At 38.8% G+C, this 144,179-nt stretch overlaps 1 protein-coding gene across 1 annotated transcript; it reads left to right on the top strand.

Annotated features, from left to right (window-relative positions):
* The first annotated feature begins 27,701 nt into the window (after positions 1–27,701).
* Positions 27,702–28,184, top strand: LOC110675252 (tubulin beta-2 chain-like). Its single transcript, XM_021839699.1, has one exon. It carries the CDS (start codon positions 27,702–27,704, stop codon positions 28,182–28,184), a length of 483 nt encoding a protein of 160 aa, XP_021695391.1.
* Positions 28,185–144,179: the final 115,995 nt, after the last annotated feature.

Below are 144,179 nucleotides of genomic sequence, written 5' to 3'. Positions count from 1 at the left end.
TCCAAAACTCTATAATTCTGATATTGAGTGGTTAGTAGAGTAAGTTGTAAAGAAATCCCCAAAAAATATTGAGGTATTCCGGGAGGAGTTTTTTAACCAAATATGGAAAATTGATAGATTTCTATATATTACATATGGAAGAATTGTTTAAATAATATTCGAAAAAATATGGAGTAATTTCTCGAATATGAAAGAATGCTTGATGGAATTTCTGTTTAAAGTAAAAAATCTCCGGAATGTACTTGGATGGATTTCCGCTAGAAATTTTATAGGAATGTTTGAATATATAAGCATTTTCAAAGGTAGGCATTATTAAATAAACTATTAAATATATTTAAATAGAATTTTGAAGGAATGTGAGGAGCAACAATAAATTGATTTAAGATAAATCTAGGGAAACACTCAGACAATTTTTTGCAAACAAAATGCAAAAAGATCTATGGAGAACTTCTCTAAAGGGCTGGGAATGGTAATAATAGTACGCTTGAATTTCGCGGAACTCACATGGCTTTCCTGATTACAGTAGTTTAAAAGTGTGAATCTCATCAAGTAGCCTATTTTGAGTGCAGGAATTTTCTGATTCAAAAGTGTCATTACAGATTGTAAATGTGAGAAATGCAGCGGGAAATAAAACAGTTTTCTATAGTAATTTTGGGTTGCCCTTAGCAAAACATTTTACAGCAACAATAGGCGTGAAATTCATTGGCTTCGCTGACTGTGGTTGACTTTGATTGGCTACTGTAGTGTGAAACTCAGAATTTTTCACAGCTTTGCTTCTCTGAGAAATCGCTAAGAACATTTTCTCAATTGAATTCAATTTTAGTTTAATCGTTTATAAAAATCTTGTAAAATATTAAAAGGAATCCATAGAGTAACCTAAAATAATTATTAGATGTTTTTTTTTTTTTTTTTTTTGAGTTCTGATTTTATTTTTGTGCTGTGGATTGGAAACTAAGAATAAGCAATCTTTGAAGAATTTCTGAGAGATTTCCTAAAAGATATGTTAAAGGAATCTGAAGAGAAACTTTGAGAAGAATTTTAAAGGGAAATCCACTCAAACAACAAAATTTGTGAAAATCGTGACTATTGCAACCAAAATAACTTCGGTAAACCATAAAGTGCTAGTCCTCCTCCAGAAAAAAAATCCTAGCTACACCAATGACATTACCGTCAAAGAAACTCACTGTTTCTGCGATATGAAAAGAAGTACAGTAATTTCTCGATTATATCACGGATACCCAAATTGTTGGTGTGATATACTCAACCGATCAAATCAATCAAAATCAATAGATCAAATATAAAAGTATGGGTTGTTTTAGAATTATCATTGAATTATATTATATATGAATATCATGGCGTGTTATAATCGAAAAAAAACCGTGCTTAAATCAAGCGTGACAAAATGAAGCGCGATAAAACTGACCAGTGACATAATCGAGAAACTACTGTAGCCAAAACTTGTGGTTGCTAGAACTATGAAATAAGTTACTAGGTACGATTCGAGGGATAGAAGCAAATTGATCCAGAAGAACGAATAAGTCGTAAACTTTTTAGTTACTATTAAAAGCTGACTACAAACACAATGCGAAAACCTCTATTGGCAGGTGAAAAATTACTTACATTAAGGATGTCATTTTTTTTGCACTGACTGTTTCTTGAACTTACACTAAAGAGCTAATTATTTTTAAATCAAGAAATTAAGAATAAGCTGAATCAGTTCTTTGAAATTTAGCTTTGCAATTCATTACAAATGCATGCTGACTGTAGTTCACTATTGTTCTCAATTTCGACTGAACAGCATTCGGCCAAATGCCATTCGGCCAAATGACTCAGATCCTTCTAAACAAAACAAATGTTTCCAAAAATGCTGAGGATGGTAAAACTTGCAAGAACCGCCAATCAAACAAAGTAGGTTTTTCAGTACGTTCACCATCCTGAAATGTATGTATCCTGAAATGATATGACAATTATAACTTTTCGTGGAAGTGGGCTATTCGGAGACACGGGATACTCGGAGAATTGGCATTCGGGGAAGTGACGTTCGGGGAAACGACATTTGGGGAACCGGCATTCGAGAAAAAGTAGCACAACCGATCAGGCAGGTCCAATGGGCCCAGAGGTGATCAAATTAATGTAAAAATTATGATCTTTGCAAGTTTCAAGTGAATGAACATTCAACCAGAATTTGGTTGAAATCGGTGATGATCGATTACACGTGCCGTGAACATTTGGTGTATGTGTAATGACCTATAAATTTATGACAGATTGCACACTAAATAAAATAATTAAGCAAATATGCACACTTCTAAAAACTTTGCCAATATTGCACATTCAGTGCGTTATTTTCATTTTTGGTGTGGATTTGCAATCTTGCAGCTTATCCAATATTTCAAAATCTGATTCAGCAGTGTTTTGGCATCATCAATGAGAAACCCTTAAGTTATATGAAGGCTAATGAAATAAATGCTCATAAAATAATCGCTATCTTTCATCAGACGATAAATACATAGAAATTTTTACCAATCACCATTTTTTCTATTAAACTTTAGAAAGGCCTCTCGTAATTTCCTGTAAATGAGAATTGTCCTTTCACCAGCATATTTGTATGCGTATTTGAGAATTGTACCTTGCACCAGCATATTTTAGTTATCGAATGAGGTTTTTTTACATTAAAGGACTTGTTGACGCGAAGAGAAAACTGGTTACCCTAGATGAGCGAAATGTTGTTTTGAAAGGAGCGAATGAGAAGATTGAGTTGAAGGAAGATAGAGTCGAGTCAATGTTGCTAAATTTATATTTCGAAAAATATATCCAAAGTGGAAAGGTTTGAACCAGATTAGAAGACGTAAAGGAGCACTGATAATTGTAAGTGTGAAATACTATTATATTATGAAAATCATTAATAAGGATATGCTCAGTTCAAGCTGATCATCAAATTATACGCGTTTAGATCTGCTTTGAAGAACGGTGCATTCATTGTGGTTGAACCATCTCAACAGGACTTAAATTAGTAACTGGTATCCACTTCACAATCATTGGACATTCAAGTTCAAAACCTTGTTGTGGTTCAATTGAATCTGATGTTGACCATATAACGACTGAAATATGTATTATTTGATTGAGCTTTAGAAGATCATAATTTTTTCCCACTACTTTCCGGAATCTTCTTATTTGATGGAGATATTGATTTTTTATTGAAACTGTCGTTAATCTGAATTTCGGTTGTAATAAAGGAGTCGTAAAAGAAAACGTCGTTATAAAAGAAGTCGTGAAAAGAGGTTGAAGTTTATTCAAATTACTTAAATGACCTTAACAACAAAACAAAAAATTTTGTCATCCTAAATTTATTCTCTTGCCCACTGTTCAATCATTCTTTTTTCATGTTGCCAGAAGTTAGCTAGGCGTGTGTGCAAATACAAGGAGATACAAGTTGGGATGTTACGGAATTCCATCATGCAGCAGATACATTGATCGATTGTCTTGCGCGTAACATCTTCATTTTTGTTCGAACGCAAGAAATTGCAGAGCAATTGATCATGATAGCTCTTGACGCTAGACTTATTTTTGTTTTTTGTTTTTTTTTGCTAGACATCCCTACAAGCTCAACTGAAATAACGATTCACAATTTCATAACCATGTGTGATTTGAGAGACGGTCATCGGCGAAACTTCTTCCATTTCATCGTTCTTTATTTTTCTCAATCTGTCGGATCCAGTGGTCGATATGATTTTCTCTCGATGTTAACACGCAAATTCTATGTTTTCGGATTTTAAAGCTACAAGTTACAATATGTCCATAGAGAAGTAATAAATAAAGAGCATTTGCCATTCTCGCATGAAATGGTATGGTTCGGTTTTGGGATAAATCATTTTCCAACACGAATCACGAGCCACGGCACATGCTCTTCTCTCTGCGAGACGACGACGCAACTTTTAATCGTTATCGGTTCAAAATGCAAAAAAAAACTCCACGACGAGACTATGCATTCTTCGTAGGGTAAAAGCATCACATTATGAACCACAAATCCGATAAATAAAAGAGAATCCTACTCAAATCTACAAACATAACATAATTGATATTAAGAATAAACTATCACATAGAATAGCTTAAATACCATCAAATTCCGCTATCTGCCAAAAAAATTATACTCAAATCTACTTTCCTTTTCTCTTTATCGAATACGTAAAAGAGTACACATCTTATATATAAATCTATATAAATAAAAATGGAGTGGTGTTTGTATGTCACGAAATGGCTCGAGAACGGGTCAACGGATTGACGCAAGTTTTTCACTGTTGCCCTCCACAAGGGATGCGACGTGTTCGTGTGAGTAAAAAGTTCAGGAAAGTCTCCGGAATAATGGGAAAAACGGGAGAAGACTAAAGTGTCATTTTGTATGGGGAATTTCTTGACGTTTTCCAACAGCCTACTTGATGGCAAGACGAAGTTTGCCGGGACCAACTAGTATATAAATAAATAGGGGGGGGGGGGATGTCACGAAATGGCTTGAGAACGGGACAACTGATTTATACAATTCTTTCACTATTGTTTTCTTGAAGGGTTCCGACGTGTTCGTGTGACGAAAAAGTTTAAAGAAGTTTTCGGGAAATTTGGTAAAACGGGAGAGTACTAATATGCCATTTTGTATGGGAGGTATCATTGACATCTTCCAACAGCCTACTTGATGGCAAGACGAAGTTTGCCGGGACCACTAGTGTTTCAATAAATCCATTCACACTTTTAATTTCGATTGTTCTACCAATGGGTCGAAAACTAGCATAGAGTCAAAAAATATATCCTCTACCTTATTGTTTTGACCGGTTAAGCCCCAATCGATATTCTAAATCCGACAATTTAATTCCCGCCAATTTCGCTATACGCACGAATGCACGAAGGTTTGAACCAGGCAACCGAACCGAACCGAACCGCCAGCATTCAAAATAGAAACGGACATCGGTTCAAATCCGGCTCGGAATGATGAATGGCGCGTTTCTCGCAATCAATCTAGCTCTCGGTTGTAAAAGTGTCAGGGGCTATTTGTTTCGAAGCGATTTTGAATTACCGCCGTTTAATTTGGAATATCCCTTTGCCGGTTCGTTCTCTATTTCGGTGTGGTGTTGCCCCGATCGGACCTCCGTTTTTTCTCCGCCGAGCCCGGCTGTCAGGATTTGCCTCTTGTCTAGTCTGTGTCCTATTTAGCTCCCACACGTTCCCTTGGATGGTCGTCATGGGCGTTAAATGGTTCCGAGACGGAAGTGAATGGGATTTCCTGAACGTGGTCCGTGGTGTGTGACTGTGTTTGTCCACATATGCACGGGGAGAATAGTGCCGGGAGAGTCCTATTCGTTCTCTGTTCTGCGTTGGGTTCAATGTTTACCGAACCACATTCATTGGCATCGGTTGGTGAGGCTAAGCGCGTACGCACAATTAATTTAAAGACAATAAAATTCAATTCGGCGAACCGTTGGGTGCAAACGATGTTTTGGTAGATGACAGGGTGTTACTGTAAGGTACCGATGGGGAATGGGATTGAATTTTGTTGAATCATGGCTATAAGATATGTTTAACACCAAATATGGAGGATGTGGGGTTGATCTAATGCGGGTTGAAAACTAGAACACTTGAAAATTTATTCATTTAGCTAACATTTGAACAGATAAACTCTGAATCAACCATTTCACGCCACAATAGTACCCGATTCGTGGCCGTATCTCTCTATCCTCGGATTTGCCTTATGATCGCCAAATCGTTATGCACTTGGTCCTCCCTCATAACCAGATCCGAAGCGAGCACCATGTTACCAGGATTATTTCCCGGTATTCTTGCAACATGACCAACCCAACGGATCTGTATAGCTTTCGCTATCTTTGTAATACTAGGTTTGCTGTAGAACTAGGCAAGCTCCATCGTCGCCAAACACCGTTCTCCTGCACGCCGCCGAAGATCATCCTCAGAACTCGGCATTCGAAGACCCCAAGAGCTTGCAAGTCCTTCTCGAGCATAAACCTCGTTTCATACCTGTTGGGGACTACCGGGCTCATGAGCGTTTTGTACATCGTGCATGTGGTGCGTTCATCGATCGCAGTTTCTTCTGCAGCTCATAGTAGGCACGACTTCCACAGAAGATGCGCCTTCATCACCATCATTCTCCATCGAAGCTGTTGCCAACCCTGGCAGCACTGCTGGAAAAGTATTTTATGAACAGTGATGGAAAGTGGTGAGCCGATATGCCGATCCGAAATAAAAACAAAATGCTCGCGATCATCATAGTGCTGATTTACTCGCATCTGGTGTACTCGCGAGAAACTTAAGCTAAAGTGATCGCAAACGTGTTCGTCACTCGGGTGACGCGAAAAACGAAACCGCTTGCTTGGGCCTTTCGAATAGTACTCATTTTTGGTTATCAAGATTTTGACTACAAACTGTACAAACTGGTAGTTTAGTTTCGATTTGATGGACAAATAACCGATTTGTATGTCAAAACCATAATAAATCACACCTTGGATGGTTACTCGCGAGTGATGGTTCGCGAAATGTTTGCTTTTTCTTTTGGTTTGATCTTATGTTCTCGAACATACTCACACCAAGCCTGTTCGCGAGTCTGTCGTGTTCGATTTGCATTGGTGTAAGTGTAAGTGAGGTGTTTGTTCAACCATTTCCACTGTTCATAAACCCCCTCGTTTGGAGCCAGCATATGAATCTAAACAGAACTGCCATGAGGTATCTGAAAGAGAATTCGAAATAATTGGGTTTTCTAGCTAGATTTAGTTATTGTGCAGCAACTGCAGCTTGATCAAGTTTGTTATATGAACTATATGTAGTTAAGGTTTCAGGATTTCCACATCTCGGTAGTGTAATTTCTAACTTCATCTATGACTGAGCTGGCAGTTTGGAAGTCCCGTAAGTTGTTCGGTTTACAGTTAATAGTGAACTTATTGCTAACAATTGTTAGGTCAGGTTTCACCAATATTGCATGAGCCCTGACCGGATCTGATCATATTTGTTGAATTTATGCTGTATAAGAAAAAAGGGTGACCAAACTGTAAGTAAACTGAATTCAAAATATGAACATATACTTAATAAATCATTTTCTAGCTTTAAGATTTACGGCACCACTGCACTCAATGCGTTTTCTGCTAAGAGGTCCGCATTCGAAATCCAACAAGCTAAAACAATTTGCCTAATACACCGGAGTACAGGATGCCAGAAACGGATCTATACGATTGCAAACTCTGCCGAAGGTCGAACAACGTGAACAATATGGTATTTTGTGCAGTGTGTAAGGAATGTTATCATTATCAGTGCGTGGGAATAACCTTAGCCGTGGCGAACGAGAGCTGGATGTGCGCAAGATGTGCGGCACAACCATCGTCCACGCGGATCAGCGAGCTGTTTGGAGGCGACCCTGCGCTCCCTGCCACCGTCGTTACCGTATCGTCCGTGAAGGCCAGCGAATCATCGTCCACTGTAGCGTCAACTTCGTCTATGATATCGCTTGCAGGAAGTGCTGGACTGCTAATACCAGCAACGGTGACGACCTCAACCGTACCGTCAACCACATCTCCTGGACTTGCTGAACCATCTGACTTGGTGCTGCAACGCAACACCCAGACAACCAAAATGTACGTATAAAGAAATCATCTGGAGGCTTGGTATGTGCAAAATTTTACTCATAAGATGTCGCGAAAAGGCCTTCTACCTACAAAAGTGGAAGTGATATACGTGCATATATTATGGAATGAATAATAACATACAATGCGAGTGTATAAATATTTTACCGAATTAACCTGTGATTTTATGCGACTTAACTTATGATAACAAATGTTGACTTGACAGCCGCTACAAGCGTGAGATTTGCGAAGCAGATCTCTAATGAGTTTGCTCTCACGGGAAAGCGTATTGATTGAGATTTTGAGTGTGAGTCTATCAATACTGGTCTACTGTCAAAATATATCAAATTCGGGTGTTGTTACAGCATCATGTAAATTTAAATGATTATACATTCAATTTTCAACTAAAAATGGTTGAATATTACATGATCGTGTAAATTTAAAGTGAATTCGATTGAAAAATAATGGATTGGTCGTTGAAATTTAGGTTTATTTTGATGCTCCAAATATGTGCATTAAAATAAACTTAAATTTGCAACATATTTTTAGCTGTGTACAGTACAACTCTACTAACTACTGCTGACTGAACAGGCACGAGCTTGCCTACAATGAGTGCAGGAACATCGAGCATTCCTGAAGTGACAAATGGAGGAGAGCCATAAGAGGGAATAAACTAGTGTTCAGTGAAAAATGAGAATGATTTTAATACCTTTCTGTAATTAAAGTAAAGAGCGTTTTTTTCTCTCTCTCTCCAAGAGAATTGCTCTCTGGACTCCCTAATGTTGGCATGTTTCTTTTCGCACGGGTGTTGTCAGCTTAATCGAATATGGCGTCGAAACAGCAAACACTCCGCGAGCGTGTTGTACGGTTTCACGATTTAGCCTTACGTGCCGAAAGGAAGGAACCCGAGTAACTTGCCCCAGTGCCGTCTCATAGAGGATTTTTTCAGTTGCCCAAGTGCCCTAGTGTACAAAAATATTTGGCGGGCCCGTATCCTTGGCCACAGCAGTTAACCACGAGGATCCGGAAGATGGACGTCAGGGTTAGTTATACAGTGGGATTCCGTTTTTGGCAACAAAGTTGAAATTTTCAGTTGCCAAAAACGGAACCGTGCCAAAATCGGAACCCATATTTCAAATTTTATTTTTCAGCTATTGGTTTTGAAAGCATCATTACAATGTTAATACATCATTTTTATGGAATCATAAGGCGTTAAGACTTCGAAAAAGTTCACTTCGAAGCATTTCCCCGAAGGGTTATACTATGCTAGCTCCGTTATATTAAATCTGGCAAACGATTTTCTGGTTTCTACCACTAGCACACCTCAAATTCCTCTGGGAACCTTTTCAAAACCCTCAAGCGTTCGCCGAAAATATTAAAAATACTACTAGAAATTCATATATCCCGCTTAAAATTTACAAGACGCCCTAGAGTTTATTAGGAATCACCAGATTTTGGACATAATCCTCCATAAGCAGTTATACACTCTAACGATCCCTCAAGAAGCTCTCAGTGTCCACTTGAAATCTGCAGATATCCTCATGAATTTGTTAAAATTTCTGAATAGTCCCACAAGAACGAAGAATCCCTTAAGGATTCTCCAAGGTACAGTATCCTTGATTAATAATCTCGTATAGAATTCTGGATCGTCTCTTAACAAATCTAACGCCTTATAGAGTCTATAGAAAAGAGAGAACGTAGCTTAAAATAGTTGACGAAGAAAGATCAATATACACACCAATACCACAGACAAAAAGTAAAAACACTCTCAGTCGTATTTATCGCACGCTTCAATGGTATTATTGAAAATAAATTGTATTTTGGACTGTATTCGCATTTGTCATGTTATTTAATAAAGTTTAAAAAAAGTTATGATACACGACATTTTGCTGTACATATTGTATCTATTATTGTGGTATATTTTTACATACACAATGTATATAAATCCATAATAATAAAGACAGTTAGAATAAATTTATGATTGTAACTCTGTGTGAGTCAAAGATTGTTCGTTGCTCTTATGTCGGTGCTGGTGCTTTGTTCGAACAAGCTGTTCCAAATCTGAAGAACAGTGTTTATTTATTGTATCACCTACTGGCAGACTCAAGTGGGCTGGTCACTCAATATGAATTCCTATGAAAAAATGAATGGTCGTAAGTTGAGATACTGATGGAAATTATTGGTCTCATGAAACGTTGCCTATGTATGACCAATGACCATTCTAAAGTAAATAAGCGCGTATGCGAGTCCTTAGTAGTTGGTGAGATTTGGGGAAACATCGACGAAAATCAAGATCTAGAATGTAATCGGTGTGGAGTTGACATGCTATTCAAGTGTCTAAAGTGCAACAGACACGATAATATTTACAAAAATTTACAAATGTTAATGGTATTGAAAAATGTTGCCAAAAACGGATCCATTTTGTTGCCAAAATCGGGGGGTGCCAAAATCGGAGCATGCCAAAAACGGAGCATGCCAAAAACGGAATCCCACTGTACTCTTAGTTGGACTGTTTATATTGAATTTCAAGTTTGAAACATAATATGGCACATGAATTCTGCTGGGTTATTGATTAGATTAGATTTTTAATTAAAAATGCAAAATGTTCAAGTATATTTTAAAAATTACCTGGGATACACACGAACATTCTGAAAACGCCATTATTTTCGATCATTTTTATACTTTCAAGCCCGGGGTGTCCAGTCTCTGTGCATTCAGATCGACTTTTTTTGTCGAACTGTGTAATTTGTATCGTTTGACAGATACGATTATTTCGCCCTCAACTACAAGGCCGTCCTCAGTGTCGTGTACTAGATTCGAATAACTAAGATTTTTTAAATATTCCTGTGGAATCTTATATTTAATTTCTCAACCCATTTTTTCAATGCTCACATTCTACAGATGGGATAATTTGTGATTTATGGCAGTACAAAGAAGCTAAACAAAGAGCTATACCCTGGTTAAAATCCATATAACTCAATAAAACTATTAGTTCTGGTAAAAAAATGCTAGACCCCCATTCAAAATTCCCGGGAACCGAGATAGTCTGCCAATACCACAGTGACGTAAAGGAAATAGCGATTGGAAACTCGGCACGTGGAAATGTAAATCTCTCAACTTCATTGGGACCACACGCATACTCGTCAATGTGCTGAACAACCGCGGATTCGGTGTCGTAGCGTTACAAGTAATGGTGTTGGAAGGGATCAATGGTTAGAACGTTTAGAGGTAACCATGCCATCTACCAGAGCTGCGGCAACAAACACGAGAAGAATGCGCAAGTTGAGGATCAAAAGCCAGTTCTTCAACTTCAGCATAATAAACGTGCACAGCCAGCACTCCGGAAGTTATGATGACGATAAAGACGCTTTCACGTGCAGCTCGAGTGCGAGTACAACATCTGCCAAAGCAACGACATCAAATTATAAAGAGGAGTTTAGGCCTACTATTGGAATGTCATCGCTCTCCGACTGACGAACGAACCCGGCCTACGATTCATTGATTTTACCGCGGCCAAGAATATAGTCATGCATAGCATCTACTATGATTAAACTGCGCCAAAAAATCTCCGTCGTTAAGAACGTGCGGTACCGACGGCCGCTCCGTTATGACCTAGAGTGACTTAAGCAACCATATGTCGCAACTGTACACGCGCAGCCCCTCGAGGCTGCATTACCGGAAAAGGGTGAGCTGGATGAAGCCCCTCTTGAGGACCGCTGGATTACAAAGAGAGCAGCCATCAACGATGCCGCTGAGAGCAACGTCGGGTACGTGGGACAGAGCCAACGGAATTATTGGTTCAACGAGGTATATAGGCAGATTCTGGAGGAGAAGAATGTAGCACGGGCGGTCGTGCTGCAGCAAAGGCCCTGGCAGAACGTGAAAGTATATTGACGGGAACGGCAACAGCTGACCCGCCTCTTTCGGGATAAAAAAACGCCGTCTGGAGGAGACGAAGTGCGAGGATATGGAATAGCTGTTCCGGTCTCAAGAAACACGTAAGTTCTATCAGAAGCTTAAAGCATCCCGCAACGGCTTTGTGCCGAGAGCCGAGATGTGCAGGGATAAGGATGGGAGCATTTTAACGGACGAGTATTATCCCAGATCATCCTGTTGAAGCAATCGAAGCAATCATTGATATATTCAACATCATTGCGTTGCTATGTAACTTCCATAGCAACCACCCTTGTAGCATACGAGTCTGAAATAAAAAATTTTATTAGTAGTTCGACCATTAACTAGAACACGTGTCAAGTTATTTTCTCCCGGAAAAGTCTTTTCCCTGCGGTTTGAATCTCCAATAGGTTATTGGCCCAGCCGGAAGCTCGTGATCGGAAAATTGAAGCGAGAAAGAGTTTGCTGTTTTTTCTCGAAGCGATGGAGTGGGCGAAAATTGTGAAATTGAACAATTCGAACTACCAATTCGAACTGTACCAAGCATGGTCGTTCTCCGTGAAAGCGTTACTGCGGAGGGAGCAGCTGTGGAAGCACGTGGAACCAGGTACTCCTCCGGAACCGATAACGGACGCGTGGAACGATAGCGATGAGAGGACGTTGGCCACGATTCACTTGATGGTGGATGAGAGCCAATACGCGTTGATTCGTGACAAGACGACGGCAAGGGACACGTGGGCGGCTCTGAAAGCTGATCACGAGAGGACCACGTTGGGGCAACGGGTGACCCTACTCCGTCAAATCACGAACCAGAATTTCAAGGTAGGTGACAATATGGAGGCCTACCTGGCGGTAATTGAGAAGCAGTATGCGCGTCTCGAAAATTCCGGTTTTGAGATGCAAGAGTGCCTCAAGGTGGCGCTGATACTACGGGGACTTCCGGAGTCGTTCAATCCCCTGACGACGGCACTGGAAGCGCGAAACGAAGATGAGCTCACCTTGGACCTCGTGAAGGTAAAGCTGCTGGATGAAGCGGAGAAGCTTCGGAAACGATCCGGTTCCGACGAGCAAGTGCTGCGAACCGGCGGAGCGAGTGCGTCGCAGAAAAGTGTCGTCTGCTATCACTGCGGCAAGCCAGGGCACCGGAAGCGAAATTGTAAGGCGTATCTGGCAGAGTGTGGCGGAAATGCGGATCCGAAGAGAGAAAAGGCTAAGGCCAAAACAGTGCACGAAAACGACGCAAAGTCGTTCACGTTTATGGTGCGGTCCGGTAAGCATGATGCGAGTGCGTGGATGATCGATTCGGGCGCGACGTCACATTTGGCGAAAAACCGCAATTCGTTTGTGCGTCTCGATGAGAGTGTGCGTCCGGAGATTTCGACCGCCGATGGTAAAGTACTGCGTACGGCAGGTGTCGGGGACTGTGAAATCGAATGCGTAAACGGTCGCAACGAAAAAGTGTCGATTACGTTGACCGGTGTGATTTTTGCCCCGGGACTCGAAGGCAATTTGATTTCGGTGCCAAAGCTGGCAGAGAATGGTGTGCGCGCGGAATTCGATGCGGATCAATGTCGGTTGGTGTACGATGAGTCAGTGATTGCGACGGCTGATCGCGTAAGCGGCCTGTACCGTCTGAATGTGGTCGAAAAATCGTGGTTGGTGAGTGATAAGCAGCACAACACGGATTGTTTGCACACGTGGCATCGACGACTAGGCCACCGAGATCCAGATGCGATTGGCGAAGTTGAGCGGCGTGGTTTGGCTTCTGGAATGAAAATCAAGCCATGTGGTATCCGGATGACTTGTGAGAGTTGCGTCGAAGGGAAGAAGGCACGTCCGCCGTTTCCACAAACAGCCGAGAAGAAGTCGAAGGCGGTGCTAGATATCGTGCACAGTGATGTATGCGGTCCTATGACGACATCACCGGACGGGTGCCGATATTATATGACGATGATTGGCGACCACAGCCGCTATACAGTCGTCAATTTTTTGAAGGAGAAGTCTGAGGTTATCGAAAAGATACGTGAGTATGTCAGGTTCATCGAAACTCAATTCGGAAGGAAGCCGAAGGTCATCCGTTCAGACCGGGGTGGCGAGTACACCAGCAATGCGTTGCGTAAGTTTTACGCAGAGGAAGGAATCAAGGCAGAATTCATTGCTGGTTACGCTCCACAGCAGAACGGCGTGGCTGAAAGGAGAAACAGAACGTTAAATGAAATGGGTCTGTGTATGCTGTTGGATGCTGGCTTACCTCGTCGTTTCTGGGCGGAAGCAGTGAACACCGCTGCTTATCTTCAGAACCGGTTGCCGTCATCAGCGATCGGATCGACTCCGCACGAGATCTGGTTCGGTACAAAACCGGATTTGCAACATCTGAAGGTGTTCGGTTGCAGTGCCTACGTGTGGACTCCGCCACAAAAGAGGAAGAAGTTTGAAGAGAAGGCGACAAAAATGACCTTCGTCGGATACGCGTCGGACAGCAAGGCTTATCGTTTGCTGAATACCTCTACTGGCCAAATAGTCATCAGCCGTGACGTGCGTTTCTTGGAGCTCGACGATGAGGACAAGAACGTGAAGGATGGAACCGTCCGTAGTCTACCAGGTGAGTGCCCGACCGAAGACGAACAGGTTGCAGTTCGACTGTACGATTGTGGCCAGAATGCAGGAAGATGCGATGATTCTCAAGATGAGAAGAATTTTTCGGATTCGATGAAGACAACGATGACCCCAACGAGGCAGTACCCGTACAGGAGGAGCGCGTTGCCGTTCCAGTTGCTCGTGATCATCTGCGACGCTCGCAGAGGGAAAATTTCGGTGTACCCCCAGGGCGGTATACCGATACAATTGGCCTGGCTGTGAACACGTGTACTGAGCCAAGTACATATCAAGAAGCGATTGAGAGCCAGGACAGCGAAAAGTGGAAAGTAGCCATGGACGAGGAGATGGCATCTCTACGAGACAACGAGACGTGGACCCTTACAAAGGCACCCCAACGACGCAACGTTGTTGGCTGCAAGTGGGTTTTCAAGTGTAAACCGGACGAATCGGGGAAAACTGTACGATACAAGGCTAGGTTGGTCGCACAGGGTTTTTCCCAAAAATATGGAACTGATTACGATCAGGTGTTTGCTCCGGTGGTGAAGCAAATCACATTCCGTACTGTGCTGACAATAGCAAGCAAACGGCAAATGCTCGTCAAGCACATTGATATCAAGACCGCGTATCTGTATGGCGTGCTGCAGGAGGAGATCCACATGAAGCCGCCTCCTGGGTACTCGAATGGTGATCCGAATACCGTGTGTCTCTTGAAGCGAAGCCTCTACGCACTCAAGCAGGCTGCACGGGTATGGAACCAGCGGATCGATGCGGCGTTGAAGAGCATGGGATTCCATCAATCTTCGGCTGATCCGTGCCTCTATTTGCGGATCGTGAATGGCATGTACTCGTACATATTGATCTATGTGGACGATATCGTTGTCGTGTGCAGAACGGAACAAGAATACCAGAAGCTGGTCGCGGTGTTGAGCAAGAGCTTCAAGATTGTCGAGTTAGGTGACTTGACGTTCTTTCTGGGAATCCACGTTCGACGCGATGCTGACCGATTCTTCCTTAATCAGAAGTCGTACGTGAGGAAGCTTCTATCGCGGTTCAACATGGTGAACTGCAAAGCGTCCCGAGTTCCGATGGCCAGCGGATTTGTTCAACAAAAGGAGGAGGATAGCGACTCATTGGCAGATGGACAACAGTACCAAAGTTTGATCGGTGCTTTGTTGTACATCGCTATCAATACGCGCCTGGACATAGCAATCTCGACTTCGATACTCGGGCGTCGGGTTATGAAACCAACCACGGCGGATTGGAACGAGGCAAAGCGGGTGCTACGTTACCTCAAAGGCACCGAGAATTACGAGCTCCATCTGGGTGGTGGTGATAACCTTCAAGTGGAGTGCTTCGTGGATGCAGACTGGGCTGGCGAAGTAGACAACAGGAAGTCCAACACTGGCTATATTTTCAAGTTCGGTGGCGGACTCGTTGGCTGGGGAAGCAGGAAGCAAACGTGCGTGTCCCTGTCCAGCACTGAAGCGGAGTACATCGCTCTAGCGGAATGCTTGCAAGAGCTGCAGTGGGTACGTCGACTGGTAGACGACTTGGGAGAGCAACTGGCGTTGCCCATAGTGGTCAATGAAGACAACCAAAGCTGCATTGCACTCGTAGCGGCGGATAGGATCTCCCGAAAATCCAAACACATCGACACCAAGTACTGCTTTGTGAAGGATTTGGCATCAGCTGGTATCGTATCCATTCGGTACTGTCCTACGGAGCAGATGGAAGCGGATCTTCTTAGCAAGCCTTTGGGAGCGGTGATGCTACAACAACTGCGAGAAGCCATAGGGATTCTACCACATGATGTTGAGGAGGAGTGTTGAAGCAATCGAAGCAATCATTGATATATTCAACATCATTGCGTTGCTATGTAACTTCCATAGCAACTACCCTTGTAGCATACGAGTCTGAAATAAAATTTTTATTAGTAGTTCGACCATTAACTAGAACACGTGTCAAGTTATTTTCTCCCGGAAAAGTCTTTTCCCTGCGGTTTGAATCTCCAATACATCCTTCGTCGTCTGTCACGTGTAGTAAACGAGTTCGTGGGAAGTTATCAAGCCGGCTTCGTTGACGCCGATCAACAACGGACCAGATCTTTACTGTACGGCAAATCCTCCAAAAATGTCGTGAATACCAGGTCCCAACGCATCACCTTTTCATCGGTTTGAAGGCGGCATACGATAGTAGAGCGTAGAGCTATAGAAAGTCATGTACAAGAATAACATTCCCGGGAAGCTGTTGTTCAATATTACGATAGAAAGTGTTATGCGAAGAGCCGGGCTCAACAGCCGGAGTACGATTTTCACGAGTCAAAACGAAGGCAAAATAAAGGCTGAAACAAGAGGCAGCAAAAGTTGGACTGGTGATTGATGCGTCCAAGACAAAGTACATGCTAGTAGGTGGAACCGAGCGTGACAAACTCGTCTAGAGCAGTGTTACGATAAACGGGGATACCTTCGAGGTGCTTGACGAGTTCGTCTTCCTTGGATCTTTGCCGACGGTTGATAATATCGTTCGCCGTGAAATACGGAGGCGCATCGGCAGTGGCCTCCAGAAGAAGCTGCGGTCAAAAAAGATTCACACTCGCACCAAATGTACCATGTACAAAACGCTCATAAGGCCGGTAGTCCTCTACGGGCATGAAACTTGGACGATGCTCGAGGAGGACCTGCATGCACTTGGAGTCTTCGAACGTCGGGTGCTTAGGACGATCTTCGGCGGTGTGCAGGAGAACGGTGTGTGGCGGCGGAGGATGAACCACGAGCTCGCCCAACTCTACGGCGAACCCAATATCCAGAAGGTGGCCAAAGCTGGAAGGATACGATGGGCAGGGCATGTTGCAAGAATGCCGGACAGCAACCCTGCAAAGATGGTGTTCGCTTCGGATCCGGTTGGTACAAGAAGGCGTGGAGCGCAGCGAGCTAGGTGGGCGGATCAAGTGCATGGTGATTTGGCGAGCGTGAAGCAAAATCGACGATGGAGAGATGCGGTCACGAACCGAGTGTTATGGTGTGAAATTGTTGATTCTGCGTTATCTGTTTAGATGATAACTAAATAAATGAAAAATGATTAAAGAAGGTCTCAAAGAAGACTCACTAAAAATTTCTAAAAACGTGATACCTGTTCAAACACCCAGATTTCAAAAAATCAATATACAACATGTAAACAAATTTAAGTAAACATACCTACCAAACCTTACCAAATATTTTAGGTGAATCATCTTTATCTAAAACCGCGTAATGGACTCCAATCCATAACGATGTCCTTCTCAGCCGGTCCGAAGCACAATCAATCTTCTCCACAGAGCCAGGAGATGAACTGACCGAACACTCTCCAGTCCATCTGCTGATCGCAAATTCTCACAGAACCATTTATCCCTCATCACCCATTGTATGGCAAACGGTTGGCTGGCAGGTTGGGGGACAGGGAATTGGCGCTTTTCCGATGTTTATTCGTTTGCCTTTTTGATTTCCCTTTGACTCTTCAGTCGGTATTGAATAGCCAAGAGGTGGAAGGAAAAGCGAATGACTACAAACGCAAACCAGCTAATGGCGTTCGTCCGTCAAACTATTGCATGGAACAGGTGAAGGGGCATTGTCAAGAGAGGGTCATAGACCAAACCCGACAACTTGGCTCAATAGTCGTAGCTTCAAGTTAAACAGAGTAAGGGTGCTTCCATCGATGTAAATCCAGGGTGTGGGTCAAATGGGGAAGGCTAATATCCAAAGCCAAAAGCATTTTCCATCGGTTGGACAATCTGTTCTAGGCTGTGAGCTATGAGCGAGAATAGGAATGGGCCAAAGCCAAAGCCGGCACATTTCATCCTCGATTCCAGTTGCAAACAGTCATCGTCGTCGCACTTGTTGATCGTCTGCTTTACTGGTGCGTAAAATTCAAACAGTTTCAGCTCCGGAAATAAACGAGAGTCGCGTGAAGCCAGATGGATTAAACGCCCCTTCGCAATAGCTTACCAGTTAGTTGGCGGCCGCTTTTGCGAAGGGAAAAACCGAGCAATAACAGAGTGCAATTGAACAGTGAAACGACACTTCCTCAAACAGCAGAGCAGAAAAACCGGAGGTGGAGTGGAGTGGGTGAGGTGATTTTTCGCGTCGTCAGGATAATTCGCTACGCTCTCGTTTTGCAAGCAGAACGAACCGGAGCCCGATTGCGGCTATTCATAGGCGTAGCCGATGGAAAACAAATTAAAATCCCACTAGTTTACTACAAAGATTAAAATATTGTTTTCATCGCTTACATTTAAATTTAAAAATAGTTATTTATGCAACAAGGTGCAAAATGATGATTTTTTCAGCACGAGTTGTACATTTATCCAACGAGGCTCGCCGAGTTGGATAAATACGACGAGTGCTGAACAACATTTTTTTTTTTGCTATTACGAAAAAATACCGTTTCATTCGGATTGAAACTAGGATCACAAACATGCTTCAAGAAAACTCATGTGGACGTACATGCGTAGTATAGACTCAATATTTTCCAATCAGGTAGGCTGCGGTTCATGCATTCTTCATGACTGTCACAAATTTTCACCATCGAAGCTAAAATGACCAAAACTTATTGTTCGAGAGAAGCGCGTGACTTTTTGAGGGTAAAAAAGCTTAATTTATTGCCTCATCTACTTTTTCTATTCCGAATCTGAAACGGTCACCTGAGTCGGATTTGGATCGTTCAACGGATGTAAAATAAAATGTCAATCATTGAAAAAACCAGAGCAATTCGATGAATGGTATTCACGGACACTTCGATATTTTGTTGAGGATTACCAAAACAGTACTGAAAAGGGCTACTTTTCAGCACCGATAACAGTGCTGAAAAGTAGCACTTTTCAGCACTGTTTCTTTGATTAAGAAAAGTAGGCCGTTATGTAGTCTATCTTCTTGATGAAAATTTGGCCAATATATAACGGAATTGCAAAAAAAAATATTTCAGCATTAAAATTTATAAAATAATTACGTACTCATTGATTTCTTCAAGAATTTTTGGGGTTACCCATGTCAAATTATCTGCCAAAGAAATTTTTGACAGAAAGCATACGAAGGTTTAATCAAGAAATTGCCGTCTGTTTTGTAAGTCAAAAGATATGCTGAGTTATCAATGATAACTTATCATATATCAAATTCTTCTAGAAATTCATAGAATTCGATTGAAGATACCTTCACAAATTCCCAATTTATTGCACCTGGTGTTCCTCTAGATGTTTTTCACCGATTCTTCAAGGAATTTCTTCAATAATCCTTTCAGTGTTTATTTCCAGAAATCGTATCTCGGTGTGCCTCGAATTTCTCCAAGAAGGTGTCATCAATTTTTTTGTAGGTATTTTTGAAATTCATCTTTGGAATCATGTTATTTCTGAAAAACGTGCTTCGAAAATTGTTTCAAAAGTTCTTGTTAAGAACTTACTGAACGTTTTATAAGGATTACTCTAAGAATTCGTCAAAAAAATCTCCTGCGGGAATTATTCTGCAAACATTTAAACAGTTGTTTCATGCATTCAGTTTCGAACTCGTTCAGGAGTAACATCCGGAATTCCATTCTACAATTGTTCGGCGTTAAGTCAGAGTGGACTAAGTACAAAATTTGAAAAAATGAATTGTTCTTCCATTAGATGCGAAATTACCTTACCTCCATTACACTTTGATCAGATTTGATAACATTTGTAAACTGTGAAAGATATGTAACAAATTTACTTTGGATGATCAATAAAAATCTATAAAAGTATGCAGTCACAGTGGACCAAGTGCTTATTACCATTACAGCGAAAATGATAAGCGCGCTGAGGAATGCGAAGAAACGAAAAACATTTTGAGTGATTTGTAAGTTTTTTTACATATCGAATGATTCATCTTGTCATCCATCAATAGTAATTCATAAATATTACTTAATCCAATGCATTTGATTTTGATATTTGACCATTTACCAGATTTGGATGGGCGGTCAGAAATTGGAATAATCTCTATGCAGACAGAGCGGACCAAATGTCAAAAAGCAATTAACTGATTGAATATTGCATTTTTTTGAATCGATTTCAGAGTCCGATAGAAGTTTATGGTGGTTCTATGGTGTGTTTTGGAATGACCTAGAACCCGCTTATTTGACCAGTATGTTTTGGTCAATACTCAAGACTTTCACTTGGTCTACTCTAACTGAATGCATATTTGAATACAGTCGACTCCCCACATCTCGATATCTCTCCTTATGTCGATGATTTCTTCGGTCCGTTCATTCTGCATATAAATTTGCTCTCCAGCCTCCTTATTTCGATATCTCCATACCTCGATGTGATTTTGTTGATTTTTCGTTCTCAATTTTCTTTCCGTATGTCGATAATCACTTTATCGAAGGATACTAGACCAGATTTTCGTGATTAAACAAAATTGAGGAGCATGAAATGACGTCTGCTTGTTTATTATTATTCCTATTTTCCTAACAACGGATCGGTTTTAAATCTAGTATTCATTCAAAATATGTTCTATGTCTCGATCTCTCTCTATCTCGATGGTCCCTTCGCTATCGAGATGTGGAAAGGCGACTGTATTTGTGGTCTTCAATGCTCTGGAAATGCTTGCTGAAATGCAACCTAATACTTGCCTCTTTCCGAATTCGAACTCTCTGAGCAGAGTCTCGATAAAGAGAAACAAAAAGTAGATTTTAGTATTGTACCCTTTAATTACGCCCTAATTGCTTTATCTTTTGACAAATACGCTTGTTTCGACTACCTGTAAAATATTCAGTCACTCGCATCCATCGCTACAAAGCTATAAGAGAGTTCCGTGTCATTTTGGCCGAATGCCGTTTGGCCGAATTACGTTTGGCCGAAGGCCAATTGGCCAAAATGGTCATTTGGCAGAATGTCATTTGGCCAAAACTGCAAACAATAGTGAACTACAGTTAGCAAGCATTTGTAATAAATTTCAAAGAACAGTTTATTCTTAAAGAAGGATAAATCTTTATTAATATACAGCTCTCAAGTGTTAGAGGTTTATTGGCATTGGGCCAAATGGCCAGACACCCTATAAGTGGTAGTCGAGATACGCGTATCAGTCAAAATATAACCAACAAGTGCGCAATTGAAAGATACAATAATCAAATCTACTGTTTTGGTTCTCTTGAGAAATACTTTTGAGTTTCTTCAAAGAAGTTTGTACGTTGTACTGGGTTGGTAGTCTAATGACTATTGCTTCTGATTCATAAGCAGAAGTTCATGGGTTCAATCCCAGGCCCGTCCCTTTTATCGTACTTTGTAGTTATTATCTATCTATCTATCTATCTATCTATCTATAAGAATCGTGTCCAATCTTACCTAAAAAATTACTATTCTAAGTTTATCAGATTCAAATAATCGAGAATAGTAAGAATAATAACACATGTAGTTGAATGTAAATGTGCTGTGTGCTCAAGTGCTGTGGAAATGTATGCTAGAAGTTTGGTATCTTCAACAATGTATAGCTTAGCTTAGCTTAGACTGACTACACATATCAATGGTTGCTATTCCGTGATTGACCGAAGTCAGTGAAAATGCACAAAGAATCAACTAGAAGTTCGGCTGGGATTGGCCATAATCTTCTTCAGTGTGCATAATTCAGTGCCTCTATTTATACAGGGTCAATAACGGCGCCGGCCACGTCCTTGCAGTCAGGTGGGATTGGAGGAAGGAATGTTAGTGTGTAACCTTTGCTATATGGAGACCGTGTTTACCTCTGCATCTCCACAAAGGTTACTGGGAGGGATGTTTGTTAATGGGAAGGATCGTTGGGTCACAGGATTCACTTTGATAAGCGATTAGACCATGATAAATTATTTGACGCGAGCTAAGGATCGAACACTACCAACCTGCTTCGCGAACCGCGCCACTAATAAATCATGCCACGCGAGCGACGCGCGACACGATTGATCCTGCTCACATCACCCGCCCCCGCAGGAGCAAGCGACGCGAGCAAAGGATCAAACACAACTAACCTGCTTCACGATCCGCGACACTAATAAATCATGCCACGCGAGCGACGCGCGACACGATTGATCCTGCTCACATCACCCGCCCCCGCGAAAGCAAGCGACGCGAGCAAAGGATCAAACACAACTAACCTGCTTCGCGAACCGCGCCACTAATAAATCATGCCACGCGAGCGACGCGCGACACGATTGATCCTGCTCACATCACCCGCCCCCGCAGGAGCAAGTGACGCGAGCAAAGGATCAAACACAACTAACCTGCTTCGCGAACCGCGCCACTAATAGATCATGCCACGCGAGCGACGCGCGACACGATTGATCCTGCTCACATCACCCGCCCCCGCAGGAGCAAGTGACGCGAGCAAAGGATCAAACACAACTAACCTGCTTCGCGAACCGCGCCACTAATAGATCATGCCACGCGAGCGACGCGCGACACGATTGATCCTGCTCACATCACCCGCCCCCGCAGGAGCAAGCGACGCGAGCAAAGGATCAAACACAACTAACCTGCTTCGCGATCCGCGACACTAATAAATCATGCCACGCGAGCGACGCGCGACACGGTTGATCCTGCTCACATCACCCGCCCCCGCGAAAGCAAGCGACGCGAGCAAAGGATCAAACACAACTAACCTGCTTCGCGAACCGCGCCACTAATAGATCATGCCACGCGAGCGACGCGCGACACGATTGATCCTGCTCACATCACCCGCCCCCGCAGGAGCAAGCGACGCGAGCAAAGGATCAAACACAACTAACCTGCTTCGCGATCCGCGACACTAATAAATCATGCCACGCGAGCGACGCGCGACACGATTGATCCTGCTCACATCACCCGCCCCCGCGAAAGCAAGCGACGCGAGCAAAGGATCAAACACAACTCAGTTTGGTATCTTCAACAATGTATATTAGACTAAGTTACACGATATTTTAATTCCTCTGGTTTTGATCTAGAATACTTGTAACTTATCTAGATCATTTTTATCTTTAGTTATGAATGTCTTATTTCAAAATTTGCAATGTTGTTCACGATAACATTTTTGATATTTTATCGATATAATTTTGCTTGTATAAGTGCAGTGATCATTTTTGAGCAAGAAAACCAATTGATTACACTTAAAATTTGTATTACTAAAATGCACTAAGAAATACCTTTTTTACTTTTTGCCTATTAATCGAAACATAAAACAATGTCATGAAGTATTTTCGACATTTTAAATAACACTCAAAATTTATTTTACCTAAACACTTCAAGAATTACTAGTATTTGAACCTCTTATTGCATATAGATCAAATTTCAAAGTGATAACATGTAATTTTTCACTCAAAGTTTCTTTTACTGAAAAAATCTACTAGAAACCCTAAGCAATGGCAAGAAATCTATTGGATATGTTTGGACAGAAATAGTAATTTCTGGATGCACTCGAAATATCTTTTACTAAAAAACTACGAAGAAACTTATTTGTTTTAATTGTATGCATTTAAAACAAGTAGCAAAGCGACAACATGAATTATTTCGACAAAAAATTCAGTATTTTTTTTTCAAAAATTTTAGTATTAAATTTCTAGTTGAAGTCCTGTGAACATATATAAGATAAAATAGACATTTTTGATTATACTCACAATTTCAACAACTGAAAATAACTAAGAATAACCCTATTTTTATATGGTTATCTAAATTTGAAGCGTTCATACGATAAAAAATCCAGAGAAATCAAAATTCTAAATTTTATAATGCATACATATATTTTAAGTTATTGAGATAAAGGCATTTCCTACTTTTATCTGGTATTCTTTTTGGTACAAATTCAACAATGCAACACTATTCCAAGCCATGAATATAGTGTTGATTGATAGTTTTAAAACTTTGATGAACATGTTTACAGAAAGAAACACATATTTATAAAACTTTCCAAAGGTTGATTCACTTAAAACCCCGCTTTTCAAAACGTGTTTGCCTATGAATCAAACTTTGAACCGATACCATGTAGTTTTTCGACATGGATTCAATTATGGAAGCCCAGTGAACATGTTTATGCAGAAATAGAAATGTTTGACTAATAACCGTATTTCTTTTTATTAAAAAAAAAGCTATGAAACCCCTGTTTTTTAAACCTGTTTGCCTGTATATACACATAACTACATAAATTCGAATATAAATAATATGTTTGAGCAGGAACCAAATGTTTTTATTACACCTAAAATTTATATTACTTAAAAAGCTATGAAACCCCTATTTTAACCTTTCACATATAAATCAAAATTTATTGCGAAGACGTGTAACATAAATTGGCTTGTAGAAATCCATTAAACACATATGTGTAGATACCAAACTTTTTAAACATACTCATTTTGTTTTTCAGTGAAAACTACGAAAACCTTACGTTCGACAACTGTCTATTTTCTGTCAATCTAAATTTAATGCGATGACTTGTAAAAAATATTTCGATAAAAAGAACATGTCATCACTTTGAGTTTCGATTTACAAGCAAACAGGCCTGAAAAAATAATGTTTCTTAGATTTTAAGTACAGGAAATTTTGAGTATAATCTGAAATTACTATATTTTGCGCATTTCTTTCACCACTGGACTATCCCAGAAGTTTCTTCCATTTTTGCAAGTATGAAGAAAATATATCTCAAAAAAGAGGGTGCAATCACAGACAAATTAAAGACTTCCTTGTCCCTTGCAGTTGCCCAAAATTTAATGGCTCATAAGGTAATCTAGAACGCTGTGAAAAATGCGATCTGTCAAACTTGGGTACCTTTTGCACTACCGAGGGACCAAATGCAGTACTAGAAGTGGTACCCAATCTGAGCCCGAGTGTGACGGACCTGGTGCAATGATCGTTTCGCGTGAAAATTCATGGATGCACTTTTGAGGTCGCTGAAAACCTACCCCCCCCCCCCCCCCCTCTCCCTATTTTCTTCTTCTTGGTATTACGTCCTCCTTGGAACAGAGACTGCTTCTCAGCTTAGTGTTCAATAAACAGTTCCATAGTTATTAACTGAGAGTTTTCTTTGTCAAAGTTGCCATTTTCGCATTCGTATATCGCGTGGCAGGTACGATGATACTCTATAGCAAGGGAAGTCAAGGAATTTTCCATTTCGAAAAGATCCTGGACCAACCGGGCATCAAACCCCGTCACTTTCAACATGGCTTTGCTTTGTAACCGTGAACTCTAACCACTCGGCTAAGGGAGGCCCCCCTCCCTGATAGTATTCCTAGCTACGCCCATGCGGCCGTTGATGAGATGCTTTCAATCGGTGGCGGAATCTTCTTTTAACACACGATTGAGATCTACTTTACGGGTAAATCCGACCGAAAATCGCATCAGCTTCTGGTGATTTGGAAGATGGCGAGCGAGATAATGTGCCTGGAGGGATGGAAGGAAATGCTTCCAATGAGATCTCATTGATGCGGGATGGCTTCTCTGGCAGATAAGGGGACGAGGGACGAGTGGATATTGATGCGAGTTGACAGTGTATTTGTTGATAACGAAATTATTTACTTGCAAAATCGGTACGTCATGTTGAATTTATTGTGTAACGGTGAAGGCCATTATCGCCCTGTTTCAGTAAGAATTTATTAGAAGTAAGCACTTTCCTTGTATGTGAGTTTATATTACAGTTTAAGGCGGTAGGATCCGTCATTGATTTCGGAATTTTCAAAAGCAGTTTTTCCGTTCAAAATCAAGAATGTTTACAGGAAAATGTGTTCACTGTATTCTATTCTCCAACCGAAACGCAGTGAACACATTTTCATCGAATAATTTTCAGTTTTGAACAGAAAAACTGCTTTTGAAGTTTCGATGATGACGATGATTACGATGACGGAGCGTTGATCGTTAAGTATCTTGGTTGAAAAAGTTTTTTTTTCTAAATAAGTAAATGAGTATCCATATACGTTAGATAGGTATATATGTTAATTGAACGGTGAATCTATTAGCGTTTAGATAGCTAGATACTTTTTACTTTGTATGTTTTTTAGAAACTACAATACCGATACTACTCTCAAAAAGTGGAGAATTGCTACACCGAGTATTTCAAGACAAACATTTTAAATATTGAAACTCCCCCAGGCTTTACGGGTTTGTAGCGACCAACTTACGCTTATTAGCAATTCCAGTGGACAATTTATGTTATTGTTGAAATACTCATGAAATTAAAGTAATCAATTGACACATTCCAGCGTAACGCGACACCACGAGGAACCGACTTTCATTATCAAATTAGGCATGTTCTCGGAAATATGCCTTGTGACCATGTGATAAAACAGGTTTTATATCATGCATATTAAATGTACTTGATGTTGTGACATTCATTTTGAAACATAACACTGCATATATGGTAATTAAAACCAGTTGCATTTCGTAACGCGACACCATCGCTGAAATGCACTTTTTTAAACGTCACTCTATAATCGCCTATATCTGCTCTGCTATAATTTTTACAATCCGGGTTTGTTCTAGGCAATCCTTCTATGTATTGGTAAGAATCAGAGTGTGACTTCAAACTGGATGGAAATATTGAATAATTGCAGAAATCATTGATTTCATTTTATGAGCGTCGCGTTACGTTTATCTTCCAACAGGGTTCTGCAAATGGTGTCGCGTTACGCAAAAAGCATTTTTTATTTTTATTGATAAAATCGGTAATGTTGCTTTCGGGTTTCAGAAAAATGTATATCTAGTATTGTTATTTGTTTAATACATTCGACATTCTGCCTCACAGTGGGGTAATTTGATCCGACACTGGATAAAATTAATTTAATGTTTCTGTGAAACCTTTTGAGAATGTCGTGCTTTGTAAAAGCGTAGATGGCACTTGTGGTCACCATATAAATTTGACTAAATTCTTTGCAATAATGTTAAGATATTTCTGTGATTTTTTAAGAATGCTTCCGGTACAGTGCTTTCGGATGGCGGCGCGAATAATCTTGAGCTTTGATACATGTTAGAATGATTGAATTTGATTGTAAAATAAAATTATGTAAACCTTTAAACAATGTACAGTCGACAAGCAGACATTTATGATTGTCGGAACTATCCAAAATTCATTAACACAGTGGAGTTAATGGATCTGATAATTGGGTAAAATTATTAAAAAGATTCAATAAATTATTTTGAGAACATTGTTTCAGAAATTTGTAGACGACCATAAAATCTTCCCAATGATGGGACGAAAAATATGTAGAGCTGCTGTACAGTGGGGTAATTGCACTTTTTTTTTGGGTTAAATTTTTTAATCGTTCCTTTGATCTCTTTTGAAGATGATGAGAATATCCGATGTACATTCGATTTTTATAATCTGCTGGTTCAGACATACCGTGTGCAAGTGTTTATGGTTTATTAATGGTGGTATGAAGGATACAGAATTTTGTGGCACAGGGGTGTAATTGAACCAGATATTGGGCCAATAAAATTTCAACGTAGCCATGTAGTATTTTGAGGATCATGTTTTAGCAAAATTGTTAAGGACGTTTATGGTCTCAAAATAGTGATCTGAATATTATAGTAGGCATATGATAATTTCCGTCAGTAGTCAGATATTTGGAAAATTCTTTTTAAAAACCCCAAAAAATAAGTTTCGGCCAGCCTGCAACTCAAAATTTCCAGTTATGCGTGAAATCGTTACTCTTCATCTTGGACAATGTGGCAACAAAATCGCCCAGACATTCTGGGAAACTATCTGCGAGGAGCACTGCCTAAACGAGCACGGCCAGTTTATAGGGAAACACTTTCTGCCACTTCAACGGATCAACGTGTACTTTGAGGAAGCTCCCTGCTGCAATTTAGTACCAAGGGCAATCTTCGCCGATCTGGAGTCGGGTGCGATGGTCGGTTTGAAATGTAGCCGCTTCGGGCAGCTCTTTTCCCCGGAAAGTATGGTCAACGGGATGCTAGGAGCTGGGAACAATTGGGCCCGAGGCTACCATACGGAAGGCGCCGAAATGTTGGACAGGATCATGAATGTGGCCCGAAAAATGGTGGAAGGTTGTGATTGTTCCCAGGGGTTCCAAATGGTGCATTCGATTGGCGGTGGAACCGGATCCGGATTGGGAACATTGATGATGGAGAATCTGAAGGATGAATATGGATGAGTATAATTTTTAATTTCTTTATTTCTATAATTTTACGGTAAGATACTTTAATAACACTATATATGATATATTACTATATATTGGGTATTGGGGAGGGGTAGCCTAAGGGAGTTAATTGAACTGTTGACTGGATGAAAGTGTGTGGGGTCGCCAGCCTTTTATCATGAGAAAACAGCCTTAGTGTTGTCTTCCAAAGGTCTTCAAAGATATTAATTAGCCCTGCTACAACAAACCATCAGGTAGATCATACCATCCCGGTATGATTCTGCAGCCATAGGTAATCCTTGCGCTGATGGTGGCTAAATAATAATCATCATCATCATCATCAAAATAGTGATCTGAATATCATGGAATTCTACCGCACAGAAGAGTTATTAAATCAGATTATTAGGCGAAACTGTGAATACATTTCAACTCATAAAATTCAGTTCCTCAATTATTCAACCGATTGTTTGAGCTTTCATTGGAAGAAAATAGTTGTACCAGATTAAAGCGTTGGCGCAATTCTTCTGAAACTTTCCACGTTTTAGCGAGAGGTATATAGGGTAGGTGTACCAGTTATGGACATAGTGAGTCCCTATTTCGCCATACGTGATTACTTTAATGTCTTCAAATTTTAAAAAATGTTTGTGTGTTGTAGTAGTTAGATTTAACATATATCTTGATGTAAAAACATTCAAAAAGATTTAAAATGTGATAGTTATTAAAATTTTACATATGGACAAATAGGGAACTACTATGGCCATAACTGGTGCACTTTCCCTATGTTTCCTTTTTTCTCTTTTGCACAAAGCTCTGGTTTTAGGTCTGGTTTTAAGAATGGTTGGTTAATATTCATAAAAATTATCAATTTATAAAATCATCCAATCAGGGCTGCCATGGGCCACTACAACTCCCTTTGTAAAATCCATAAAATTGGTCGTAAAAATCATCCTAGACCACTGCGCGTTTTTTTGACACGTAAAAAATCATAATTATAGAACATATAAAATTTGTAATACACGTATAATTGAGGGCATTTCTTAGCCGAGTGATTAGAGTCCGCGGCTACAAAGCAAAGTCATGTCTGGGTTCGATTCCCGGTCGGTCCAGGATCTTGTCGTAAAGCAAATTTACTTGACTTCCCTGTGCATAGAGTATAATCGTACCTGCCACACGATATACGAATGTGAAAATTACAACTTTGGCAAAGGAAGCTCTCAGTTAACAACTGTGGAAGTATTATAAGAACACTAAACTGGAAGCAGGCTCTTTCCCAGTGAGGACGTAACGCCAGGAAGAAGAAGAAGTATAATTTGTATTGAAATTAAACACCACCTTGATCACCGAAGTTTATTGCAAAATTTATCAAATTAATTATTATACAACGTAAAGGATGAATGTCAACATAGATAAATGTCATGACAAGACATCCAGAAGATTTGAAAAAAAAACTACGTGTCTAAGTTGATTTTTACGAGATGACCATTTTTTACGGTTGCTGCAGATCCTCTCAAGAGCTTTATAATGGCCACCTATATCCAAGAGCAATCTCAATCATCCGTTATGTTTAGTAATTGATTTCTGATATGTTTTGAAAAAAACGCAGCGATCCAGGATGATTTTCACGAAATGACCATGTTTACGGATGTTCCGGATCTTCCGGAGGTCATTATTGTGACCACCTAGGTCCATTAACAATTCAAATAATCTATTGCGTTTTATAATAAGGAGTTCTTGGATTATTTTCATGAATTGACCATTTCTACGGATATTCCGGATTATCCGCTGGAGAACCACGTTGTTTACCATCGAAGCCAAGTATTCCACAACATGTAAGAGACTATTCCTGCACTAAACGGCACCTGTCTGATAAGATTTGGGTCACTAGCCATTAAAAACCAGAGCTACTTGATCAGATTTGAGTGAAAAACAAGAGAAAACAGACATACTCACATTTTACAAAAACGGTGAGGGTTTTAGTGGGGTGGCACTAACGCTGAAAGCTAGTATAACTATTTCCATCTACTGAAAATCAAAAATTTCGAAAATCGGTTGTAGAATTGCTGAGAACGAACATTTTGAAATTTGTAGTTTCATCCTGAAAATTTACGGTGAAAATTAACGTAACGCGACACCAAAACTTTGCACCTAGTATAACTTTTCGAAGAATGGTCCGATTTTAAAATTTTTTTTATGGAAACACGTATCTTGACGAGTAGGAAGAGAATCCAAAATATAAGAGTTCTATAAGAAGTATTTATTTTACAATGTCAAAAATAAGGCTATTTTCGTAACGCGACACCATAATAATGTGACTATTTGAAAAAATACGTTTTCAAAGAACCAATAATTTGTTTGAAAAAATTAAACCCGCACATAACAATATCATCTAATACCCTTCTAGATAACGGATAAGACAATCATATTACACTTGATAAACTATGATACAGGGCTATTATGGAAAATTTGTTCAATGTCTCAATTTCTCACCAATGAATTATATAAACTTTATATAACTTTTCAGGTATGTTTTTCACTGTATTTTCAATCAAATTTATGTTTTTTATACAATTCAACATATTGTCTTTCATGTTCTGCATAGCTTTGGAAATATTTCAGAGTTTCAATTTTTGATATCCTGGCGTAGATGTGCGTGGAATGTGTCAATTGTACTTTTCACAAAAAATAAACCCTGATTCCCACCTATTTCCCAAACTGTAGTAACCCAAACTAAGACCAAAGCCTTATGAAGACGGCTTGCCTACTTGGACGACACGCGACGATGGGCGTGGGCGAAATAATGCGAAAGTTATAAGAAAAATAATGATAAAAGTAGCTTATGCATTTGGGTGTTTTTATTTCGGCTCGTTTCCCTTCTTTATATCTACGATTGGGGGAGCACTCGATAAACCTAATATTTTTTTATTATCAACCAAAACGGTACGCAAAAATGTGTCTACCGCCTGCCTGTTTGCCAGAAGCTGTTCTGATTCCCATTGATGCTGGGTTTCCTTCTGTGCAGCGGATTTTTTTTTCGCCTTTCTCCATCAGGATGCTTCAGGCCGAATTATACGGGGGAGTGATTCTATTTTTTTCCCGTTCGCGTTTCGCTTCTTCATCTTTGCAGAGCAAACAATCATAAATGGCACAATTTGATATTCATATTACACGTTCGACTTACTTTTTTCTGATCCGTAAGAGCATTTTCTGGTATTATTTACACATGCACCGCAGGGAGGATATTTTCCTTTTTTTTCTGCTCTGCGAGGGGGTGACTGAAAGGCTGTTCTCCGGTTAAAGGGGTATCTGATGTTTTTTTTTATTCAGTTCTGCGATGGCCAGTGGTGAAAAATTACGGCCACGGAAGCGAAGAACTCAAAGAACATTTCCTTGTAGCCATTGTTTTATGATTGCCTGCTTTGATGCTAAGCCATGTCTACATTTATAGATTTGTAATGGCTTAGAGGCAAATGGATAGTCTCAGCGGGGCGGAATCAATTTCGGGATGAAATATGATAGAATTTGTAGGGATCATAATCGGACTATTAGCCGGAGAGTGGATTTTTTACTTTGTGTAGAAAAATGGGAAATAAATTGTCAGTATTATTGTGTGCAGTTTGTTATTAGGAAAAAAATAAACTTCTATAAGCCTAGTACTAAATTCAATCCTAATGAGATTTTCCAGTTTACGTAACAGTGGCCAGGAGCCAATATCCAGATATTCCGAAATACCATAGACATATCATATAATACTTCAAAAATAACTCCAAGTCGAGTAACATCATAGTGAACAATAATACAATCAACTCTCCATAACTCGATATTGAAGGGACCATCAAGTTAGGGAGGTATCGAGTAATAAAAACAACAAAATCACTTGATTTCGATTTCGTCAAATTTTAACCATTGCGGTTTTAGCATATTAATTTTATCTTTAACTATCCAAATTTCAATCAATTTCAATTAGTTTAGTTTTATTCGATCCAGATTCTCATCAAGTTTAAGTGTTAATGTAAAATCATACAGGATTGTTTTGAGTGTCTATTGATTATATGATAAAACATGCCACAAGATTCAATTAACATGCTAGGACATCTAAGGTTACTTTGGAACGACATTTCTATGTAACGGGTTTGGTAGCTACTTGTTGACCTGTCTAATATGTGACCCATCAAACTTCAAGATTTTTCGCTGCCTATTCATTGGTGATAATTGCAGATGCTTCTTTCAATATGTCACTGATTTGGTGCCCCCAGAGAAGGAGCCACTTTTGACCTGAACCAAACCCTAAAATGTGATCCATCGAGTGTTTGGATTTTGATCCGAATAAGCCAAACGAACCATATTCGGAGAGTGTTTTTTTTTTTTTTTTTTTTTTTTTAATTTCAGTATCATTCACAACATTACATTCATTTCTTATATCTAGGTGTTCTGTGTTATTTGACAACACTATCATCCTAATTTGGTAAAACAAATTTAAGATTTAATTAACATTTTGTTAACAACATATTACATTTCATTTGCCGTAGCAGTTCAGTTTTTTTACAGGTGAGTTGATTTCACCTGCTTATAAGAGAAAAAAAAAACGTTTTTAATATACTTAATCTAACTTAACCTAAACATATAACGCATTAATCGTGGCAATAGAAGATTGTAACGATTTTTGCCTGAAATTATTAATGATTGTATTTGACATTTGTTCCAATGTTTCAACATTGGATATTCTATGTAACTCATTGGTACTATACCAGGGAGGAAGCCTCAGAATCATTTTCAAAATTTTATTTTGAATTCTCTGCAGAGCTTTCTTCCTGGTATTACAACAGCTAGTCCATATTGGTACAGCATACAACATGGCTGGCCTGAAAATTTGTTTGAATATCAACAGCTTGTTCTTAAGACAAAGTTTTGATTTTCTATTAATAAGGGGATAGAGACATTTTACATATTTATTACATTTGGCTTGAATGCCCTCAATGTGATTTTTGAAAGCTAAATTCTTATCTAGCATGAGCCCTAGATACTTAACTTCATCTGACCAATTTATTGGAACCCCTCTCAGCGTGACAACATGTCTACTTGAAGGTTTCAAATAAAGAGCTTTTGGTTTATGTGGGAATATTATTAGTTGAGTTTTGGAAGCATTAGGAGAAATCTTCCATTTTTGCAAGTATGAAGAAAAAATATCCAAACTTTTTTGCAATCGACTACAGATGACACGCAGGCTTCGTCCTTTGGCGGAGAGGCCTGTGTCATCCGCAAACAAAGATTTTTGACATCCCTGAGGTAGCTCAGGTAAGTCAGATGTGAAAATATTGTATAATATTGGTCCCAAAATGCTGCCTTGAGGAACACCAGCTCTTACAGGAAGTCTTTCAGATCTGGAGTTCTGATAATTAACCTGAAGTGTACGATTTGACAGATAACTTTGAATTATTCTAACAATGTATGTTGGAAAATTAAAGTTTTTTAATTTTACAATCAAACCTTCATGCCAAACACTGTCGAATGCTTTTTCTATGTCTAGAAGAGCAAGACCAGTAGAATAGCCTTCAGATTTGTTGGAACGAATCAAATTTGTTACACGTAAAAGTTGATGAGTGGTCGAATGTCCATGGCGGAATCCGAACTGTTCATTGGCAAAAATTGAATTTTCGTTGATGTGGGCCATCATTCTGTTCAAAATAACCTTTTCAAAAAGTTTACTGATGGAGGAAAGCAAACTGATTGGACGATAGCTAGAAGCTTCTGCAGGATTTTTGTCTGGTTTTAAAATTGGAACAACCTTAGCATTTTTCCATTTGTCAGGAAAATATGCTAATTGAAAACATTTGTTAAATATATCAACTAAAAATGATAAGCTACTTTCTGGAAGTTTCTTGATGAGGATGTAAAAAAATTCCATCATCGCCAGGAGCTTTCATGTTTTTGAATTTTTTAATAATAGTTCTCACTTCTTCCAAATCAGTCTCCCAGGAATTTTCGAAAACGTTCTCTTGATTGAGAATATTTTCGAACTCCTGAGTAACTTCATTTTCAATTGGACTAGTAAGTCCTAAATTAAAATTGTGCGCACTTTCAAACTGCATAGCAAGTTTTTGAGCTTTTTCGCAATTAGTTAGTAATAATTTGTTTTCCTCTTTCAATGCCGGTATTGGTTTCTGAGGTTTTTTCAAGATTTTCGATAATTTCCAAAAGGGCTTAGAGCCAGGGTCCAATTGAGAAATTTTATTTTCAAAATTTTTGTTTCTTAATTGAGCAAAACGTTTCTTGATTTCTTTCTGCAAATCCTGCCATATAATTTTCATAGCAGGATCGCGAGTGCGTTGAAATTGCCTTCTCCTCACGTTTTTAAGACGGATCAAGAGTTTAAGATCATCGTCTATAATCACGGATTCAAATTTTACTTCACATTTTGGAATTGCAATGCTCCGGGCTTCAACAATGGAATTTGTTAAAGTTTCAAGAGCATTGTCAATATCAAGTTTAGTTTCTAAAGAAATGTTAACATCAAGATTGGAATCAACATACGTTTTATATATATTCCAGTCGGCTCGTAAATAATTGACAGTGGAGCTGATAGGATTGAGAATCGCTTCTTGGGATATTTGAAATGTAACAGGGACATGATCAGAATCAAAATCAGCATGAGTAATCAGTTGGCTACAAAGATGACTAGAGTCGGTTAAGACCAAATCAATCGTAGATGGATTTCTAGAAGAGGAAAAACATGTGGGGCTATCAGGGTATTGAATTGAAAAATATCCTGAAGAGCACTCATCAAATAAAATTCTGCCGTTGGAATTACTTTGAGAATTATTCCATGACCGATGTTTGGCATTGAAGTCACCAATGACAAAAAATTTTGACTTATTGCGAGTCAATTTACGCAAGTCAGTTTGGAGCAAATTAACTTGCTGTCCAGAGCATTGAAAAGGCAAATAGGCAGCTATGAAAGTATATTTACCAAACTGTGTTTCAACAGAAACACCTAAAGTTTCAAAAACTTTAGTTTCAAATGATGAAAACAGCTGATGTTTTATACGCCCATGAATGATGATTGCAACTCCCCCACATGCCCCATCAAGTCGATCATTACGATAAACAAAAAAGTTAGGATCTCTTTTGAGTTTAGATCCAGGTTTTAAATACGTTTCGGTAATAACTGCTATATGCACGTTATTAACCGTAAGAAAATTAAACAACTCATCCTCTTGACCATTCAGAAAACGAGCATTCCAATTTAAAATATTTAAATTATTATTTGGATCCATTAGAAAAACGTAATCCAATAACAATTTGATTTGTAAATTTTACACCTACTTGGACTGCTTCAGTCATAGTGGTGGCTTTGAACATTGCATCAATCATTAGATTCAATTGTTCAGTTAGAAAATTAAAATCAGAGGCAGACATGTCATGTGATTTCCCATTGGAATTTCCGGTAGACGAAGAAGCGGAGTTACCTGTGGCGGTAGGGTTTTTTCCATTTGATTTAAAACAAGTAGAATGGGTACCCATGGATCGAACAGGGGAGGAGTTCGAATTTTCTGCTACGATATCGGCAAAGGATTTACCGTGGGTAGAAACATTCGAAATAGAAAGATTCGAACGGCTACCCGACGGATTAAAATTAGTTTGTGAATGAGCATGATTATGATCTTCCTGATGGGTATGATTCATGATCAAGCGATCGTTAACTGAAAAATGAGCATTGTTCGATACTCTACCAGGCAAATTCCGGAAACGACCGTTATCGTAACGGATATTATCTTTCATCTGCCTGGCACGAGCCTCAATGACCTTTTTGCGTGAAGGACAATTCCAAAAATTGGACTTATGGTTAGCCCCGCAATTACAACATATGAATTTGGTGGTATCTTCCTTCACTGGACAGACGTCTTTGGCGTGAGAAGAACCTCTGCAAATCATGCATTTAGCATCCATGCGACAATTTTTTGTACCATGACCCCACTTTTGGCACCGACGGCACTGAGTGGGGTTCTGGTAATTTCCTCCAGGTTTCTGGAAATGTTCCCATGTCACACGGACATCAAACAAAAGTTTTGCTTTTTCTAAAGCTTTAATATTATTTAGTTCTTTTTTGTTAAAGTGAACTAAATAAAATTCTTGAGAAAGCCCTTTCCGAACAATGCCAGATTGGGTTCTCTTTTTCATAATGATTACTTGGACTGGGGAAAATCCAAGTAAATCATTTATTCCATTTTTGATCTCTTCAGGTGATTTATAGTCACTTGAGAGACCTTTCAAGACAACTTTGAACAAACGTTCAGTTTTGTCGTCATAAGTAAAAAATTTGTGCTTCTTCTCTTCAAGATGTTTGAGAAGAAGCTCACGATCTTTAAGAGTTTCCGGCAAAACGCGACAGTCTCCTTTCTTTGCGATTTGGAAGGAAACCTTGATTCCCCTAATGGAGTTCAAGATCTCCTGCCTAAATCCCCCAAATTCGGACTCGGCGGCACTCTTTGCTTCCTCACTTGAATCAAAGAGCCTGGGCTAGAGGCTGCTTCGATTTGGTGTTCGGAAAATTTGTCTAGAGCATCGAACTGATTGCTCATTTCGATACAATTATTCATTTCACCCTTGGAAGAAACTTCGCATTCCGGGGAAGCGTCCTTTCTACCATTCTTGCCACGTGTAGTGACAGTTTTAAAACCCACTTTTTTGGAAGGAAGTAGTGAATTCAGAGATTCACCCTTCCTTTTGTTTGTTGTTGATACCATGTTTAATTAATAAACGAAAGAAGACGTGACCTTCGAAAGGTTTTTTCCCAAGACGGTGTCCAAGAAGGATTACCACCGCTAGCTTTCGCCAACGGGTCCAACGAAAAATCGAAGGCACGGGTCCAAACAAGGATCGTAAAGGGATCAATAGTAGAAAAAATAGTACTGAAAAGTACTGTTTTAGTAGCACTGAAAAGTACCGTTTTTAATTTTAGCACTGAAAAGTACTGTTTTTGTAGCACTGAAAAGTACTGTTTTATTGCTTTAGGTAGTTTTTAAGAAAACTTCCAAGAGCAGAGAGAATTCGTGTACGCACAGCACGAAGGTACGATGCGCACTGTTTCGGAGAGTGTAACAGTTCGTGGCACATCGTATTCGGAGAGCCCTATGAATGTTAACATTCACTCTCTCGTTTGGTACGTTTGGCACGAGAGTGTTCAAGAGTAGCAACTCTCACATACTGCAAAAGTATCGAGGCATTCGGGTGATTTATGTTTTGCATGAAGTTGGTAATAACTTTCATATTTTCTATAAATGCAGCCTTTAACAACCTAATTTTAATCTATTGGACCATTCAACACCCCATTGGTAGCAAACATAGAACAGAAAATAAAAATTATTCGCCTCTGTTTATTGATCAGAATGAGAGTGGGTCAGCGAATGTTACAAATGTTGACACACAGTGATCGGAGCCAAACAGTGGGTGGTGTATGTCTATCTTATTCTCGTTCATGGCTCGTCAAACTTCATGAATCTTCAGCGCCAATTCATCGGTAACATTTGCAAATAGCGACGAGTGGCCATCCCGTAAAACCTTAGAGTATGTTTCAAATCCATCGCCTGGTTGTTCCAACTCGGCGGGAGTAGGCTCAGATGACATTACCTGACTTGCGCCGATCCGTCTCTGATCATAGTACCCCATAAAGGACTACATATGTCAACCCTAGCATGGCCTTCCTACTTTCATAGATAACCATAGGATCACACAAAGGCTTATTCCAGCGGAGATGGATAGCGGCTCTTAGGGGGACCCAAAAGAGATGATCCATCAAAACAAAAAAAAAACTAGCGGAATGTGAAGAAGAGGTAACCCAGTAACCGGCTAGGATTCCCGCCAAAAAAGGAGGCGGCCAACATCAAATTAAGTGAGAACAGTTCGGACAAATGCCTAGACACTATTACGACGGCAGGCAGTAGCCTCTCCAGTTCAACATGAGAGGTGATCGATGGCCCAGGACTAATCGAGGCCATGGATCGTTATAGGGAGTAGGTACTTCCCGAAAAATGCAGGTACCTTCTGAGCAACTCGATGGCATCATCGAGTTTGTTAAGAATAAAAGCAATATTAGCAAAGACTTGAAAACAAATCAACTGAAATTGCGACAATCAGTCCTGGCTGCAAAGCAGGACTAAGAGAAAGACAAGGCACAACTTTGCAAGGTAGAAGGCAAAAAGTCGTGCCAGACTGAAGTGTTTTCATTCACAGGCAACGCGAATATATCAGATGATATTATTCTATACATGATGCGAAAGAGGGGAGCTTCCGAGAATGAAGACGTGGCGAAAAGTCGCATGGTTCTAAGGGAAAAGTGACGTACGCGGCTGTCCTCCAGAGTGTAACAGCTGGCATGGGTCAAGCTCCGTGATCAAGAGGACATGGCAACAGGCCAACACCACTTCTAAGGCCAAGAAAGCTAAGAAAAAGGTGCCACGTGATAGGCCGTGCTTCCACAGGAACCACGGGTGCAAAGCAATAGCAACCCGTGGATACGAGTCGGAAAGAAGAAAGAAAGGAGTAGTAGTTTAGTAGGTTAGTAGTAGGTAGGTGATTACACCATTGAGTCCAAGCGATACCTTAAGCATCTTGGGGTAATGATCGATGACAAGCTCAGCTTCGCTAGCCACGTTGAATATGCCTGTAAAAGGGCATCTACGGATATAGCAATGCTCTCGAGGATGATGTCTAACAACTCTGCTGTAATTGCAAGAAAACGCAAGCCACGTCTGCCAGGAGACGTGGCGCTATCCATACTAAGGTATGGAGGACCAATCTGGTCAAAAGTGATTAGAACGAGCAGAAATTTAAAGCGGTTGGAATGCACGTATATGATCATCTGCTTCAGAGTAGCAAGTGCATAACAAACGGTTTCTGAGCAGGCGGTTTGCATCATAGCCGGGATGACGCCCATCGAGCTCATCATCAAGGAAGATGTTCAATGCTTCAACCAAAGAGGCACCAGAGTGTCGAAATTTTTTTCCATTTTCGTCGCGATCAACTCCAAAATCACCGGTTAAACTAAACGGGAATACAACGTGGGACTCCGAAGCCAATTCTTACTAACAAAATAACGCGTCCAGCTGCTATAACGTTCGAACTTATCCTAAAATCAGTCAGAAGCCGCTTCGGGTAGGTTCGCTTGGTTGCTTCTCCCGAGAGACCTCTCATCGAAGGATTTTTCTCCTTTTTACGCGCTATTTTTCTCGAAGCCAAACGTCCCGAAAACCCCCCCCCCCATCTCTTTCGCCTTCAACCTTTTCATTTGCGACCGAACCCCCAGTCCGGCCTCGACCCATCGTTCGTTTTCCCATCACACACTCTCACTCGCATTCAACTGACCGAAGCTTTCATCCAGCGCAGCCTAGTCGTCTGTTCTCGGCCCGAGTAAAACCCTCTCTCACTCGGCCAAACACGCTCTCTATAAATTCGAGAAGGACGCTCAATTTTGCACAACCAGATTTCTCCCGTTTGTAATTTCCTCTTTCCTATAGGGGAAATCAGGGTAAAACCGACACTGTGGGTAAGATCGACATCCTTTGATTTTTCATGTTTTGAGCAGATTTTTATGCAGTTTCCACCACGCTCTATCTTTATTTGTGAAATGTTGTGTTTCGGATGACATTACAACTGACTCTACCAATAAAATGCCAAAATAAACAACAAAATCATATTGGATAACATAGAAGCAACAGCAGTTGCAATATTTCGCTGTTATTCTTTAACTATTTCGCGTGTGAAATTTTTAAAATGTCATTATTTGTTCTGCGTCTACATCATTATTTACTATTATTACGTTCATACAAAATGGAGGAGAATTTAATTTTTGGGTTTTCGACAGCTGAAAACGCTGTTGAAAAATAAATGTCCACTCGGGGTAAGATCGACACTTTCGTTTGGGGTAAAATCGATACCTTTCTTTGCTTAATATTCTAACTTCAGGAAATCTTTCTTGTCGGAAGACTTCCTCTGTAGTTTATGTGAGTCTTTATTTTCTAATTCCAGTGAAGTTCATGGATGGCAAACTTGTTAACATGTAATATATGACACTATATGACTTGCCACAAGCTATCATTAAGAATTAAAAAAAAAAAGTTTCTATGTTTCACGTTTAAACTTATTAGTTTTCTCATTTGAAATTGAAGAATTAATAGAATTTGAAATGTTTTCACATAAATTAATCTAATTGTTTATTTACAAACCATGAGGTTCGACAGTTTTTAATAACTGAAAATAATTACACTTTTCTGTCTTGTTGAAATAAAACAGTATTTATTTATAAAACCAATCACTCGTCACAACTTCATCTTTGTAAACATTCCATGAGAACAAAATAATCATATCCATGTGTATTCACCTCAATTTCATATTCTTAGCATAGGACATTTGCATTTTCACATGTATTTAATGAATCTTCGGCCTCTCTTTAATAATTTACGTAATATGTGTATAATCCTTCAGAGGAGGGGTCATAAAAGTCTAAAGTCATGTTTAAATCATTCTTTTTAATATGCCATGTGATGGTGATGTTCACAACGTATAAATTCTAGTCAAAGTGCATGTGTCGGTTCTACCCCAACAGGGTGTCGATCTTACCCGCACTCTCAATTGTCTCACCTAAAAATGATGAAATATCAATTTGATTTAAATCACTATATAACATTAATAAATCATCCAACGATCGCAAGGATTGATAGATTTATAACCAATATGTGATTCTACAACAATTTTAGGTTCGTTTAACAAGCGAAAGTACACCAATTTTTATCAAAAAGCTTAGGGTGTCGGTTTTACCCCGAATTCCCCTAGCCTTTTTCTTTCTTCCTGGTATAATAAGTGTAATTTACTGTGCATTGCGCGATTATGTATCGTGACGGCGATCCTGAAAACTTCTTGAAATGCATGTAGATCCTCGCAGCTGCTTCAAATCGTTTTGTTGTCTTCTGCACGATTATTCCTGATTGTTCAAGGCTTGATCGCGCAGAAGACACCAAAACGATCTGAAGTAACTGCGACGATCTACAAGTGTTTTTTTTTAAGAACGCCGGCGCGAAATTTTTGCGCGCCACGCATAATAATGATCAGTTGGATGTCAAACACGCTATTTATTATTTTTTTATTTAGTTGGTATAACATCAATTGATTTGATAAAACCTCGCTAACGATGTTACGCCAATTTACTCGGTCCATGGCTGTGTCTCTCCAACTTCGATTTTGGCCCACATTCTCCAGATCTTGTTGCACCTGATCAAGCCACCTCGCTCGCTGTGCTCCTCGCCTTCTTGTGCCAACCGGATTCGACGCGAACACCATCTTTGCAGGATTGTTGTCCGGTAGTCTTGCAACATGTCCTGCCCAGCGCACCCTTCCGGCTTTCGCAACCTTCTGGATACTGGGTTCGCCGAAGAGCTTAGCGAGCTCGTGGTTCATTCTCCGCCGCCACACACCGTTTTCCTGTACTCCGCCAAAGATCGTCCTAAGCACCCTTCGTTCGAACACTCCAAGTGCTTGCAGGTCCTCTTCCAGTATGGTCCATGCTTCATGTCCATAGAGGACCACCGGTCTTATAAGCGTTTTGTACATGGTACATTTGGTGCGAGGGTGAATCTTTCTCGACCGCAGCTTCTTCTGGAGCCCATCAGAAAAACGGCTCCAGCGGCACGTTCCCCTGCAAATGGGGGATTTGTGCCTCGCAATTCACAGCCACATCATCACTTACCCGATGGGACAGGAAATTAGGGGAGGATAAGGATAAGGGAAGGGAATAGTTGAAGAAGGAGTAAAAGGATGGAGAGTGAAGGTTAACTTCATACAAACACCCCTCTCGAGGTACTTGTATGAATACTAGTTAAAATAATGTAAAATTTAACAAAATTCGGGATGGAATTTTTGTATAATTTCACATAAATTCATTTATTGCACCCCCTAAGGGATACTAAAAATGATTAATTGGAAAATTCTTAACATCTGCACTGCCCATAAAGGCATAACTGTCCCATATGGAATAATTAGGCATTGAGAAAATAGCGCTCAAAGTTTGAAGTTTGTCTTCTCATACAAATGTTCATTATTTTCTAGAGCATTTTTACATGCCGTATAAATTTCACACAACCACCCATATTACTTATTTTGCTTCTATTGATTAACAAAAAATATGAACTTGAACACAAATCACGTTTTGCAGTTGCTATTTGGGTTCAAAGTTCATATAGAGACTGTTATGCCTATATTTTTCAATATGGGACTGCACCAACTTCATATTTTTCCACAACATTTTCAAACAAAGTGTGTTAATTTTTATATGCATAGTAAAGTACATATTTAAACATGGATGTTGTAACGAAAAAAGGTGCTGGTTCGAAAATCAATATGGGACAGTTATGCTTTTATGGGCAGTGCACTGCCTATCGCATCGCTCACTTTGATAAAAGTTTAAATGCTGATGAGTGCGGACATAAGAATTGTTTCCACCGAAAAAACATTCCAAAAATCGATTTTTTCAAAATTTTTGAGTGTAGTATTTTGGGAGATTGAAACCAACACCAATGCATAGAAAAAAAAAACTATGTTCTTTTCTAGATGGGTTGGCTTTATTGATCCTCCAAAAAGACCGTATAAACTACAGAATTCTCTAGAAACAATATATCGGAACGCTGTGTTGCTTTTAAAATAATTTATTCATATTCCAGGGGGGAATAATAATAAATGAAGATAAATTAATTCATACGTGAGCATGAATTTTTGAGAGAATAACATTAAACCTAACTTAGAACTGCGTTGGAATGTTTTCTCTAAAATCGCAAAGTCTTACGTAAAAAATACATAAAAACTTAATTTACCACTCTGTTTGTGATTGCCGATATCTATGCACCCAAAATAACCTTACCCACAATGTTGGGATCCTCCCCAGCACGTCCAGAAATGCTGTTTACGAAGACCCCGTATGCTATTCGGAACTTGCATGCTAAGATATAATCAAAAGTTATTTATTGCTCAGCAACAAATATCTGAAATTATTGACATCTGATGCCAAAAATATCAAACATCGTCTAAGAGATTTTTTTTTTTTTCCTCTAAGCGCGATGCTAATAGCTAACCCGTCAACACTGAAAGTATTTACGGGACGTAGAAAAATCAAAGGCAGAAAAGTCATTTGAAATCATGAACATCTCACAATTTATATCGAGTTATTTCTCACATACTCGTTGTCTTGCATCCGAGAGACACCCCATACTATGCAAAACATTCGAATTTCAGCAACTTTTTTGCTCATCAGTTACAGAGGCATGAGAAACAACACAAGCATTCTTCATGACCCCCATACAGCTTACCGTCTCACAGATTGCTTGCAACTTCGACGATATAGCTTGAAGTCCTATTGGTCTATGAGTAGAAGCACAGATCATGAACAAGTATAAGCGGTACCACAAGTGCACGTCTTGACATGCTCTATTAGATACAGTCACATTGCATAAGTATTCACAAAATATCCTTCTACATGAATAAAAAGAGGCATCGCTTGTATTCCTCTTTAAGACTTTGCTATTATGCATACTTCTGCGTTCAGTGAAACAGCGATCAAACGAATCAGCTGGTCGACGAATAACGAAACGTACGCATTTTGCCTCGATCCTAATACATACCCAGTACCTACATGTTTTGAATGTCTGTCTGTCCCCTAGGAAGCTTCTCGGACTTTGCTGAGCAAGCATCTCAGTGTATACTCACCGCAATTAAAATACTATCAAAATGAGTTAAACACTTACACACAGTGGTGCATTACTCACATATGCAAGCGAAAAAAAAGGCAAATGAACCACCATGATTATTGCTCCCACGAATCAAGAATATTATTTGTTACATATTCTTGTACATGGGATTGGAGAACTGAACTGCACATTTGATGTAAAACACTACACTTCAAAACCCCATTTGAACAGTCTCCTTGATGACTGTATTTGACGAAAGCACCAAAATAATATTAAATTAAATGAGCCATCGTAAAGGCGTCCACTACCCAAGAACACCACCACCGTTTTCATGTACTCCGCCAAAGATCGTCCTAAGCACCCTTCGTTCGAACACTCCAAGTGCTTGCAGGTCCTCTTCCAGTATGGTCCATGCTTCATGTCCATAGAGGACCACCGGTCTTATAAGCGTTTTGTACATGGTACATTTGGTACGAGGGAGCCCACAGTTAGCGCGACTTCCACTGATGATGCGTCTCCGTATTTCACGACTAACGTTGTTATCAGCCGTTAACAAGGAACCGAGGTAGACGAACTCAACAACCACCTCAAAAGTATCCCCGTCTATCGTAACACTGCTTCCCAGGCGGGCTCTGTCGCGCTCGGTTCCGCCTATCAGCATGTACTTTGTTTTTGACGCATTCACCATCAGGCCGACCTTTGTCGCTTCACGTTTCAGGCGGGTGTACAGGTCTGCCACCGTTCCAAATGTTCTGCCGACAATATCCATATCATCCGCGAAGCAAACAAATTGGCTGGAACTTGTGAAATCGTACCTCGGTTATTGAACCCGGCTCTCCACATGACACCTTCTAGCGCGATGTTGAACAGCAGGCACGAAAGTCCATCACCCTGTCGAAGTCCCCGGCGGGATTCGAACGAACTGGAATGTTCACCCGAAATCTTCACGCTATTCTGCACACCGTCCATCGTTGCTCTTATTAGTCTTGTGAGCTTCCCGGGAAAGCTGTACTCGTCCATGATTTTTCATAGCTCTTCGCGGTCGATGCTATCATAAGCCGCTTTGAAATCGATGAACAAGTGATGCGTTGGGACTTGGTATTCACGGCATTTCTGGAGGATTTGCCGTACAGTGAAGATTTGGTCCGTTGTCGAGCGGCCGTTGATGAAACCAGCTTGATAACTTCCCACAAACTCATTTGCTATTGGTGATAGAGGCCGGAAGATAATCTGGGATAGCACTTTGTAGGCGGCATTCAGGATAGTGATCGCACGATAGTTTTCACATTCCAGTTTGTCGCCCTTCTTGTAGATGGGGCATATGACCCCTTGCTTCCACTCCTCCGGCAGCTGTTCCGTTTCCCAGATTCTGACAATCAGCCGGTGCAGACAGGCTGCCAACCTCTCCGGGCCCATTTTGATGAGTTCAGCTCCAATACCATCCTTACCAGCGGCCTTGTTATTCTTGAGCTGGTTGATGGCATCGTTAACTTCCCTCAATGTGAGGGCAGGTTGGTTTCCTTCATCCGCCGTGCTGACGTAGCCACTTCCTCCGTTGTCGTGACCCTCAGCGCCTGTGTTCTCCGTGCCATTCAGGTGTTCATCGTAGTGCTGCCTCCACCTTTCAATCACCTCACGTCCGTCCGTCAAGATGCTTCCGTCCTTATCCCTACACATTTCAGCTCGCGGCACGAAGCCTTTTCGGGATGCGTTAAGCTTCTCGTAGAACTTTCGCGTTTCTTGTGAACGATGCAGCTGTTCCATTTCTTCACATAACGCTTCTTCCAGGCGGCCCTTTTTGTCCCGGAATAGGCGGGTTTGCTGCTTTCGTTTTCTTTTATATCGCTCCACGTTTTGTCGCGTTCCTTGCTGCAGCATTGCAGCCCGCGCTACATCCTTCTCCTCCAAAACCTGCCTGCATTCATCGTCGAACCAATCGTCACATGTCCTCCTTTCCACGTACCCGACGATGCTCTCGGCTGCGTTGTTGATGGCTGCTTTTATGTTGCTCCAGCAGTCCTCAAGAGGGGCTTCGTCAAGCTCGCCCTCTTCCGGCAACGCTACCTCGAGATGCTGCGCGTATGCGGCAGCGACGTTCGGTTGGGCCAGTCGCGCTAGGTTATACCGAGGCGGGCGTCGATACCGTACATTGTTAATGACGGATAGTTTTTGGCGCAGTTTCACCATCACCAGGTAGTGGTCGGAGTCAATGTTAGCGCCACGATAGGTTCTGACGTCGGTAATATCGGAGAAGTGCCGTCCATCGATCAAAACGTGGTCGATTTATGATTCCGTCTGCAGTGGTGATCTCCAGGTGTATCAATACGGGAGGCTGTGCTGGAAGTAGGTGCTGCGAATGGCCATGTTCTTGGAGGTGGCAAAATCTATCAGTCGTAGGCCGTTCTCGTTCGTCAGCCGGTGGGCGCTGAACTTTCCAATCGTCGGTCTGAACTCCTCCTCCTGGCCAACCTGAGCGTTTAAGTCTCCTATGATGATCTTGACGTCGTGGCTAGGGCAGCGGTCCTACTCGTGTTCGAGCTCCGCGTAAAATGCGTCCTTGTCATCATCAGTGCTTCGTCGCTGTGGTCTTTGCTGATTGTTCCGGTCCGTATTCTCTCGTTGACGTTCCTGTGCTGGTGTATTTTTACGGCTGTCTTGCAGGGCATGACACCAACCCCCTAGATTTCCGGAGGACCATTCCCCCTATATGTTCGGAGGGACATAGTGCGCAGTTTAGCTTAGAGTCCTTCTCTGGCACTCGGACGATGATCAGCCGCCCCTGACATGGGGAACAGACGCTGGTGTGAGCCGCTCCTAATATGGAGTACAGACGCTCCTAATATGGAGTGGAGACGAGATTTGCAGAAGCAACACGCTAATAACTGCTTATTCAAATTTGCATTATTTTTTATTTTATTTTATATTTTCCATGGGCCTTTTACCTACTACACAGAGGAGTCCGCAATGCGTGTAAAGAGGCAACGCTTAGAGGTAGACATCAGGTATGGGATAACTCCACTAAAGGTAGATGGACCTATCGGCTAATACCAAATGTGTCAGATTGGTCCCGGACAACCAGAAGTCGCATAAAAGTTCACGTAATAACTCGTTTATTTATACAATACATCAAACTCACAAGACACGGTGCATGAAATTGGCAGGCTGGTGAGTTTCCTCGCATAGAATGTTATTTTCTGAGTTCATTTGTACATGTTGATTCATCCCGTACACTCGTACAAAGTAAGTCGAATCAATCCGTAGCAGCTGTCAAATCAACATTTGTTATCATAAGTTACGTCGCATGAGATCACTGGTGAGTTCGGTAGTAAATTTATACACTCGCATTGTATGCTATTGCATGCACGTCCCAGTAAACACAAACTCGTATACGATAGCGCATAAGAGTACAAATGTGGAGGCGATATACGTACATGCACCATAAGGCTGCGTGCAAGATGTACGTATATCGCCTCCACATTTGTACTCTTATATCCCATCATAAACGATGGTGTGTTTACTGGGGTATATCGTCTCCACGTTTGCTTTCAGAAGTACTCGGTGGATCGATTGCTATAGCTGCCCACTTCCGTGCTTAAAAAGCTCGATTGGGATCTCGTCCTTCCCAGCAGCCTTACAGTTCTTCATCTCGCTGATAGCATTTTTCACCTATCCTATGGTCGGTGGATCCACAGCTTGGTTGTCACTATCAATGTTTATCTTGTTTCTCGCTACATTTCAATTTTCAATAATTACTGAAAGTTTTCCTTCCACCTGGCAGCCTCCACCGTTTTATCGATCGACAAATTCTCGATTTCCTTGCACATGTTGGGCACTAGTGCGGTATTGTGCCACGCGCTATTGACCATAGCGTAAAATCTCCGCAAATCATCTGCGGCAAATTCACTTTTCTTCAGCTCTCGCTGCCGTGTATCGCGCTCTGTTCAGTTGAGTGCCGGCCACAAGCATTGGTACCAGCTTCGGGTGACATTCATCACTTCTGTAACTCTCTGGCACTCTTCATCGAACCAGTCGTTTGGTATTCATCGTTGACCAAAGCTAATCACTTCCCATTATTGTCACAACTTCGTGGATAGGATCCCAGAAACGATGATTCTTCCCAACTGCTCGTCTAGTTGCTGGCGGTACTGTGCAGCTATCTCATCAGTTGACAAGCGTTGGATATTGAAGTGCAGCGTTCTGTTACAACGAGAAAATGATCCGAGTGTATATAAGGGCCTCGGAGGGTCCCGACATCCATGACATCTGAGAAATGCCGCCCATCAACCAGCACGTGGTCTAATTAGGAGCAGGCAGCGCCACTCGGGTGTCTCCAGGTGTGTTTCCGGATATTCTTGCGTGCGAAGTAGGTACTGCTGATTGCCATCCCTCTAGCAGTAGCGAATGTTACTAGCACTAAGAAAACTAAGGTATAGTTATAAGGTATAAAATCATGATTTTGTGTGAAATTTCCTCTTTTACTTTTCTTATTGTTTACAAATTTTATGGAGGGGTGGAAGAGAGAGAGAGGAAGATTTTAAGGCAAAGCTTTATACCAATTACGCATAGCTATCTTGGGAAATTAACAAAATTCTACTTTCAACATATTCAGTTTATTTTTTTCCGGTACATTCGAACAAGTTATTGTGCCACTCTCTTGCAAATTCTCGTTTTTGGAATAGTAGTTTTTCCCAGAGTGCACTCGTACCCACTCCCCAAATAGCTCAGGTTGCAACATCCTGCTTTTTTGGGTAGTCAATCTATAATTGCAGTTCATATGTCGTTGACAGCTTCCAATTATTGCAACTTAATAAAGCGTTTAAACCGTTTCCGTTGTCCGATTATTGCTGACACCGGTTCATACGTAGGAAATACAACAATCTCTACGACATTTATGGACAATTTGACCACCATAATGACCGTTGCAACCTGGCAACTAATGACTGCGCCCTATGCAATTGCTGCACTTCATCGGCAGTTATGGAAGGTACGCATTAAATATAACGTGTGAAGCAGTTATTCTAAATGTGCATTTTATTACTTGTTCCAACCATCATCGGTTGCTCGTTGTGGGCTGGGACGAGTTGGGAAATGAACGAGACAAATTTCCGCACCTCCCATGTGTCACATTGCAGCCATTTTGAAGTGCCCTTGCTGGCTACTAAACAAGAGTCACCTAGCGCGACAAAGACGATGCACCCATTAGGCATCATCCATACAAAAGTGCATATAGCTGCATATAACTATGCGCTCGGCAGAAGTCGTACTTATTCATGCCAGGCGCGGTATAAAATATCGTAAAAAGCAATTTGCATGCAGATGGAAATGATGGCCATTTATTCTTGTTTTTCCTCCGATAGTTAAACATTGTGGTGGCAACAACGGGTTGGACTATCGATACGCCCCTCGTCCTCGGCCCCAACCTACTTCAAAGTGATGGCGATGATCATGGGGACACCATTACTCCCCTTTCTGCTTCTGTTCCGATCGACCCAACGATACATTTTTACACCTTTTATTATTATATTGATGTCAAAATGAAATAAATGCATGTGCAATGTGCATATTTCTCTGTGTCATATGGTTAATCGATGACAATATGCTGCAATAAAAGTATCAAACCCATTATGAAGTACGTGTGTACTTTATCGGTTCGCATGGTCCGGAGAGGGAAAATGGGCTTTCAATTCCCCGTCCCTTCAGAGTCCGTCGTTGCACCAAGCCGTCGCCACAGAGGAGTAAGCAGAACAAATTTGTGGCCTTAATAACAAATTTGAAAAATTGAGATTTGTTATCCTAATACAATTGTTTAACATAACATAAAGTATACCGTGTGTTGTGGTTATATTGTGGTGACGTCGGAAAAACATTGAAAATATGTTAAAATTGGGAAAACGTGTTTTTCATATATGTATATATTTGAGTTGTTTCGTATAATGCCTATCTATTCTTCTTCTTCTTTCGTTACGTACCAACTGGGACAAAGCCTGCTTCTCAGATTAGTGTTCTTATGAGCACTTCCACAGTTATTAACTGAGAGCTTTCTTTGCCGTTTGACCATTTTTGCATGTGTATATCGTGTGGCAGGTACGAAGATACTCTATGCCCTGGGAATCGAGAAAATTTCCTTTACGATAAGATCCTCGACCAGCGGGATTCGAACCCACGACCCCCAGCATGGTCATGCTGAATAGCTGCGCGTTTACCGCTACGGCTATCTGGGCCCCTATCTATCTACTATATAAATAAAAATGGAGTGGTGTTTGTATGTCATGAAATGGCTTGTGAACGATTTTATGGATTTACCCGATTATTTCACAGTTAAGTTCTTAGTGTTCCAACGTGTTAGTATGTGAAAAAGTCGAAGAACTTAACTTGAAAAGTAAGAGCAACAGGGATTGGAAACTGACACTATTTTAGTGGAATTTCATTCTACATTATCAAACAGCCTACTTCGGGTCGAAACAAGGTTTGGCGGGTCAACTAGTAAATAAATAAAACCTGAATTTAGTACTGTACTATATATTTAATTCCTCTAGAATTTGTATCCTTTGACAGATACGCTGTTACGTTCCGAGTCCTAGTCTAGCATACGACACTGAAGATGACCTTACAGTTGAGGTTGAATTACGTGTATCCCTCAAAGGATACAATCTCTAGAGGAATTAAGGTGAAGATGGAACGAAGCCAAACTTCAAAATTTCAAGAGCACAAATCTGGAGGACCGATCACCCGTTTGAGCTGAATACTTAATCGATTGATCACCACCAGCTAGTGACCAATCGATTAAATTTTCAGCTTAAACGGATGTTTGGTTCTCCAGATTTGTGCTTTTGAAAATTTGAGGTTTGGATTCGATTTATCTTCACCTTAAATGGTTCTAAATTCAATGTTCATTTAATCATAAAACAAAAAAGTGTTACCTTAGAGCGGTGAATACTGATACACATATCCTATACCCGTTACTAATTTAATAGGCATTATTGTTATTCTAAGGTAAAGGCAGTTCCTTGGTTTAAAAACTTGTATGTTGGGCGTAATTTTATCTGTTCCCTCTCTAGATTGATGTCCAACCATTATATTTGTAATAGTTATTTGTGCCGTATGAATATCATAGATTCAGATATTTGTGAATGTAATGAATCTTATGAAGACATTGATCATATTGTTCTTAAATGTTCTCGCTTTAATGGACCACGAGAACAATTTCTTGATAACATAATCAGGTTAGGTTTTGATATTCCTGTATCTGTTCGTGATATTCTGGGAAATAAATATCTTCCTATATTAAAAATCCTATACAAATATCTATATGAAATTTCTTATCATGTTTGATATTTGCTGTTTTGTTTTCTGTTTTCTTTTCAATTTCAGCTATAACAAGTCCAGAATTAGCACATGGGACTTGTCAATGATTGGCTCTGTGAATCGTGTGGATGGCCCTTAACTATGATGACCTCACTTGACACATATTGGCTCCGCAATGGATCTGCTCCGCAAGAGCCTTTAATTATATTTATTTTATTTTTTTTGTAACGTATTTTTGAAAAGATAAAGAGGTTTTATGCCTTTTTGAGAAAGATTTCGAAAGGAAATCACTCAATGGGGCTTTTCCCTCTTTCAAAATTTGTAAGTTAATAGACAATCATAATCATAATCATAATTTAATAGGGAGAATAATTTCGGCCACAATTGACCCAAATTACCCGTGTGTGACATCGTCCAGAGTGCAGCGCAATGCAATGCAGCCAGTGGTACTTCCGTGGCAAATGTTATTGTTATTACTAGCTGCTGATGCCACTGTGCTGTGGTCTCTGTCCTATTCGTCGTCATCGTCATCGAGTGCACTCCCTAGTTCCTAGCCTAGCAGAAATGGGGTCGACGATGCATCGGAACGGTTTTGCTGCAGTTTGAAATGCATGCATATTAAATGAATTTGAAAATCATGAACATTTTAATTGAGATCAAACCAATTGGGGATTACCCTTCTTCTGGGAAACTGGGGAGAGAGTCTCTCCAGAGGCAAATGTGGTGCGGACATGCACTTGTCTGATGCGATTCTATGGGATGGCTTTTACAAGTAAATTGGTGCTTGTTGTCAGTTGCAGCCGGGTTGAGCAATTGGAAACGATTTAATCAATTGTTGTGATTTTAACGTGTTATGCAGATTGGCGTTGATCGACGCCAAGGGAAATGCATTTTGATTGAAAAGTCATAAAGATTAGCAGTATACATAATTGAGAATTTTGTGATAACATTAATCTTTATATGAGTGTGCATCATACCCTCGTGCTGCGCGTACATAAATTCTATCTGCTCTCGGAAGTTTTTAAAAATGCCTAGAGCAATGTTACTTTTTTCTACCTATTGATCCCTTTTTTATCCTTGTTTGGACCAATGCCTTCGATTTTTTTGTTAGATCCGTTAACGAAAGCTAGCGGTGGTAATCCTTCTTGGACACCGTCTTGAGAAAATTCTCTTAAAAGGTCACATCTGAGGGATTCCACGGAGGCATGCAAGTCGATTCTGATGGACCATTTCAAAAATATCTGAAACTTTGCACAGTTTTTCAGTTCCATCTAAATCGTCATTTTCCGATAGGGGTCATGCACAAATTACGTCACGCTCCAAGGGGGGGAGGGGGTCGAGCCAAGCATGACAAGCCTTACAAAATTTTCGGAGAACTCATACAAAAAGTGTGACAAAGGGGGGGGGGGAGGGGGTCGAAAATGTGGAAATTTAGCGTGACATAATTTGTGTACCATCCCATATCAAATCTTCAAGTTGAGTCACGACTAACTTTTCAAAAGGGTGTATGTGAAAATGGTTCAAAAATATTCAAAAAGCTGCACAGCAAAAACGGTTCGTTCGATTGTTAGACAACTAAAGAAACAAAGTTAGACAACTAAATAAAGATTCCAAAAAAAAATACACACAGTAGGGGAACCTGGTCCAATTCGGACCCTGTTCTAATTCGGACCATCAAGCATTTCTCAATACTGGCGCTACTGTAAAGATCGTGGGTACCGTTTTTCTGCTCACCGTTTGGCTTAGATCTAACACAAGAAATTTGACGCCTTTCAGTTATTACGTTTGCTTTTTATATTAGTTTATTGATTTGAAGTGCTCAGGTATACTGTCGGTTGGCGTTATTTCCAAGCTTCTATAAACGACAATAATTCTCCAATCTCTCTGTGTTATTTTATAATCGAATCACCCTAGCCTAAGCTTTCATCTGACCATATGGTTTTGATATGTCTATGCCCCGTTTGTGCTCAACGAGTTTGAAAATCTCAAAATGTGTGTTGGTCCAATCCGGACCTTTTGATATGGTTCAATACGGACCTCTTGATTTTCAACGTGTACTCAGTCTATTCTAAGAGCTCCACCCGTAAAAATCCTCCCGACTCGATAAAAAATCACAGAAGTTGTAATATTGATTAATAGTGCCTTTGTTTCTGTTGCGGTCAAGAAAATGGCTTCGCAAAAAATCTAGGAAATGAGGTAGATTACCAAAAACTAAAAGAATCAATAAATCAGCTACTTGAAAAGCATCTCCATCAATACCACAGCCAAGCTTTATCCAAAATAGTTTGGCAATACGCTATAAAAAAACGTTTGCGAATACTATATAAGAACAGTGCAGTCAACTATCCCTTATCCGATTTACTGTGTTTTTGTTCACAAGCTCGAAGGAAAGCGCAGTCCCTTCAATATAGTGTACTTTAATCCATAAATTCGAGTAGGTACTTCTCAAACTTGAATTTCCGAGACTTCGAGTCTGTTTGTTGTCTGTTTCAGTTTCCCATACAAGTTCACCTTTTCAACCCGATATTTCATAGCAAAGTTTTAATTTGTGGAAAATATTACAATATTCAACTTCAAAATTACTTTTTTGAATGTATTTTGTCAAAATAAATAAAAAAAGCTCTAAAATTTAAAAAAATATGTGTACTTCATCTCGATAGCTCCCGAGATAGTCTGTTCAAAATAGAGTTAGGAAGAGTTGACTGTACCCAATTTTGAACAAGTTTCTGATATATTTTTTAATGAAATTCATATTTCACTTGAGCTTGTTCTGACTCGAATTAGTTTGAAATTTCTCACACATTGAGTTTATTTTTTATGCTTGCGCTTGCAAAAAAAGTTTAATAAGCTTTAATACCAAAGAAATCTGAGTTATATTTTGTTACTAACATTGCAAATAACGATGAAATATAGGGTGGTCCGAATTAGAACATGGTGGGTCCGAATTGGAACAGGGTAGGTCCAATTCGGACCTTTTGGAGAAGTTGGTTCAAACATGTCTAGCCATGTCCTGGTAGGAGCTATCACAAAACTCTGTGAGAGAAAAATGTGCGCGCTGAATTGCGCTTTCACGAAAACATAAAACTTTTCATGCCGTTCATCGTGCTGAAAAGATATGGCCAAAAAACTGTTACTAGGTCCGAATTGGGCCATGTTCCCCTAAAAAAAAATTTTTTTTGGCATTTAAAAACATCATTTTTGTCACAAAAACAAAATCAAATATCTCAAAACCCTATCGGAATACCAACGTAATTGTTTGAGGGAAAACGGTCCATTATATTAGCTATCTACCATAAAAATTTGGTGATGGTAAGCCAATAAACAAAAAAGTTATGACATTTCAAATATTTCACAAATTTGACACTTAGTGAATTTTTTTTTTTTTTTCATTGTTAATTTTTTTTAGGACCGCAGTTTGTTGCTGAATTTTTTGTTAAGGGTGCCACATGAGGTTAACAAGTTGTTTTCATGATATTGAGAATATGAGAAAAAATACCGTGAAATCAACGAAGCTGTACGAAGAAACCTCTTCAAATTAGGACCTGAGGATGTGGAAAATACAGACTACGATGAGGTAATTATGAATATGAAGGAAAGGTTCTCGAATCTAGCCACGACAAGGAAAGAAAAATTATTGATTTTGTCGATGCTGCCAAGCTCGTGGTCTATTCAAGACTCCATTGATGAGTTCAAAACCAATAGAAATACAGCAAAAGAGGCAAAACAATTCAAAAATAACTGTCTTGCAACCAAAAATGCTAGGTCGAGTACTTCATTAACAGATGAGACAAAAGAAAAAATAATTCAATATTTTGAAGACGATGAAGTAAGTAGAGCTATGCATGGCCAAAAAGATTATGTATCTGTAAAAAAAGATGGAAAGCGTCAAGCAATCCAAAAACGATTAATGATGACTACTTTGAAAGAAGCGTATACACGCTTCAAGGAAATTAACGAAAATATTAAGGTAGGTTTTTCCTCATTTGCAAGCCTTCGTCCAAGGCAATGCAAGCTTCTATCCAATTCAGGAACACATAATGTTTGTGTGTGCACAACACACGAAAATATTAACCTAATCTTCCATAGTTTGAAAAGAATCAATTGATCAAAGGATATTAAAATGTTAACTGGTAGTCTTTTGTGTGAAAATACAACATCAAATTGCTATCTACGATCTTGTTCGGATTGTCCAGATTCTTCATCATTGGAAAATACTTTATTCGCTGAGTTTGAAGAAAATTATATTGATCAGTTATCATTTGAGCAATGGGTGACCACGGATAGGTGTGACCTGGAAACTATTGTAAAACCTATAGATGAGTTTGTGCCATTTTTTTGCTTGAAATTAGAAAGTTTAATTCCTCACGACTTTATTAAAACAGAGCAATCCCGCTTTTTAAAAAATACGAAGAATACATTACAATATGGTGAATTTTTAGTCATTTGTGATTTTTCTGAAAACTATAGCTTTGTATTGCAAGATGAAGTGCAGTCCCATCACTGGAACGTACAACAAGCTACAATTCATCCATTCCTTATTTATTTCAATGGAAGTACGCAAATTGAACATTTTAGTTTTATTGTAATTTCCGAAGATTTAAGACACGACTCAGTATCTGTAAATTTGTTCATTGCCAAAATGATTAACTTTTTACGCGTTGATAAGGATAAAGAAATCAGAAAGATATATTTCATGTCTGATAGAGCAGCATCGCAGTACAAAAACCGTAAGAATTTTTCGAGCCTATGTCAATTTAAATCAAAGTACGGAATTGATGCAGAATGGCATTTCTTTGCTACGTCACATGGCAAAGGTCCTTGTGATGCTATTGGAGGAACCATAAAGCGCATGGCCACAAGAGCAAGTTTAGCCAAAGAACGTGAGCATCCAATTAAAACTGCAAAAGAACTATTTGATTGGGCGAATCGCAGAAAAGAAGAAGATTTAAGAAAATTATCATTTTGTTTTACTACTACTGAAGAGTACGAATTAACGGCATCAGAGCTCAGCGAGCAATATAATAACGCAAAAACGATTCAAGGAACCCACAAATTTCACTGTTTCATTCCATTGTCAGAAAATAAAATTAAAGCAAAACTATACTCGAACTGTACTGATAATGATGCAAAAGTGTTCGATATTGTAAAAAAATTGAATAACAATAAATAAATAAATAAGTATTAATAAAATGTTTTCATGATCTCATAACGCATACCCAAATCCAAAACTTTTAAAGTTTATATATAACATTTAGAAACTCATCGATCATACTCTAAAAAAAAAATATCCTGGTAAAAAAAAATTATTTTCGTGTAATCTGTTAATTCATTTTAATTTATACATATATACATATACATATAATATTTATACATATACATAATATTTATACATATAATATACATAATACTAATGAATACATGAAAACGACTTGTTTAATTCACGCAAGGCCCTTAACAATAAAATCAGCAACAAACTGCGGTTCCCGTAATAATTTACACCGAAAAAAAATTTTTTTTTTTTACTATATGTGAAAATTGTGACATGTTTGAATTGTCATAACTTTTTTGTTTATTGGTTTACCATCACCAAATTTTTATGGCAGATAGCTAATATAATGGACCGTTTTCCCTCAAAAAATTACGTTGGTATTCCGATAGGGTTTTGAGATATTTGAGTTTTTGTGTCAAAAATTATGTTTTTTAATGCAAAAAAATTTTTTTTCACTGTGTGTATTTTTTTTTGGAATCTTTATTTAGTTGTCTAACTTTGTTTCTTTGGTTGTCTAACAATCGAACGAACCGTTTTTGCTGTGCAGCTTTTTGGATATTTTTGAACCATTTTCACATACACCCTTTTGAAAAGTTAGTCGTGACTCAACTTGAAGATTTGATATCGGAAAATGACGATTTAGATGGAACTGGAAAACTGTGCAAAGTTTCAGCTCAATAGAAAAAAATGAATAAAAAATTTACCAAATTTTGGTGCTGTTGCTTGGAATCACTCAGGAGCACAAGAATTTTTGGTTTTGAGAGCTTTTTAAAAATAAGCCGCACCCTAATAAACAGTAGTGTGAGTAGCGAAAAGAAGCATGCATTCAAAGGCAACTCTGAAATTTAAGTAATCCGATAATCGTGTTCCGTGGATTTTTCTTGTAGAGCACAATATTATGAATCAATTAACCATGACGTCACGCTGCAACTTCTAGGTTTGATTCGCACTTGCTGTAAGTTTATAACCATGACATGGCAATTTTACAGCTGAAATGCTGCCATAGTAAGATTGAATACAAAAAATATTTGATGAAATAAACGAACACGAAATTAGGCAGCGTCCATTTATGACATAACGTTGAAATGTACAATTTTCGACCATTCCCCCCTCCGCAACGGTCTTTGCAAATTTTGTGTTTGAGCCGCAACGCATGAGCCTACTCACACTCACGCCGAGGACCTGGGATCGAATCCCATCCCCGAGATAAAAATTTCAGTGACGACTTCCTTCGGAAGGGAAGTAAAGCCGTTGGTCCCGAGATGAACTAGCCCAGGGCTATTGCGAATCTTTACTTTAATCCGCAGACTGTCCAACAAGTTGCGCGCCGATGGCCCATGCGCCGAGTTGTGCGCCAGCCAAAAAGTAAATAAAGAAATGTCAAAATATCTCGTCGAGGAAGTGAATCACTTTTGGGGCTTCAGTCCTAAACTGAACAACGAGCATAATTGTTTAATCGTTAAAAAACATATGGAACAAATATGTTCGTACCATCTTGTTTTTAAGTTGCAAGCGTTGTAAATGGTTTAGATTGATCACAACTCGGCGCATGATCGATCGGCGCGCAACTTTTTCGAGGGTCTGCGGTTTTCAGAAAAGATTCGCAAAATGCCCAACTAGTACCAGACCCTGGCGCGCAACACAAAAAGTAAAGAGAAAGTGATCGAAATGCTAAAAATTCTCGAGAAGCATAATAAAAATCTCGTTAATAAAGAAAGAAAAAAAAAAGAAGCCTACTCCCCCTCCCCCTTGAGCGTTACGTAATTTGTGGACGGCGCCTTATTCTGCATGAATTTAGTGGCGTTGTATATTCAATTTGACTCTCTGCTAATTTATTTATAACTGCAATTGTGTACTCAGTGTAGTCTGTATTCTTCTGTATTGGCCCTTTCAACGAGTCGAACATAATGAGTGACGTTTAATTTCAGGATTTGTCAACAAATACAAAAAGTTACCAATACATAAACTAGTTTTTGTGCAGTTTTGGATTGCCGAAGTGAACATTTTTATTGCCGACAATAGTAATTGCATTGCCGATAAAAGAACAAGTGCCTCGTGACTTTGGTGAGGAAAAATAGAAGAATAAGAGAATAAAATAGTGTTTTGTGTATAATAATCAATAAATGAAGTGTGCTCAAGTGTAGCTCAGGTGTCTCCTGCTAATTTTTGTGCTCTATTGCTGCGTAAAATTGCCCTCTAGAAAGTTCAGCTGTTTAGGCTGCCGACAATACGTAAGTTCCCCTATATAACAAATGTTTTCAATTAGCATATTTTCCTGACAAATGGAAAAATTCTAAGGTTGTTCCAATTTTAAAACCAGACAAAAATCCTGAAGAAGCTTCTAGCTATCGTCCAATGAGTTTGCTTTCCTCCATCAGTAAACTTTTTGAAAAGGTTATTTTGGGTGGGTGTACGGCTGTCAACTACAAACAAAGCTCGCCTAACAATCATCTCTCGGGCGGGCCGGTCCAAACAGCGTCATCTCTCACGCGGGCCGACCCAAACAGCACAGGTCGAAACGCGGGCCATGCCAGGCAGCAGATGCTAATGCATTTCAACACTCAAACAGCGGGATGTCTAGCAGCGTTGTGAGCCAAACGAATACACCTACAAAACATGAACGGTAGGCGCACCTCGTTGCGTATACCCCCCCTGTTTTGAACAGAATGATGGCCCACATCAACGAAAATTCAATTTTTGCCAATGAACAGTTCGGATTCCACCATGGACATTCGACCACTCATCAACTTTTACGTGTAACAAATTTGATCCGTTCCAACAAATCTGAAGGCTATTCTACTGGTCTTGCTCTTCTAGACATAGAAAAAGCATTCGACAGTGATTGGCATGGAGATTCTTGACTGCTACGGCAAATGAACTGCAACGTTAACAAAATGTCAATAAAAGCTCGATTTAGTTTTACCAAATTAAAATGACAATGTTGTCTAACACAATCTTTGCATTTAATTTTAATTGTTCCAAACATAATCATTGTAAAAACAGTATTGATATGAATTAAAATTATAATACGAGAGAAATCCGCTCTCATCGGAAACTCATCGACCAACGCAGGTAACTTTTTCCTTTAGTCTCAATAGATGTATAAAAAAACCGATATCAATGAATTTTTTAATCAAAGTTTCTTTTCTTTTTCTGTTTTGCATTTTTATGAAGCACAATTTCTTCTCAATCACAAAGACTCCTCTCAGTGGTGTTGATATTCGCCCAACGAGATAGACCACATCACAAAAAGTCGGATAAAAAGCAATGGGAAAAAAATCCACTGTCATCCCAACCAAAGCAACGCAAAGGAGACTCCTGATCGCATCACTTTCTTCCTTTTTATTATCTTTTTATAATTAATTAAATAAACAAGGCGCATCGCCAAATCGAAGTTTGTTTAGCTTTTTTCACCCGCTGTCCATTGCTGCTTTCGTCGGTTCACTTCTTATTAATTTTGCTCTGCGCGTACACTTTTTTATGCTTTTTATGATTAATAATATCAAATAATTTTCATTTTCAATACACGCAGCCTTGGCACTGCTGTCTGATCCCTCAGCTCCGGAAATCTTTCGGTTTTGGGGATGAATCTGTTTATCGGTTTCTTTTCCTGTTTGAACAAGGAGATTTTTTTTTTGTTTCAAAAGAAGCAAAAAGTAGCCATTCCCTTGTGCGGTGGATGGGAAAATTATGAGGGTGAAGAATAAAATTGAAACGGGATAGCTCGCACTCTTCAAATGGCTCGAAGATTTGATTAACAGCACTGCATAGACGACCTGAAATAACATCGGGACGGCATACCAGGAAAGGTGAGGCTTTTTTTCTGTGTTTTCTATAGGGAAGAGCGGTCTATCAATTGGTTTTCTCTTCAGATGTCGACTCTGTGACGAATTCTAGACGGCACCCTCCTATAATAATTTCGTCCGAAATGGGGGTTAGGCAAAACGTTCGCCTCAAATGAGTTATAATTGCTCTTTGTAGGGACGGAAGCTTAATGAACAGACAGAAATATTTTTCATCAATCGCCCCCTCGCATCGGCGCTTATCTTCAACCCACAGTGGTTAAATCCTACAAAACGCAAGGAAGGCATCAGTTGTAAGAAAATATTCATTATCGCTAAATGAGTCGCAAAAGTGGGAGAGCAAGAAAGTTGTAATAAAGTTCAGGTTCGGTTCTTTACAGTAATGATCATCGAATTCACGGCGGAGTCGGATTCCAGGTAAGCTCAAAAGACAACCAAAGGGGGTGAGCCCTAGGAAGGGACAAACAAAGAAAAATGCTCCGATTCAATTACAGTTTGATTTAGGCTTTATTTTTAATTTAGGTTCGCATTTTTCGATGCGGCAGAGCGAACCTGTGGCACTCGAGCAATCCGAGATGCGAAATAAAAGGGGTTTGCTAATAATGAAATAATAGAAACCAACTCACTGGGGTTGAGAGCTGCCATTTGGAGAGAATACCCTGAAATGCTAACTTTGTTATAGATGGACAATTACGGCGTAAGATACAAATGAAATGTTGCATCATTTGTCTTCTGGGCGGATTATTTTTACTCGCGTTCAGGTTACATGGTCCAGCATCCGGAACGAATTAATATTTGAATAAAAAGAATCCATTTACAGTCAGAATACTTTAAACATACATGTAAAGTGTCAATTCACATAATTTTTAAGAAAAAGCAGAATGAAAGTGAATCTGTGCCAACTTAAATGAACAATCTATATAAATAAAAATGGAGTGGTGTTTGTATGTCACGAAATGGCTTCCAAACGGGTCAACCGATATGAATGATTATTTTTCCGTTTTGTTCGTCAAGTGTTCCGAAGTGTTTGTGTGTATAAAAATCCCAGGATATTCACCGGGAAAGTCGGAAAAACGAGCGTGAACGGAACTGTCATTTTGTATAGGACGATTCATAGCGTTTTTCTACAGCCTACTTGATGGCAAGACGAAGTTTGCCGTGCCCACTAGTTACACCAATTATAGTTACAGTCGACTCTCCACAACTCGATATTCTATAACTCGATGAATTTTTCGGTCCCTTCAAATTTCCATACATCGTGCTCTCCATAAGTCGATATTAAACCTAAAATTCTTGTTTGGAGGCTAAAAAACTTGCAAGTTGTAATCAAAGTTGGTGTTCTGGCCGAGCAGTTTAGGCCCCTAGAAAGAAGAGAAATTTGAAATAGAAGACAGTAAATCATTAAAAGTCGATTAGCTACTTACCAACCAAATCATTCACACTCAAAATTATTATGTTTGTTTATTTTCTGCCAAGTTGACAGTAGCAACATATGATTACGCAATAGTATTAGTAGGCATTCATGAGTTACCAGTGAGTGCCAACCTACACAGTATCATTTTGACAAACTGACAGCATCGACTTGCATGAAAGTTTAGACAGGGAAAGCAAGTGTCACATAAAAGTGTGTGTTTACATGCACACAGATCGACGGTTATTTTTCTGCAGGAAGACTGAGGATAAATCAAATCTATTGAATTTAGAGGGCAAATGAAGGTTGAAAAACAACTAAATAATAGATTCAATCAGGTTCCATAAGGACCCACGGGTGGGAAATGATATAAATAGAGACCCTGATGCCATGTATAAATCAGTATCAAACTACCATCGAAAGTGAAATATACTTATCAATCAAGCACAAACCAAGTCGTTATTAGTTGACCGTCGAAAAAGTGTCGTGAAGTCGTGAAAGCTGCCCCATACTAGTTAATCGAGCCCAAGTTCCAGGGAACGTGACTCTCAAAGAGGTGATCCGCAAGTTAACCCTTTCCTGCTCAGTGACCTAAAATTCTTCCTTTCGGAAAAAAGGTCGCTGCGAAAACATTTGGCGCTGTAGACAGGATGCCTCCTTCGGTTACCATGGAACAACTGGAAATTCGACGATCTGCCGTAGACGGAAAGCTGAAGCGGGCCAATCTCCGAGTGAGTCAGCTTAAGACGGACACGGTTACCATCGACGATCTCAACGCGGAACTCGAGAACTTGCACCTGCTCTGCCAAGATTTTCGAAGCGTTCATCAAGCCATTTTGGCACTCTGTCCGGATGCGGCGGCCATCGAGCCCCATCTAGACGAAGAAGCGAGCTTGGAGAAGCGATATCTTTCGCTAAAGGCTACTGTCACCCAGTTCATAAGGGTGATAACCAACCGAGACCATCCGGTCTCGTCAGCGGACGGTGGCTCAAGGTCCGGCGCGACGTCGGAACTGAAAGCGGCGTTAGTTCCCCCCGAGCTACACCTTCCGAAAGGCATACGACCGACCTTTTCGGGAGACTACGGGGAATGGAACTCCTTCCACGATCTGCTCGTAAGTTCCGTGCACAACAATCCGCGATTGATGAACGCACAACGACTGTACTACCTGAAAACCTACACAACGGGAAGAGCAGCCGCCCTCTTGAAATACATCAAGGTCGAAGACAACGCGTATGTGGGAGCGCTAGACATACTGAAGAAGCGCTTCGATCGGAAGGACCAAATCGTCAATCACCATATTCAACGGTTCTGTGAGATTCCGTACACGAGTGTTCCATCGGTAGCGGGTCTACGCAAGCTCCACGAAACGGCCGACGATGTCAAGCGGGCACTACAGGCCATTCAACGCGAGGATCGAGACTGTTGGTTAATCTACCTCCTGCTGGCCAAGGTAGATTCCGAATCCAGACAACAGTGGTCCGACAAGATCGCTACAAAGCAAGCTCCACCTACGTTAGAGGAATTCTTGAAGTTCCTCGAACAACGGACATATTCTCTGGAGACCGCCCACGCTCCAGCTCCGAAATCCCCCGCAAAGTATACCGGTAGACCGCAACCGCGGAGTTCTAGCTTCCTGAGCACCAACGAAGACCTGAAAGCTCCGTCAAAGTGTTCCGTCTGCAACGAAGCTCATCACAAGCTGTACTACTGTAAGCGATTCCAAGAAATTCCCGTCGCAGAGCGAATCCGGGTGGTAAACCAGCTCGGCCTGTGCAAGAATTGCCTCTGCAAGTCTCACGGAAGAAACTCCTGTTCCGCGGGCGACTGCCGCAAGTGCAAGCAACGTCACCACACGCTACTCCACGAAGGTCCGTCACTCGATTCTATTCCAGCTACGGGCAGTAAACTCTCGTTCGGGGTCATCAACCAATTGTCCTACAATGACTGTTTCACATCCGTATTCCACGCCACCGCCGTCGTTACTCTCACCGATTCCAATGGGCAGCAACACGCCGCCCGTGCATTATTGGATTCCGCGTCGCAGGCAAACTTCATCACAGCCAATCTCTCGAAAAGACTGGGACTGAAACCGCACCGGATCAATATGCCGCTCAAAGGAATCTCCGGACTGGCGACGAGGATCACCGAAGCGGTCAAAATCGACATGAAGTCACGAGTTTCTGATACCGAGATCCGAATCGACTGTGCAGTACTACCAAAAATCGCCGATCCCATCCCGCACCAGTTAACAGACATCTCCGACTGGGAACTTCACCCCAGCAGGCCGCTGGCGGACGAGCGGTTCAATATTCCTGGAAACGTGGATTTGCTCATCGGGGCCAGCATCTTTTACAACCTGTTGCGTGCCAAACGCATTTCGCTGGGTCCAACCAAGCCAGTTCTCCAAGAAACCGCTTTAGGCTGGGTAGTAGCCGGATTCTACGAGTCAACCAACGCCACGAAGGCGTCTCCATTGTGCTTCGTCTCTCAAGTCGAACCAGAAGCTGAAGCATCCCTGAGTCAACTCGTCGCCAAGTTCTGGGAGATTGAGGATTTCAAGCCGACTAAGTACCTTACGAAGGAGGAGAAGTTTTGCGAGGATCACTATGTTAGAACCACGGTCCGCGATCCCAGCGGGCGATACGTGGTGAAACTTCCGTTCATTCGAGACCCAGCGACGATCGGCGACACCGGCTACTCTGTATTGTCCTAGTTCACCACGATGCAGCGAAAATTACAACGCGATCCACCAAAGTACGTACTCTACCATCAGTACATGGACGCGTTCATCGCTGCAAACCATATCTCGAGCATTGAACCGGACCCGAATCATTCCAAGATCATCTACCTGGCACATCATGGAGTCGTCAAGTCCAAAAGCACTACGACGAAGCTTAGAGTAGTCTTCAACGCAGCCCAGAAGTCATCAAATGGCCTGTCGCTCAACAATCTGCTGGCCACGGGGCCAGTTGTCCAGGATACGCTCTACAACATCCTCATCAATTTCCGTCTCCACGCTATCGTCCTTACTGGAGACATCGAAAAAATGTACCTGCAAATTCGAGTCACAGAAGAAGACAGCAAGCTCATCCGATTGCTGTGGCAAGAACCCGGGCAACCGCTGGCGGAGTACGGTGTCAATACGGTCACGTTCGGAATGTCGTGTGCACCGTTTCTCGCCACGAGGACCTTGAATCAGCAAGCGGAAGACGAAGAAAGCAAGTTTCTACTGGCTAAGGAAGCGATCAAGGACTTCTACGTCGACGATGCACTAACAGGCGCGGCTACGAAGGAAGAGGCGATCGAAAAGAGACAGCAGCTCACCGACTTGCTGAAGCGCGGAGGTTTCATCATCCGAAAATGGGCGTCGAATGATTCAGACGTGCTGGCCGAAGTCCCCCCGGAGGATCGAGCGGTGAACCCCGTACAGGCTGTGGACAGTCAAGACACCATCAAAACTCTCGGCATCCAGTGGCAGTATCGAGAAGATCTTTTCACGTTCAAGGCTACGTGCGACCCCCTAAAGGAGTACTTCACGAAGCGAGAGGTACTATCCACGATCGCCAAAATCTACGACCCGCTAGGACTGGTTGGCCCGGTAGTCGTCATCGCCAAAATGATGATGCAAGAGCTGTGGAAGATGAAGATCGACTGGTCCGAACCACTGGCGAACCAATTCAACCATCGTTGGCGAACCTACCTAACTCATCTTAAGGACATCTGGCTGGTCAAGGTACCTCGACGGTGTATAAGCGTTCAGAACCCAGTGCAATACCACCTACATGGATTCTGCGACGCATCGCTTGAGGTTTATGGCGCGGCCGTCTACCTACGATCAGTTGACGAGAGCGGCACGGTCAGTTCCCATCTCCTCGGGTCCAAGTCACGAGTCGCACCCATCAACCGGCCGCCATTGCAGCGTTTGGAGCTCTGTGCAGCAGCATTGCTGGCCGACCTCATCAAGGCGATTAAATCTACCATCCGCATCCCCATTCATCAAACGCTGGGCTACAGTGACTCAACAACGGCCCTGGCGTGGATTTCCGGCGATCCAGCGCGATGGAAAGTGTTCGTCGCCAACCGCGTAGCACTCATCAACTCCATCATTCCAGCGTCCGACTGGAGACACGTCCCCACGAAGAAAAATCCAGCAGACCTTCTGACGCACGGAGCAGCACCCTGCGTATTAGCTCAATCGGAGCTGTGGTGGTCCGGACCTAGTTGGCATCCCAGCGTGATGGCAGAGTCACACCCAAGGCCAACGATCACCGAGGAAAAAATCATCGACAGTGAAGCCCGGAGAAATCCACCAATCTTATCATACCTCCTAACAACTAGCGACGTCATAGAGGATCTACTACACAAGCACTCAAGGTATTTGAAGCTCGTCAGAGTGGTGGCGTGGATCATTCGTTTCGGTCTCAATTGTGAAATGGAACGTAGCCGCCGAACGGTAGGACCACTAACCGTCGAGGAGCTGATTGGGGCTAGAAACATGCTGATTCGCTATACGCAACATCAAGCCTACGGAGCCGAAATTACTGCACTCGAAAGCGGTCTTCCATTACCCGATCACAGCAAGCTTCTACCGCTGAGTCCCTTCATCGACAGCAGTCTCGTCAGGGTGGGCGGCCGGCTTGCTCGATCAAATTTGCCGTACAATGCGAAGCATCCGCTGATCATCCCAGCGAACTGCAGACTGGCAACAATCGTGTTCGAGCACGAGCATAGGCGGAACCATCATCTGGGACCGACGTCACTACTTTCCGCAGTCAGAGCGACCTACTGGGTACCGCAAGGAAGACAGCTAGCGAGGAACACCGTCTGGCATTGCGTTCCATGCCATAAGCACAACCCAAATCGTGGAATGCTGCACCAAATAATGGGACAACTTCCGGCGCATCGGCTGAACCAGGCCCCACTGTTGCGGTAACTTGCGCCGTACCCTATGAGTGGTGAAAGAGAGCATCAACCATATCCATATCGCTGACAAGTCGCATTGAACTGTTGTAGAGATAGGCGTGTATTGTGTTGCTTCCATTGCTTCATCTATTAGCGTTGTAATTATTTGCCTAAATCTGCCGGTTAACAGGAACTATTTGGTCCACCATAGGTTGTAGGGTAATAAAGATCGTGCTTGGTGCCTGTAAAGTAAGAACTAAAAAATACTGAAAAACAAGTAAAATATGTAATTCATCAAAATATTTACAGTTTGATTCACACATTGAATTTGGTGTCAGTTGGTTGGAGTTTCAAGGAGTAGGATCTGACCAGTGTGAGTAACTTTATTGTTGTTGTGATTGCAAATACTTATTATTAAATGATTAAATATAGCTTTTAGCGTTTCTGGATTCTACATTTGGTGTATTTTCTTGCTGAAAAGAGTCCCGAATACTCCTACCCAACACCCACCGTTCTACATCTGCGGAGTGGATTATGCGGGGCCAATAACGTTGGTGGAGAGGCGCACCCGCGGAACACCATCGACCAAAGGCTACATCGCAATCTTCGTGTGCTTCGTGACAAAAGCGGTGCACATCGAAGCGGTGTCAAAGCTTTCCACACGAGCATTCTTGGCGGCCATGCGAAGATTTGTGGCCAGAAGAGGACACTGTGCCCACATGTACAGCGACAACGGGACCAACTTCGTCGGCGCCGACAACGAAATGCGTCACTGGTACCGGAAGTTCAGTACCACCGATCACAACAATCGGTTGGCAGACTTCCTCGCAATAGGTGGAACCCAATGGCACTTCAATCCACCGGGATCACCGCACATGGGCGGGCTTTGGGAAGCAGCAGTGAAATCCGCGAAACATCACCTCAACATCGTGGCGCATAATGCCAAACTTACGTTTGAGGAGTTCTCTACCCTCTTAACCGAAATCGAGAGCATTCTAAACTCGCGGCCCATCTCACCAGCTTCAAACGATCCGAACGATCTCCAGCCTCTCACTCCCGGACACTTCCTACTCGGAAGACCACCAACCGCTACCAACGAAAACGATTATGACCCAAGGCCAGATGAGCCGTACGACGTCAGGTTTCGGTATATCAACGAGCTTCGACAACATTTCTGGGATCGCTGGCACAGGGAATACATCCCAGAGCTTCAGATGAAGGGCAAGTGGCATCGAACGACCAACGAACTACAAGAAGGAGACCTGGTTTTTAGTCAACAAGAAAGACTAGCAATAAATCATTGGATCATCGCTAGAGTGCAACAGCTGCATTCTGCACCAGACGGAAACCCGCGACTGGCGACAGTGAAGACAGCGAATGGTGAAATCGTCCAGTCCGTCCACAATCTCAGCAAGTTGCCCATCAGGCCAGAAACCCAACCTGGAAATTTAAACATTCGTTTTGGTGGGCGGCATGTTCTGGCCGAGCAGTTTAGGCCCCTAGAAAGAAGAGAAATTTGAATTAGAAGACAGTAAATCATTAAAAGTCGATTAGCTACTTACCAACCAAATCATTCACACTCAAAATTATTATGTTTGTTTATTTTCTGCCAAGTTGACAGTAGCAACATATGATTACGCAATAGTATTAGTAGGCATTCATGAGTTACCAGTGAGTGCCAACCTACACAGTCTCATTTTGACAAACTGACAGCATCGACTTGCATGCAAGTTTAGACAGGGAAAGCAAGTGTCACATAAAAGTGTGTGTTTACATGCACACAAATCGACGGTTATTTTTCTGCAGGAAGACTGAGGATAAATCAAATCTATTGAATTTAGAGGGAAAATGAAGGTTGAAAAACAACTAAATAATAGATTCAATCAGGTTCCATAAGGACCCACGGGTGGGAAATGATATAAATAGAGACCCTGATGCCATGTATAAATCAGTATCAAACTACCATCGAAAGTGAAATATACTTATCAATCTAGCCCAAACCAAGTCGTTATTAGTTGACCGTCGAAAAAGTGTCGTGAAGTCGTGAAAGCTGCCCCATACCAGTGAATCGAGCCCAAGTTCCAGGGAACGTGACTCTCAAAGAGGTGATCCGCAAGTTAACCCTGTCTGCCCAGTGACCTAAAATTTTTCCTTTCGGAAAAAAGGTTGCTGCGAAAACAGTTGGAAACCATGAAAATAATTAAAAATATTGTCAGTAAAAATAACGTAATAATAAATCTCCGAGCTGTTTAGTAGAATACCTATATGTAGATGAAAAAACCGAATTTAGTACTATATCATTTAATTCCACTAGAGTTTGTATCCTTTGACAGATTTCGACCTCAACTGTAAGGCCGTCTTCAGTGTCGTGTACTAGACTCGACTCGAGTCTAATACACGACACTGAAGACGGCCTTACAGCGTGATTTTCAAGCATTTAAAAAAAAAGTTTGTGAAAGACTGTCAACAAAATAATTTTGCTTTCTTACAGAAGTGATCATAGATGTATTGGAAATGCAAGAATAAGTTCCTTCGATTTTGGGATTTTTTCGTTCGGTTTATTCTATAACTCAATAATTCTGTACGTCGATGCTGCCTTGAATATAGAGTTGTGGAGAGTCTACTATAAAGTTAAAAAGATTTAACTCGGAAAAAATGCGATACTTTGTTTTGGGTGTAACTTTTTATCGCGTGGGTAAAAATTAATGAAATTTTGGATTATATTAGTTTAGAGTGTTATATGTATGTGTGCAAAATCGACATTTATCGCGATCTGTCAAGTAGATGCATTCGAAACATTTAGTTTTGTTCATTTTTTTATGCTTTCTCCTCAATAAGTTCACGATCATTAAAAGTTTCCGACAAAACGCGACAGTCTCCTTTCTTTGCGATTTGAAAGGAAATCTCGATTCCTATAATGGAGTTCAAAATTTCATGCCTAAATCCTCCAAATTAGGAACAACTGATCACGATAGGCGGCACTATTTTTTCCTCACTTGAATCAAAGAGCCAGGGCTGAAGGCTGCTGTTCGGAAAATGTATCTAAAGCATCGAACTGATTGCTCATTTCGATACAATTATCAACATTAACTATTTCCCCGCATTCCGAAGAAACGTCCTTCCTTCCATTTTTGCCACGTATAGTAACAGTTTAAATACCTACTTTTTTGGAATGAAATTATGAATTTTGAGATTAACTCTTCCTTTTGTTCGTGGTTGCAACCATGCTCAGTGAATAAACGACGAATAAAAAGGTTTTTTCCAAGACAGCGTCCAAGAAGGATTACCATCGCTTGCTTGCGCTAACGAGTTCAACGAAAAAAGTACGGGTTCAAACAAGGATCGAAAAGTGATCAATAGGGGGACCTTTCTTAGCCATGTGGTTAGAGTCCGCGGCTACAAAGCAAATCCATGCTGAAGGTGTTTGGGTTCGAATCCCAGTCGGTCCATGATCTTTTCGTAATGGAAATTTCCTTGACTTCCCTGGGCATAGAGTATCGTCGTACCTGCCACACGATATACGAATGCGAAAATGGCAACTATGGCAAAGAAAGCTCTCAGTTAATAACTGTGGAAGTGCTCATAAGAACACTAAGCTGAGCAGCAGGCTCTGTCCCAGTGAGGACGTTAATGCCAAGAAGAAGAAGAAGAAGAAGAAGAAGAAGAGGGAAAAAGTAGCACTGAAAAGTACTATTTCATTGCTTTAGGTAGCATCTAAAACGTCCGAGAGCAAAAAGAATTTGTTAACGCACAGCACAAGGGTAGCACTGGATTAAAATCTTTTATTTAAAAAGCTTGCTTGTTCCAGGAAATTTCCTTCCTCTAGGCGAATGATGCGGTTTTTCAAAGTTTACGTTTGCTAAATAGTTAAAATTCCTAGTTCTAAGAATGTAAATTTGTTATCAATTTGGCTCATTAGGCATAGCGTTCTCATTCATACTTCGTACTTGTTGATCAACGTTTTAGCCTTTATAGATGATGTAATTCAGCGATAAGAACTGTGGATTTGTTTTCTATCAGCTTGGCTCAGTAGAGTTCAAACTTGTATAAATAGCACGTGAGATATTCATGAAGACAAGTTTGTTTTGCTGTTTGAGTGGAATGAAGATTGAATTTTTGATGTTCTTGCATGAGGTTTAGCTAAAATACATATTATTTTTGGGATTCGAGTAGGATAATTGAATCTGACTAACATAGGTTACTTCTTTATACAACATTGTAACTCCTTATACGGCTCCCCACAGTGATGAAAATTGTAAAAATTCTGCTAACTAGACAACATGTGCAAAACACGATCAAATTGAATTATCCGCGGCGCAAATTAATTACTACCAGTTAATCTTGCCGAAGTCATGTAGCTGTCAATCGTTCAACCTCCAGCGACACATTGACTCAAACTTAAAATTTATGACTTCGATTTGGAACATGAGCCCTCGCAACGTCCGTCCAATGAATATTAATAATATGACCTACACTCACATCCATCGCTTGCCGTGGTCCAGTGGCAGTTTTTTCGTCGTCCAGTCAACTCCTTCTGCCACTGGCCCTAATTGGACGCCTCTACTAAGTGGATGTCATTCGAATTATTGCGACTAGCCATTTTTAGCGCTCCACCACGTGATCGAATGTAAGAAACCGACTGTCCTTCTATGAAATGGCGCTATTCATCTTTCCTCACTTTGAACATTCGTTTTTAAATATTTCAATTTTCTAATTACCATATCTGATACTAAACGTCAACAATTACTCATTAAAAGTGTTTCTGAATTGTCTTGCGAAATTTGCATACAGATTACGTTGCTCCCCTTTTTGCAGCGCTTCGATGTAAAACGACTGTAATTTCTGCCGGTAAGTCGGCTTCTTCCTCCGGTCCTCCCCCCTGAATGGTTTTCAGCTTTTTGTCGTCGTCATCGTCGTTGTCGATCGTCCTCACCGCTCGCCACCTTCGCAAGTCACGTTGTCGCCATCCATGTACAGTGGGATTTCGTTTTTGGTAACACTATCGAAATTTTCAGATGCCAAAAATGGTTGCTACTCCATTATTGCAAGATCAACTATGCTTGTATTGGGAACTACTTGGGATTAGTTGCACCTTCAACGATCCAATTTGATGAGACCATGATTTCTCAATTGTCCGATGTTAGGCGCTTGTCTGTACTGTCGTGTTCAAAATTGTTTCCAAAAATTGACCTTTTTCGTTGCCCTAATCGGGGAGTGCCAAAAACGACATCCCACCGTAGTTTGATTCCCCTCGAGCTGCGCGACCGACTGCGACTGCGATACTGGTTTCAAGTCAAATAAATATTAAAAATTGAATTTATCATATTTTGCTCTCTTGTGATTATCGTTGATACAATTTCATTGAGCTTGCCTTGAGACATTGCTCATGGGGGAGGAGGAGGGGCTCACTTGGCGGACACTGACTGAGAGGGGCGGTCGTCGTCGTCGCGGCAGTTCAACATGGGTGAACGAGTGAAACACAGCAACTGCAACATACAGAAAGAAATGTAGTATAATGTGCGTTTGTGTAATTATAATAATTATATCGGAATAAAATGGAACACTTTTTTTTGCTTCCAAAGCGTAGGGGCCTCTGTACGAGTTGTTCATGTCCATTGGTTGCTTTGCGGAGCCAAAGGACAGAAAGAGAGAAACGCAGTTGCGAATGGCATTGGAGATTGGGTGGAGAAAAATCGAACCAAAGAGGACATCCCTCCTCCTTGGGACTTCAAGAGGACTGTACAGTGGAGGGAATTTGAGCAACTTAAATGGAAGTCTAGTACAAGACATTGAAGACGGCCTTACGGTTGGGGTCGGAATACGCGTATCTGTCAAAGGAAACAAACTTAAGTGGAATCAAATGGTATTGCACGAAATTCGGTTTTAATTTATTAATAGGTATTCCACCAAACAGATCGAAGATTTATTATTGAATAGAAGATTGAGATGTTCATTGTTTGGTACGGACTGGGATCGAAATTCACGAGTGACTATTTATGACGTAAAAGTTGAAGTGACAAATTCCTTCGGAAGGGAAATAAAGTCGATGCTCCCGAAATAAACTAACCCACGGTTAAAAATCTCGTTCATAGAAATTAAAAAAAATGCATTCTTTATTAAAAATATTTTAAGCCAAAACCTAAAATTTTTTTTTCTTTCTTTTTTAATTCATCACTATAAACTAGATGTCATAAAGGATTGTCTTGGGAATGGGATTCGATCTCAGGTCCTTGGCATGAGAGGCATGTATTTTAATCACTACAGTAGATGCTTTACCATACAATCGTATCACCAAATAAACTTATTCCAATTAAATTGTCAATTTCTAGTTTATGTGTAATATACATTTTTTGACAACATAACTCCAAACTGATTGGATTAAACTGATTCAAAGCTACACTCAATACGTTAAAATTAAAATGTTCAGCCCTGGATCAATGAGAACATACTATGCTCCAGCTAAATTCCTAAATTTAACGTATTTACAGTTTACGGAAAAAGCCGCCGGTTATCATAGTTTATGTCAAAATGAATTTAAGGAAAAAATCCACGAGATTTTGAGTGTTTCATCACTCCAAGTTAGTTCTAGGCTCTAGTTTCTAGCTTCTAACTATTGGCATTTAACATCTAGTTCTAGCTTCTAGTTTCTAGCTTCTAGCTTCTAGCTTATAGCTTCTAGCTTCTTATTCTAGCATCTTGTTTCTAGCTCCTAGCCTGTAGCTTCTAGCTTCTAGCTACTAGCTTCAAGCTCATAGCCTCTAGCTTCTAGCTTATAGCTTCTATTCTAGCTTCTAGGCTCTAGTTTCTAGCGTCTGGGTGTTTTAGCTTCTATCCCCTCTCTTCTAGCTTCTAGCTTCAAGCCTCTTGCTTCCAGCTTCTAACTTTTGGCATCTAGCTTCTAGCTTCTAGCCTCTAGCTTCTAGCATCTTGTTTTTAGCTCCTAGCATGCAGCTTCTAGGTTCTAGCTTCTAGCTATTAGCTTCTAGCTTATAGTCTCTAGCTTCTAGCTTATAGCTTCTATTCTAACTTGTTGCTTCTAGCTTCTTTTTTTTTTTTTCATTTATAGTAGGATACAAAAAAGCTTCAACAGCCTGGCCTGTTGTGTGTTGGCACGGTGTGGTATTCACGTTAGGCGCGCTTAACCACTAAAAAACTTTCCCTACTGTTCCTGTGCCTCATTCCCCCCCGGAACTACATCTGGCAAATTCATCGGGGGAGGGCTGTGCTCCTGCAATTCGTCAATGTCAGCCTCTAGCTGTTCTGTTAGTTCGCTGTTGGAGCTTAATGTCGTCAAAAACGCTGCTAACTACAACATTTCTACGGTGTCACTACGACTACTCGTTTTGGCGGTAGAAGATCTGGACGGGTGCTTTCTGTGCGACGATGCATAATTGTCTTGGGCAGGCCTCTCGCCAGAGCCTTGTTGAACTTCTTCTGGACGCTCATGTGTATTTTGTTGCTCTACGACGAATCGTTCGCTGCTGCTGTTCGAGTTCTCCTGGTTGACCAGTTGGATGCCGAGGTCGGTCCAGCGATTCCGGTTCGAGGATGGCTTCCGGTTCACTGGCGATCCGACGACTCAAGCCGGTGATATGCTACGTACTACTCAGAGTAGTCCCCGGCGGTGGATCTATCCTACTCCGACGAAGTTTTCCCCGGCGGCGGAAGATCTCCCGAACCGATACTATTCGGGCAGACGCCGAGGTCGGTCCTGCGATTCCGGTGGAGGGAAACTTCCGGATCACAGGCGCCCCGACGATCATTTGCCGGAGCTATTTCCCGAATTACTCAGCTAGACCGCGGCGGTGGACTCAGCCTACTCCGACTCGACGTTGGTCGGCCAAGTGCCAGGGTCGGTTCTGCAATTCCGGTTGGAGGATGACTTCCGGTTTGAAGGCGTCCGACGACTTTTAACCGATACTACGCTACGCCCACTTACCCAGTCTTGTCTCTGATGGAGGATCTAGCCTACTCCGATCGCGACCCGGAGCTCTCTGGTCTTCACGCCATCTTCTTTTTGCAGCAATGACATAATCGCCGTTATTCCCCTGTTCACCGCATTCCAAGTGCTTTCATGCTGGTACATCTTCTGTACGATGTTGTCAGGATTTAGGACGCTTGCGGATTCTGGCATCATCTCGCTTGGTATATCCCTGAATCGAGGGCAGTCGAATATAACATTATCCGGGGTCTCCTCGATATTTGGACAGGCCGGACAATGTGGAGATTCTGGGTGTCCAAATCTGTGCAGATATTTCCGCAAGCATCCATGGCCTGACAGAAACTGGGTCAGGAAGAAGTTAACTTCTCCATGTTTTCTGGTTGTCCACACCGACACGTTAGGAATAAGCCTGTGGGTCCACCTTTCCTTCTCCGAGTCATTCCACTCCTGCTGTTCCTTTGCTGGTAGCATGCGATGTCCTCAGCCAGAGTGATACAGATGGGGATCATTCCGGCGATAACGCACACTGCCTCCGATGATATAGTGCGGTAGGCACTCGCCACCCGTATAACCATGAGCCGGACACTTCTGCACAGGGATGGGAAATATACTGTAGCAAACATGTACCGCCTCTACATTTACATGTTTCTACACGACCATCAAAATCCAAAGCAAACCAGGACCGTTCAAAACAAAAAAAATGTCACGACTCTTCAAAACTGTAATCTTTTTCTTCCCAACGGTTTTCAACCCCGAATGCGAAATGACTCGAGCATAGTGATTTTTGCGGTTTTCGTGGTTTTGTATTTTTGCTCGATAAAGGCAGCATGAAATTGAATTGTTTTTTTTATGTATCGCAACGGAATGATTGTGCTCTTGCTGTTAGAGGTAATAGATTTCAATTAGATGAAAACACAAGCGAAATATTAGCGATTGAATGATTTAACATTGTTTTCAATCATTCACCTCGGAATGGCTACCCGAAAACGATCATAGTGGAGAGACAAAAACAATCAAGCAGTGTGTGAACCGCCGGCAGTGCAAGGCCTAATAGTATTGATGCTGCTGCTGCTTTGTGTTTTGGTTGACTGGCAGAATCGATGAACTGTGGCAAATTGTGATCACAGTTTCCAAGCCTGAATATGTATGGGAACGCCTAGAATACTGCCCTTAGCGCTACGTTAGGGATACCATCTGGCCCGGGAGCTTTGTTGAGCTTCAGTCCTTTCGCAACCGTTACCAGCTCGGCGTTAGACACTTGTATACCGGCAACATACCGGTAACAGCTACACCCGAATATTCCGTTAATTTTAACGATCACGAAGTCCTCGTATGACAACTTCTTGGATAGGGAATCGGCCTATTGCTTGGATTGCCGTCGTCTACCCAACTGCCGTTATCGGGAAGAACCCTATACTGTTCTGCAATGATCGCAATGTCGCACTTTGTTTCTGTTGTCGACTGCCACAACAGTTGTTGTGCGGCGTCGCAATGATTGAGGGTCACCTGCGTTATCTTCATCATCATTACTGCCCTGCCTTCGCCTTCTGATAATTGAGGCATTTGAAGCCACCCGTCGTATGGGCGTTACCTTCCTCCACCTTACGCAGCATGCACCTAGGTGTCTTCAGGCAGTCCCTGCCAACTTGACCTTTTTCACCACATTTCCTACAGTGTTCGGACCTGTCCGGGCCTTTGCAGGTTATTGCCCGGTGGCCGAAATCCATGCATCTGAAGCATCTCTCCACTGAATTTGTCTCCCGAGGGATCAGTTTCAGCGGACAAACCGATCATCCCACCTTGACCTTACCAGCCTCGATGAGTTTTTTGGGTGCTTCTAGCTTTTAGGCACTAGCTTCTAGTTTCTAGCTTCTAGGCTCTAGCTTCTTGCTTCTAGTTTCTGGCTTCCAGCTTTTAGCTTCTAGCTTCTACTTTCTTGCTTCTAGCTTCTAACTTTTGTCTCTAGTTCGAGCTTCTAGCTTCTAGCTTTTGGCTTTTAGCTTCTAGCTTTCAACATCTAGTTTTAAGCTTCTAGCATGTAGTACTAACTAGTACTAGCTTCAGCTCTAGCTTCTAGCTTCTAACTTTTGGCTTTTAGCCTAGAATTCTGATTATGTGTATTCAAAGGCAATGACTAGGGATTGTACCCCGTTTGGCATAAAGTCGTTTGGCATAAGGTCATTTGTCAAACACAATATATTTAAAATATAATTAGCGATTTCTTCGTCATCTTTGAAAATTGAAATGAATCAGTTATCGTCAATAACGGCATTTTTCAAAGTTTTTTATTTTCGAGATTGGCGCCATCAAGCTCATGGCAAAAATATCGAACTAGGGTAAGTGTTCCCTTAGTTGTGGGTGTTCCTATAGTTGCGGTAGTGCCGTTTTCACTGATTTTATTACATAAGTCACAGAACCGACACTGCCAATCGACGTATTGGCTTGTTGATACGCGGAATAGTTTTTTTTTTTTTCTAATTGTTTATTTATTGGGCTCAAACGTGTTTAACACTTTACGGAGCCAATGGTCATTTAAATTGTATTGTTGTTGTACAATTTCATTCAAACTATAATAAAAACTAACATGCGGACTAATCCGATATATCGGACTTCGAACCGATAGACGACAGTCGGGATGAGCTTCGCTGCTTTTTCTCCTTAGGTGGCAAAATACTCCTAGACGCCTTGGCCTCCAAGTCACGTTTCTTCTGCGGCTCCGTTTCGTCTTCCACACTAATCTGTTCAACCCCTGCATACTGCGTATATGTCTTTCCGTTGGCCCTCCAAAATCTTATTGGCACTGGTTTGGCCTTGGATTTCGGTATATCCACTTTTTCCTGAGTTTCCTCGCATATTTCTTCCGACGCAATGTTTTCCTCCTCTAGAATCTCTATCTCCAATTCCGTTACTTTTTCAATTTCCATTGATGTATTTTCCTTCACTACACCAGCATAGGTGCATGGTTCTCCCATTTCCTTGTCAGCATTTGGACGTTGAACCTTTTTCTTGGGACAGGCGCTCATCTGGTGTCCCTTTTCAGCACAAATAAAACACTTTTCCTTGTTTCCGAAGTAAAAAATGTTACCTCTCCAGTTAAGGAAATAAAGCACTGGCGGAATATCTGATTTGACGTGCATATACACCCCACGAACGCCGTTGTATATGTCCAATCCAAGACCAGCAGGAAACTTTTCCCGTATTACTCGTTTAACTTCTCCGTACTTGCCTAGGACCAACGATATTTCTTTATCGGGCAGCTCCGGTGGTAGTTCACACACTCGCACGTATTGAAAATTGCCTTCCGCATCTGATGCTTGCACCACCACAGTCGTCCCATTCGCATATTCAAAACGAAGTGGATGTGCATTGTTCTCCATTGCTTGCTTGAACGCTTTTTGGGTCTTGAATTTCAAGTAAACACTGTGGGTTTCCGCTCGTCTGTACAGCGTATCCATTTCGATGGTACTGATATCCAATGCTTTGACAAATTTGGCGATTTCTTCATAAGAGGGCCGTGCAGATTCCGGAGGAAAAGCAAACCTCACCGTGTTCTTAATTTCAACCATCTTCAAGAACGCTTATGGATTTTCAACAGTAACCAAGAGACACGTTCTGCTGCACCCGTTCGCGACAGCAGATGAAAACAAACTGTACGCGGAATAGTTGAAAAGAGCGTTCTAATTGCTTCAAAACTGATGAAATAACACTAAAATTGCTAAAACTGTTTTTACTTGTACCAATAGTTGTGGTAAAGTGTTCCTATAGTGGAGGATCCCATAAGAAATTAACGGATACCGCAACTATAGGAACACAAATTAAAAATATACCGCAACTAAAGGAACAGTGTACCAATAGTGGAGGTATTATTTTTCACTGACATGCCGCGGATTACTGCGATGAAATCATTTTTCTCATTAAGTCAATGGTCTTTACTTCCAGTTAAAACATTAACATGTACATTAATTGCACTTCTTGAATTTAGGCGATTAAATGAAGTTCTATTGTGCTTAGTACCTCCATTATTGGTACATATACCCTAGTCCTTAGAAAGCACGATAATGGTTCAGAGCTATACTGCCCATAACTGCATATTTGTAACATTCGACAAAAGTAGGCATTGAGTAAATGGGATACCAAATTTGCATTTCATTGCAGTATGGGAGGGAACTGATATTCCAAAAATTCACTAAGAATTCAAAAGTGCTTACCGTGGTGCATCAATACCCGGACGCTTAAGTCGACACAAATGTTCAAATTTCTAATATGAATGTGTTAATTTGGAAAATTCTTAATGTCATAGTGATTTGAACATAGTTTCAATCCAGATTTTCACGAGAGTGATGAACATTTTGGTAAAAAACATGTGTTTTACTCGAAAATCATTCAAATACTGTAGCATGTCTTGTCTTTAAATCCGGACACCTGATGCTAGTGTTGTCTTTAATCCGGACACTTTTGGATCGAAATCCGGACAACTGTTTTAAAGCATGCAATTCTCGTTTAATTTTATTGAAAATCAATCCAATACACAATAAAACATCAATCTTTAATAAACTTGATGTCCACGTTTGCCGTACAATATCGAAAATTTTGTAATATAGAAAACGCAGTGGTTTGAAATTAAGGAACGGTAACGTTTATTGTAGTGATCTTGAGGAGAGTCAGATTAGGAATGATTACAAATTTTCATGTTAGGTGTAATAAACAGGTTGCTATGGTCCATCATTAAAACCAATGGTGGCTTTGATAACGATTACACCAATACCCCCTCTTAATCGGTCAATCCAAGGAGTTTACGGAATTCTTGAAAGTGAGTGGTATCGAGCGCCTTTGTGAATAGATCTGCTAACTGATTGTTTGAAGGGATGGGCTCAATCTTCACTGTACCTTTGATAACGTGATCTCGCAGGAAATGATGCTTAACATCAATGTGTTTTGCTCTCTTACACTCTACGTTTTTGGCCATTGAGATACATCCATGGTTGTCCTCAAAGATGGTGAATGATTCATCAAGCGGTAAAACTTTCAGATCTTCAAGAATTCCTCTGAGCCAAATACCTTCAGAAACAGCTAAACTTAATGCACCATATTCTGCTTCGCTGGATGATAGAGCAACTGTTTGCTGTTTTCTACTAGCCCATGAAACGGCATTTCCGAAAACTTGAAAAACGAAACCACTTACTGATTTTCTGTCAACTGCATCTGAGGCCCAGTCAGCATCGGCGAATCCTACCAGAATCGGGGAACCTCTTTTACAGGTATATTCAAGTTTCAGATCCTTTGTTCCTTTCAAGTAGCGAGCTGTCCTCTTCAAAGCTTGCCAATGAGAGTTACCCGGGTTTTGCTGATATCTTCCAAGGTATCCAACGGAGTAACTAATATCGGGACGAACACATAACATTGTGTACATGATGCTGCCTAGAAGCTCTCTGTACGGCTGGTTTGTTGAATCTCGATCTTCGATTGGTAGTTGGCATCCCTTTTCCATCGGTGTTTTAACGTAATTGCAGTCTTGCAAACCGAACTTGGTTAAAATGCGATTGATTCCAGCTTCGTGTGAAAGACACAATCTTCCTTGAGCTCTGTCGTACTGAATCTTCATACCTAAGAAGCAGCTGACATCTCCGCAATCCGTCATTTGGAATTTTCTTGATAATATCGTTTTCGCTTCCAGTATTGCGTTCATTTGCCTTCCAAAAATAAGGACATCGTCAACGTATATAATAATGTAGACATTACCTTGTCTGTTGGTTTTGATATAAAGGCAATAGTCGTGTTTCGAACGTGAAAATCCATTTTCAAGAAGTGTGTCATTGAGCTTGTTGTTCCAACAACGGGGACTTTGTTTCAATCCATATAACGATTTTTGTAATTTGCATACCAGGTTGGAAGCTGCTTCTACGCCATCCGGTACTGCCAGATAAACTGTTTCGTCCAGTTCGCCATATAAAAACGCTGTCTTAACGTCGAGTTGCTGGATATGCATCTTTTGTTGAACTGCTACAGCCAGGACGGTCCGAATGGTTGCCATTCTTGCTACTGGTGCATAGGTTTCACCATAATCCAGTCCGGGCTTCTGTTGAAATCCCTTGGCAACAAGTCGAGCCTTATAGCGGACAGGGTTTCCGTTTTCATCTTCCTTGATACGAAACACCCATTTAGTTTTTATAGGTTTAATTTCCTTGGGACAAGCTTCTAGACGCCAAACCTCATTTTGCTTAAGGGAATCTAATTCATCCTTCACAGCTTGAAGCCAGAATGTTTCATCAGGGCGCCCAAATATATCTTGATATGTTTCAGGAACATCCAAGGAACTCGTAGGAATTGTTGTCACACCATCACGAATATCGATAGCATCTGTAGACGGAAATTGGACAGCAGAGAATATTCTTCCAGTAAGAAAATCTTTAAACTTACCGGGGAGCCTGCGCTCCCGTTCGCTATGCCTCGTGGTTTCCATGTCAAGGTTTGAACCATGTTCTTGTTGCGAAGGGAGCGCCACCGGTGTTGGAGAATATGCTTCAGTGTCATCTTCGGATTCGTCATCAGTCAAGAGAGCTGCACCAGATCCGACAACGTGGCGTACATCCCCCTCTTGCTCGGGTCGTGGTTCATTCAGTGTTTCGTGTTTTATCTTGGACTTCAACTTCTAGATCATACGGCACAACTATCAACGGAGAATCCGGTTGCTTTTTCTCAGCAAACGGAAATGACGATTCATCAAATTTAACGTCTCGAGATGTGAAAATTTGTCTGACTTCCATGTCCCATAGACGGTATCCGTTCGGTGCATAGCCAACCATGACTGCAGCTCTACTCTTCGGATCCATCTTCTTTCTCTGTTGCGACGGTATCCAAGCAAAAGCCTTGCATCCGAACACCCGAAGTTTGGACAAATCTGGTTTGTGCTTCATCCACAGTTCAGCAGGAGTATTTCGGTCAGATATGGCACGTGTTGGACTTCTATTAACCAAATAGACTGCAGCAAGTACCGCTTCGCCCCACATGAACTTCGGAGCGCTCGCCTCGACCAGCATCGTTCGAACCTTCTCGATGACCGTACGATTAAATCTCTCAGCCACCCCGTTCTGTTGAGGAGTGTAGGCAGTTGTAGGTTCTATTTGAATTCCCTTTTCTTCGTAATATCGCCTTTGCTCATTTGAACAGTATTCACGGCCTTGGTCAACTGTTAGCTTGGATATAGCGTGGCCCATCAATGCTGTTGCCATTGCCTCATAGCAGCGAAATTTGTCTAAAACCTCAGATTTCTTCTTGATTAAGTAAATTGCTGCAAAATGCGTGAAATCATCTACAAACGAGACGAAGTACCGTGAACTATCCCAGGCAGCAGGAGTGATCGGACCGCAAACATCAGAGTGTATCCTCTCCAACGGACGAGTGGTGTGTGGTCGGGTGCCGTTGAATGGTTCACGGCACTGCTTCCCGAAAACACAGGCATTGCAAAAATCTAAGCTACCACTCAATTTTGAAATACCTTTAGCCATATCGAACTTGACCAGTGCTTCCAGATTTTTGAAACCGATGTGGCCCAATCGACGATGCCAGAGATTGACGTTTTGATCAGCACACAAGTTGGCCGTACCGCTATTGGAATAGAACACATCCAGCTCGTAGAAATCGCCTCTCAAAGGACAAATCGCAATCACCGAATTATTGAGCTTGATTTCTCCAACTTTTGGTCCAAAGTTTACCGTCACTCCAGTTCTGGTCATACGCTTCACCGATAGCAAGTTTGCTCGCAAGTCCGGGATAAACAGCACCTCATAAATGGTCATACTCACGCCTTGATGATTGACTCCGCAAATCGTACCTTTGTGCCACGCAACCATGGACTGGTCATCTTTTGCCACACCAATTACGACAGGTTGTTCGAGCTTCTCCAGTGTCTTGAATACCTTCTTATCGTTAACGAGATGGTGGCTAGCCCCGGAATCCAGCTTGAACGTCACTTTGTCACACCTGGTATCTACAGCATTCCTGTGACCTACCATGAAAGCAACACCTTCGGTTTCAGCGACTACGTTGGCTTCACCTTTCAACTTGACACGGCAATCCTTTGCCATGTGGCCCTTCCTTTGGCATCTATTGCACTTCCCTGTGAATTTACGTTGCTTCTGCTTGAATCCAGCAAAATACGTCCAGGGTTAGCTCTTTCGCACCAAGGTTCTCCAACGCCGTAACGAGTGGATCGTAGGATTCGGGCAATGTCACAAACAGTTGGGAAACCATATCAGCTTCTTCTAGCTTCGCGCCGGCCGACTTCAATTGTCTCACCAATTCATCGAACACCTTCAAATGATCCTTCACCGATTCTCCTTCTGTCATCTTGAGTCTTGCGAGCTGCTTCCGGACAAACGTTTGTGAAGATACCGACTTCTTCGCGTATACATTCTCCAAAGCGGTCCAGATTTCCTTTGCCGTAGTCTTCTCGCGAATCAGATCCAGAAGGTCATCATGGATGAAGGAAATAATTACGTTCGATGCCTTGTTGTCCATTTTCTGAAACTTTTCCAGGCCTTCCGCAGCAGCTGGTGGGTCCTTGGTAACCGCATCCAAAAGCTCAACGGACTTCAGGAATCTCTCCACTCGGAATTTCCAATTTTCGTACCCGGTTCCGGAGAACGGAATAATTCCGTGAATCGTTTCCTTTCGTGAGTCACCCATAACCTCTTGTAATATAGAAAACGCAGTGGTTTGAAATTAACGATCAACGCTCCGTCATCGTAATCATCGTCATCATTGAAACTTCAAAAGCAGTTTTTCTGTTAAAAACTAAAAGTTATTCGATGAAAATGTGTTCACTGTGTTTCGGTTGGAGAATAGACTACAGTGAACACATTTTTATGTAAATTTTCTTGATTTTGAACGAAAAAACTGCTTTTGAAAATTCTGAAATCAATGACGGATCCTGCCCCCTTAAGGAACGGTAACGTTTATTGTAGTGATCTTGAGGAGAGTCAGATTAGGAATGATTACAAATTTTCATGTTAGGTGTAATAAACAGGTTGCTATGGTCCATCATTAAAACCAATGGTGGCTTTGATAACGATTACACCAATAGAAAAGAATACCATGTTTGTGATATTAGTGGTTTGATTACCTGAGCTGAAGTGCTTCGTGAAGCCCAAGCAAGACAGTTCGGTTTTGCGTCGTCCGATAGATTTGGCTCACAGTTTCACGCATTTTTTCGTCGCCGGAGATTTTTTTTTTTTTTTGTTTTTTCCTGTTTTGGAGCGTCTTGCTGGGTTCACCGAACCATCCGGAAGTGACAGGCAGCACATAAATTTAGAGAATCAATCCGGTGAGTTTGTTCCAGTATGATACTTTTTCTTTTGTGAGCCTTCCGGATCGTTTTTGTCCGCGTCGTGGAACTTCTGATCGTTTCTTGAACGTAAAATGTTATTTTCGGAGTTTGATAATTATGTTCAGATTGCGCATTCTGTCCGGGCGAGTGTTACGCAACTAACAATCGGTTGTGGATGCTTTTTAACCGTTCGATGACCCTGGAGGGATCGATTCTGCTTTTCGTATAATTTTGAGCAGAAAAACCGACTGTGTTATCCTAGGGTGCTTAGTTCGAACGCGCTTCCTTTCGTTTTTCGATTATCTAAAAATACAGTACCACCCAGTACTGTTTTTCAATGAGCACAGTACAGTTTTTCAATAGGCGTTATTTTTTTTTTACGCGTATCGTTATTTTATACAATCCGATGACCCTGGAGGGATCGGTTTTGCTTTTTACTGGTTATTGAGCAAAAACATTACTGCACAATCGACAAGCATTTCGCGAAATACTATTTATACTATAAATAAGCTATTGTTTTCACTTTTGATTGCCGGCATTCAAAAGATTAATTTGAAAACGCTTAAACAACAAATATTTATGGTCTATCGCCAGCTTTCTAGGCGAATCCTGACAATATACCTTCCCCAACCTCCAACTCCGTAGCACTTATGAGGGTGTCGCTGAGTCGGTGGCCTCTCATTAAGTAAGTGCTACATCAACATTTCCTTCCCCTATCCCAAGTTACGGTAAAGATGGGCGTGGCCGGGAATAGCGATATTCATGCTTTTAGTATTCTTGTTTATGATTTGAACAAGGTATACTCCCCTGCCTTGTTCTTGAAAGTAGTCAGGATGAGATTATTAAAAAGAAACATGAATGTTGCTAGTATCCAATCTACGAAGTATACCGTAACTACGCTAACGCTAACGCTAACGCTAGTGGTTTGATTACCTGAGCTGAGTTCATGTGGCTTGAGCTGCAGTCGATGCGGCTGGTACTTTTATTGAGGAAGATATACTCAATTTATCTTATATTATCTTGAATTATTATAACTCACTATTCTTTTCATAGTTATTTTTCATGTTTTCCCTTGATTTTATTCCTCGAAACTCACTTACACTAATCAAACTTGAGTCTTTTAAATGACGTCCGGATCATAAAACATTGGCTCGTTTTCCCGGACAGTCACTTTGCACACCAATTAAAACATATTTCCAACATATTTAAGTAGAGTGGACTAACAAAACTTTCAAAATATATCTCTTTAAACACTTATGGTAAAAATTTTCAATAGAAATGTATTCACAAACTTTTAATTCAATCAAACATTCTTCGCGTGTTCATCGATTGTTGAATTTGAGTTAGGGTTGGACCGCGACGAAATGACGTCCAACATGTACAAATAATTTGTTTTTATTTTTATTAATTATTTGACAATCTAGTAACCGATTGAAAATGAATGTGAAATGACCAGCATTGTCAATAATAAAGGAAGAGTATTAAAACCATACATATAATCACTTAAATTTGACTTTAATTACATAATATAATCAGAGTGTCCGGATATCGGTACCGTCCGGATTTTGATTCTTCACGGTATTTGAGGCTGAAATTTGGTACAACTCATATCACTTATTGGGTGAATAGTCAGAAAAAAATTCTGATAGAAATTTCGTTGCCACTGCATTATGAGGCTCATGTATAATCTCAATGTGACTGTTATGTGTAACCGCAATGCCAATGTGACAAAACAACTTGGTATTTTTTTCGAATTTTCTAGAACGATCTCGCAGATTTTAGTAAGTGGATCGAAAGTATTTGTCATTTGATGACTTTCCCCGGTATCAACTCAATATTGTCAAAAATGTCGAATGTGACTGTTATGCAGTTATGGGCAGTATAGGCAGTTACTACAAGTGCCGAACGCAATTAAGGTTGTGTAAAAATTGTTATGTTTTAGCATAGCCAAACTGAAAGAATGAGTAGATGAAATACACCGAATTTAGTACTAATACCATTTAATTCCACTAGAGTTTGTATCATTCGACAGATACGCGTATTTCGACTGTAAGGCCGTCTTCAGTGTCGTGTACTAGACTCGACTTGAGTACTAGTACACGACACTGAAGACGGCCTTAAAGTTGAAGTCGAAATACGCGTATCTGTCTAAGGATACACACTCTAGTGGAATTAAATGGTATAGTACTAAATTTGTTTTTTTTTTCATCTACTATAGGTATTCTACTGAACAGCTCGAAGATTTATTATGAAAGAATGATTTTTTTTTTCAATTGTGCCAATCAAATTTAAATAAATCCTGACTAGAGTGTTTAAATAAATTACCAAAAGTGGTTTTCAAGAATTGTTGTTACATCACTTTTTGACGGAAACCATTTCATTAAAAGCAGATTTATGTATGCTGGTTACATTGATAAACAGGTATAAAGTGATCTTCACGTTGTGCGGGAAAAAAACATGCGAGTGAAAAAAACGAAAATCGACAGTACCGTTTGATCCGTTTAATCTGTTGCATGCTTGTGGGCGAGCGACGGAATCCGGATCGTGTCCTGTTCGCTTAGCAACCGCATTATCGGTATTGCTTATGCGTGTGTATTTTCACGTATTCATTTCAAATTATACTGCGCACGCTATGTCTGAACCAGACGATTATAAAAATCGAATGTACATCGGATTTTTTCTCGCTAGAGATCAGTATTTGATCCATATTTTCATAATCGGAAGGTTTTAAAATCGGTGAAATTTTGATGTTTTATACTTTTCAGCTATTTTTCATACTAAAACCCATGAAAACATCGTTTTTCGGCGCATTAGGCGAATTCCGGAACGTATTTTCTTCGAAGAAAAGAAAATTTTCTTGTCGGTGTGGTATGGAAGAAAATTTCTTCTCTTCGAAAAAAATGTGCACCGGAATTCACCTACATGTATGGAAAAAAATTCACCGATAGAATATTTAAAAACCTTCCGATTATGAAAATATGGATCAAATACTGATCTCTAGTGAGAAAAAATCCGATGTACATTCGATTTTTATAATCGTCTGGTTCAGACATAGCGTGTGCGGAACATTTTTTGTCTGAATCATCAAAATACCGCTATTTACTTAATAAGGGGCTGCTGAATCCATTGCCGGTTTCAAAAATATCATAGCACGTCTAGTTTTTGAGATATTTACATACAGATTTATGCAGATTTTGACTATTTCAGCCAAATTGCATGCAAGTTTGTCAGCTTGTATGGCATTTTATATGCTTAGTTGATTGTACGACATTCCCCAGAACGCCATTCCCCAGAATTGGACATTCCCCAGAAAACCATTCCCCAGAATGGGACATTCCCCAGAAAAAAATAACAAGAGATTTTTAAGGTGTTCAAATCCAGGAAAATGGTAAATAGTAAATAGTGAATGCATCTAACTGGAAAATTCGAGGAAAACCATAATTTTCATAGGTAAAACATTTTCGTATTGTTTTTATTTTTTTTTTATTTTTAACGGTAGGACTTTCGGTTTGTTGCAGTCTTTCATTTATTGAATGGAGAATCTTTAAATCAAAAATTCTTTAAAATTAACCACCTATGGTCGGAAATGTAATTCGAACCATTTGGACGATTTTTATATTTTTGACGATTTTCTCGTCGAAATAGTTAAAATTTAGCGTGACATAACATGTGTATCATCCCTAATTATTTAGACAATAAACCTAGGAAGAACAGCATATGTTCAAAAGAAGGGAGAATATGCCATGAAAGCCGAAAAACCATTATTGAAACCATTGAAAGCCGAAATTCCATTATTTTACTTTGTGACATATTACACTTCACCAATCTCCCTTTGAAAGTACAATTAGAAAAAACAGCCAATTTTAAAAGAAGGAAGAATAACTATGAAAACAAAAAAACAATAGCTTGGATCAAGTTTGATCATAAAACACAATATGGCATATGTAGGAACAGCTTATGTTAAACGGTTGAGCTACTTTTCCTCGAATTTCGGTTTCCCAAATGTCGTTTCCCCGAACGCCAGTTCCCAGAATGCCAGTGCCCCGAACAACCCGTTTCCCCAAACAACCCGTTTCCCCGAATAGCCTAGTTTCCGAAAAGTTTTTAGCTCTTATAATTATCATAACTTTTGTGTTTCGAGGTGGTAACGAACCGGTCATCTAATATGCACCCTTCTTCACTTGATTAGCGGTTCTTTCGAGTTTCACCATCATTGGCATTTTTGGCAAGATATATTTAGTCGAGGATGACGTTCAAATCTATATTATCTTCTTCTTTTAATTGTTTATCATTCATTCTAGTTCAGCACCCAGTCCTTAAAGATTATTCTTACACCTGTTTGAACTGCATCACTATTCGGGGAAACGGGTCATTCGGTGAGGTGGCATTCAGGGAAACGACAGTAGCACAATTATGAAATTAATTAAGACACAATTAAGAAAATTTTTAAACAGCATTTTCCTCCTAAGATTATGGTTGGGTCTGCCGATGAACCACTTAGCCACAAAACCACCTCTTTCCCCCTTCGTGATTTTTTGACCGTACAAACTTTTTGAAATTTGTATGGAAGTTTTAATTTTTCAGAAAACCGTGAATATGAAACTCTGGTATAAAAAGTACTCTAAACTGTTTTGGGCATATTATAATGTCACACCATTCCCCGGTACAAAGGCACACTCAGTTTTATGTCCGTCTGTTGACAATCGATTCGCACACTGAAGTGCTCTCGTCAACATCGTTGCTCCTCGGGGTAAGACCCATTTGACGGAAGGAACGTCACCGGAGCCAACCAGGCAGTGACTATAATTCCATCATTCTGCGTGTCTGCATTCTGCGCAACCAGCCAGCCAAGTGTCTCAAAAGGGGACAGACATGATACTCTGTGTTCCGTTCGCATAACTCAATGCTAAATTAATGAAATTTATATGCAATACATATATTTCATCTTCCATGCCGGGACACATTGCTCGCGGTAAGGAAATGCGAAACTCCGACTGGTACATATGCAAAAACTCTTTAAGCTTGACGAAAGAAGAGAAATTCATTTGATAAATTGGATTTTTATTGTAATAAAAAAGGAGGCAAAACTACGTTTATATATAAATACAGATAATTATACACTTAACTTGGATGGATGTGGCTGTGTTTTTGTTTCTGCTGTTTCCAGTGCAACCGGAGTTGAGCTCTTCGACGCTGGTTTCAAGCAAGGTCTCTGTCTGTTCAGTACCCATCAGCCATCGCTCATGCCTCCTCGAGCATAAATTGTAAAAACCAATTATCGATCTCTACTTCTCTTTCTGTATAGTTTCAATACTTTTATTAATTATTATTATAATATGATCGATTAAAGAGCCGATCGCTATTTGCATTTAAAATACGCGATTTTCCCGTTTGAGATCGATTGCTTCTGCTACTTTTGCAGTTGATGTGGATGCGATTGCATTTCCATCATTTTCTCAGATTATTGACTGGCTTGGTCGGTGGTGATGTTGGTCCATCTTCATCACATGGAATGAAACAGCAGTAAATGATGCTTACATTTTAATGCCCGATGAACGATCGGCATTTTTGTATTATTATTCATTGGCGGTGGAAGACGGCAAAGGCAACGAGACCCTTGAATCACTGCATTTGTCCGTCATCGATAGTGGGGCGTAACCGGTGTCAATAGCAGTTTGATTGCCAAGGGGTCCATCAATGTTTAAATGGTTTATTAATGTGTTCTTCCCGTTGTACAGTTCCATCTAAGAATCCTGCTGCTGAAACGCTTCTTAGAAGCATAAAAGCCGTACCGAGAAACAAAGGCCACATGAAGATTATTGAACTCTACCCCGCGCATACCGGTTGGTTGAATGGTTTGAAATCGTTCAGTTCGAGACCCACAAAAATATATGTGAACAAAACGAGATCCACCGGCAACAGTACTAGTCATTATACACGTATTGGACTGACGTTAATGATACTCTCGTACGGTCATTCGACGGCGTGCAAATTTGAACATAAATAAATTTTGTATCATTTTGTTGTTTCTTTTATTTCGATTTCGATTTTATTATCCCTGTGCCACTGAATCGATTTGGCGTCCTCCGCAAGTAACCGAAGACCTTTTTTCCAGCTCCATTGGAAGGCTGTAAATTGGTTCTTAACGTTTGTCTCACAGCCCATTGAAAAATAAATAATATACCATACCATACACGGATTACACACGGTTATGGATCACTTTGGCAGAAATAACAAAAAATCGATAAAAATGTAACGTAGAGTTCCAATACTAGACAATGTTTTGGACAGTTGAAGCAGCGAAAAATATATAGTAAAGTGTAATATTTTACTGGTCCTGGAGGAGACAATGTTTAGAACAACTTTGTTTGAACACTTCAATACATCTTGAACTGATATAACTCATTGCGAAAAAATGATATTTTTACAGCTTCACGCACAACAAAAATAAATACCTCTGTAAAACGCCTCCTTAATCCGCAATATAATGCTGTATCTTCTTTCGTAGCACGTCAATTTCACAGGCAAATAAACGTCACCTACAATCACTGAACAATCACTGTTTATACAACACTAATGCTCTCACGGTTTCAGACTTACCTTATATACTACATAGGTACGTCACACCACGAAGTTTTTGTACCGCATTTTCAATGATGATTGCTACAGTGATAAAACTTGACAACAAAGCGCATTTTTTTGTACCCATGAAGTACGTTTAAAAAAAATATTCGTTTTTCTTTTATTCATTTACCATGTCCAAATGTATGGATATGGGAAAAACGTGTTTGTTCATCATACCTACTAACACAGGCAAAAGTGATGAAAACCCTTGTGGAGCCTGTTTAATAGAATGCCTGTAAATATACAAAAAGATGAGTAGTACTGTTCCTTTTAATTCTACTATTGTATCCTTCGACAGATACGCGTATTTCAACCTCAACTGTAAAGCCGTCTTCAGTTTTGTGTACTTGACTTGACTTGGTTTATGTTGTTGAAATCAAAATAAAATTTTCCGGAATGGAGAAACACGAAATATGTTTGAAAAGGGTCTATTTTTCTTTTTTTATTTGAAAATTTTATATAAGTATGAGTATATCTCGAAATTGATGCAACCTAGAAAAAATTTACTTAAGCACTCTTCCAATGCATTTTCTGTACTATCAAAACAACACATAAAAAATATTGTTTTCCTTTATTCCGATTTTTTTTTTTTCAAAATTTGTAATATTTTATAAACTTATAACTTTTTTGTCCATAATTCTTCCATTATGAAACATTGTGCAATAAATCACATAAGTTGTCCCCTAAAACATGTCCAAAAATAATAAAAATCACAGATGCATTTTCATAGAAAATCGATTTTAATTTTTTTTTTATTGAAAAAATCTGTCATTATATTTTACCGTACATATTTTTTTCCAAATAGTTCTAAACAATACCAACAACAACCGCAAAATATATCCAAAAATTAAAAACATCAATGTTGCGGTTTTTAAGAACTATTAGCTTCAAATTTTCATTTGAAAATAGCGTTTATATTTTTTACCGTGCACTCTTTTTTCAATATTTAAGCATAAATGTTTTGATTAAACGATAAACGATTTAGCTACGATTTGCTCAATCAAAATATTTTTTTTCTAGAATGGAGAAACACGAAATATGCTTGAAAAGGGCCTATTTTTTTTTTTTTTTTTAATTTTATATAAATATGAGTATATCTCGAAATTGATGCAACCTAGAAAAAATTTATTTAAGTACTTTTCGATTGCAATTTTTCTGTACTATCAAATAATCACATAAAAAATTATTGTTTTCCTCTATTTCGATTTTTTTTCAAAATCTGTAATTTTTAAAAAATCATAACTTTTTTGTCCATAATTCTTCCATTTTGAAACATTGTGCAATAAATTACATAAGTTGTCCCCTAAAACATCCAAAAATAAAAAAATCAAGACTGCGTTTCTGGAGAAAATTGATTTTAAAATTTTCTGTAACTTTTTTTTACCGTGCATATTTTTCTCCATATAGTCCTAAGCAATACCTACAACTTTGTAGAAGATCTCAAATCGATCGGACAACCGTTTTCGAGTTACAGTTTTTTAAAGATTTGCCATGCATTTTCCGATACGCCCTTCTCAAAAATAAGACGAGGTTCAAAATGGCGCTCTGAAAGTGCATAATGGCATTTTTGGTCATACAGAATCTGTATGCAAATTTTCAGGCGATTCAAAAAATACAAAAATAATCGGGTTTGCGAAACGGCGTGGAACCGCTCATTGTTCTTACTACCAGGTTCATAATATTTGCTGTTTATACGATATGACTATATACATGTAAAATATATCAATGCTGTCAAAAGTATAGAAGACTATTCATAAGAACATATTATAAAACCTGCTGGATATCCTGATGAAGGATTTCTGTTTCAGACAAGCAAAATAAAAACTCGTCCAAATTGTTCCTATCGATAGAAGAATGAGTAATTATTTAACGAATAAAAAATTCGCTAACTGTCAATAATTCGGTTGTATTTTTTTTAAATTGATGCCACTATTTTTTTTGAATGAATGAGTGTATTTTAAAAGAATAAATAGGGAAAGTGTACCAGTTATGACCATTTGTGAAATTTTGACAAATTCCACATTTTAAATCTTTTTGAATGTTTTAACATCAAGATATATCTTAAGGTGAAGACGAATCGAAGCCAAACCTCAAAATTTCAAGAGCACAAATCTGGGGAACCGAACATATATTTGACCCGAAAACTTAATCGATTGGTTGTCACCAGCAAGTGACCAATCGATTAAGTTTTCAGCTCAAACGGATGTTCTGTTGTCCAGATCCGTGCTCTTGAAAATTTTAGGTTTGGCTTCGATTCACCTTCACCTTAAATCTAGCTTCAACAACACAAAAAAATTTCAAAAATTTGAAGACATGAAGGCAAATTACGTATGGCGAAATAGGGATCCACTATGTCCATAATTGGTACACCTACCCTAATTCAGTATTTATCAATAGAAGGCTTAACCAGTAGGAAATCCTATTACTCTTTTACGTTTTACGTTTTTTTTAATACTTTAGATAGAGATATAAAATAAATGTTTATGAAATGTAATGTTTTCGCTCCTATTTAGGCCACCTTCTAATCATCACCGAAAAAGCTAAAAATTTCACAAAACTTTATTTTTATCATAAGGGTGATAAGGAAGGTATGGAAAATTGGATTTTTATAATTCTTGAAATTGAAACCGCCATTGGCCATACACACTTGCTCCACAATAAATAACCACAGTGTATCGCACAGCATTGGAAATTGAAAACCTCTCTAGTTCCATCCAGCAACTGCGAAATCATTTTTCCGCAACAATAGCTACAGCCGGAATCGTAAATTACGGTTAAAAAACCAGAAATCTCCTGTATAAATACAATCCATTCAGTATTAATGACCGTGCCAAAGCGAGAAATTCGTCGAAAATGAGTACTCGCATCCAGATCGTTGTAAGAATTGTTCACGCGGTTCCTCGCGGAAAGATCCGATATCGCTTGGTACAAGTGCTTACAATTTCATTCCATCTCACCACAATCCATTCCACACAAGAGCCTTCTTTACCCCGTCGCAAAACGGTTTGCGGTTTGCGTATTATTTCGTTTATTTTACGCTCCGGTTTACATATGTTGCAATTTTTCTTCCTTTCCTCGGCCGTGCTATGATTTTTAGTTTTCGATTAAAACCGTGTGCCTCTCGAAATGTACACGATGCGCTCCACCAAGGCATAATTGTACACGAACGTTTATGGATTATAAATCAATTAGGTTCGAGCTACTACAATTGCACTTGAAGGCGGTCTTCATAAGGGTAGATGTGCCGGCATTAGTCATAGTACTAGTATTCGTCACACCAATTTACAATACAGAAATAAAGTTTGTGACCAGTTCTTACATTTTTCCGACTAAACATGGATTGAAATAATAACTCTTCGAGCTGTTTAGTGGAATACTTATAAGTAAATGACAACCAAATTAAGTACTACCTAAACCATTTAAGCTGAAGATGCATCGAAGCCAAAGTTCAAATTTTCAAGAGCACGGAACTGGAGAACCAAACATCCGTTTAAGCTGAAAACCTAATCGATTGGTCACCACCAGCTAGTGACCAATCGATTAAGTTTTCAGCTCAAACAGATGTTTGGTTCTACAGATCCGTGCTCTTGAAAATTTGAAGTTTGGCTTCGATTCATCTTCACCTTAATTCCACTTGAGTTTGTATCCTTTCCGACCTCAACTGTACACTGTTGTGCAGAGTTGAGGTCGAATTATACGTATCTGTCAAACGATACAAATTCTAATGGAATTAAATGGCGTAGTACTAAATCCGGTTTTCATTTACTTATGCATCAAAAGCTTTTGTTTGACGCATAGACAATAGTCAAAAGTCAATGGGGATTTATGAAAAATATTTTCCGTTAGGATGGCGAATACTGGCACACCTACCCTAGCTTCCCTCTGCGCGCAAAAATGTTGCTAGCACACAACAATGCAAATCAAACAAATCAGTCAATATTTATTGGCAAAGCTTTCGCAGAGGGTGATCGTAGTTGCATGGCAGGAATGCAGTCAATTAAAATTAGATTATTGATGGGTACCTCTGATAGACAGGGTTGTGAATTGCCTTGTCAGCGGTTTCGTTCCATTTAGCGCTAAACCGACGGACTATTTTTTTTTCTGTGACTTGCATTTATTTTTATCGGATTAGTTTAACAAGTAGTTTCGAATTCGTAGAACAGCACTGCCATAAATTATATTAATCTTTACGAGTATTGAACACTGTGTAGTAGATTCTCAGGCACTAACAAATGAGAGGTTTAAGGAATAATTTCAATGCTGTCTGGAATTATATGCTATTTATTAAGATTTTATTGAAGTACAATTAAGTTTGAAAGATTTTTTAAGGTACTAAACTGGCAAATAGCCTTCACAGTATAAACCTCTTTAAAACAGTTTGTAGATAACTAGAAATGTTTCTTATTTTTCGACCGAGTTTGCTGATAATTAAGTCTATTGTAAGAAGTTTTAAAATATCTTTTAAAACCTGAAATTGCTTGTATTCCAAAGACAATAATAAAACTTATTTTCGTAATGTATTTTTTACCAGGCCATAGATTATCTTCTAGATTGCTACACAATATACACATGCAAAAACTGTCAATACCATAGGAAGCTCTCAGTTGATAACTGTGGAAATGCTTATAAGAACACTATGCTAAGAAGCAAGCCCTGCTGCTGACCACCATGTGCAAGTATGATGCTGTGCAACCATAGAAGAAAGCTCCTTTCCGGAAATCCTCACTTCATATAGAATTTATGACCAGCTTCAGTTGCAGTTCCAAAAACAGATGCATTCTATTTCCCACGATCGAAAATTCACAGCATTCTGGTGAACAATATACTTCTTCTCGCATTCATTTATCATGCAAGTCCAAAAGGTATAACGAAGGTGTAGCAGCTCGAGTTAACTTAGTCTTAAACTCCATTTGTCTTACAGTGGTGCCAACTGGAAAATATTTATCCTCCCACCCGGGGACCCATTCATCATAGAAGGATAACACTATACCGTCTTTCAAAGGCATACCGTAGCTTTCCTCTTGAAGAAATATTGCTCAGCCTTATGCCATCAGGAAAACTCACACCCCCCTAATACGAACCTAAGGACAACCAGCAAAACTACTACAGCTCTATAATTCATATAAATAGTTGATAAAATAGAGTAACTTGAGTCTTTTCCTTTCCCAAAAACACCAAACTGCACATGGGATAACTATGAACTAATCCTTATCCTGCTGCTTCAACCCCCACCTCACTCCAGACGGAAACCGAGATACCACACAGAAGGATTCAGGATTCAGATCAAATATTTCTGGACTGTTTGTGGGAGTCCTTTCATAAGTAGCAATGTAACTATGTGTGGTTGGGCTTGCTTGTTACGTAATCGCTCTTCTTTCCTGTGGTTCCAAATTAGGAAACCGTAACGCAAAGATTTAATGGGCCCGGAAACGAAATATGCCTCCTCCGGTTACGGATGTTTATTTGTGCTTGAAGGGGAGCGGTCCAGCTCGTTTTGTGCTGGTACTACTCAGGGCACCTGTGAAGAAGTTCTGATGCTTGATGGTAATAAAAATTGCAGAAAGGATTTTAAAATATGAATTCCAATAAGTAGAATTATTTACTTATTTACGACTTCGGTACCATTTGACTATTATCGAATTTTGCGTAGAAATAGAACCATGGCCTGCATCTTCATAATACGGCATGCTCTAAAAAAATTTACATGGTGCTGCAAATGAAATGAAAATAAAACTCTATACCAATTCACTTGTAACTAGCTAATTCATGCGGAGCAATCAAATGTGCTCAATAAGGAAACAAAGAATTATTAAAGTTGTAATACTAGCTTACGCAACAAGTTGCAGATTGACGATTTCTGCAGCACGAGTCGTAAATTTATCCTACGAGGCTTGCGGAGTAGGATAATGACGACGAGTGCTGTAAAAATTGAGTTCTGCAACGAGTTACGTACAATATTTTTTGCAATTTCTTAGAAGACCACATGAGGGTATCAGAAATTATGTCGGAATGCATTCACCATTATTTTACAATTTCTGAAAAATTGTTGTGTAATGATTCATTACGCAACTCAAAACATTTCAATAATGTGAAAGCGTTGCGTAATGAATCATTACAGCACTGGTTTCAGTTCTTAATGACTATTCTCGCGCTGCATACTTCAGTGCAGGAAAGTAGGCATCATGAAAAACAGCCTATTACGATGAGAAATTGCAAAAAATGACTAGGCTCAGCATCTTAACCAAATGTTCTACAACCTAAAACATCGAAAATATTCTGCCAAGAAAAATTGTTATTTTTCTCTAAACCTACAATAACTTTCATTCTATATTTCTTCTTCTTCTTTTCTGGCGTTACGTCCCCACTGGGACAGAGCCTGCTCTCAGCTTAGTGTTCTTATGAGCACTTCCACAGTTATTAACTGAGAGCTTACTATGCCAATGACCATTTTTGCATGCGTATATCGTGTGGCAGGTACGAAGATACTCTATGCCCTGGGAAGTCGAGAAAATTTCCAACCCGAAAAGATCCTCGACCGGTGGGATTCGAACCCAAGACCCTCAGCTTGGTCATACTGAATAGCTGCGCGTTTACCGCTACGACTATTTGGGCCCCTTCATTCTATATGTGTGACTAGCTAATTTTGAAACCCAATCAATCCCATACGAAATTTATGCGAAAATGTTCGCCGTCCAATCAAACCAGATCTCTCTCTCTCTCTCTTCGAAACACTTGTAGTTCCGCGATGCTTTTAAAAGACGCTCCGCGACACGTCTTCGAACTGCTACCAATGATTTAAATTTATCAAATCTTTATTTCTATATATCTTAACCTGAGAGAGATGAGACCGCTCACTGACAGTTGGCTTGTTTTCTTGGCTTCTACATACATCAATTCTTCTTATGTTTGGGTTGTGCACAATGGTTCAGAGAGCACAAACTGGGTCAAATCCATTTTCATATCCCATATGGAATCATAAAATTTAAACATCCCAACAGCAATTCGAGTCCAATCAACAATGTTTAATTATTCAACGATTTTATATGCAAGAGCATAGGAAAACGAGCTGATTTTTCAAACACATCCATTTTTAGTTTGGCCAAATTTGTGCACTCTGCCCATTCAATGTGCGGTTTACAGTGACAGGTTGGCAATGACTTTCGGGAGCTCGCAATCAAAGCCAGCTGTCTCCTCTTTCTCAGAACCATACCTAGGACAGGACGTGACAGCTCAACTAAGACTGCCCAGTTGTTTTTCGGCCGATATCCTTGACGATACAAAAGCCAGTGCTACCAGTATTCATTTTAAGCAAATCTTGTGAACAAATTCAAATATCAATGCCCATAATTTGGTTGTTTCTTGCACGCTTCATTCATATAGTGCAATAGAGGATGCTTTATTTTTAAAAATTCAGGTTTATATTAGAAACCGGCAATACTTGTAGAGAAAATTGACACAATTTCCATTATATTGCTCTCAATTAAGTATATGCGGAAAAGTTAACATGGAATATAAATGGATTCGAAACAAATAGACTTCATGTAAAATTTTCAAACTTTTTATGAAACTTTAATTTATGATCTAGCAACAAAGTGCCCTGTTGAAATCCAACTCAACGATGTGAAAGTAGGCCTTTGCCAAAACGACCAATCAGAAGTGGTCTTTTTTGACAGGCAATTGGTTTAATTTTTGTACTGTGACCTGTCACGTCTTGTCTTAGAACCAGACCAAAGAGGAGGACAGCTGTGCTCTGAGTAGGCTATGCACATCGAGCAACTTTGAGTTAATCACATTTGCTCGGAAATTATCGAATCTCCCGCATAAAAAAATACAATTTCACTCATATTCCAAACAGTAAATGTCTCATTACGGTTAAGGTTAGTCTATCTTGAACAGTTACTTTTATGTTGAACAGTATGAATAATCGAGCTTCATACAATAATTAACGGTTTGAACAATTTACCCCAAATGATTACAATGTATCATGTTGTTCCGATGTGGTTAAATGATATTGAGATAAAAATTCGATGGATACGGTTGCAAAATAAAATCACCATACGGCAAACGGGTTGAAATAACACACATGCACTAATCTATTTAACTAAATGAAACTGTTTTCTAACAGTTCGGCAAACGTTGGCACAAAATAGTGTTGGTATTCACAAAGCAAGTACGCTTCTGTCTGTCTGTCAAAACAAAGCGAAGCTCGAAAATTACAAGTGAGGCAAAATATTGTTTAAAAGTTTCGAAAATCTAGTCAATTATTGTGTCTGCAAGATTTTTTATTTAATCTTCAGTTTGCCATTAAAACTTTTCGGTTTTTTGCTAATAAATGATGTGTTGCTTCTGCTTTGGATCTCTTCGCAAAAGGTAGGCACAACGATACATGTTTTTGTTTTCCTTCAAACTTATCGTCTTAATGCCGCTTTCTTTGCAGAATATTTTCAAGAACTCCAGAATACATTGGATTCGATTCAACCAAACACAGTGCCGCTTCCGCAGAATGCTGAAAATGATCACAGCCGAGTGTTCCTAGTCAGCAAAATCCGCGCAGATATTTCGGCTTTACTCGATCCAGCCATCAGTGTGGCAGTCGAATTTGAGTGAAATCCGGGGGGAGCTGATTAGAACTGTATGGATAACAGCGTTCAAAATGACGACAGTTTCAATTTCTCCACCCATCCGGAAAAATAATTCATCATAGTTTGAGAAAAAACTTTACAGTTCGATAATGTAAATATTTTGAGTTATTGTGTAATACAATTGAGTGACGAAAAAATTGTTTATATATTTGTTTATGTTTCGAATAATACACTACGTTTTTATTGGGTTTTGAATAAGACAATGAAACAAGTAACACGTGTAGTACAAAAAGATAGTTAAAATTACATGCAATTTTTCTACTCAATTAAGACTAGCATACACGTATTTACTTGTTACATTGTATCTTATTTTATTTAAATATCAATTATTCTCTTATGGTATAAACATAACAAGACAGAATACTAAATGGTCAAAATACTATAACACACCATAAATCAATTATTACATATACGTTATTTGTTTGCATTGCAACTATATAGTTAAACTGTTTTAGAACTGTTTGCGTTACAATAAATTGGTTAAAAAATGGATGATATATGCACCATTTGATGAACGGTAAACAGAAAAATTTGTTCGGGAAAATTGGCAATTTGGAATGGTTACATAACTTAACCGCCTATTCCCCATACTGTTATTTTTCGAATTACCATTTCCCAATCTGTAAAAACAGTTCGTGGTAGCGTAGACTTATTGTTATTTTAGCTTATATACGAAACTGTACACATATTGTTCCAAATTGGTGTGGATAATATTGGAAACAGTACAAATATGGTTCTTATTGATGCGGGCTATCAATGTATGAAAAACGTTTTTACTATCAGATATGCTTTGACGTTGCATCTGATTGCAACAAATGTCGGATTTTATTTTTTAATCATTTCAAGTTTATTTATAAGGTTGCTTTCTGGGGGGAAACACAGATACTTTACACGAAATATACAAAACGGCAAACTCATCTCCGAATTATCTGACGTTGTATTATCAGAACGCCAGAGGCATCCGTACTAAAACAAACGAGTTGTTCTTGAGGCTCTCGTCATGCGACTATGATATCGTGGTCCTCACAGAAACATGGCTGCACTCAAATATATCCAATTCGGAACTCGCTACAGGCTATTGCATATTTCGTTGTGATCGGAGTTCGGCCAGCAGTGACCTTCAACGTGGTGGCGGAGTTTTAATTGCGATTAAAGCCTCTCTCAACTGCAAGTCTGTGGCATTGCAAAACTGCGAGAACCTCGAACAGGCTGTTGTATGCATAAAACTCCAGAAGTCGTCGATCTATGTATGTTGCATTTATCTATGTCCCAACTCGCATGTCACTCTCTACTCTGCACACTCCTCAGCAATACAGTGCATTGCACCAAATCAATGGCTTGCAAAACACGAACGGCCGAATACTCGATTTGGCATTCGTCAACGAACCAGGTGATGTTGAGTTAATCAAACCGCCGGCACCTCTCCTCAGGATTGACAACAACCATATGCCGTTCGTTCTTCGAATCAGCGCAGAAGATTATCAATCAAAGTACGTTATGGATTCGAATCAAACACATGACTACGATTTTCGTCACTGCAACTTCGCGGATCTCAACACCGCCATCTCCTCCATCGATTGGACTACGCTGTTTCACGGTAAGACAACAGATGAGACGGTACGTATGTTTTATGATACTCTGAATGGGATTCTCAGCGAAAATGTACCGCGAAGACGTCGTAGATGCCAACCATTTAAGCACCCTTGGTGGACTTCCGAGTTACAGAACTTACGGAATGTCCTCCGGAAGTCTCGTAGGCGTTATTTTCGGACAAGAACGGTTGTTAATTATGACAATCTCCGTTCAATAGAAAATCGGTATAACGAATGCCAAACGGAAGCATTTCGAGCCTATATTTCACGACTGGAGACGACTGCTAAACAAGACCCAAACGCTCAAATCGGATACCAGCTGAGATGACACACAATAATTGTTCCGCTAACTCTCCTGAAACATTAGCTGACATGTTTGCAGATTGCTTCGAAAACGTTTACCGCAACAGCTCGCCACCGTTTGTTCCCGATAACCTCAGGCAGTCTCCTGTGTTTGATATAAACTTCCCGCTGTTAGAATTAACTCAACACGATGTTTCATCAGCCTTGAATGAACTTGATATTTCCAAAGGACCAGGAACCGACAATCTTCCTCCAGTGTTCCTAAAAGAATGTCCCGCATCTCTGCAATTGCCTCTATGCATTATTTTCAACAGATCGCTCCGTGACGGCACTTTTCCGCAGCTGTGGAAAATAGCTTCTATAAGTCCGATTTTCAAATCTGGTTCCAATCAGATTGCCGAGAACTACCGCGGCGTTTCCATTCTGTGCTGCGTGGCTAAAGTCTTCGAAAGCTTAGTTCATAACGCTTTGTATGCAGCTGCTCAACCGTTAATTTCAGATTCGCAACACGGTTTTGTTAAAAAGCGATTAACCACTACGAATCTGATGTTGTTCACTGATTTCGTATCGACGGCCCTCGAGAACAGACAACAAGTTGATGCCATCTATTTCGACTTCTCCAAAGCTTTCGACAGAGTTCCACATGATCTCGCTGTTGCGAAGCTGAACCATCTGGGATTTCCACGCTGGATTACTGATTGGCTCCATTCATATCTGACAAACCGTGAGGCGTTCGTCAAAGTAAACGGAGCAAAATCGCGAAACTTCGCTATTACATCTGGCGTGTCTCAAGGTAGCGTCCTCGGGCCACTGATTTTCGTGCTGTTCGTGAATGATCTCTGCTTCCGGCTTAAATCACCCAAAGTGCTGTTTGCCGACGATCTGAAAATTTACAGAACCATTTCGTCCCTTCTCGACTGCTGTGCTATTCAAGCCGATATTAACGAGATTCAGCTGTGGTGCGTTGAAAATGGAATGGAGCTGAACACCAAGAAGTGTAAACAAATTTCTTTCACCCGACGCCAGTCCCGAATCGACTTTGAATATTTGGTGGGCCCAGATATCTTGGAGCGCGTTGAATCCATCCGCGACCTTGGTGTCATAATCGATTATAAACTGCAATTCAACGAACATATCAGCATCGCCACTGCCAAAGGATTCGCTGCCCTCGGATTTATTCGACGTAGTACGAAACATTTTCAGGATATCTACGCTTTGAAGTCGTTGTACTGTGCGCTAGTTCGAAGCGTTCTGGAATATGCCGTCTGTGTGAGGGGCCCAGATAGCCGTAGCGGTAAACGCGCAGCTATTCAGCAAGACCAAGCTGAGGGTCGTGGGTTCGAATCCCACCGGTCGAGGATCTTTTCGGGTTGGAAATTTTCTCGACTTCCCAGGGCATAGAGTATCTTCGTACCTGCCACACGATATACACATGCAAAAATGGTCAATTGGCATAGAAAGCTCTCAGTTAATAACTGTGGAAGTGCTCATAAGAACACTAAGCTGAGAGCAGGCTTTGTCCCAGTTGGGACGTAACGCCAGAAAGAAGAAGAAGAAGTGTGGTCTCCACATCATACTACTCAGATCATCCGAATGGAAAGAGTTCAACGCAGCTTCGTTCGGTACGCTCTTCGCCAGTTGCCTTGGGCAAATCCAACTGATCTGCCGGATTACAGAAGCCGGTGTAACCTCATCGCTTTGGAAACGCTCTCTGCCAGACGTACAAAACTACAGAGACTGCTTGTATTCGATCTGATTGTAGGAAATGTCAATTGTCCGTCGCTGTTGGAAAATGTGTCCCTGTATGCTCCGACTCGTCAACGTTGTGTTCGACTTCAATATTTCAAAGTTTGTTTTTAAAAATAGAATAAGGAACTTAGAGTAAGATACAGTCTGGGGAATTTATATTTCATTCAAGACCATTATAAATAAATAAATAAATAAATAAATAAATAAAAACTTCAAGATTCAACGACAATCAAGGCAGGCTTATTGAAATACACTAGTTTCGTTTGGTTGTGTATTTTTTTTTTTTTTGGGATTTGAACCACTGCGACCATTAATTGATCTAGGTTGTGTATCTTCGATCTTTTTTCAATCTTCGTTCTTTGAAAAAGGACCTTATTTCTCTATGCATTTAATTTATTTTTTTGTCGAAAATAGTAGAAAGATGCGTGTTTCACTACTGTTGCGGGAACAAAGAGGGGGGCTTTCGACCGAATTCTATTGAGCAGCTCGCAAACTCCGTAATGTGGGTGCGAATCAGCTGTAAGCTGGAATAATTCATTTTATTAGTTAATTCAGCCCACTATAGGGAAATTCAACTTACAAATTTCGGTGTTGAGGTTCAATTATCTTAGGAAATAGCCCATTGCCTCGATGATCGTACAGTGTACATATCTGTGATGTAATTTTAGGTTAGAATTAAGAAAACTAAATTTAACGAAACTGTGATAACTTACTGTGATACAATAGTTGATAAAGTTTAGATGTAATGATCCTGTTACATATTTAACCATTCGCAAAGATTTTAGATAATTAGCGAAAATTCAATAATTTAACTAAGCTTCTTATAGCACATTCACGCTCTAGATTCTATGAGTTCCAACTGTCCAAGTGAGAGATCGTTTAGTTCCGTTGGAACAGTCAATCTAATACAAAGACAATACGGCGAGGCGGTGTTGGCAGCAACAACTACTATTTTGTAATTTAAATCAATTATGCTATTATGACTTCGCTTTTGGATGTGTAGAAACTAAATTTTATCTGCTTTTTGTCACGTGTTCCTATCGTGCTAGTACATTGTTATATAAGGTGGCTAACACTGACAGTACTTGGCAGCAAATCTCGGCTCACCTTGACGTACACAATTTTTTAGTTTCCCAGGTTGCTATGTTTACATAGGACTGAGCAAATTAAGTTACTCATAGTTACTCAAAAATTACTCGTGATCTAGCTCAAGATCATTAAGATGTGATCTAGACCAACATAAACAGCGTTCCACTTCACTTCACTCCGTTCCATGAGCTAAACGACGTTTGAACCATTTTTAATCTGAACGATGTGCAACTCAGCGGGGTACAAGTTTAAAAAAAATCAGATTAAATGTGGTCAAACCAACGGGAAATTTACATACTGATTTTAATGTGAATCTCTTTTTAATCATACTTTGTTACTGGAAAACAGGCCAACAAGCACTGCTCAACAAAATAATACGATGTTTGTGAAAAAATGGTGCTAAAGTTTATTCGTCGTTCATATTGATATGGCTTGATGTGCCATCTTTAATTATATGATTTGCAACGAACGATTAAATGTATGTATACGTCTAGAAATTGTTTCGGTGCAGAGAAAATATTGGCCAAAATCTAGCTAATCAGGTTTATTCTGCAAGTTGGTTGACTCAGATGTGAGAGTCTTTTAAGCTGTGAACCGTTTCACTGATTTGTTTAACTTTTAGTAAAAATTTGACAGTTCGATAGTTATTCCCCCTTCGTTTAAAAATAATTCTGCTCTGGAGCGTGGCTAACACACATTAAGTATGCTGATACTTTTTCAGCTGTGTAAGTGCAAAATCAACTGATTTTCTTTGATTCGAAATCGTGAGATGAATTAGCAACAATCATCAACGACGCGTACAAATTTCAATGACGGCCTACTTCGCCTTAAAAATAACTAATAAAATGTCGCCATTGTTCTGCAATACTACACTGAAAAGACTCTACAAGCTCGATCGATGTGTTTCACACGTGACTTTTCACTTATAGTAAAACTCATCAATCGAACGTGTAGAACCAGTCGCTATCGACAATCGAAGTTGAAATGTAAAACACGTTAATTTACAAATTATCGAGAGCTTTGGTGTACTGTTTGTTAGCGATGCCTTAAATTATTGATACCAGGCACTCATTACGAGCGCCCGGTTTATCCAAAAATAACATGTCGTTTATCATGTCATGCGTGAATGGCAAATCTGAGTCCTTGTCATGATAGGCAAACTAGTTCTACTAGTGATGGATATCGCCATTATAAAACACGTTCAAATCATATGGAAAAGTCTTTGCTATCGAACTAAAGACAATCCTTAACGATGGGGACGGACCTGGTGTAGTTGTTAGAACACACGCCTCTCACGCCGAGGACTTGGGATCGAATCCCATCCCCGAGATAGTCACTAAAAATTTTAGTGACGACTTCCTTCAGAAGGGAAGTAAAGCCGTTGGTCCCGAGATGAACTAGCCCAGGGCTAAAAATCTCGTTAATAAAGATAGAAAAAAAAAACAATCCTTAACAGAATCATAGATTTTACACGTTATTTCACATTGCCAATCGACACGACAAATTCAGGTTAAAAAGAATTTGTATCAAACGTGTGGATTATTTTCAATGTACTCGACTGTCAAAACTCAAATGGGTCGACCGCGAAGTTTAATTTAACCATTTGAGGGGAAAACAGCTATCGAACTGTCAAATTTTAACTAAAAGTTGAACGAATCAGTGAAACGGTTCACAGCCTTAGTTGTGGGACGATTCGAATGAGGTGATAAAGCCGACTTACTTCCATTTGATTAACATTACTCGCCTTATGTCATTCGAGGTGTAGGCGACTAGCATAATAGCCCTAGATGTTGAATTTATGTTTACACTGTATTCAAAATGACGTAACCCGGACTCAAACCATAGAAGCAACCTAACAACTCGTCCCCTTGATGCTACAACTAGGGTAGGTGTACCAGTTATGGACATAGTGGTTCCCTATTTTGCCATACATAATAACTTTAAAGTCTTGAAATTTTGAAAATTTTTGTGTGTCGTAGTAGTTAGATTTAAGATATATCTTGATGTTAAAACATTCAAAAAGATATAAAATGTGAAACTTATCAAAATTTCACATATGGCCAAATAGGGAACCATAACTGGTACACCTACCCTAGATAACTCGAAATTTAAAATTTTTGACTTCAATACGTCAAAACATTATTCTCAATTAGGTTTGCAAAATATCCACAGCTCATAAGCGTGTGATTATAAATACATAAGTTGAAGTTTATTTTCCAATCATATTCTCTGCGATAACCGTCACCTTGTAAAACGGTCATATTTTCAAAGTTGCACATTTCAAAATTTTGATTTTCGAGTTATCTAGTTGTAGCATTAAGGGGACGAACTATTCCCTTCACTTGTTTGTTTCTATTTCTGACAATACTCCAGTTTCATATTAACTCTAATATCGTAATTATATCAACACAATGAATTGTACATATAATTTAAACTTTAGAGCAAATATAGTAATTTAGCATCGGCGATCCAATGGTTGCGGTACGGACAAAGGCAATCCACGTATGTCGGTGATGCTCATTTTAAAATTCAGACCACATATTCTTCCGACACTTTGCGACAATTTTTACATTCATTTGGTCTTTTTCGTATTGATTTTTTGACATATCTGAAAACTGCTATGCTGAATAGTAACTGTGAACAGTTTTGTGAAAAACTCAATTTCTCACAACTCACGCTTGAGATTTTTCGTGCGTGAGTTGTCAATCACGCAGCTCAGCAGTCAAAAAATCATGGACAAGTTGGTCCACCTTTTTGACTCATTGGGTGATATCAATAAAAAAAACGTTGAACTTTACTACATGTAGCATCTTATCAAAAACAAAATCCACAAAGTTTACTACACTGTTGGTATGAATAAAAAACTTTTCGAACATGTAGTACTTACTACTTTCGAACATGAGCAGTGACTGAAGCTGCACGTTAAGAAATTTCCATTCAGAGTGCAGAGTGATTCTGCACGTAAAGAACAATCTATTCAGAGTGACGCTTAAAATTAATACTATCATGCATATGAAGGCAATGCATGGAATCTAATCGATTACACAACAATTTGCACAAAATCATGAAGGTGCTGTAATTTGACAAGATTTGTAGTGTAATTTTGCGATTAGTTTGTTATTCTGTTTATGTCTGTGATTTTATGATGATGGTACATCAAGGAACTTTCTGAGTGGTTTTCGGTCTTCGCCAACGCCAGGGATTCATGATTTTTTTTAAATATTAGCTTAACATATATGAAGAGACCTTGAGACGGCTCCATCCCATTACCCCGAACGCCATAACCCCGAACGCCACTACCCCGAATGAGCCATTACCCCGAATAGTATGAGATACAGTGCAGAATTCTGTTTTGCGGGCAACAATGTTGATCATACTGTTATAAAATATACCATTCATGTATGCGTCTCTAATGCAAGCTGGTAATTAATTGTGCGTAAAATTCTTCGGTAAAATGATCATCATATATTTTCCTTTCTTTCATATGTCATAATATGTTGTCGGCAACTATCTACTTCTTCTTCTTTTTCTTTCTGAAACAGTGCCTGCTTCTCAGCCCAATGGGCACTTTCGCAGTTCAATGATTCTTATACAAATTTCACTTCACTAATACTTTGTGTATGGAAATTCTACAAATTGTGTGTGGGCTGTAACATTTTGAGGACAACCACATACAACATTGTTTTGCTATTTTCAGCGTTATGAAATTTGTGAATAGGCCTTTAATAAAATAAGCCTTTTATTAACTGAGAGCTTTCCTTGTAAATTTACCACTCTTGTACATGTGGCCTCTAAGCCCAGGAATGTCAAGGAAATTTTCAATGCAATAAGATCCACCACTGAAGATATTCGAACCCATAACCCTCAATATGGTCTTGCTGAAGAGCTGCGTGCTCAACGGTATTTGGAATTCTTCATGGTGTTCATATTTCAATTTTGTTTTTCAACAAATATATTCCTTTCTTATGAATATAGGTCGTGCCATGCAAGCATTTCACCCAATTTGCCCTTCTTTCTTAAATATGATGTTCTTTCAACTTTTCGTTGGATAAACTTGTCACAAATATTTTCATATAGAACAGCAATAATTTAAAACAGATTATCCTCAAGGCATTCCTTAAAGTTAATACTGCTATAATTCTAATAAAAAATGTTTCCTTATTTTATATTCTTGTACAAAAACAATCAGGTCTTTTATGCAAATGATCCCCATTCTTCTCGTTATTTCTTAATTGGCTTGAATCAAATATAACTTTTCATTGTGAATATCTTATCAAAATTCAGCTGAATGATTCCACAAACCAAAGAATGTTTTTACTATAGCGGCGATCGGAGGCCGCAGTTTTTATAACCTTGTACATGTTTATTAACGTTTTTGGGCGGAACGATTGTCTATCAGGTTGGTCTTTAGCGAGTTCCATAGAACGACACTTGCAGTGATAATATCAGGGCAATCGTTTATGAAACAAAATCTTTTAGAAGATCTTAATACTAGTGGCATCTAAAAACATAAGTGAAGGAAGTTGATACCAGATTCCAATATGAAACTTTATTACATCCTAATTTTGTGTATATTATAGCTATCCTTTTAATCATAAATTCACCCTTCTTTTCAAAATAGGCTGTTCTTTACAGTATTACATTTTGACTGCGTGAATCTCATTAAAATAAGAGGACAAATCCAAACAAAACTTAGTATGAAAAATTATTTTCTGTAAAGCTAGCTCCATTTTTATCTTATAATACTTTGAAAATATATAGTTGAGCCAAACTCGTTCAATACTCTTAAGGAATGGTACAATTATATCCCCATTTTTTAATTAAAATTAGTCTCAAAATGTTATGCATTCGGGGTAATGGCGTTCGGGGTAGTAACCCATTCGGGGTACTGGCGTTTGGGGTAATGACCCATTCGGGGTAATGGCTTTCGGGGTAATGGCGTTCGGGGTAACGGCATTCGGGGTAGTGGTGTTCGGGGTAGTGTCATAGAGTCCTTGAGACTACAGCTATCATCAGCTATCGCCAGTTACTAGACCAAAGTTTTGGGATTCAAAACAAATTAGGAGCGTAAAATGACGTCTGTTTGTGTATTACTTTCTTGGCAACGGAGTGTTTTTCAATCTAGTATTCATTAAAAAAATGTTCTTTGTCTCGATCTCTCCCTATCTCGATGGTCCCTTCGATATCGAGATGTGGAGAGGCGACTGTATTTGCTAGCACCAGTACTGAGATTTTGGTGAAATTGCGGTAGAATTTTGATGCTCCCCGTGTGTTTTCTTAGGCAGCGTCCATTTATTACGTAACGCTAAAATTGGAAATTTTACCCCCCCCCTCCGTTACGCTTTTTGTATGAAAAATTTCAAATTTTTGTATGAGCCGTAACGTTGGAGCCTACTCCCCCCTCCCCCTAGAGCGTTACGTAATTTGTGGATGCCGCCTTAACAGCATGTTGAATTCCGGAAATTCTAAGTGTTTCTATGATACTCTCGTTATTTTGGTGGGGTTTCTGATAGTATCCTTGGAATTTCTAGAACTTAGAATGTAGAGATTTTTATGGGAATTGTAGTGATTCCATTGGTAGTCTTTGGAATTCAATGAGGATCTCTCATAAAACACCAGGGTTTCCTTTGCAATTAATAAAATTCTTATCGATTTCATAAAAAATCCCATTGAAATCTATAAAATATTTACCGACATTCAAAAGGTTTATATTAAAGCTTTGATTTGAAATTCCAACGGAATCTTAAAGGTTTTTACAATAATAACAAAGATTGATTTTCAAAATTACAAATATTCACACAATAATTCGTAGGAATCCCACCGCAATCTCATAGATTCTTACAGAAATACCGTCTCAAAGACACCCACAGTATTCTAAGAGAATAATATCCGGAATCCCATTCCCACCCCAATTCTAGAGTTTTTACCAGATTTCTAATATTTCCGCAATAACTTCCAGAATTATCATAAAAATCCGACATCCCATTCGGAATCCCAAAGTTTCTAAGGAATTTCGGAATTCCAAAGGAAATCTGAGAATCTAAGATGTCAGAATTTACACGTTAAATTCAGAATTACTTTATCAATATCTGAATTCCTACCGACATCCTAAAATTCCTAGAAAATAACATAATTATCGTAATGCCAGAATTCACACGGATATTACAAATTGCTACTGCCGGTAATCTTACCGGAATCTCAGAATTGGCGGGGCGAATTTTTTCGTAACCTTAGAATTCTTAAGCAAAACTCAAATACCTTCCAAAATATCAAAACTTATATCGTTTTCCACGATGTTTACTCAAAAGTAAATTATTCGGTGGTAGGTCATTTGGCATAAAATCGTTTGGCATAAAGCCGTTTGGCATAAAGTCCTTTGGCATAATGGTCATTTGGCATAAAGTTGTTTGGCATAACGGTCGTTTGGCATAATGGTCGTTTGGCATAATATTCATTTCCAAGCAAACCAGAGATCATATAAGGATGTTCATTTCAAATTGTTTAAATGTACAATTTTCGTTGGAATTGGATATGATGCAAAACTAAATTGATTGAAATCGTTAATAAAGTCATAAATTTCATCTGACTTGAATTTGCATCTTATAGAATTCCAATTTAGTCTAATCAAATATGTAACTTTAAACTGTTATTCCATTACGTTGCATAAGTATTTTCGTACGATGTCTTTAATAAATTGCTGCACTTCGTTTCAACTGCAAACGTTAATTCGATAAAACATGAAATTCAGTGTTGCACTGGCTCATTTGCAAAATAACAATTAAGTTCGGTTACATTCAAACATGATGCTCTACAGTGTTTCATTTATATTTGCTGAAAGACCATTTCCTGCAACACAAATTTTACGGTACAGTGGTAGCGTATCTGGCTAGTGATATAAAGGTCAGAGGTTCGAGGCTTGTCTCGTGATATTTTATTTCTTTTTATATTATTTGTTTGTAAAAATTAAGTCATATAAACTGCAATACACAATCATACATGAAATTATAGTGAACGCCAAATCGAATTGTCTGAAGTTGTATTGACCATGATAGATTCTCTAAAGTGTACGTATATGGCCTCCACATTTGTGCGAATAGAGGGAATTCGTGCATTTTATACAATCTGTTTTTACCGAATAAGTGTCCACTTTCTTTACTTGCATTCTCAGTTATGTGAACATATTTGTTGGCTGGGTTGGCATAATGAGTCTGAAACCAAGAATTTCTTAAGATGAGATTCGGGCTTGTTTTGGAGTCAACAGGCATTGCAGAATTCGCTCTCATTTGAGTATGAAGCACGATCAAAGCAAGCAAAGAAAAACATCCCATCTGTTGCGGTCCACGATCGTCATTGTATCGCAAGGTGTAACAAGTCTGATAAATTGAAGCAGCGAGCGAGAGCCCCAAAGAGAGAGCTATGATAAAACCCATTTTACTCGCTTGTTTACCGTTGGGGATAGGTGTTTTTCTTTACTGGCACGATAAACAATCCACGAACTTCCAATAGCAATAGTGTCCCCCAGACTTAGAGCATGTTTAGAGGGGTTTTATCATGCACTACTATCCCCCCAAGTTGATCAAAGTTGTAGCAGTATATGATAAACAGTCTCTCATAATGTGCAGCATATTATGATAGTTACAGAGAGCGACACGTGAGAGATTCTCTCAATTTTCTCAGGATTCAATCCCTGGGAGTCAATAATTGACAATAATTGATACAAAATGTCACTTTATTCCACAAACATATGCTCTTGAATAAACTAAAGCATATGAGGAAAGTTATTGTCAATAATATTTTATAATTTATGCAGAAATTACCCTTCTTTCAAATATTAATTCTTCTTTTGAGTTCCGCTATTGGAAATATTTTTTTGCACTGAAGATTTTGATATATTTAGCACTAATTTACCCTTCTTTCAAACATTGGATTTTTTTAAATATGATGTAACCAATTATTGGCATAAAAACTGTTCATTTGAAATTGAAACAAATTTCACCTTCTTTTATACATAGGCTGTTCTTTTAAGATTTCTTTATTTTTAAGATATTTTGTTGTTCCCAACTGACGAAATGGCGGCAATTGATAACATTGATCTGCTCAAGTTATCAGCAAAAAGAGAAATCGATTACTGCAGTTACTTTGATGGGTTGTGCTACTTTTCCCGTAATGTCGGTTCCCCGAATGTCATTACCCCGAACGCCAGTATTCCGAATACCAGTTCTTAGAATATCCCGCTTTGACAAAAAGTCCACTTCCCCGAAAAGTTTGTGGCACTCATACTTGCACCCTTCTTTATTTAATTGGCGGTTCTTTCGAGTTTTACCGTCCTCAATATTTTTGCCAACATGTGTATAGCCAAGAAGGACAGAATACCAGCTTCTTTTGATTGCTTATCGTTCTTGCTCGTTCACCTTCCAGCCACTAAAGACTATTATAGCACCTATTTAAACTGCATCACTTTTCGGGGAAACGAGTCATTCTAAGAACTGGCACTCGGAGAACCGACATTCAGAGAAACGACATTCGGGGAAAAGTAGGACAAGCTATGATTCTGAACACAATTTTTGATGTCTTTTCGTTTTACTATGCCGCAATAGGAGTCCAATCTTCTATTGATTTAATCATAAATTTTGCCTTCATCTAAAAATAGGCTGTTCTTTATATTTATACAGTTTTAAATTATATTATTTAGTCAAGCTAAATGTTTACCATTTAAATATTTCGCAATTCTTGCAGGATGTGCTGTTAGAATAATAATTACTTAAGAACCTGTAAATATTCAACATATTTTTGCAAACACAAGATCTCCTTTCAACATATGCTGGAAAAATATTATTTCAATCACAAATTTTCCCTCCTTTCAATAGTTCGTTTTTGATGTACACTTTCAAAATTAAAATTTATATTGATTCGTTCAAAAGTTTTGCCACATATATTTTCTTTCAAAAAATGTGTTGTTCATTTGAGTTATGTTGTGAGAAGATATTCAGTGTTAGAGCCTTAAACATTTTAAACGAAAAATAATCTGCTCTCGTATATAGGCTATTTTTGCATTATGCTGCAATAATAGATCTTTGGATAAGAGCTTTTAATATTTCACAAATAAATTTTTCCTTCTTCAACCAAGTAATTTTCATCAAGTGTTACGTACAAACTGGGACAGAGCTTGATCTGCAGCAAAATATGTGCGTTCACTTTATTAATAGTGGTAGGTCATTTGGCATAAAGTCGTTTGGCATAAAGCCGTTTGGCATAAAGTCGTTTGGCATAATGGTCATTTGGCATAAAGTCGTTTGGCATAATGGTTGTTTGGCATAATGGTCGTTTGGCATAATAGTCGTTTGGCATAATGAGTCTGAAACCAAGAATTTCTCAATTTTCGTTTTTACGTTTCTATTTAATCTTTCTGATGAAACAAGGCTTGTTTTGAAGTCAATTAACACAAAATAACACTCTATTCAACAATCATTCACTCTTGAATAAATTTAAGCATATTAGAAAAGTTATTGCCAATAGTATTTTATTTTTTATCCAGAAATTACCCTTCTTTCATATATTAATTCTTCTTTTGAGTTTCGCTCTTGGAACAAATTTTTGCACTGAAGATTTCTATATATTTAGCACATATTTACCCTTCTTTAATTGTTCTATTTTTTTTCCTATATATGATGTAACCATTATTATAGGTATGAAAACTGTTGATTTTAAATTTCAATAAATTTCTCATTATTTTATGCATAGGCTGTTCTTTGGAGCTATATTTTTTAAGTATTTTTGTATACAACTGGCAAAAGGACGGCAATCGATAACATTGATCTGCTCAAATTATCAGCGAAAGAGAAATCGATTACTGCAGTTACTTTGATGGGTTGTGCTACTTTTCCCCGAAAGTCGTTTCCCCGAATGCCATTTCCCGAATATCCCGTTTCCTCGACTAGCCCACTCCCCCGGAAAATTTTTAGCACCCATAATTGTCGTAACTATATACATTTCAGGGGGTGAACGAACTGACCATCTAATATGCACCCTTCTTTATTTAATTGGCGGTTCTTTAGAGTTTTACCGTCTTCAGCATTTTTGCCAACATGTGTTTAGCCGAGAATGACAGAATACTTCCTTCTTTTGACTGTTTATCGTTCTTTCTCGTCACCACTTTTCGGGGGAACCTGTCATTGCCGCAATAATTTTTGGCGTCAATTCTTGTATTGGTTTAATTGTAAATTTTGCCTTCTTTTAAGAATATGCTGTTCTTTATGTTTATACTGTTATAAATTTTATTATTTAGTAAAGCTAATTGTGAACCATTTTTATTATCAATTCTTGCCAGATGTGTTGTAAGAATTATAATTATTTCAGAACCTGCCAATATTCAATACCGTAATTTCGGGTGAAATTGATCATTTTTCACTGTTTTCTTGGTAAACTTTCTAAAATGTTATCAATACCATACAACTTAATGCAAGAAAACAAGTACGACGGTGAACCTCATTGGCTCATGCACCGAAATTTTCTAACAAATGAGCTGTTAGTGCCAAAAATCAGCTCTAAAATTAAAAATCGGGGAATCCCATTTCGGGGTGAAATTGATCACTTGTTAATGTGATTGTTGTTAGTTTTGAAATTAACTTATCATACTCAATTTGGGCCTCCTGAACCCAAATATGCTTGCCAAATTCTTAACGAGACAATATTTATGGAAATAATCAATAATTAAATTTCAAGAATACCGCGAAAAACGCCTAAATGTAGGCAATTTCTAAAGAATTTCCCTACTGTGTAGCAGAAAATCAAATTTTTCAACAAAACGAGCAAATTCTTAAGAGTTTGGATAATAGAATCTGTTTTAGAGATATATTTTTAGCATCCTCACAAACTTTTAGATTTACACTATGTCCAAATCCTTGTTTAGAACTAGAAGTTTATGGATGTCTATCAAATTCACACCAAACTTGATTCTGGAATTTTACATTATTTTCATAGAAATAAACATTCTGTGATACAAAAAACTTCACTATACACAATTAGACATTGTTTAAGACAAACAACGTTCATTTACTATAGGTTGCACTGAAATTGGTGCACTGTTAGTAAGAAATAAAATCGCGTGTCACGGTGATCAATTTCACCCTACTGATCAATTACACCCGAATTTACGGTATATACTTTTTTTGGGGCAAACGCGTGATCTCCTTACGAGATATGCTGGAAAATATATTATTTCAATCACAAATTTTCCCTTTTCTCGATAATAGACGGTGTTTTTGATGTACACTTCCAAAATTAGAATTTATATTGAACCGTTGAAAAATTTTGCCACAAATATTTTCTTTTAAAGATGTGTTGTTCATTTGAGCTGTGCTGTGAAAAGATTTTTTTTTGCGTTAGAGTCTGAAACATTTTAAACGAAAAATAATCTGCTCTCGTATAAAGGCTATTTTTGCATTAGGTCGGATTAATTGAGCTTTTGATATTTTGCAAAAAAAAAAATTCTTTTATCAAGTAATTTTCAGCGAGTGTTACGTCTAAACTGGGACAGAGCTTGATATGCAGCGAAATATTCTATGAGCGTTCCCTTGATGAATAACTGCGAACTTCCCTTGCCAATTTACTGTTTTCAAATATGTATATCGCAACAAGCTCAAGGGTACTCTATGTTCTGAGATGTAGAGACCCGTCACGAGTTTTATTTATTAATGCTCTATAATGTCACAACAATTTTAGAAATTCTTAGCTAGGATAATCTCTGAACGAACACCACGCTTGTTTAGAACCTACCAATTTTTTTTTTGCTGTGGGCTCGGTAGTGTTGATCTCGGTAAAAGCTTAAAAAATGCCGATGCCGACTTGAAATAAAGTCAATCATTATGCCAAACGGCCATTATGCCAAATGACCATTATGCCAAACGGCCATTATGCCAAACGACCATTATGCCAAACGACTTTATGCCAAACGGCTTTATGCCAAACGACCTTATGCCAAACGACTTTATGCCAAACGGGGTACAATCTTTATTAATTACTGCGAACTTTCTTTGACAATTTACTATTTTCAAATATGTATATCGCAACAACTTAACGATACTTTATGTTCTTTTTGATATGGGCTCAGTGGTGCTGATCTCGGTAAAAGCTTCGAAAAAGCCGATATTCATTCTAACTCAATCATTATGCCAAACGGTCATTATGCCAAACGACCATTATGCCAAACGACTTTATGCCAAACGACCTTATACCAAACGACTTTATGCCAAACGGGGTACAATCAATTATTTCATTCAATTTCGCAATCTCAAGGCTTGTGTAGCAACCTATGAAGCTAACTACCAGTAGCTTTGTAGTAAATGCTACCTTTATTCATAGCAATCAGCCTCCTGACACCGCCTATACAACCCCATTGAAAATTAACGAGCAAACATCTCTGGTTCCTACTGGGAAGTGGTTCCCACTGACAGCTCAATGTTTGTAAACAAATAACCGTTTGAGGAATAACAATCTATGATGGCGAAATCTTTTTCTCCGAGAAAATTCTTTTCCCGCATAACAACAGCTATTCGAACAAACAAACGGTTGCAAACTATTGGATTGCAGTACAGCAAGTCAATTTGGGTTGATGTGATTAGCTAGAAACACATTTTAGTATTGGAGGAAAAAATCCCTAATATGATTAGGCCAATGTACGTTGTTGCTCTTGAGTTTGATGCTGACCACGAAAACATGGCTGCTTAGCACCGGGTTGATAGCAATGCGTTGTTTGTGGTATGTTCGAAAGGTGTAGAAAGGAAAATGACACAAACATGTTCCACTCGTGTTCCACATATAGCGTTTACTACCGAGAATGTAGTAAACTCAACTTCACTGCATTTTATTCATACCGCCCATTGTCTCGTATTTCCACAGTTTACTCATACACGGCAATAATTTCTTGTTAGTCTGGTAAAATTATAGTAATCTTTTCTAACGTAAACAAAAACATTCGGGTTTCACGAGTTTTTGCCGGGTTTTGCGACTGAATCATTTTTTACAGTAACTGTTTGAGTTATTTTTGCATCAAAATCTCAAGCGTGAGATTTGCGAAGCAGATTTCTAATGAGTTTGCTCTCACGGGAGAACGTATTGATTGACATTTGAGTGTGAGTAATAGAAATATTAGTAGTAGAACGCTAGTGGCGTTGTTGTCACAAAACTGACTTTTATTATTATTACCTTAAATTATGGCTTTCCATTGTTTGTTCAATACGATGTCGTTGTTTTGGTTTTTAAAATTAATCTGACACTTTGAGACCCGGTACTCAGGCTGTCAATTCGTGGCAAACTAGATGTTGGTAACACGAACAGCAGCGACATTAGCATTCTTAGGTTAATGCTTCTACTGTGTGAGTCTATCAACAATGATTGTGAATTATAATTATCAAACCGCAAAACCAGAAGCTACTGTGAAGTTTTGAGCGATCATCAAGTCTTGAACACTTCTCACACTATCATCGGTCACCTGATGAAGTCGAAGGATTTCATTTCTTGTTGATTTGGAGATTCTCTGCATCAAACCAGGAATATTTTCGTTAAAAAAAAAACCAAAAATAAAACCTATAATCGAGAAAAGTTCATTGCTGTATGGGTAGGGGATTCGCACCACCAACAATAGTAGGTCACCGTTTGTATCACGGACTTCAACAAATGAATGAATGAAAGGGGATAAAAGTTGTTTGCCGGTTTTCCGTGAGCTCTCGAAAGGATATGGCAAGACGATTATGAGCACTAATCAAATATTTATAGGAACCAGGCGCCAACGTATAATGCGAAATGCCACCCAGAAGCCGGGAAAATTACTTTTGATTAAAGTTGGACAAACACGACACGTTAAATGGTTATTTGAGCTGGAACTATAATCTCTGTCCGCTCGATGTCCTTTCACCACATCACGAGTACAATAACGCTCATCTGGTCCTCCAGCTTCCGGTCTTATCGCTTTTCCCAACGCCGACGACGACGACGAGGGATGATTCTTTCTCGCCTTTCACACATCGTTAATAGGTGTTATTATGAGGCCAGTATTCGAGCCATGAATTATAAATAAACAAAATCTCCACACTCTCCTTTCGGGTTTTGTCGAGTGTTCTGGCAAAGGGGTCCTTCTCCTCTAATCTTGGCTTTGGGGAAATGGAAGTGAATAGAAGACGGTTTGGCTAACCAGCAGAGAACCACTTGCTTTACCGACACGCTATCTGCCACCAACAGAAAGGACGACCACAGAAAAGGTAATTATAAATGTTTACAAACACGAAAAACGTCTCCAGCCGGCGTCCAAAGCCACCGCAATCTATTATTTCTTCGTCGGATGGATTTCTTCTCCCACATTCACAAACATACGTCTACAACATTTTCACTCCCGCGGGCACAAAGAAGCGAAAGCTAAAGGATGCTGTGAGTGAGTGGGATAAATCAAAAATATCATCAAAAGAAATTCGCTCCTTATTTCCCATGACTGCAGCGGGTCTTTGTAAGAATTTATTTTTCCACTTTTTTTCCTTGTTCCAAGAGGTGAACAGTTTACCACCGGAGTTTTCCGTCTCATTTCCCTGGTGGGTTGTCTTTTCCCAACGACAAACGCAATAGCTCAGCTCAAACAGTTTCAATGGACCTTTCTGTCGTTCCCATCGGGTCAGGGTTGAAGATGTGAGTTTCTTCATTTTCACAAGTGTGAGAAAGTTCGAACTATGTATGAGAACATTTCAAATCATTTATTGAAGTTGAGTCTAGTACATGACACTGAAGACGGCCCTACAGTCAGGTCGGAGTACGTGTATCTGCCAAACTCTAGTGAATTTAAATTGTATAGTAATAAATTCGGTTTTTCATTTATTTGTTTTAGAATATTTCTATTAGAAAAAATATAATCTGTAAAAACTCTCTTAACATCAATGCACTCAAGATCCTGTAATGAAAACTATATGGCAGGATCTGCAAATAATTTATTTTTTGGAATGAAAACTTGATTTTAAAATTGAAAAACTTTAATTTTCATACATTGTTAGAACAATCCAAATTTATCTGTCAAACCGTACACTTCGATTAATTATCCGAACTCCAAGTCTGAAGGACTTCCTGAAGGGCTGGTGATCCTCAATGCATAATTTTGGGACCAATATTATACAATATTTTCACATCTGACTTACCTGAGTCCTGACTTACCTCAGGAATGTCAAAAATCTTAGTTTCTTACATGGCAAACAGAAGTTATAGGTTACCGACCGACCGGTACGACCAAAGTTCCCACCAGGGTTGGTTACCAGATCTTCCCTAAGGTTGCTCGTACTCTGACCAGCACCACGTTATACAGTGTATTCTGTACATTTTCCTCTTTGGCGTTTCTTCTCTAATAGGTCTCACTCTTTCGATTGTGTTTTATTTTTGTTGTGATTTACAGAACGTCAATTTTGCCGAGTATTAGCTACGGTTAGGATAACACAAAACTGTTTTCCTTTGTTTTCTACAATTCCTTCCTACCGGGGTAAAGTGTGCTGCTCAGCTTAGTATTCTTATGAGCGTTTCCACAGTTATTCATTCAGTTAGAAATTTTCTTTGTGAAAGCTACCATTTTTGTATTTATTTATACCGTGGAACCCTGACGTACACCCTGATTCTCACCTCTATATTTTGATTGGTCCTGTCGAAGAAATCTGCCTGACAGCCGAAGAATGTGGGAAGATTCCACGTGGATATGAGTTGTGTAGATACGGCTGATGAATGTCAAACAAGAGCATCACCGCCATGCTTGTGTCTGAAGCATATAAAACCAACCGACCAAACAGTTAACAAACCAGGCAACTACGGCTCCGTGAATTGCCATGCTCTCCGACAGCCGAAGAGATATGCATAGAAAAAAAAGTAAAGCATAATCCATCCATATCCATGCATCCATCCAGTCCGCCCACGTCCCCAAACCGGATCATCCGTCTAGCGCACCGCCATTCACAACGTGCCGAGATTTGATACGACGACGATGATGACGACGCGCCTCTTTATTATTTACCATCTCTTGATCTCCACAAAACTCCTTTTGATGTGTGTCTGGTAATCAAAGGAACTGGCTATCAATTTCAGACACAGAGCGATTTTCCGCCTCGAACGATACCCAAATAGATGAGGCGGATTGGTCGGCATGAATGAGAGTGAGAAACGGCAATATGCATGTACATATCTGTGGGTATTTACATCTCGAATGCGGTGGAGGGCAAAAAAATGAAGCGTAGGTGTTAACATCTAACACTTATTCATCATCGTCAACATACATCAGCCGAGGAGAAATCGGTTGGTAGGGTAAGATGGTTAAAAATGCTAAATTAAGGTCAATCGCGTTTTACAGAACGAAATCAAAACTCATAATCATTTATCACAGTAATTTACAATATTTCCCATTACTGAATCAAATATTTTTATTGCTCATAATCAATTTATGGCTATATAACTAGCTTAAGTATAAAATATGTGAATGCGACGAATTTCTTCAAGTCAAGTCTAATAGGTATACGACACTGAAGATGACCTTACAGTTAAGCTTGAAACACGTGCAGCTGTCTAATACAAACTCTAGTTGAAATTAATTGGCATAACACAAAATTCGGTTTTCATTTACTTACAGATATTCCACTAAACAGCTCGAAGATTTATTATTAGACAAAGCAATCAGGCAATACAATAACTTGCAGAATCATCTAATCGAATGACAGTATTTACTCACCTTTAAAAATTCGAACCTGGAATTTTTAACCTGGGAACCTGGCTACCCGTTTGAAAGTGGCCAAAAGATTCCTGAATTGAGCAGCTCAGTCATCTGATGCAATAGTTTTTTTGAATCATGAAATTCGATGTGACGTAAAATGGTATTTGTACCCTTCACAAATATGACCACGGAAGTAGTTCCTTGAAAATCCGGTTCCAAAGTGACCAAAGGGGTAACAGATTATGCAGCTCCTCCGTTTCATGATTATTATATCATAATCATGAAGTTTGAAATATCGGATGAATTGAACACAGAAACTCAGATATCGATTGCAAACTGGCCAAATAGGTCCAAGATTGTGTAACTCGTCCATGGAATGCAATATCTTTCAAAATCAGATAGTATTATGTGTCGCATGAATGTGTTTACTCATCTGCAAAAAATGGCCCCGAAACTGGTTTCTCCAAAACCTGGAAACCAATTCCATAGTGGTCAAAAGGGGTTTTAAATTAAGCTGTTTAGTCAAAGATAATTTGAAAATCATATGTCGCATGACAGTTTTTACTCATTTCGAAGATTGACCACGGAACCAATTCTTTGAAAACCCGGATACCGATTCCAAAGTGATAAAATGGATCCAAGATTGTGTAAGTCGTTCATTAATGCTATATCTATCAAAATAATGAAGCTTTGTAGGGATAAAGATGGATATCTAGACTTTTTTTATTGGCTAATAAGTTGTAAAAACACATCTGATTTCACAAAGAAAAAAATCACCTTTATTTTAAGTCAGCCATTTTGAAACACCTAAAAAGCTGGATTATATCCTTAACACTTTGGCAGTGGTTTCTTTTTTTTTTTTTTTTGAAGCTACAGAGCTTAAATTTAGCCACAATATGTGTAGTACTGAAACGCATCTAACTGCTTATTTAAAGACTCTTCGGCCGAGAAAAATCCCCCATGTCAAAGTGGATGATGGAAATGCCCAAGTGGCTCTGCACCCTATTTTGTTCCCGCAATAACTACGGATCCAGGTGACTAAAATTAGGATATAGCACCTCAACTCCCAGGAAATCCGTTCGTGTCAAAATTTGTTTAACAAATTTTGAAAAACTGAAAAGCTACAGGTGAAAAATAATTATTTAAACTCTCGTTTAGTTGGGTTGGTAACGGAATGGCCCGAACACCCGAATAACAGAGGAACGGCAACGGAAATGGAATCGGTTCACCACCATGAATCACACCATCTCGACTGAGTTTCTTCAAGCTGGCGAATCGGTTCTGTTTCCGTTGGTGTTTCGCTACCATCGCGTTTGAGCCTGATGATTTTTTATCATTTTTTTTATTTTTAAGATGTTTAGCCCTAGCCCAACGATAGAGTGATAAAATCGATATATACAAAAAGGGTGGTTGATCCAATGGTAGAGCGATTTTTAGCGTGTTTTTTTTAAAGGCACTTTGTGCTCTTGGCCACTACTGTGCCGGAATCAGATGATCTTCTCAGAGCTTTTTTACCGATACAGATCTATTTTCAACTAATCTATATTTACATCTACTTTCACTCTCTCCTACTCTTTTACTCTCACACCGAGCAGGTAGGAGAGAGCTCTGCTGTTAGTCCAATCGATTTCCATAAGCCATAATCCATTGCTCTTGGTTCATTTTTGCCCTGTTCCTTAGTCATTTGAAGCTAGCTGCCTACAAAGAGGGTCAGTTCGTCTCAGTCACCATCTGATACCGTCGGAGGATGGATGTGCTCCATTTTGTGTGTATTTTTCTGGCCCTTGTCAACATGAAATAAACGTGTAATAAAATCTTTAAATTTAGTAATAAAATAGTAGGAAACAATTTAAAACCTTAACTTTCTTGCTCCTTTGCACCAGTAATAGTGGTGCGTTCCTGAAATGGCGAGTCTTAATAGGAAATCAATGTTATCCACTATTATAGAAACAGAAGTTGTCAAAAATCACTATTACAGGAACATGTTCCAGTAAACCTGTCTACATGTTTTGTAATCCCGTTGATTTGAAACCCTTTCGTAGACTAAAAAACTCTTCCTGGATCTCCTTACACCCCTACTGGAATCTGGTATACCACTCAGGGAAAATCTTTCGAGCGGCCCTGGAACTCGATTCCATAGACATGCAGACCTATCATATCAAGCAATCCTTTGACAGATACGCGTATTTCGAATGTAAGGCCTTCTTAAGTGTTGTGTACTAAACTCGAGTCGAAATACGCGTATCTATCGAAGGTGTCCGGCCGTTTTGTTTAATGCTATTTGGCCAAATGCCATTTGGACCAATGCCATTTGTCCGACATTTGTCCGAAAGAGACGTTTGGATGAATGCTGTTTGGCCGAATCACGTACTAAAATTAAGCCACAACGCTAATGAGTAGGATTTAAATTGTGGCCTAATGACTGATCAACTATTTAGTTTGTACATTTTAATGGTGTTATCGGACGTAATGTTTGTCAGAAAAAAAGAAAGATGAAATCAACTACTTAATTAGAGACCAAGTTGTGAATTCCGTACGTCGTCGACTCTAAGCTGAAGTCTGGTTCGATTTTAGATTACCGAAGATGTGCTAAAAATAACAAAGGATCAAGTTTCGCTGATGTTATTACTACAGTTAACTCTCCGTTACTCGATATTCTGTATCTCGATATTTCCCCTAACTGGATGGAATGCACGATCCCTTCAATCTGACATGCTTTGATACCTCTGTAAGACGATACCTCTCTAACTCGATATTTTCAAGAAAGGTTCCAAAGGTCCTCCAATTGTCAATAATTTTCATGAATTTGAATATTATGATTGGTATGGGTAGTAAAATTAAGTTTTACTGCAGTTTTCCCATGAACAGAACCGATGATAAACTTTGGTTTGAAACTTGCAACTTGTGTTGAACCGCAAACGCGCTGCGTCTCTGTACCATTGTACCACGCCAAATCCGGTACATGTGTACCGTAAAACGGGGAATCTTTGATAATGCGGGTAACTTTGATAGTGCGTAGCCCTCCACATACTAAACGAAATATCATAATTTCTGTTAATCGGTTAAGCAAAACGAATGCAAAACTGAAGAATATTAGTATGACACTCCGTATAAAAGCTGTTTTCATTTGAATCGAGACCATTTGAGGCTTTTTACACGAATATTAAAAATTGACACAATTTTAGCATTTTTGAAACGCTTACAAACAATCTGTTCTACGATCACTATATGATGTACTTTTGAATAGTTGGCCACTTATATTTGGCAGCCTAGTTATCATAGAACTTGAATACGGTTTCAAATCTCTTAGCGAAAAGCATTTCCACAAACCGGGACCATTTTTGTAACCTAAGTCAGAAATTTCCATATAACGTTTAACGCCTATAGGTATGCAATGCCCTACAAATGTTCGTAACTCATTCAATTTTGTTCGACGCATACTCCATTATCAAAGTTACCCCAAAACAGAAAACCGACTTTCGATTATATGAAAAATTATATATCCATTCAAAATAAATCTTTTGGCAATCTATCAAAAGCAATCGATAGGTAGGATGCCAGTACTTGTTTTAAAAATATAAATTATAATTCTTTGAAACAACATGCATAAATATTCAAGTTTTCTTCGAAAAAACTATCAAAGTTACCCCGTTTTACGGTACTTCGGTTTAAACTTAAGTTCAAGTAATGGCACAATGTCTGCTTTGATAGAGAACGATTGAAATCCACGCGGATAAATTTCTACGATCATATATAGAACTTTTTGGTACAAATCAAGGCAAGGGTCTTGCCTTGAGGCTTGAATCAATGTTTTATTTAAGTAGATCAATTAAGATCAATATTTCAGGTAACATTTAGCGGTATCTTAATGAAAAAACCAAGGATTTTATTATATCATACAACAAGACACGATAAGTAGAAATTGATAAGCGTGGATTTCACCGTTTTCTGTCTGTCCGTTTTGCAGCAACCGATGATTTGCACCAATATTTGAACCGCGGTGGCAATCGAGATTCAAGTGGATCGGTTTTCAAACCGGTGTGCAAACCGATGTTCACTTTGCACATGTTTGGGTTTAGGTTCAGGATCGAGCGTCTCGGTTTGCACACGAGAAAAGAGTACAAGGAGAGTATCAAACCGCCTGAACCAACGTGTTCGTGTTCTTTCGGGAAGACTAGTCTACTGTCCATTTCAGGGTGATAAAATATTAAATTTTTGTAGATCGGTAAAAAAGTATCACATAGGTAAATGTGGTAGGATTGTGTTATTTTTTACGTTAAAATTACTATTTTGAATGTATTTTGTAAAAATATTGAAAAGCGTAATATTTGAAAAGTATTTGTTCTGTATCTCGATACCTCCCTAACTCGATGGTCCCTTCAATATCGAGTAAGGAAGAGTTGACTGTATTGTCAAAAATCTGCTCATATATTAATTGGTTATAAATTTTGAAGTAATTTACAGCTCTTAGCATATACTGATAAAACGATTATTTGTGTTAATATTTTTGTATTAAGATGATTTGTAAGAAATTTTTCTTTTTTTATCATAGGCTGCTCCTTCAAAACTTATTTCTTTCATAATTATTGTGATTGAAGCTTATGACATAACATCAAGAGTATTCTTTAAAACATAGTTTTTTCTTTCGTCTTCTGTCTTCATGATGATTATGGTGTAGTATGACATGACATTTTTATCCAAGATAGTGGCGCATGTCGACTTCCATGAAAAGTGATCAACTTTGACATGGTCTAGTTTTATTCCATTTCAAGTATTCGAGCTGATTTTTTTTCCACAGAACTACAAAAGTATTCAATTTTGTAATTGCAAAATTTCAGGCTTTCAATGTATTTTTTTTTTCGTAAAATAGCTGTTTTCCATTTTAAATTTAATCGGCTTTCATTACAGGTGTTCCACTAAACAATATTTCTGTCCAATATTTATTGTCAGACAAAAAAATCAGGCAATACAATAACTTGCAGAATCATGAAGTCGAATGACAGTATTTACTCACCTTCGAAGATTGGTGAGTGAATATTTTCGTAAAATAGCCGTTTTCTCTTTTAAAATTGTTCTTCTACAAATATTTTAAACCTTTTTTGGTGTGGGTGTACGTTTTTTAACTAGATGAAGGTGCACAGATATAAAATTAATGAACGTAATGACGGTCATTTCAATTTTAAAACTGCTATTATTTCGAACAATCTCTCCTATTATGCCACTTTTCGACAGGGGCTCAGAAAGTTTGAAATGTTGTGAAATCAAAATTAAAAATAATTGTAGATCTGTGGAGAAAATTTTAGCTCGATTATTTGAGAGGGAACAAAACTAAAACATTCCAAAGTTGAGTATTTTACATAAAAATCAACATTCACTGTTATTATTCAGAACAGCACTGTAGCTTCGAAACTCGTAGGATCCATACTTTAGTTTACTCTTTTATTTTTCTATTTCGAACCAACGGCATTCGGCAAAATGACTCGGAACTCTGTCAAAAGATACAAACTCCAGTGGAATTAAATGGTGTAAAGGGTGTACGGAATCAAATTGGCTGTAACTTTTTACACGTATCCAACGTATTGATATTTTGGGACTAATATGTTCAATGTGTATTCGTTTACGCAGTGTAAGTTTCACTAGCAGATGTGCAATCATTGTAAAGATGGAGTTGGAAGAACAGCATCGGCGCAAAGAAATTTTACGCACGTCCCTTGAAAATCCCACAGACAGATCCCATCCTATCATCAGCAGAAAGCTGAGAATGGTACATTCTACGGTGTCTCGTGTTTTAAATCGGTACTACGCACGTTTGACCGTTAATCGGAAAGAAAAAAGTGGCAAAAATGGATCTCCGTAGGAATACCAACAGTTCAGTTCGAGGCGAAGAAACTGAATCTATCCAAAACTTTCATGCAAGATGCAAAAAACGTGAAGTACTCAGGGACAACGAAGTGTTGTACAGGACCTTATGAGTAATGTGAAGAGAAAAGTTTGTGCATTTGGATATGGAATTGAAATGGAATAAAACAAACATGCGAAAATATTCATAACATGTTTTATTTTATTCCCTGAAAGTTTAAAGATGGTTGGTTGAACGTGCAAATTTTGTCAAATATTTGTGTGTGTCGCAATAGTAGAAGCATTAAGGGGACACGGGAGACCGTGTTATTTTCCCTATCTTTCGTCTCACTCTAACAATAATCATCAAAACTTTGTGGAAGCAAATCTCGAGTTTTAGAGAACCGATGAAGCTGAAAATTTATCGGGTTGTGCACTACATATACAGAATCATAGTGATACATTTTCGCATCGATATATGGAGTGGTTCTTGGGATTTGCTTCTTGAAATGGATAGGGTGATTATGATGACGTCCCGTGCGGCCTTAACCTAAGAATGCTAATGTCGCTGCTGTTCGTGTTACCAACATCTAGTTTGCCACGAACTGACAGCCTGAGTACCGGGTATCAAAGTGTCAGATTAATTATAAAAACATAAACAACAACAAGGCATTGAACAAACAATGAAAAACCATAATTAAAGGTAAGAATAATTAAAATCAGTTTTGTGACAACAGCGCTACTAGCGTTCTACTACTAATATTTCTATTGTCGCAATTTGATTCCGTACACCCTTTAGTACTAAATCCGATTTTTTTTTATGTATATGACATTCCACTAAAACAGTTTGATCGTTTGAAGTTTATGAATGTGAATTTCGTCAGTGTTACGTTATCGATCCTATCCACTTCATGCTTGATCCCAAAAATATTGAATGTCTAAGGAAGCATATCGTTATTACGATATATTGAGAGTATCGGAAAATGCTTGTTGCATATTTTCTTCAGCTTCGATCGAATTGCTAATAAGGTTAAGATGGCTGACTAACTGAATTAATTTATTCCTTTTTGAAACCAAGCAAAATTGCCAAACTATCACTTATTAGAGCAAGATAGCGCAGTGTAAGAAAATATCTGAACAGTATTATGATAATGGAAAGATTAAAAAGCTCATTTTATATTTGATTTAAATTCATTAAACGCTACACATTTATGAATAATTTTCTGATAAAGTGTAATGACCACAGATTAGAGTTCTAGGAATGATATTGTACTACAAATTTGAAGATCTTAAGTTTTTTGTACAAGGCAAGTACTGTGAACAGGGATTGAATCCTGAGAAAATTGAGAGAATCACTCACGTATTGCTCTCTATCATAATATGCTGCACATTATGAGAGACTATTTATAGTAAACTGCTACAACTTTGATCAGTTTGGGGGATAGTAGTGCACGATAAAACCCCTCTAAACAAGCTCCAAACCTGGGGGACACTATTGCTACTGGAAGTTCGTGGATTGTTTATCGTGCCAGTAAAGAAAAACACCTACCGTCAAACGGGGCTTCTTTTGACATTATTTCCACATTCTTCAACTTTGAGGATTTGTAACTCTTATAATTATGGATAGATTTTGATGATTCTTGCATATATTTAAGTTGTATATGTAAGCAACAAATGTGCAGAATATGAGGCAAACCCATCAAGGAATAACAAAAATGCTTGAATAATGAAAAAAACGTGTCCTTCAAGACAAAAAAGGGGCTACTTTGGACATTTTCCCAATTTGATAATGAAATGGCTTTTCTTTATAAATTTCAAGCTGATTTCAAAGATTATCGTCCATTGTGTCCATTCAATAACAACGTTTTTTCAGTGATAAACATAATTTAAAATAATTGCAAAGCAAAGCTCGAAACAATTACACATATATAACAAATTTCAGCGAAACCTGCTATTCACTATTTTCCGTTTGTTATAAGAGACTTAAACTTTCAACTACCTCTTAAATGGAACTATCAGTTACGAATGCTTGATTTTTAAGTTTACATAAACGAACGGTGTAACTACCAGGTACTGCGATAATTGATGAATTATGTACAAAAACGGTCTTTTTTTATTCTTACTGTTATATGAACGATATACAGAGGGATCACATTAATATCTGTAACTTAAAAGTAATTTTCATTATAAACGCAATTAATCTATGAAGTAGAGATCGTAAAGAAGTAAAAATTTGCTTTTGTAATATGCTTTTAGTTTCTTAGCAGTTCAGAGCTGGCTTAAAAGTAGTTTATTTTGGCCATTGAAGAATGCAATTGTTTTGTACTGCAAATTCATTCGAAATACGACGGAAAATATTTTTTAAGAGATAATGTTATGATCTTGTCATTGGTACGTATTAAAATATGTGTATTCTATGTCCATTCACGTTTCCATATATTTTTTTAAATTTTTTAATGTTGTAAAATATACAAACCAAAACATTTTATTAAAAAAAAAGTCGTAAAAATAAGACCTTTGATCAATTATTTTAATAAAACAACAATTTTAAGCAAAACAAATCACAAGATTTTTATGAAACATGACGATTTGATAGTTTTGTGATGTTCCCAATAACTTTCCACGACATGGAAAAAAATCATACAATGTTTGTATCCTTGTGAAAATTTATTCGGACTTTTTTGAAATGTTTTCTTGTTTATCCTGTTATTGTTGATGTTGTTCCAAAAACAAGTCATGCCTAGTGGTAGAGCATACATTGGTTAATAAAAGTGCTGAAGACACAAAATTGCTCAGATTAATATTTACGGTGCAAATAAATACAAAAGGTGAGTGTCCAAAGTAGCCCCCGGAATCAAAAGTAGCCCCGTCCGACGGTACCCCCAAAGATAAACAAGCAAGAAAAATGGATTTTATCATCGCTCTCTCTTTGGGGCTCTCGTTCGCTGCTTCCATTTATCAGACTTATTACAACTTGTGATTGCGATACATTGACAATCGTGGACCGCAACAGATGGGATGTTTTTCTTTGCTTGCTTTGATCGTGCTTCATACTCAAATAAGAGCGAATTCTGCAATGCCTGACTGTAAATGATTGTTAATTAAATTAAAATGTGCTCTGAGCCATTTTACCCCAAGAGTGCATTTTGAACCACTTCACCCTACCTGTATGGAAATGCATTGCAGAAAAACGAAAAAAAATATCAACCAACGAGAGGGCCCGACTTCAATTGGGGAATTCAAAGTTTGTTTTATCTCCTTTTGGGGGCGCCTATTTGCCGAGGAGAGTGTTTCCAATTGAAATCGGCTTTGTGAGCGGTCGCTTTTTGATTTTGATTCACACAAAGCACCACGATTACAACACATAGGTACGCGTTAAATACGCTTTTTCGGTTCTTTCGGTTGAAAACTGCTTTTTGCTCCGGCATTGTTTATTTATTATTCAAAAGGCACGTCATAAAGTATGCAGCAGTGAATTACCAACGCCGATTTTGGATGGCTGGATCGTTTTTCGATGCACGGTTTTCGGAAGGAAAATAGTGGTAAAAAATAATCGGGAGAGCTTTCGAACTGCGCTCTATTGTTGGAATTTTACTCGGTTTCTATTCTGTGGTTTGTTTCGGCATTGTGTTACGAGTGATTGCCTAGTTGCGATACAGTATTTACCATCAAACAGGTTGTATGAATAGAAAGCGTCATGCCATCAATTTTTCATGCGAGTACGCAGAGAGTTAAATGCTACAAATTTACACACTTCTGGGGCCTTTGATGTGGATGGTTTTGATGGAGATTCATACAACATAGAAAAGTTGATATGCTTCTCATAAGATATTTATCAGGCGTGAGCAAATAAACCTTTTTATTTTTTGTGACGGTGTGAAATGACTTTGATTGAACAAACATCCATAGGATGATAGGGCCGAGCTCAATGGAATTGAACAGCAGAGCTTATTTGTTGTAAGAGTTCTTTGAAGGTGTACGAATATTATGAGTCACTATACATATGAGACTTTAAATTTTCTTCATACCAATATGCTCAATTCAACTCGTTCCCTCAATGAATCGTAGCACACATGGCCCCTCTCCTTATACAAAAAGTAAAGGAACGCTGTATTATTCCATACTGAGTATCTTCTCATTTTAGCATCTCTTTGTGTCATAATAAGTTAGAAAAAAAGTTAACTAAGAGAAGAGCTTTTTTCTAACATCTAACTTTATATAAAAAAACCTTATTGAGTTTTAACATTCCAATTTGCTTTATCACTAACTTTTGCAAAAATAAGAAAATACTTTAAAACATTTGTAACGACAAGCAAATTCCTTTTAATTGTAATATTGTGCTTATCTTGTGACAGATAAGCCTATTTCGTCGACATCATCAGACATCTAGGGTGGCGAGTGCTAAAAGAAAGATATCTTTAGTAGTGTTTTGGAATTATGAACAATTTCAATGGAATGACACAAGAAGTATCTTCAGCAACTGATGGAGCACTATTCAAAGAATCTTTATGATGTAACCCAGATAGCCATTGTGGTAAGCGCGCAGCTATTCAGAAAGACCAAGCTAAGGGTGGTGGGCTCGAATCCCACGGGTCGAGGATCTTTTCGCATAGGAAATTTTTTCGACTTCCCCGGGCAAAGAGTATCTTGCTAAAACTTAACGGCAAAGAACAGAGAGTTAATGACTATGGAAGTGCTCATAAGAACAGCTGAGAAGCAGGCTCTGTCCCAGTTGAGACGTTACGCCAGGAAGAAAAGGATTTTTTGATCTGATTGATACTTTCTAGTCATCAACTTCTGGATCTCTCTATTTGAATAAATATAAAACCGTATCATTATCGTGAATTGCCAAAATCAATCGTTTACATATCTTCCCCGAAGCTAACACTTTTCTTGATGGCAAGTGACGCGTTCATTCCACGAAACACCTCGCCCCACTGCTGTAGTGATAAAATGTGGTATTTTTCGATAACCCACAAAAAAAAAGAACGAAACAAATTCTAATGGTTATTGAATATTCAACACCTGTCCTGTGTGCAGCATAGATATGGCAGTTGTAACAGCTTCACACCCAAAAACTTCACTCCTCGCCACAGCCGCGACGAATATTTGTGGTGTTTTTCGCACATAAAAACTATATTTATGTGTTGTACAGGTAGGCTACCGCACCAACCGATATATGGGATGATATGATGCATGGGCACTAGGGCAATTCAAATTTGAAAAATGTTTGAAAATCCAATCTCCCATATGCTCCATACCATCCTTACCATAAAAATAGTGTTCTGTGAAATTTTCAGCTTTCTAGGTGGTCATTTAAAGGTGGCCCAAAGACAATATAGGTTTATATAGAAATTACTATGGAGAAATTTAGAGAAATGTTCCAAACACTCTAGTACTGTAATGTAAGTAGAAACTTATCATCCCATATTGAAAACGCATTCTTCAAACCTTAATGAAGGATGTTGCTGAAGAAACAAATCCCTTTTGAGCTAATTTTGTTTGGGATTTTTGTACATGTTTGCAGGGCTATAATCCCATATTAGGCTAAATAATAGCAAACAAACTCATGGATATCTCTTCTGCTATCGTTCGGATTGAATTTCTCTCTTCAGCAAATTTCTTCATTATGGTTTGAAGAACGAGTTTTCAATATGGGATAATAAGTTTGTATTAATATTACAGAACTACCGTGTTTGGAACATATCTCAAAATTTCTCCATAGTAATTTCCATACAAACCTATATTGTCTTTGGGCCACCTTTAAATCACCACCTAGAAAGCTGAAAATTTCACAGAACACTATTTTTATGGTAAGGATGGTAAGGAGTATATGGGAGATTGGATTTTCAAACATTTTTAAATTTTGAACCGCCCTAATGGGCACGAGCGGAAAGCACCATTCCACAACCCCCGACGGTTCCGATCGATCGCGTAAAAGCTAATAACAAAAACGAAGCGAGTTTTTGAACGGGGAAACAACAACGGGTCCAGAGTGTCGAAAAATTGGTTGTTGAATATTGAAACAAGCTTTCGGCACTTTTTTTTGGGGGTGTGGAGTGCATCTTTTAATCAATACTGATAATCCACTATGAGTTGAAGTAAGTTTGGCCACCCTGTTCAATGCAAATAAGATATGTTGTATGTAAAAGATTAATATCCTACACGTGAAAGGCCAAATGTATTAGATGACATTCAAATGACGCTGACATATAAAAAGACGATGACATTCAAAAAACGTGAAAAGTCACCCCCATGAACAGTTTTCCCCTATGCGTTGGTGGACCGGAAAATCATCGCACCAGTCCTATTACCAATCACCGCAATCGATTGACTGCCGTCTGTTTACCTCAGTGTGGGCTCGACGATGGTCATTTCGGTGACGGACATGGAAAATATGCTTCAAACTATATCGGACAATCGGCTGCGGGGCATCAAAACTGTGATGAAACACAATATGTACCAACGGATTGATACACTAGGCGACAAAATCGAACATTTTTTCACACACTTTGACCATTCGCATTGAATTCAATAGATTTTGCCCCGCTGATTTCGATTCTGTTCTCAGTATGTTCAAAGAAGTTAAACTTTTTTGTTCCTCGACAATTGATAACAGCTACTCACAGAAATCCATGCTAAGAGTACACTTTGAATGACTCATTCATACACACAACATTTTCATATTACGTATTTTTTTGAAGAATTCAGAATTTTTGTTCTGCAACTCTTGATCTGTCTAGTCTAGTCTTCATACACAGCCAGTACTTGAAAGATTCCACGGTGTACAAGAAGGTGATATATTTCAAAAACTGACAGCTTCTTGACGACGTCATTGCTATCCACCTCGAACAAATTTCTGAAAAAAAAAATGATCTAATGGTTTGGATGGTATGTACTACGATAGAAACGACGTCACGTGTTTTATTATTGCGTTACAAAACACGCAAATATTTTTTTATTTGAATTTCAATCTCATGAAACTTCTGAAAATTTTAAAATCTAAGATCCAAAAGACTGTTGTAAGTTTCCCCACATGTTCAGTTGAAAATGTTTTTAATTTTTTCGCAGAAAATGTTGTTTGATTACTGAAATTTTTATGGGGACAGATTGTATATCAAACAACACTTTTTCTTCAAGTAAAGACGCTGAATTTCAAATAATTATCATTAAGGTAGAACGAATAACGATTTTTATGCCAGTTGTTTAAATGATAAAATTAAAAACACGTAATTGTCTTCCAGCTAAGGCCCAAAATAAGATATAATAACCAGGGAAAGTGTACCAGTTATGGCTATAGCGGTTCCCTATTTGGCCATAAGTGTTTTCTCGAAAACTTTCACATTTTGAATATTTTTGAATGTTTTAACATCAAGATTCATTTAATATCAAACTACTAAAACACACAGAACGATTAAAAATTTGAAAATAATCAAATTATCACGTATGGCGAAATAGGGATCTAATTTGCCCATAACTGGTACATCTACCCCATATACACTCCCGTGCATAAGTTTGGGTTCACCCCCTAAAAAACATACAAAAGTGTTTTATCCATATCTCTGTGATTACATGTCCAATTAAAACTCTCTAAGCCGCATTCGAAAGGCAAAGAGTTATTCTATGAGTTATTATTATGTATTTTTCTAAAAACATTTTTTGAATTTTGTATACTAAATTTTTACTTAAAGTTGTAATATTTTGCAAAGAACACACTGAAAAAAACATAGCAAATTTCCTCAGCATTGGATTGATCAAAATTTTAAAGCAAGGTGTCGTTAGAATCGTAATCTTATATTCTTTGAAGAGCACTCACGAAGTTTTTGCGGAAAAATCTGGAAACTATTAAAAATCAATGAAACAGTCATTCAAGTTATCGTGCAAAAGTTTGGGTTCACCTGAACTTACCTAAAACATGAAAAATCTGTGGAATCCCAACGCAATCATGTTCGCGCCATAATTTGCGTTTGAAAAAGCTATGAATTATTAAAATCGGTTGAAAAATGGCAAATATATTGACAAAAATTATTTGCGTGTGGCTCAGGTAAACCCAAATTTTTACACGTTGACTTGAACGACTGTTTCATTGGTTTTAAATAGTTTTCAGATTTTTCCGCAAAAATTTCGTGAGTGCTCTGTAAAGAATATAAGATTACGATTCTAATGACACCTTGTTTTAAAATTTTGGTCGATCCAATGCTGAGGAAATTAGCTATGTATTTTTAGCGTGATTTTTGCAAAATGTCCCAACTTTAAAGAAAAATGTAGTATACAAAATTCAAAAAATGTTTTTAGAAAAATACATACGAATAAAGAATAACTCTTTGCCTTTCGAATGCGGCTTAGAGAGTTTTAATTGGACGTGTATTCACAGAGATCTAGAAAGAACACTCTTGTATGTTTTTGAAGGGGTGAACCCAAACTTTTGCATGGGAGTGTATCTACTAAATCCTCACATTTTATATGTAAAACCAATAACCGAACTAGAAGCTTACAACAAATTTACTTAACATTGCAAGAAACATAAAGTTGGTATCATGTCGATGTATTTCATGTTCCCTTACTGTTGCAAGTTACCCCGTTTGACGGTACCTAGGAAGGAGAAAACAGTGACAATCTTACCAATAGATTCATATTAAGAGAATGTTTGAAATCATTGGAAGTGACGTGGCTAAGAAAATTAATGTCACTCGAGCGATGCTGACTTCTCTGTGATAGAGCATAGGTATTTCCACCTTTTGCCCTGGCTGATGCGTCTAGGCTTAAGCGCCAACTCTAATACTTTACTATGTTTTTCAAAATCTTAGCATTGCTTCTACTGAATACACATCGTATGACTTTGTTGTTTCCTGCAAAATTGTATAACATTTAAAGGTTTATTGGGGAAAAAATATTTTTTATTCACAAGAATCGGAATTTTTATATGGATTCAACTATTTTGTTCTGTAACTTCTGATTTTATCTGCTTTCATTTATTTTATGAAAGTTGCTGCCCTTGTAATCGTATTTCAACTAATCTAAAATTGAAATTTTATTGCTCTAAAACTATTGAACACAGTTCTGCCATTTATTTTTTAGTTTGAATGAGCATTACTGATAACAACCAACTTTTTATTATTTATATTAAAGTCTTCTTTTCAGGTGTTGCGTCCAAACTGAGACAGATCCCAATTCTCAGATAAGTGTTCTTCTCTTATGAGCTTTTCCTCAGTTATTATCTGAGAGCTTGTCACAGTTATTAATTGATAGCTTAAATGTATATTGTGTGAAGATACTTTATGCCCAAGGAAGTCAAGGAATTTTACATCCCGAAAACTTCCTCTACCGGATGGCTTCGAATCCACGACAACCTTGGTCTTGCTGAATAGTTGCATATTTATCGTATTTATCTGAGCCCCTATAGCGTAAGAACTAAACGAAGATTTTTATTCACAAAAGCATGTATTTCCATGACTTTTTGGCTCAAAAACTATAAATTTGAGCTCTATTTCTTAAATCGGATCGTAAAAATTTGATTGAGTAGTAGGGTGTGGTTTGATTTCTTGATAGGTCACAAAATCAAAAGATCGTGTGCTCAACTGGACTTAATTCACATAAAAAAGATAAACCTCAAAGTGTTTGTCAAAAATATTAAAATTTAGAGGTGGAGCAAGGGAATTGAAGGTTGTATTTTCTAGTTGTTAAATATGCCTTCAGTGAAGGCATAATCTTTGAGTACCATTATTTACAAAATTATATTTATAGATGTAGAACATCAAATGCGTATAAAATTATAAATAGTATTAGTAAAAAGTGATTTTCTTCATATTTTTTTCTCAATTTACGAAAAAAAAATGAACTTTGTTTATCACAACCTCATGAACAAAAAACAAAACTCATAATTTATTACATACTAGTGGTCCCGGCAAACTTCGTCTTGCCATCAAGTAGGCTGTTGAAAAACGCTCTTGATCGTCCCATATAAAATGACAGTTTCGTTCGCGCTCGTTTTTTCAACTTTCCCGGTGGATATCCTGGGATTTTTATACATACAAACACGTCGGAACCCTTGACGAACAAAGCTGAGAAAGAATCATTTAAATCCGTTGACCCGTTCGTAAGCCATTTCGTGACATACAAACATCATTCCATTTTTATTTATATAGATTTAATAAGATAATTTGATTTACCAACGAACAAACAAATAAAATCTTACTAAAACATAGTTATTTTTATGTTCTAGTAAAAATATGTGCAAATGATTTCAATATTTAAAAATATCAAATCATTTATATATTAAAACCGTAGTTTTGGGCAAAAAATCAAATGCACCAATTAACATTTGATATTTGCTTATTTAAAAATAATGATTTGTTAAATAATTATGTCAAAACGATATTTTAAGTGATATTTCATTCTTAATGTTTGAAAACTTTAAATTGTCTTCAAAATCTTTAAAAAGATTAAGAATCGGTAAAGGATTCATGAAATAATGGATAAAGATCACTCATTTAGGAAAATTAGGAAGCATTTGTAGAAAACTTCTTTTGACTAATGCTAATCATAGTTTTCGACAAATTTTATGTTCTATAAAGTTTGCATTTTTATAACTACAACATTCCACTATCACTTGCGCCACCTCTAAATTTTAATATATTTTCGTAAACAATAAGGTTTCTCTTTCAAAGTAAATAAAATTCAGAAGAGCACAAAAACTTTTGGTTTGAGAGTTTTCTGACAATGACCGCATCTGATTGAGTAGACTTTATTATGCCCTCCAGATTCTAACGGTTACGCATAACCAATAAAAAATAGTTTTCTATCAAAAATTACATGCACAATTAAAGCCAAACGATGCCACTACAATAAAATAAAAAAAAAATCAAAAGAAAACAGTGTGATTTAGTTGTCTCAAAAACTATAACTTTGATCCAAACAAAATATTACTTCATACAAGTCGATTCAAAAAACAATTCATGCAAAGCTATTGAAATGAAATAAGCGCTTGTAGTTTTAAAGTTCCAAAAATTAAATTTCAATTATATATGGTATTTTCTGTTAATCTGCTAACAAAGATGAAATTTCAATAATATGGCCTTAAAATTGCGAAAATTGTTATATGATATTTAATGGTAGTTTTAATATTGAAGTGGAAATGAAAACGAAACACAAATATTGTTAAATCTGTTTAAACTCTGTTTTTCGCTTTGAACATGATTTTTATCTATTACTTTCACCTTACTTGAGAGCAATTGGAAGTTTACCTTCAAATTATGTCATGCAGTCATCGAGTTCAATATACATGTGATGAAAGCTTTTAAAACATCAAAAATAGGGTGAGATTCTTCACAGGCCTTGTCTCAAACATTCGGTCATATCAAATAATAGAATGGATTCATACCTTGAGCGCTAGAGACTTAAACATATTTACGAATAAACGGCAAATTCTAGACAGCCATGGTTGAACCTTTATATAAGTGTGATAGGTGGCTCTGTTTTGCTCAGAACCTATGAGCTAGTATTGATCTAAGTTGTCTCTAAGCGAATGAACAAACTTTTTTCTAAAAAAAAATCATCTAGACCGCCGTATTTATTTTTTATTGATCTTTAAGTAGAATATAGTAACATCAAACCCATAAGATGCAAATGCTCTCAAAATTATGACCCCCGGGGGATTTTTTTTATTTCCGTACGGGTTTGGGCCGAAAGGTCTCAGATTTTCATGAAACTTTTTCCACAGGCAGGGCTCATCAATATATGAATTAAAAAAACATTAGAAAAATTCAGGGTCACCTATTTATTTTTTTTTTTTCGTTTTTTGAGTTATGGCCAATTTTGTAAAAAATGGGCAAATGTGCCAATTTGAGCCTTTTCTTTGAAAAATCCTAACTCAAGAAAGAAGCATCGTAGAAACAAAGTTTTTTTTTATGAAAATGAAAGCAAATTTTCTCAGGAATAAAAAAAAATAACCGGGAAAAGTTTTCCACAAAATGTTCCACCGTAGAGAAAATTCGTAAAGAAAAGCCGAAAAAACTATGCTCCAACTCGTGGAAAATTTTCAAAAAAATATTTTTGAGAAGGTAATAAAAGCTGAAAAAAAAACTACTTTAAAAAAACGTATTTAAAAAATGTTTGGGGTTGGATCTTATTGATCGCTCATTTCAAATATACTTTGTTTGTAAGCTGGAATAGCTAATCGGGTTATCATTATTTATTTTCCTTAACGGTGAAAAATGTCCTGGGAAACTTATTCCATTTGAAAAAATCTCAAAGTTTTGAGAAAATTTGATTCCGATTTGATAAAAATATGTTTCTGTGACGCTTTTATCTTCAGTTATGATTTTCGAACGAAAAGACTTGTACGAGAAATCTGGGCATTTTTCACAAAACTATGACCAAACGCAGGAATTAAAAAGTAGTACATCTTAAAAATTTCAGTGATTGAAATTTATAAAATTCTGTTCTCAAAAATATTTCTTTGAAATTCTTACACGAGTTGGAACATAGTTTTCCCGGTTTTTCTTTACGAATTTTCTCAACGGTGAAAATTTTTGTGGAAAACTTTTTTTAGTTAACATTTTTTTTCTATTCCTTAGAAAATTTGCTTTCATTTTCATCAAAAAAAATGTTTGTTTCTACGATGCTTCTTTCTTGAGCTATGATTTTTCAAAGAAAAGGCTCAAAATGGCACATTTGCACATTTTTTACAAATTTGGCCATAACTCAAAAACGAAAAAAAGTACATTTCAAAAATTTCAGCGATTCAAGCTTATGAAATTACCTTCTCAAAAAAATATTTTTGAAAGTTTTCCACTAATTGGAACATAGTTTTTCCGGATTTTCTTTGCGAATTTTCTCAACGGAGGAAAATTTTGTGGAAAACAGTTTCCAGTTAATATTTTTTTTATTCCTGAGAAAATTTGCTCTCATTTTCATAAAAAAAAAACTTTGTTTCTACGATGCTTCTTTCTTGAGTTAGGATTTTTCAAAGAAAAGGCTCAAATTGGCACATTTGCACATTTTTTGCAAAATTGGCCATTACTCCAAAAACGAAAAAAATACCATTTAAAAAATTTCAGCGATTAAAGCTTATGAAATTATCTTCTCAAAAATATTTTTTTGAAAATTTTCCACGAGTTGGAGCATAGTTTTTCCGGCTTTTCTTTACGAATTTTCTCAACGGTGAAAAATTTTGTGGAAAACTTTTTCCAGTTATTTTTTTTCTATTCCTGAGGAAATTTGCTTTCATTTTCATGAACAAACTTTGTTTCTACGATGCTTCGTTCTTGAGTTATGATTTTTCAAAGTAAGTAGTGTCAGAGGAAAACAAAAAAAAATCCAACTGAGTTTTCCGGGAAAATAAGTGACCTTTTCTCAATTTTTTTTATTCATATATTGATTAGCCCTGCCTGTGGAAAAAGTTCAAAAGTTTCATGAAAATCTGAGACCTTTCGGCCCACTTTGTACGAAAATAAAAAAAATCCCCCCTGGCAAAATATTTTGCTGTGATCATGAAAAACACCTTCCCTAAAACCTCCCCCATCCTTTGATACCAAATATACTAATATATACAAAAAATAAGTGTGATTTTGAAAGGTGTAAACTTTATCACAAGAGTATACGATGATCAAACGGTTTTTCTAATATTTAGCGAACAAACCCTTCATTATAGTTTTTTTTTACTTTAGTACATTAATTATGTTAGTAACAAAAACTTGAAAAAGACCATCCTAGATAGCGAAGTTATGCCACAATATAGTATAGTAATCATAAGTTACATACACCCACGAAAACAATGAAAGTAATGCTTGTAGATACCAAATTCATTTCCGACTTATGTTCGTATTTTATATGGGCCATACATGTTGTGATTAAAATTCAGGACACTATTGCATATAGGGAATCCCGACTAGAGGCTTGTAACAAAAATATAATAAAATTTTATCAGAATATGATATGCATATCATATTATGATATAATTTTGTTAGGCTCCGTTCTCCATAGAACATAATAAAACAGAAATATAACATAATGTGTTTTATTTCCCTTTAATATATTTTTTTTATTTATTTTTAACAACTTTATAACAAAATAAATAGAGAGTTATGCATTTCAATAATATACAATATTATCGTATATCGAACAGTATTATAATTTTGAAACTTTGTATCAAACATTATAACTTGGTTTTATATGTTTTTGATAGAATTAAAACATATTTTGTTATGTTTATGTTACTATTCATACACTTTTTGTTATAATTTTTGTTATTTTAACAACATCCTGCATCAAGTTTGTAACAACCTATGTTCGAAAAAAAACTTATAACATAATAACATATGCTGATATAATTTTGTTATGTACCCTTAGTCGGGATGCCTAAGGCTTAAAGCCTCTATAATAAAGAAAAGCAAATCAGCATTTATTTAGGGTATATTTCACATGAAATGTTTCTGAATTGTCGTTTGGAAGTAGGTTACTTTGGCGGCTCGTTTTAATATGAAAAATGATACTGTTAACTATGAAAATTCAGGATGCCTTGACCGTCTTTTTAACAATTTGGTGAGTTCAAACAATAATTTGACTTTTCTAATTATGCTTTTCATGAGCTGTCCTAAATTAGAATCAAAGTGCCCGGAATTTGAGGTGAGAGTGAGGTAGCGTCTGAAACTTGAGTCATGAAATTGCGACACATTTCTGTTCAATTGAAAAAATATTCAAGTTTCGAAAATAAAATCTCTTCCCACCATCCAAAAGTTAAGTGTTTGAAAACTTAAACATGCAGAGGGATTTCTTTCTTCTTTTTTAGGCATTTTGATGAGTGACCAAAGTTAGTAACCAAATGCTGTTTTCTATACAAAATGTCCAAGTTTGGGACCCTGTACCTTAATTCTGGTAGCGTTAATTGCTGAATTTTGAACAACAAACTACAAATAATCTGCAGGTTTATCTGTAGTGAATTTAATTTTTTTTTTTTTTTCAATTTAATTCAAAAACGGTAAAATGTGAGTGGTTAGTTCATCTAGATTACTTACTTGTTTGAAACTTTTTGAATAAATGACTGAAATGTGTTAATTTCACTATAGACAAAATTTCAGGTTACTTGTAGTTCGTCAATAGGATTTCAGTCGATTCGGATTACCAGCAGCCGAAATCACCAAACTTGAGAATTTAGTATGGAAAACAGCATTTGGTTTTTAACTTTTGTCACTGACTGTATGCTCCATTTAGGCCTTAAATGTCCGTAATATGAATCAAAACGGTATTTAGTGAAATTTGAATTCTCATTTTGATCTACAAATTCAGAGTGCAAAGTTAAGTTCGACAATCTTCATCCAATTTGTTTTTTATCTGGAACTCAAAAGACAAAACTAATAGTTATAGACCAAACACTTCCATAAGCAAATACAATCATGTGGGATTCGCGGCCATGCGGTTAGTATTACCAAGCATTTAGCCGCATCGGGTCAAGGAGTGTGGGAAAGATTCCCGCTTCAGTCCAGAAAACTTTCAAACGCGAACGTGTTTAGACTGTGCCACTGGGCGATACGATGTCTAGCGTGGTGCTTCCTTCAAAGGACTTAATCGTCTACTGGAAGCATTAACGTGTCGGTGTCTTTTTAACGAATAAAAACACTTGTTGTGGGATAGAAACGTAAAATTTCCATGAAAGTTCGTGAATATACAGTCATCTCTCGCTTACTCGACATTGAAGGGACCATCGAGTTAGGGAGGTATCAACTTACAGAACACAAAACCAGTGCATCTGCAATCCAAGGGACATGAAAACCAAATTTTACTATGGTTCTCTAACTCTATATCGAGATACGGAATATCGATTAAGGGAGAGTTAACTGTATACTCATTTTTCTCAAAAACTGTACGTGTTACGAAAATTCTGAGAATATTGAATCCATTGCAAATGCTAAAAGCACGCGAACCTGTGTCGCCTACTGATATCAATGAGGCACACCTACACATCGAACCTATGTGTCTCTTTTTTCGCGGTTAAACATATTCATTCTGCCACCCGCTCCTATAGAGGAGAATGATTGGACGGACGACTGGGTGCGGAATTCAACCGCTCGCGCTTGCCGACGGTGAAATGTTGGAGGAGTTCGATGGGAAAATCATTGGAAAAAACAACACATTTAATTAGTATTTGACGAAGGCCTTCCGTCCGCGGAAAAGTGGTTGGTGCTTCTTCCTAATGTCGGGCGGGGGAGTGAATTGGAGAGACACTGTTGATCGTATCGAACGAAGGGTGGCGAAGTGGACTATCATGGGCCAAGGCCAAGTCCAATTTTGCAGTTGTGAAAAAAGCACCTAGGGGGAAAGTGATTGTTGCCTTTATCGAGTAACAGAGGTTCCCTGATAGATATCGTTGGGTTAGTCTGGAGTGTGCCATCGGGGGAAAAGGTGCCGCAGACAATCTCGGAAAATTTGACTACATAAATTTCGGGGCCGGGGATGCGTGTGACTTATTGATTTCCGAAAAAGGTGCGGTTCCGATTTAGCGATTTATTTGACAAGGGGAGGAAGAAACGGGACCCTAATTGATTGTTGTATCGTGCGGCCGGAGTGTGGGTGCTACGGAAAGCCAGTTTTGTCCTATTTGTTTGCCTGGGAGATAATTCGGTCGAGGTATTGGGGACCATTCGGTGCTGTTGCTCGTTGTCAGAGGTAACAATATGTTTTCGTATTCCCTCGGAGCTTAGCATAGATTGGGTTCGGTGCGAAGTGATAACACACGGGTTGGGATTGAGTGTCATAAATCTTGGCACGCTTTGAGCTAATACCGTATCATGTACTCTGGGACTAGGAACTGAATCATAAAGCAGGTTGCAGATCTCATCTTGGTTGAATGTGATCTTATGAAAGCATTTTTTTACATTTTGTCGGTATTCTTCATATCTCCTAACAAGAGAAACAGTTCTACTTCTCAGCATTTTAAACGGTGCTGAAAAGTAATACTTTTCAGAACTGTTTTGGTAGTCGTCAACTAAAAATCCGAGTGGCTCAACACTCCATTTTTGTATTGCCTGGTGCTTCTCAATAACTTAGTCAACTAACTTGTGATTTGACATCCTTAGCTAACCGTATATGGCTCAGATCAGACGTGAAAATGACATTCGGCGTATTACCTGTGTCGCCCTCTGAATTAGAATGTAGTATCTGTACGCGCAGATATTTAGTAATACCATGCTGAGAGTCGTAGATTCGAATCCCACCGGTCGAGGATCTTTTACTAAAGGATTTTTTCTCGACTTCCCCCTTCCATAAATTTCTTCGTACCTGCCACACAATACACATATTCAAAAATGATTAATTGGCAAAGGAAGCTTTCAGTTAAGAGCTGGGGAAGTGACTACAAGAACATTAAGCTGAGAAGCAGACTCTGTCCCAGGTCCCAGTTAGGACGTCACTCAATAAATAAGAAGATTAGTATAGTATCGATGTGTACATGGTTGCTGTTCGTGCTTCCAGAAATTACCCAACTAAACGACACATTTTTGCTGCCATTTGCTCAGCTGATATTTTCAGAAAGCCGAATCGATGAGTTTCAATAGAAACTCGATGTTTCAGAGTTATGCTTTGACGTTCATCAATCCAGTTTACTGAAAATATCAGCCCGGCATATTTTACCAAATTTTGCTTATTTCTGCGAGCTACAATTTAGTGCGAACGGACAGATCACAATATTAGACGAACTACTAAATGTCATCACATAAATAAATACTTTAGATTAGTTCAATGAAATTAGTTTTTGTAGAACATTCGTAAAAAA

Source organism: Aedes aegypti, chromosome 2 (assembly GCF_002204515.2).
Source record: "Aedes aegypti strain LVP_AGWG chromosome 2, AaegL5.0 Primary Assembly, whole genome shotgun sequence".
Classification (NCBI taxonomy): domain Eukaryota; kingdom Metazoa; phylum Arthropoda; class Insecta; order Diptera; family Culicidae; genus Aedes; species Aedes aegypti.
Note: the sequence above shows the minus strand (reverse complement) of the source record. Positions and strands in the feature narration are given on the sequence as shown.

Bases quoted from the DNA above. Each gene is read 5' to 3' on its own strand.
- LOC110675252 (XM_021839699.1), top strand. From the start codon at position 27,702: ATGCGTGAAATCGTTACTCTTCATCTTGGACAATGTGGCAACAAAATC.